Genomic DNA, 144179 nt, shown 5'->3' on the forward strand with positions numbered 1-144179 from the left:
TTTTCCTTATTTAAATCTGTTAATTCTAGTGTGATTTAGCCTGAGGAATTCTTGTAGTTTAAGTTAAAGTGTTGATTATCTTAACAGCACTTAGACTGACTTAATAATTAATTCCTAAGGGATTGTATACGCACAATCGTTATTAATACACTCTCTTTAATTTTTGGGCTAAAGCTGAACGTTCTCAGATCTTTTTTGGCAACATGAGCCTGGAGTTATCTGTTACAGTATTTCAATAAATCTTTGGGGAGCAGGGACGGCGCAGTGGTGAGATCACTCGCCTCCCACCGATGTGGCCTGGGTTCGATTCCCCGGCTAAGTCATATGTGGTTTGAGTTTGTTGTTGCTTCGTGAGGCCCTGTGAGGGTTTTAAAATTATGGATTATTAGGGTTTTTACAGGAGGAATACGGATTATTGGCCAATAAGATTATGGATTATTTGTGTTGTATTTGTGTTGTATCGGTCATTATCACATCAATTATTTTGACAAAATAGCCCCCCTCACCCTTACCCCAGCACCAAAAAAATGGAATTAAACGACGCAAGTATTAAAAATCATACATTCATTTGAAGCAGTTCCTTTCAGACAGTCAAGTTTAAAGACGAAAACAGTGAGACATACCGAACAAAACCAAGAAAACATTCAGTGAAAAGTGCACGAGTCCGAACGAATCAGGCCCACATAACATTTTGTTTTTCGGTGAATACCTAAACGTACCTGAGGATGCGACACTAAACAGGATAATTAGACTGGCAGCTGTTGCCATCAGCATCTCTCTCCTACGTAGAACGCTTGAGCTGCCGGAACAAACCTTTTCTCTCAAATAGACAGGGAAAGGTTATTTCAATCTATTTAGCGGGAAGTATATAATTTTAACGACAAACTGTACGTGATTCACACCACCTCATGTTTGGCCGACTCTCCGGTTTTTTTTGTGGGAAACTGAAGAGCGGACGTTTTCAAAAAGACAAGATCTTTTCCCAAAATTATCACAGAAAACAAAAATGCGCGTAGAAAGCATAAAACTTAAAACAAAAAAAAAACAAAAAAACGACGAAAATGACGAAAAACCACTCTCTGATAAAGGTACGCGATTCTAAATCTCTCTAATCACACGTAAGTATGACGCGTACTAATATTTTATTTACTGTTTTTAGTCCACAAAAAAGCCAATGCCAAGTTAATTTGAAAAACACCTTTAAAGACCTTTCACTTTGAAGTGCTGACGTAGAGCCAACTGTTCGCAAAAATCTCTCGGTTGGTTGCCATAAAAACCAAGAGACCAAATTAACTTTTTTTGTTTTTTGTTTGTTTTTTTTTTTTTTTTTTTTTTTTTTTTTGTTGTGTTTTGGTTTTTTAATTGGTTTTTGTTTCTTGTTCGCTGGTTATTTATTTATTAATTTATTTATTTTTTTTGTGCCTGTTTTGGTCTGTTTTGTTTGTTTATCTTTTTTTTCTTTTTCGGTTCCTGTTTTTTTTTTTTTTTTCGTTGTTTTTGTTTGTTTGTTTGTTTGTTTTGTTGTTGATGTTTTTTTTTAAATGGATTGAGTCTCTAGTTCTCGACTTTAACATTCTTTTTACAACTGATTTATTTCCAAGCCTCGCTGAGTCCCGATTAGGGGCTCGTAGCCACTCCATTTTGATTCGAAGAACTAAGACGACGCGATCGTGATTGCTGAAGAAAAAATCATCACTAAACGCAAGAACTAGCATGCCGCTCGACTCACAGGCAACATAAAATGCCTGTGAACACGCTCCCAGCCAAGTGGGTATAGGGCGAAAGCAAAAAAATTGGCGAATGAGCGAGCCGAACGCGAACCCACTTGGAAGCCTGTTGACAGGCTAGTTGCTAGTGACCACGAAGAACAAACCAGGTATTTTTCCGGGGTATTCAGTTTTGTTTGTTAAGTTTACTGATGCACAATGTTTACATCATTCAAATTGCTTTCAATTCTTATAGTTAAGATATTTGCGATGTAATGGCCTAGATTTACGATAAAAAAAAAATTGTCTGGTCTAGGAGTTCAGACAGTGAGCAGCGGCGTAAAGAAAACCGCGCTGCGAACGAGTATAAGTTATGGGGCTGGGCATTGAGTCACTTCTTGTTTTCCGTCTCCTCGCTTTCATTTTTCGCACCCATCGCAATACACTTCACGTTGCTTTTCACTATCTCAACAACTGGTACAGGCTAGATAAAAAACAGTTACGAGCAAGAGTTGTTAATTCTGCACAGTTCGAATTGATTTCAAGTTAATCGTGATTTATTTAATATTAAATTTTTGTAACTATTTTTAAAATACTTGTGTGCTAGTTATTAGGAGTGACGAAACTTAACAATTGATTCATGCGTCAGCGTGCTCCATCGAGATATGAAGCAGGTGGGAAGTTTGGAGAGCACGAAAGATGCGTTAGAATTGCTCGAGGCGTAGCCGAGAGCAACTCCAGCTTCTTGAGTGCTCTCCAAACTTCCCAAGTGCTTCATATCTCGATGAACGCACAGCTGACTCATGAATCAATTGCTTTATAACATTTTCAACGCGTAGTTTGACCCGTTGATTCTAGGTTGACCAGAGGTTTTCCAAGCATTCACCCAATGTGCAAAGTGGCAATAAACAACCCCATGTTCAGTAAAAATACACAACTTACAGGGTAAAAAAAGCGACACCCCTTTGGTTTCAAATAGTTAAAGTTTCTAATTATCGAACAAAATACAGTGGTTGCAAATTCAGTTAAAATTTCCAAAAAACAAACTTGAAAATTTGATTCTCGCGATTCTCTCCGCTCGCGAGGACATGTGTTTATTTACGCAAGATTTACGCAGTTGTCACATTTCATCAATGAAAACATAGAAAGAAAGCAGACAACTGAAACTTTCCTAAAAGAAAAATTTATTCAGAAAAGTGTTTTTTCTAAGAAGTAAAGGCGTACAATTTTTAATCCGAGATGATAAACGCGCAACCGATTTGAAGGAACTGCAAGTCCAGTTTGAAGTAAAAGTTATCGAACCCGCGTGCAGAGCACGGTTTTCAAAAATTTCGCCAAAAAAAAAAAACTGTTAGGAATACGAAAAATCGGTCAATTAGAAAAGCATTTAAGCTTAAGCACAAATTTACAACCAAACCTGTAATTTCTTGGGAATTGGATTCCCACAATTGCAAGTACTCGAACATTACCAAGAATGATCTGCGTGAGATGTCCGCTGGATAAAACGACAAATTGTCCTTGAAGCATAATTTCTTCGCCGTTTATCGGATTTCCGCTGTTGAAACTGTCGAGTATTCCTTAGCAGTTTTTCTTTCACTTTATCGTTTAAAAAAGGTCTCTTTCCCTTTAAGAAAGCAAAACTGATGTCTGAAAATTAATAGTTTTGCGAGACACGATGACACAGGCCTTCCTTGTTCTTTTTTCCTTTTCTTTAGGTTTTTTTTTTTTCGGGAGTCAAAAACTCCAATCCCAAAGAAAAAGTAGGCAGATCTTCTTTATCAGCTGGTTCGCTTGTTTCCATCTGTAGTTAAACTTTTTGCTGAAGTTTTTCCCCGTTTTTGAATGCGAAATATCGAAGTCACTCACGGAGAAATTTTTCTTCTCGAGAGATTTGTTTGCTGACGTCATCGACGTGCACAATGGGAATATGAAGCACGCTCACGCAATTGAATTTGATTACACGAACTAGCTAGCTATGTTATAAAATAAATGAAATGAAATTTAACTCGATTCGAAGCTCAAATGATATGATTGAACAACAAATCCAACAGACGAGTAAATAGGTATGCAAAGAAAGTGAAAATCATCGCTTCCCGGCTGGCCAAGTCGGGAGCAGAAGCCACTTTTTCGGCTTCTGTTAAAAACAGGATGCTCTCGCAAACATACAAAGAAGCATTTCATTGCTTATAAAAAGCATGAAAGCTAAACGTCGAGTTAACTGTTTAGCCCGAAGAAAGACTTATTTTAGTGGCGGCAAAAGTCGTGAGCGTAAAAGCAGATCCAGTTTTTAAAATGGTAACACTTTAGGATTTCATTCACAGACTTCTAACGCTGTTACAGCTCCAGACATTTGGAAAGGTCTAATGAACTTTAACATGAAACCAGTTGCTCCAGTTCATCAGTTTGCTGGTGACAGTTTAAATTCTCCTGGACCTGTACTGGTATTTAACATGCGATACTACTAGGGAATTTCAAACCTGATAAGGAGGAAGAATTGAGCTCTGCACTGTACCTTGACAAAGCTTCCACTGCCGACACACAACACTCCGTAAAGTTCCACTTGTTTACTGAATTGTTTAAGCTAGTCTCTCCTTCAAAAAAAAAAAAGATTAAGGCAAATCATGAACTTACCTGAAGATGAGAGAACATATGCCAGCATAAAAAGGCTGGCGACTATCGTCATCATCTCTCTGGTGGGCGAAGACGCTTAAACTGCCAAAACAGCCAAGCCGACCGAGAGCAATCGAGCGAAGGTTTGTATATATACAATTAGTCAGCCAAATGCCAGTTGAGGTCAATCTATACGTGCGTCACGTTAGCTCATGTTTGGCCGGCTACAACATCCGGTTGCATTCAGCAATGGAAGTTCGGATGTCTAGTCTGCCTGCTGTCAAGACAAGGGAACACGGAAGTCGGCTCTTTGAAAAAATAACTGAAACGGAAATGCCAGAAAGGAACACTCCAAAATATTATTTGTCTCAGGCATGAGATGTGGCGCCTCAATGGTTTGGAAGGAAGGCTTTTAAACTTAAAATGCAGAAGAAACCTGAAAGTACTTTGCGGCTCTGACCCGAGCAGTCATACATCATCATTAAATAAAAGTTCTTGTAAAAAACGTTGTTGTATATCATATCATATCATAACATATCATATAATATTTTTATATACCCTCGGATTTTAGAGTAGCTTATTCAGCTAATATCTCCGAGCATTTACCCACCCAGCCATGAGAGTATACACACAAAGACCAGACCACAACACTAGGAACTACGTCCTCTACTCTTTGCTAACAGTGAGTGGGTTCTTTAACGTTCCACAGAGTTAGTACAAACATTTTTAGGGTTGTGAGACGGGGCCTATGGAGAAGACTAGGAAGTCTAACCATTTGCAGATGTCATTACAAAGGCAGTGAAGATCCACAACTGTATTTTGGATGTACTCGTTCAACAAACAAGGTATCGATTTTTCTAATTTTATAAGAGTACACTGATCTAGAATGGGGTACAAAAAGATTGCCTAATTTAAGGACCGGATGTCGCTCTTAATGCACTTCACAGCTCCATTAAACAGAGGTCTAGCTTTGGAAGCCCGGCAGCACATACAAACACCCATCGAAAAACATGGTCTCTTGGTTCTCGCAATGAGGGTGATGGGATCTGACTTTGATTTTCAATGTTAGTTTTCAATCGGACAGCTGTATTAAACGCTACAGATAAAACAGCTAGTAGATTTGCTCATCTGTTTGCAAATGTTATTATTAGTTTTTTTTTTTCCATTCATTTATTTCAGTACTTTGATTTCAGTATTTTGGTTGAGCAAATGCCCTGGGCAAACTTTGTTTTCATTGCATTTGTGATACAAACATTTAAAATTAAATATTAGCACATCTTTTCGATGTCGCCATGACGTCATTTTCAAGTGACAAAAATAGACACGCAATCGGATTCCATCCGCGCCCAACTATTTTAGACAAATGTCAATGCTCAATCACCTTACATAAGACTGTTTGAATTTTATTTTTGTCACTTGAAAACGGAAGTTCTAGCTTTGGAGACCGGAAACCACAAAGACATAATTCCTTCACGGAAGCTTCCCGGGCATCCCGTTGTAAGTGACAGGAAGTGTTTAGTTTTTGTTTTTTTTTTTGTGAAAGGTCGGTATTTTTCATATCCTGACAATGCCAGTTAAGAATGAGTTTGAAAGTAAATTAATCTGAAATAGCAAAAAAAAAATCTCCGAAAAAAGCTGTTAACGGAAGTTCGAAGAAAATTATATTCCCTTGAAGGGACAGTATCACGCTATTTTTAGTAACACATTGAAAATCGAAAAGACGCTATTCGGTTGATAGAAGTCAATATATAATGACTAAAAGTCCATTAAAAGACTATGAGAATGCAAAGAAACTATCCACGGATATTTGCGCTGGCAGATGACCAAGAAAATAAAAATGGGTTCAACCGACGTTTTCAATTTTCGCTGTCATAATGCACTAAAACTGGACTGTACCATATTTTGGTTTAACCTTTCGTCTCAGTAGAATCACTGTTAATATTTCTTCAAATTAGCGATTTAGAAATTAATTAAACACAGTGTTCAAAGTTTAATTTAGTGAATTTCTGCCCAAAATCAATGATATGTCCCATGATACTCCCCTCCTTCAAAGTGAAACTTCGGGAAAGAGGATTACAGGTGATCTGACTATGCCCTCAATCGAAACTTGTTTGTCTTATCTGGCCGTTACAGACTCAAATATTACCAAGGGGGGAATACTAATAACGATTATTCATGAGGTTTATCTAGCCTGTGAACAGGCTCCCGTAGCCGGATAGGGCGAAGGAAAAGCCGAAGGAAAGGCCGCGAGCGAAGCTGGCCGAGGGGGGCACTGATGAGAAGGAGCCTGTTGACAAAGGATTGAAGCTGCCATTCCGCTCCTTGTACTATACCTGTCAATGAGCTGTCAACAGCATGTCGTTATCTTCGCCTGGATGCCTTGGAATTATTGGAATGTAAAGAAGAACGCACGTGAATATGACAGTTCGAGGGAAAATACGCGATTTTCTCCAGCTCGCGGTAAATAGAGTGAAATGAAGTTGGAGCTCCACTGTCGCTTTTGCAAAAAGTCGCAAACTTGTGGTTCAAAAGAGTTTGCCTTTTGATCGAGGTTCGAGAGTCGAGGGTTGGGGAGCAGGGTTGGCGCATTGGTAGAGCACTCGCCTTCCACCAATGTGGCCCGGGTTCGATTCCCGGACTCGGCGTCATAAGTGGGCTGAGTTTGTTGGTTCTCTATTCTGCTCCGATAGGTTTTTCTCCGGGTACTCCGGTTTTCCCCTCTCCTCAAAAAAACTAACATTTAATTTGATTTGATTTGTGTTGTGTTACTTGAGTTGATTTGAATTGCTTTGATTTAAAAGGGGATACCCTCGATAGGGATAACCTCTGGTATCTCCTGTTCATGGTGTCGATGCTTACATTGATCAGATTGAGGGTAACTAGTCGAGGGTCGAGGGTAAATGGTCGAGGGTCGAACAATGATTCAAAATTATTTCCAAATTATTTCTGAACTTCGTCAACTCAAAAGTTCACAGGCTTGTGTTTACTAGAGTTTCCGGTGCCTGTTTTTGCCGCATTTGGGTCATACTTTTGTTGGTCAAAAACTTTTACATTCCTACGGACTTTCCGGCGTGCTGAGCATCAGAATTCGGCGAGCTAATTTTGGTTAAATTATCAGAAACACAATGGTTTTCTTGTCTAACGTTTTACTCGCTTATGAAAAGGTTAGACAGATAAACCCCTGGATTTCAGGATAACTGCTTTTCTGAACGGTTTTAAGGGGGGAAACTTCTAAGGTCCAGCTTTTTTGGGGTTGTCGCCATTTTGTGTTCGCGAAAATTGGAAACTAGCTATGATCGGTAAGCAGGGTTCCGTATGGGCTGTGCGGTACCGGTCTTTGGCGTTTCCAAAAATAAGGAGCTTCTGGTTGTCCCTGGACAAGATAGCATTATTGTGGCTCAAGCGTTAGAAAACCTAGGATTTCGACTCGCGCAAGGAGAGGTTTCTTCCGACCTGAGCTTTATGCCATGTGCTCGACAAGCTGTTCGTCTCTCTCATTCAGTTTCCATCCATACAAGCCGCTGTAACGAGCCGGCTTTAAATGTGAACGATACTACAATTACTGGTGTATCTCCAGACCGCAGTAATTCCAACACAAGTACGAAAAGATCAGTCGCGCTTCGTTCGCCCGCAGGAATTACACTTTCGGCGAAGCAAAATAAAGATGGAAGTCTTGCCACGGAAAAAGCGCCTCAGTCGACCGGAGACCAAGTCACTTACCTTTAACCAAGAAGCAAGCGAGGAGAAGGTGAAAATCCCCTTACAATCGAGAAAAAAATGGAAGTGTCAATGAATATTCCGCAGGGACAAAATAAACCAGTGTACAAGGTTAGCTTATTTACTTGCTAAATTAGATTTCATGCTAGTTTTGATTTTATTAAATTCCGAAAATTCAGCACGAAACTTCTTAAGCTTATAGTGCTGTACTAAAAATCAGCTGAAATTTTGATTTCTTATTGTTTTATATCTTCATTGGGTACCCAAATAGTGGAAAGGTTAAAGAACATGAGTGCAAGGACGCCATGGAGACGAAAGCGGTTAAAAACATTGCCAGGGGAAAACTTCCCCGCTGCTGCAAGGGCACTTTCCAGAATGGAAACCATAAAATCCCACATTTTTGTGAAAAACACTAAGCAGACTATAATAGAAGTAGTAAATTATTCAAAGAATCCTAATTGTATGTTAAAAGTGTCGTCTTCTAGTTCAGTATCTACCTTCTGTAACTCACAGTTTTATCTCCAACTGTGTGAAATGTGTCCACTTTTGGTCATATTCCTAACTGCAATTTGCAAGTCAGGAAAGGCGGCTGTAGTAGGAAAAAAACATTTCGAACGAGCTGGGCAATTGTGAGCCAAAACTAAGAAATGCGATCTGTGCCGCGGCATCAATTTGTCTTCATCAGTACAACCAGAAACTGAGTGCCTATCATTACAGAAATGGCCTGATGTTGCTCCACGGAGGTTTGAAAGCTGCGAGTTTGGAAAAATGCCATCATTTGGGGCTAACCGTGTCCCATAAATCGTGTATTCGTATGCAAAATAAATTTGGCGAGCAAGCAACGTTTTTTTTCTTCATTCAGCTGTGTAATATGAGAGAAATTCCTAAGCGAATCGCTCAATGCTTCTTCGAACAGATCATTTGTTGAAACCGGCTCACCGCCCGACGCCATGATACAAATTCCCGATAGAGAAATATGCTAATTTTGATCGCGTAAACCCACGGGAATATGGTGATGTCAATCAACTTGTCAACAATCAGTGATCTGACCAATCAGAGGTTGCACTAGAATCTAGTGCACAGCGGGTTCCCTGGAACGGCGGCATAAAACCTTTGTGTACAGGCTATGCCGCGCCCTTCCTCCCCCAGTACCCCCTCGGCCAGCTCCCCTCTTGGCACAGTTTCCCCCCCGGCTCACTTCGCTCGCGGTGTTTTCTTTCGTCATATCCCCTACCGTAGCCTGTTCACAGGCTAGGTTTATCTGATCGGTCAAACAAACTGTTATTGCATCATTTGTCAATTCATATAACCTCCAGCATCGCTTATTCTTCCAAATAGATAAATACAGCGATATAGAGAGGCAATAAGTAACCACCAGATAGAATTGCATTTCTTGCAGTCACATGAGCAGCTTTGAGCAGGAAAAAAATTCCACCCAGGGGTTCTCTTAATATTGTACGCGAGGTGTCATCGTATGCCTGGAAATGTAACATGAAACAGCCACAGTGTATTATAGTCACGCAGTTTCATCTTGCGCTTTCGACCTTGCGACGCGCAGTGTTTTCCGGACTGGTATTGTATGATTTTCCACGGTCAACTGCCGATTTTGCCATTGGTTTGCCTTCGTTTTCATAACATTTCCCAGCCCAGACTGTCACAAAGGAATGGAATTTTTTGTATTTATCAATAATTGCGGCGGGCAGCAATTTAATTTATTGAATAACAGCAGACCACTTCCTCTGCTCGGGGATTGACTTTTACCCATGCATATTCGACTTGGTAAGTTGTATCTACCATAAAGCCGAGGAAAATAGTTCCTGGGTCATTCGTTTTTATTTTCTTCACCTGAGAATGCGATGCTCAGAATCGAGGCCAGCTTCGATAAAATAATGTACTTCTGAAATTGAGTTGTATTAGTGTGATTGTCTGTCTTTGAATTTGGCTAACAAATTTCCTCTCAGCATTTAACGCAAGTATCATAGGATTGAAATGTCGAAAAGCAACGTATACGTTTAGGAATTAGAACGATATTTTGGAAGGATGTACCTCTTCAGACCATTGCCGAGAGTCGAAGTCTTGTTGAATCTTTGTTATTATGGCGGGAAACTGATCGAGGTTGGGAAACTCGCGCGTGTTCGACATGGATTCACGATCATATCAAAGCGCTAGCAAGGCAAGGCATTGGTGAGTAGTGAAGTTTGTAAATAGGCTATATCAATTTTAAGATTCGGGTTTTTGAACTTATTGTATTGCATAGCTTGGCTCTTAGTCATTTATTTACTGCACTGTTTTTATCTACCGCGCGCCACATTAATTCAACCATCACCGCGCGATATTAATCCTGTTCTGATTTACTTGGGTAGTCAGTTTTTATTGAACTGTTGTTATCTGTCGAGCAGACTGCTTTACTTGGGTAGTCACTTCTTCCCAGAACTGTTGTTATCTGTCGAGCAAACTGCTTTACTTGGGTAGTCAGTTCTTTATTAAGCTGTTGTTATCTGTCGAGCAGAACGTTAACCGTCTAACCTCGCGCTATGAACACTAACTTAGGTTCTGCTTTAGCTAATCGAGCAGAATTCTCTGCTTCAACTAATTAATATCGCAATAACCAATTCTGCTCTACTTGGGTAGTCAGCTTTCTTTTCAGTGAGCTGTTGTTATCTGTCGGGCAGGATATTAATTAATCTAGCTTACTGTAATATTCTGCTTTGTAATATTTTGCTTCTGCGTTGCGCATAGCTGCTCTGTCGAGTACAAATGTAGTATACAGTAACACTGCTTTGTAGTCCCAATTCTTTATAACTCTAAATGAGAGGAATACCAACCTCGCACTGCAGTTTATAAACTATTCCTTTTTTCTTCCATTTTAGGGACGACCGAATGCATCGCGCGGAGACGATCCCTTGCTTTGTATCATCAATGTACAATTGTATCACTTTTCTTTCTTTCTTTTTTTTGTGGAAAAAATACTCCGAATTTTGTTTAATGAGATTACAACGTTCACAAAAACAGTGTCTAGCGCGGCTTGTGCTACAATAAATATTGTTACATTTTGTACAGTAAATAAATGTCCCAAACTCTGTGCCGCGATTCTACTGCTTTTGGCAGGAATTGTTTGCGTTTGTTCTTTGATTCGATGTTCTTTTAAAATGCTAAATCTCCCAGTTGCCTATTTTGAGTGGTTCACATTATATTAAGTCTGTGCCCTGGAGTTACTATTCGAGCAAAAGAACCATGTCTTACAAAAAGCGTAAGAACCTTCGTTACTGGTTACCGTTCGCGTGGATAAAACGAAAGCATTCCTCGCGCGTTTGATCTGCAAAACCACGATGTCTGGGATTCTCTTTCTCTCTGCGTGACTGCCGGAACTCTGCACGTGTGAAAAAAGACCATTCCGACCATGAATTATAACACGCAAAGGTGCAAAACGGTTTCTCTTGTTGTAGTTAATGATAAGCCATTGGTGATTTCAACTCACCGTAAGCTCATTAGCATACATTTTTTTCTTCACCTAAGCTCATCATGTGAAATACAGGGGAAAACAAAATTTGTCATACGAATGCTTTTTATAATCCCCGGGCTTTAATCCTTACGTTTTCACCTTTTGTTTAGAGACGAAAACCATTTTTAGTAACGGTCCTGATATGTATGTGACGCCAAGTCAATGACGGATCGTAATTTTCGGTCTGATCTAGAGTAATGTTGCGCATTGCGCGTACGTTATCTTTGTACGTTTTTCAATGTTTCGCTGTTTATATTTTTTAATGAAATTCAGGGGAAAGCATTTGTTATTCACCTTTCCTTTGAAGACAAAAACCGTTTCTACATGATAGTTTTTCTATGGTAAACGTGAGACATCTTTATCTATCTTGGCCCGCGGGGTCATAGACTGATTTAGTTGCCAAATTTTGGGTTAAACAATACTAACCTTGAGGAACTAAAAAAAGCTAAGTAAATAAAAAACGATAAAAACCTTTCGAATTTTTAAAGTGCTAGTTATGAAAAGCTGAAATATGAATAGTTGAAAAACTTGGAAAGTTAAAAGATGCACAAACGACACCATAAAAATAGACATATAAACAGATTAAGTTTCTTTGCGTCTGTTCATCGCATAAAGTTTAAGAGTCTTCGCCTTGGAATTAGAAAATGCCTCCCAAGGTAAGTGAATGCCGTTTCTGTTAAAGTTGATGAATTATAGAAGAATAAGTCTTATTTTTAGCCATTTGTGTCTTGCATCTGCCATCCAGTATGTGACACGTCATGTGGTGAGCTTCAGACTCGGCGCCTCACGGCGGGGATGCACAATGTGCGAGTCAGACGTCTGAGGCACTCAGGTTAGCCTAAAGAGCACTCCGGTTAGCCTAAATAGCACTCAGGTTAGCTTAAGGACGTTCGCGCTAATTGTTTATGCGCATCTTTAGTGCGCAAGTAACGCACACGCCACGCAATGTCATGCGCAATTCATGGTTGACGATACACGGAGGTAAACACACATGTCGGCCGATGTGACAGCATTGAAAAGGGGAAGAGGGGGAAATTCATATCCGTTGCACAGTTTTAAAAACGAAAACTTAACGTGAAACGATTAGACGGGTTAAGGTTGCAACAAAAAGCCCAAGTAAAGGCGTTGATACCGTCCTGCGGGTATTTCGCGCGAAGAGATTTATATATTTACTTGACTCTCGATATAACAAAATAATTGAAATGCAATACTTTATGTAGTCTATTCGTCAAACGAAGTCACCTTTAAGCTTTTTTTAAGCTTTGATAGTAAACGAGAAAGTCTTACATTACAAGAGCAATTTCATTGATCACCAGTCCCGTGTACAATCAATCTCCACATACCCATTCTAGGTAAATAAATAAGCTTACTTCTCACATTTTCGCCTCGCTAACGGCTATAGATGCATTTTCTTGCCATTGGCTAAACAGCTGTATAAGTTTTAAGGGTAGAATAACAATAAACAACTTAAACGATCAGAGTTTTGACAGCACACTCGAACGAAAACATTGACTCGAGCAATCATTGTGAGCTGTGCATGATGGGATAGATATCCCTGTTTAGGCTCCAGTGCTTCTCTGACCTGTCACGCAAAATCGTGACTTTGGAATCTGTGACCACAGCGGCTAGCTTCTCTTCATTATAACTCTCTTAGATGTCTGGTGACCCCCAATTTTTTTTTCAATTGATCACTTTCTTTATCGATTGTCTACGTTTTAGAGAAAAATAAAAAAAATCTATGGGGCAGAAGTTTGATTATTTTCTATTTTTCTGTCCACGCGCCATCGAATTACACTCATTTTTGTCTGTGTGACGGTCGCAAATGTTCTCTTTAAGGGATACATTTAATTACAAGGATGACACCAGTTGGACTAATTTACGAAACATACACGCTTAGATAAAATTTGACTAAAATAGTTTGTCTCCAGTTACTCATCTTGAATATTTTAAATGTAAAACTGTGGAGATCATTTTGAGTTACGAAGGCCCAACTTTTCAAAATCACGGTATTTTTCCAGCGCTCAATCTCTGAAACGAAGTCAGTGACCCTCAATTTTTTTGCATTTCTGACATCTGTGGGGCAGACATCTGTGGGGCAGAACTTTTTCGCGCGAACGTCCTTAAATAGCTCCCCGGTTAGCTTTAAAGTTCTACTATGATCAAATTTTTACCTCTTGAATTTTGAGACTTATCACATAGAATTCTAGGAAAGATTAAAAACGCCGTTTACCGTTTCTAAATATCTGCATTGGTTCAGAAAGTATTTAAGTTTGAAAAATGTGTAAAATATGTAAATGAGATGACTGATGACGTCATATTCTCAACTCAATATAACATCAAGTATATAAATAAAGCTATCTCAGTCAATTTACAGCAGAGACCATTGAAACCTGGCAGGCTAATAGTTCTAAAGGCAATACACCTACGGCTATAAAAAAATCGGTTCCCATGGCAACTCACTCTTTTCCAGCCCCCCCAACCTGATTTCAATATTTTAGTGATTTTCAGCTTGAAAAAAATTTAACAAGGCCACGAACTCGACCTAACTTTTTTATACGCTTTCTGGATCATGCAGATGAGGCACCATTGGCAAATTTCAAAATAGAACGCCAAAGGTTGCCAGCAAACCCTTAAGTATCAGAGAGGACTGGAACCCAGTATGTTGCCATGGTAACAAACTGATAAGCTCATATTATGAAGTGCACCTGGAACAATTTAACCGCAGAGAATCAAGCATTTCTGATACAAATTGGCTGAGATATCTTTTTTCATAATATTTGATCAAAGTTCGGTTGAGTTTATGACGTCATCACTTGGCAAATTTGTTTTAAAAAACTGAATAACTCCGGAACAAAAAGAGATGTTTGAAAATAGTAAACAGCATTCTTCTTCACGTACAGACTACTTGTTTATGTTTTAAAATGGTCAGATTAGAAAGACACAAATTTCGTCATAGTAGCACTTTAGCAGTTTATGTTGTGGTTGTTCATGCCTCGCACGTTTTGTTCGTGCCTCGCATCCCTCGCGGGCTCGCATATGGTATAATGGAGTACAAAGAACACGACCGAGAATTTACAGAATTTTATAACGCGACGAAAGCTTAACTCGTGCCAGCCGAGTACAAAAAAAGAGACCGAGAACAATAACTCGTGGCCCGAAGTCTTATCTCTCGGCCCATCGCGACCAAAAAATAAAAAAAACAATTTGATAATGCTACCGAAACCTTAAATCGTGCTGCCTTACAGCCCGAGTAAAAAGTATCCAATGAAAGTCAACAACAATAGATCAGAATCACTAATAACGGTAAGCTGGAAAAGCAGGAATCCGGAATTCCGCCGGAATTTTTCAGCCTGTTTTTTTTTATTGTTATTATTATTGTTATTATTATTATTATTATTATTATTATTATTATTATTATTATTATTATTATTATTCATTTAAGGGATTTTTTATTTTTTTTTTTATACTCCGGATATTTCCGAAAACACACCTCAGATTATCCTAAAGTCTGTTTTTGTTTCATTCAAATTAAGTGATTTTTTTATTCACAGGCTAATGAATTACAGAGAATATCTTTGTGAAAATAGTACCCCTATCCCTTGGACAAACCTGATACAGCGTCGGCTTATTTTCTTCTCCTTTCCATTTTGCAGGACTGATAGTTTTCTCAAGGGAAAATTTTGACCGCTTCTTTGCTCAACCGTGCGTAGCTATTGCCACACAGTGATTGTACGAGAGATCGTTTAATTACGAAAACTGTTAAATGACGTGTCGGACGTAGAGGAATTTATTATTATCTATGTTTTTTGAAAAATCCTTTTTTGGGTGCACTTTGTAGATAAAGATCATTGGCTCGGGTGTACTTTAATGGATGTCACCTGCTCGACTAACAAAACTAAAATGAAAAAAATATAGACTCTGAAAAATTCCGCCGGAATTCCGGATTCCTGGTTTTCCAGCCTACCCTAATTACCATTTCAAATAAATACAAATCCGAAATCGATCCAATGTCAATCAACTGCTATTGATTGATTGTTTTCTTAGATCGATTGCAACTTAGCCTCCCTCGCAATCGCCACGCAATCTTTCCTCCCCAAAGTTGGGAGGAAAGATTGCTTGACAGCCAAAAGAGGGTCTGCGGAGGCTATTTAATTGCAAAAATGACAGAGGCTTAATTTCTGAACTCTTTCCGAATTCTTGTTGCAATCGTTAACTTATGCTTTTAAAAAGACAGCGAGGAAGAAAGGAAATTCTTTAACCGCATAACACATATTCAAAACAGTCGTTACTCGCATATCGGCACAAGTGAGTGTACTTGAGAGAAGTGGAGAGCGTGGATGCACGCGCACTAGCTGCCCTCGCGCGCCTGCATGCTCTGCCCTTTTCACGACATATTATTTCCGCAAGTTAAAACATGTTGATCGGTTCGGATGCATTAGCGGAACATTGAATATTCGATTGAAGTTACAGAAAGTTCTAGGAAACGGAGTTTTTTCCCCCGAATTTATAATTACTAGCTGTTGTTCGGGGATTTTAAGAGAATGCAGCTGAAAACGACATATTTGTTCAGTCAGTTTCCAGTATTATCAAATTTTAAGCTGACATTTTACCGAAGAAAATCAACATTTCATTTACATGTCGGACATAACAATGAGAAGTTCGAACGCTGGTCACTCGCGACGTGAATTGATTGTAATTGTTCATTGAATAATCGTTACTTTTGCATAGTATTTTAGCCTTTCTTTGCTGTTTTTTACTATAATTTTAGTCGATTTGAACGATTTTCTGAGGTTTTGGAGAAACCCGATATCCAACATAATAGATCAAGGTTTCATTGCACAGCTTTCCTGGTCTTGAGGCTACCTAAGGTTGGTACTAGCCTGCGTTGCAGTCGTTTCCGTTTCCAAAAAATTGTAGGAGAGAGGAGCAGGGACGCGGGAGGAAAGGAATCCTTCCTCACCTCTCCCCCCCCCCCCCCCCTCCTCCTCTCCCCGGTCCAACTTTTTGCTTCCTTTTTGCCTAATGCCCTAGCGCGTCTTTCTTGCTTGCCCCGCTTGGCTCAAAGAAAACGGAAAAGACTGCTATATATTTCTAGATTTTAATTTTATTATCTATTGATTATTAGATTATTGTTTTATTATTACAGTTCAATTGTAAAATCTACATAACTCAGCCGTGAGGCTGCGAAGTGATTTAATTATGTCTAGGTGGGTACAAACCACAGCCTAAATAGGGTTGAACAATTGTTTAAGCAAAGCTACTGTTTTCTATTGTTACTTTAGTATTATCGCATTTAAATGAGACATTCATGGCACGATGACAGGCAGAATAAATGCTCTTCATCTCTGCCTAATTATCTTGAGAATCTTTGCACAGAAGCTCCACCCTGTCAATGGAAAAAAGAATTGGCGCTTTTACACCATCTTTTTACGCTAATCTGTAATAATTTCAGATAGATGTCGAAGAAAAGGTTGAATTTTTTTTGTTGTTGAGATTTTTATTTTAAATAAATGAATATTTCACAGTCTAACACTGTGCAACATTACTTCAGACACACATCTCACATGAAAAAGAAAAAAAAACATTTTCCCGAGCAGGAATCGAACCCACGTCCCCCTGGATGCTAGACGGGCGTGATAACCACTACACCATCAAGGCGACCACGCTTGCAACATAGCCAGTTTTTAAAGTGAGTAGCACTGTATAATCTGCAGGTCATTCTCACTCTTCTCGTCTATTTTTAAAATCTCTCCGCCTCTTTATCTAAATGAATTCTGAGGGATGAAATGTGAGGAGTGACCAACATCTTTTCAGGGAGAGAGGGATAGCATTTCAAATCCCTTTGTACTAAGAAAATAAGTTTTTCAAGGACTCTTCAAATTAAGTTATGTTGATCTGTTGAGAATGCAGCACATTTTTTTTATATATTTTTTAATACATCAATAACATTTAGGGTGGTAACAACTGGATTCTACACATGTAAAGGAGAAGTATTACGCAAATCTGCTGTCATTTTAAAACCCAAATATGTTAGTCTGTCAGCAGAAACAACAAAATAATTGTCAAGTTTGTTATGAATTATCACCCCAGTGCAATAAAACTGTTGATTGGTGCCTCTGGCCAGAGACAGAGTAGGTCGGGATGGAATGAAACTTGAAAAATGCTAGGCTAATGTAAAGCTCTCGCATTTTGTTTCCAAAATGCACTAGAACAGATCGGATCACAAGTTGTTCCTTTCAAGAATTGAGTTGATTTCTTTCTCTCGTCATTCTAGAATTATTTGGCAGCTGATTGAAGGTCTTTTTTCATCATTTTTAACAAAAGATATGAAAAAAACCATGATACTCCACCTTTAAGTTATTTTAGAATTCTTAACTTTCTGTTATTCCAAATAGACAACATCGGGGAGCGTTTGGCCCTATAGTCGGGGGCGCACAGGAAATTAAAAAGCAAAAAGAGGCGATATTTTTTTCTCTCGTTATGTTTCCCGAATTGATAACACTAAGACATAATTTCCACATCGTCAGCAGTTTCAAATTAAAAACAGTTCAAATGTTAAAGCACCCCTTAGATTAAAAAGTGAAAGATCGCGACATTTAGTAGTAGAAGGCGTTTACATTTTGTTGCAGAACACGCAAAAGAGAAAGTTACTCATTTACCGGTCAATGAGAGTATTTTCCATCCCATCGGGTAATTCATTGTCTTGCCTGAAAAGCAAACAAGAGAAAATTCAATTCCATGTCATAGCATTGGATTGTATATCAACGACGTTCTTTCCAATTACGGCAACTTTCTACCTTTCTCAAATGACTCAAAACGATAACATCCAAAAGTCTGCATCAAAGGTTTCGAGAAAACTTGAAGACCTTACAAATTTTAGTGTTGACCTCTTTCATTTTTTGTTTGTTTTACCTGCGCATTTTTCAACTCTTAAAAGAGTTTCAGGCTTTCTCTTTCTTATTTTAAACCTCGCCTGTTAGTATTAGTTTGAAGTATCAGTAAAAAAGGGTCATTTATAGGAAAATTTGTTTATTGACCAGACCGAAAACATAACATCACATTTTCTTCACATATTGCACTCATCGACATTCCAATCTTTGCAGTATGCAGGATATTTGTCACATGAATCTCCAATCAAGAACACAAGATATTGGGACAAATCTTACAACGTATGCTATTAGGGACGGTGCCTAATAATAAATAAATATTCTTGTGTAGTTTATGACTATGCGGGGAAAGCAATCTTAGCAAGGGCTATTGAAATCTAAAAAGAAAATTGCCACGCATTTTGTAGAAATAATTAAGCAACAATTATTTTAAAAAGAGTAAAATACAAAGCACCGTGTGGCGCACTGTAACCACTAGAATCCGAGTATCTCAAGATGCGCAGAACGTAAAAAGAAAAGTAGGCACCGTCCTTAACTGCGAATTTACCTAACTATAGTCCAACGCATTCTACTCCCAACCACCATCCCTTCCGCTTCACCCCCTCCCCCAATACAATTTTGAAGTACACAAGACCTTTTTTCTTACATGGGATCAACATTGCATAGGAGTGGGGGCTGGAGAACGGATATTTTTTACGTGCTTAGCACCGTTTTCCTTCAGCTTCACGTGCTTACGAAGACATCAATTTCTGCCAACCATTTTGTCCTTGATTGTAGTATAATGGCCTTAGCTTTCAGAAGCTCAGCAATCTCGTACCCATAGTCCTCAGGCTCTTTGTTCAGCGGTTAGTTGCCAGGAGAGACTCTGGGAAACTGGAATTTTATTTCAATTTTTTGATTGGTCGCCTCCTAACGGCTTACATTATTTTTTATCGCAGAAATACTACGGTAATAAAATTTCCAGTTCCCCAGAGTCTCTCCTGGCGACTAACCTCTGGCCAATGAGCCTGAGGGCTCTGGGTACGAGATTGGCAGCTCAGCGGTAGAGCATCCAAAACTAATAAGATCGATTATAGGTTCAAATCCTTTAGGGAGAACTAGAATTTCGTTTTTTTTTTTTTTTTTTTCAACTATACCTGTGTCACTGACTGATAAAAATACATCTATCATTCATTCACGAGGCTGAAGATATAAAATAAAATTTCTTTCAAATATCCATGCTTAGTTAGCTTCTTCCCCACATGTATAGATGAAATAATGAACTCATCAAATGAACCATAAAGAACAGTTGATCAAACAAAATATTTCAATTGCTATAAAGCGGCACGTGATAATGAAATATAACTAACCTCCGATACGTGACTGTCTTCATGTTCGCAGCCTTTTTTGCTCTTATCCTATAAGAATACAGGCAATCGTTTAACTAAAACTTCATCTAACATACTTCATCTTCACTGTCTTTGCTTAAATTTGTCATTAATCCTTATTAATACCAGCTTCAAGAGCATAAATTTCCTTCTGCGATTACCTTTCTCTCTTTCAGTTTTGACGTGTCTCTAACCAAAAACGTCAAATTTATAACCAGTTGTTAAACTCTTACCAATAATGTCAGTAGTTCTTAAATATTACTGTAAAAATAGTGATCATATTACATTTTTTTTCAATGTTGTTGTTACGCTCCACTATTAATTTTCAAAGTAAGTTTTAAAGAAAAAGGCTTAAAGAAACATTATTTGGTCAACGATTCTTTACAATACTGGAGCATTAAATAAGCAAAATCATTGTACTAAGGAGAAGACATAACATACATTATCAAAAGCTGAATCATTTTATAGTGCATTTGCAGGGATTAGATTGGCTTAGCGGCCATGGTAAATCAGTCATTAAACAATGCCCGAGAAATAGTGCATGACCATTAAATTGTCTTCTGGTTGTTCTTGCAGAACGAAATCAGCAAGATCAAGCGATATTTCTTGATTGTTTTTAATTGAACCATTATTCTACTCACGCTTGTTGGATATGAGATGATTGTCGCCAACTCCGCCGAACGCGCGCTCATGGAATAATTGATAATTAGCCCGCTTCCTAACTCTAGCTGCTAAAGAAGGTGTAACGGAGTGCAAGGAAAGCAACTGAACGTAGCCAATGTTATTAACATCCGTTTTGGATCAAAGGCATCTTACCACTTCGCTACAATGAAAACCTTTTTTAAAGAACACCCTTTTAGCTAAGTTAAGAAAACCTCCATAATCTGAAGTTCTGCAGTCAGCCTGAACTTAACTTGACAAGATGGAAAACTACACCTTGCGCACTCTCAGTCTCACCTTCGCCAGTAGAAGAATCCAGCCAACAGGAGAGCGGCTACCACAATGCACACCAACACGGGCCCGATCACAACTGATATGTTGAAACCTTTTGAGGCAAGTAAATATACAAGTCTTTTAGAGGGCATCTTAAGGGTGCGCCGAGAAAAAGAATGTGCGACGCCACGGCCTTACGGTTTCTCCATCGGGTTGATGTTGAGTATTTTCATGTGGACTTATGCGTTTCCTAAACTGATACGACAAGCGGAGTATGAAGAGTCCCAGGGAAACAAAAATAGTAAAAGAAAATTTGATGCTAAAAAAAAATTGAAAAAATTGATGCTAAAAGCAGAAATCTGAAACTTTGAAAAAGGCATAGACTAAAGTATTCTTTAAGCGAGCACTTTTGGTACTAACTTTTAGTGTCATTTGCGGCAAGAATTTATTATAGTAGGGAACGGAAGACCGGAGATGACATAAATAACGTTTAAGAATGTTCAATATTTCTCTGTTACCTTTCCCCTCGGTCTTTTCAATTTGACGCTCTTCCGGTTTGAAATCAACTGTTGTAGACACTTTTTCACTGAATGTGGCTTTCGTTGTCGTCATATGCATTTCAGGCGGTCTTGTAGATGGGACAACAGTGGGAGCTTTGAAAAATAAAAAGGAAGTTTAAATAATTGTGGAGATAAGCAGAGCTCGGAAGAATTAATTTTCCTTGTTTAAACACACCTGCAGAACAAAAAGTACTCAGATTTTATCGTCTAAAAGGGGAGTACAGAGTTTTAATAATACGAAAGCACCCGAGGTATTTAACAGACTTCCGAAGTTTAGCAATGATCACGCGAACATTGCCGAGGATCGCACGAAGTTTACCAATCATATCCCGAACAGGTTAGAAGATTACCGACTTCTGGGAGAAATGTCTCAGGTCTTTAGCGTAAAGGGTATTCTTCAAAATCCAAGACATCAAAAATTAGGGAAAAAGTCACTTAAAATCTCTACATGGCATGTACTTCTGTGACAGGAGAACATGACCTACAGTTGCTTCAGTTTGTATTTCTGTTTGTGTTGGAGAGCACAGCTGTTATTCTACCGTACTCTTTTCAAGAGGAACTCAGTGGTTAACCTTTAATGGTAAGTTTGCTTAAATTTAAACTTCAATAGGTAAATGATTTTTTTTTCGTCATCTGTCAATGCCGAGTCGCATTAATGAGACCTTGCTATCAACCGATAAATAAAGAGGTTGTGTAGTGTAGTCTAGGTTGGCCTGAATGGGCCAGACTACAATGTATCAAGGTAATGGAAGGCCGATAGCCTCAGAGTATCTATATGCCTTTCCCGTTTATTTACGAATAATGGCCCTGATCAAAAGCACGTCTAATCCGTTGCTAAGCCGAGACAAATGCCTATGGTATGATTATATTGATCATATTACTGATGCAAGCACCCAAAGGGGGTATTCCTTATCTTAATTACTTCATCCACGAGAGCCAAGACCACTCGAATCAATTAATTTCTAACAAAGGCAGGAAAAGGCAGAAAATTCTATTTGCAGGCAAATATTTTATTTATAGTCCTTTTACAAGTCAAGTTCCTATCAAGTTTTAATCATCATCATGTTTAGGCAGTGGTGAATGAAGTCTATTGGTTCCACTTCACTGATGTTTGTCAACAAGTGAAACTCTTTGAATCAGCGTCTGGAAGCAACTTGAGGGTAATCTTCAACTTGCATTCTATACTACATCACCAGGATTAATTTCGTGTTGTGTCCGTGTTCCGCTTAACAATCGTTTTTAACATCTTTCAATAGTGCTGTTTCTGATGCACAGCTGCAAACTGCAATAGGGTCGAGGTATTCATAACATCACTTGGAGATATTCACTTTTCGTTACCGGTACCTTTACTTCAAAAGAAGTTTAAAAGCTAACAAAACCTACAAGGTTTACTTGATTTAATTTGAAATGAACGTGCTTTGCGTTCAAACTTTTCCCACGAGCAATCTTTTTTTCGTCAGAATGCTATTTCCAAGTTTGGTGCCTCAGTCAAACCCATTCCCCTGTTTAAAGGAAACCTCCACTCTCGAAACATGTTAACCTTACATTATTGAAAATACAATTTTCTTTGAAATTTCATTGGAAATCATGGAAATAATATTTCAGTGTCGGAAAAAACATAATTTGATTATTGGCTATTTTCGCTTTTAAATTTCCCGCGCGCCGCCATCTTGGATTTCATGACGTAATAAGGTTGCTCAATTGTTTTACACAAAAGAACTTCTGCTGAATAACAACAGCGGCAACCATTACACGTCATCAAATTCAAAATGGCTGCCCCCAGGAAATTTAAAAGCGAAAGTTGTCGATAAATCATATCTAATTTTTAACACACTTGAATGTCATTTCTACGTTTTAGACAATTATTTAGAATTTAGACACTATTTCCAACGCTTAACCGTCAATTTGTTGTAAGAGTGGAGGTTCCCTTTAAGGAGCAGTTTTCAGACTGATGAGAAATGACTTGGAAATTACCTGCACAACCGTAGATCTCGACCCTCATTGATATGCGGTTATGCCATTCCACTGGCAATATCCGTACAAATCGTGCTGTGAAAGCCGGTCTCAGCACATTGGACACAACGGTCTCACTGTCTTTATTTCCATCAAATACCTAAACATGATAAAGTCAATTAATGAATCAGTAAGCATTCCACTTGTTTCTTTTTTGAAGAATATAAAGTACCAGGTCTGTTTTAAATACATAAGGAATTGGTGATTCATGCCAAAAATCTACAAGATCTAGTTTCTTACTTAGCTTGTGGGGTTCCATTTTTTCAGCTGTAATAGATGCGGTCAAATACGTAAGAACAACAACAACAACAAAAAAAAAAAAAGAAAAAGAAGAAGAAGAAGATGAGCTGTAGGCGAGTTTGTCGTACAAAGTTCTCTCTTCTTCTTGGAAAGACGTAATGTAAAATGTAACTTTTCTATAATTTATTTTATACAGTAGACATTTCTCGAGTAAGCTCCGCGAAGGCTGACCCGAGAGTTTTTGTAAATTGTCAAAAACATTAGGCAAATTTGTAAATTATTGGACACGGTCATGAATTTTAAAACAACCGCTTAACTCAAGAAATGAACTAAATTATTCTTAACTAGTATAAACAACACAAGCGAATAGTGTTTTCGCGTGTTCTAATTGGTTAACCCGAAGGTGATTAGCAAAGTACTATTCACCTCGGAGCACCCCAAGATAAACAAAATGGGTTCCCGTTTCGCTTTCGCTTCACTTCGTTTTGGTCCTCTACTCATTCATCTTGTGTGTTATTGCGTCGACGAAGGAGACGCTTCCTAATCGAGTCGTCCCAATACTGTCCATCATGCCCAGCGCGCGTGTTCCTTAGCGCAAAAAATCGAGAAAATATGTCGGTGCAAAATCGCACCGTCACAATAGTATAATGAATATGACAGTACATCATGCCCAGCGCGTTTCGTAGTCAGTGCCTCCCGCTGTAAATGTTCCTAAGCGCGAGTTATCGAGAAAAGAGGTTGTGTATAGGATAGGATTGTACATCGGATGGAATTGATATAACAATAGATATTAATAATGTTTTGAAAAAACACACACACACACACAAGCGCGCGCGCGTTTCGGGTATATAACCCTTGCTCAGTGTGGAGAAAACCGCTTTTTGTACTAAGAATCTACCTCCTTGCACATGCATGTTACTAAGCGCGAGAAATCGAGAAAAGGTTGTATACCGGATATGATTGATATAAAAATAAATATCAAAAAGCGCCAAAATGGTTTAAAAAAACACAGGCGTTTCTTCAATGTGGTCATGTCATGCATCTCCGAGGAACGTTTCTTTCACCGTTCATTATAAAAACGTCACGATAGCATCTTAACGTCCCGCGTGCGTTTCATCCCGTTCCTCGTGGTGGCTATGAAAAGTACAAAACGAAAAGTACAAGACAAGGTAAGATCCTTTTCTTTCTGAAATATTTCGTAGATTAATCCTAAGCCTTATCTTTTCTAAATATAGTAACCATCAACGGCAAGTTGGCAACATGCAGCTTGTGCAGTATGATAATAAAAATGGCCTGTTGTAACATCCAATGGTCTTTGAAGTTGTATGTCCAAGAGGAAAACAAACCTGCCAACAAGAGAAGGCTGTCTGTCCTAAGTCAACGCACTATAATCTTCGATTACTACTAGTATACTAAAACAATTAATCACTTCAGTGTCGGTGAAAGTGGTGGATATTTACATAAACTGATACCCACCACTATTCACCTCCACTTCGGTGAATAATAGTTAATTATTCTTTCAATGATTATTGTCGGACTTATCACCTAAAGTTTCAAGTTTGGTTAATTAAAGTAATGCCCCTCAGGGTAAACCTATGGAGAATACAGCACGCAAAGGATAATGAAAAAAATTACCATTGGAGAACTGTTTGCCGTCATCTTCGTAAAATTAAAGGTCACTCCATCATGACTGTACTGCAGCCTGTACCTGGAAACCCACTGGTCACTCCCGCTTTTCCCCTGAGTCGCTACACGAGTTACTCTGGTCAAGCTACCAAGATCCACCTGAAGCCATTGGTTGAAGTCATTGTTAAGAGCTGACCAACCTCCTTGCTTGCTGCCATGCTCTTTTAAGTGCAGTCTCGCCAGTGTTGCAGCATTGTCTTCATCCAGTTTTGAAGAAGCACTGATTTGAGAATCTAGGATTTCTTTATTCTCCATACCAAGTGCTTTTGTGCATCCTGTTAAATTTGTAGAAAAAAAAAGAAGGGTAGAGAGAAGTCAGTTAAGTTTATCAAGTTGTTTTACTTGTAGCTGTTGTTACTCTTGATGTTGCTGGTGGTGGTGGTGGTAGTGGTAGTGTTGAAGTACGAGGAGGGTACCTTACATTTGCTACACTTTATTCGTATTTCCTGCTATAGGCCGGTCACAAAACGGTTGTGAATTTTCAATACAAAATATGTTAAACACGTTCCCCAAACGGTTGAGACCTGCCTGATAGATAATGGTGCTTTACAAATCTGTGGGAAAATTGCTTAGCTAGTGTCGGTGTTGTATTTCTAGGGAGACCGAAAAAAGCCTGACAGAACATGCAGTACAGGATTATAACGATTGCAACGAAAGAAACGGCATTTGTGATGATGCAATAAAGACTAAATATTGAAGTGATTTTCCTATCTGCCTATGCATGCATCCATCTATGCATCATCCATCTGTCCGTACCCTCGTTCGTTCGTTGTATCATTTGTTTATTTGTCAGTATTTCTTTATTTTTTATGAGGAAGAGGGCATTGAAAAAAAAAAACCCTTCAATTTCTTTTATTTAAAATAGGTGACCGTTTGATACAAATTTGTAATCTAACTATCTAATTACATGAAGCTTTTACGAAAACAGAATTGTATGATTAAGGAGGGGCAATAATTGCCAAGATTTTGCGAATTCGAATTGACCTAAAAAAAATCACTTTTTGGCTACTTTGTCAGCTACTTTCTTTTTCGCGATTGTTCAAAATGATTTGAAATTACCTGGACAACCATAGAGCTCTACTCTCATTGATATGTGATTCTGCCATCGTACTGGCATCAGTCGGATAAACCGCGTCGTGATTGGAGGCTTCAGTCTGCCGAACACAACAGTGTCACTGTCCTGGTTTCCATCAAACACCTTTCGATACGAAGAAAACGTTGGTCAGTTACAGTTATTTCTTCCAGTATTACTCGATAATTATCTATTTTTAACATAGTAAAAGACACACAAGCATTTATATGTAACATAGTCATATCTTCGCACCAAAACGTACCTGTATAGACAAACTGAAGGAATACTCAACAACCATTTTTTTTTTTCAAATCACGCCAGGCAATATTCTTAGGTGTACTTGTTTCCTATCCGATTCTGTGTATGGTTGGTTAACCCTTTAAGCCCTAACAGTGATCAGCACCAAATTTCTCCTTGTGATATCAATCCTTATTCATCCCCTGAGGTCATGAGAATTAAGGATACGTATAATCACCCAAGGTAAATTTCCTGAATATTTTAATAACTTTTCCTCAGTACTTTTATCAGAAAAGTGTGGGGACAAGATAGGAGAATTTGGTCTTTGACATTAGAGGTTAAGAGGCACCGGATTAGCAGACGATCATATCTTACCCAGGTTCGGCGTTTTAGTTCAGGAATACAAGGGAAATCTTGTATCTCCGTGCATTCATCGCTGGTATTCTATTATCAAAGCAGAAGGCGAAACTATTAACTAAAAAGTACCTTCGGAAAGCTGGCTCCGTGTTCCATGTAAACATCGAACATTATCCCATCATCGCTGTACAGTAACTTGTACTTGGTTACCCATTCATTAAAATCATTCCTCCCTTGAGTCGCCACACGTGTTATGGTAGTGTAAATGCCAAGATCCACCTGAATCCATTGGTTAAGATCATTTCTAAGAGCTGACCAGCCTCCACCTTTGCTACCATCTGCCTTTAGATTTAGCCTTGCCAGCCTTGAGGAGCTTTCAGCTTCTCGAATTGTAGACGCACTGATTTGAGAGTCGGCGATGCTTTCACTTTCCATGCCAAGTGGTGCTACGCAATCTGCAAACACTGAATAAGAAAATGAACCTTAACGTTTGGTCAATGTGGAGATTCACACAGAAGTCAGAATTACTTTTTAGTTGTGTTGTTTGTTATGCTGCAAAAGACTACGAAGATAAAATCCGTCCGCGTCACCGTTCCACAACGGTGAGAGAAACTCCAGCATTCCGTACAATGGTAACACGCTTTATTAAACATAAGAGGAACGCAGAAAAAACGAAGAAACTGTTCCTAAACGAAGCGGTCAAAACTAAAGTAAATACAAGCAAACAAAACCTTACAAAGTGAAGTAACGCTAAATTGATAGCTCGACGAAACAATGACACTTACATTCAGGGTGAACTGTAGAAAACACTGGACTAGACCGAGTGCCCTTCGAGCGTTGAAGAGGCAAACGAAACTAGATGACTTACTGCTTACGCGCTGAAGAGGTAAGCAAAAATTCTTATTTAAACCTGCCAAAACTTGTGAACGAAATACTAATAGGTTATACTTTATTACGTAACAAACATATTCTTCACGCACCAAAAACTGAGAACTACATTCCTATACAAAATAATTAAAATAACCCTAATGACTAGGCGTTTAGTTTTTTTACAGGTAATGATCATTTAATAAGAATATGTGAATCGCAAGGGTTCCAAATCCCGGATAGTTCCAAATTGAATTAATAAGCAACGAAAGACCCTGAGGAGACGATAAACGTTTCAAGTTTTTTTACTGAGTGAACTGCACCGCAACAGTGAAAAAATTGAAGAATATGGACATAAGACTTGCCTGACATACACCTGATCTGACCCGAAGTGGCATCGCATGGCATAAAATAAGCTGGTATCATTAACAATTATTCCACGAGGGCGCGTTGGATATTAAACGGTAGATAGCCAACGAGGGTTGGCTACAATCCTCTTATATCCAATAAGCGTGAGTGCAACAATTGTTTTATGAAAAACAATCAAGAACTTATGCTAGATCTTGACGATTTTCCTTTAAACGAACAACCAGAAGACAATTTGATTGTCGCTATTTCTTGGGCATGGTATAATGGCTCATATACAATAGCCGCTAAGCCAATCAAATCCCTGGAATTGCATAATACAATGATCCAGTTTTTTTAACAACATGAAATATACCTGGACACCCGTAGATCTCTATCCTCATGGATATGTGTTTGTGCCACTCTACCGGCGACAGCCGCACAAAGCGTGCTTTGATTGGATGGTTCACCTTGTTTATCACAATGGTATCGCTGTCATCATTTCCATCAAACACCTAAACGCATGAGGCAAGACAGCAGAAGACACCTTTGAGGATGCAGCTCTTTGAAAGTAGACAGAATGCATTCATGAGATCGGTGTTCAAACAAGATGACTTAATTCTTATCTTAGCTTTGACCAAGACTAATAACAATTTGGACAGGAGATGAAGGCACCAGAGGAAGCTGTTCAAAAAATATTATATTATTTCTTTCTGTTTCATAATATTTCGCTTACTTTTCTTTTAACCTCCCTAAGGCTCGTTGTGTTGGTGCACTTTAAGCAATTAGTTCTTATTAGGTTTTTTAAACGGTTCATGGTAGTGTTCTCAATGACTTGAAACAAATTATTTTCTTGTTCCTTTTTAGACGAGAGTTTACTTTGTGGGTCAGATATTTAAGTATTTTCTTTCTTTGGTATTTACTTTTAAGCTATCCTCCGATTTAGTATTCTGTAATATTCATTTTACGCAACTTGGGATTCCTTCCCTAAAACATTAAGAACTTAGTTTTATCATGCAACCGTAATACTATGCGTTAACGTAATTAATCGATTATTTTAATTAGTTCTACCGTACGATCCTTGTTTTCAGTTCACGAGTATCATCGATCTATTATTTGTTGGTTCGAAGTGAATGACCTCCTTGGAACTTTCCCCTTGACCCGTCTCGCTAGTCTGGATTAAGTTGCTCTAGTTAAATTAGCGGAAAGAACAGTAAGAGAGAGCGTGAGAATGTCAAGGAAACGAAGCAGTGAAAGACTTCAGAATTCTGTCACCACCCGCTTTCACTGGTTGTTCTTAGATCTTGAATTAAAATTGATGTTAAAATCGTTTAAAAGAAACCCTTTTTTAAGAAATACCTTTGCAGAACTATTTCCCCTCATCTTGTAGAACTTGAAGGCACCTCCAGCGTAGCTGTATTGTAGCCTGTATTTGGTGACCCACTGGTCATATCCGTTCCTTCCTTGGGTCGCCACGCGTGTTACTGTGGTATCACTACCAAGATCCACCTGAAGCCATTGATTAAAGTCATTTCGAAGAGCTGACCATCCACCACTCTTGTGCCCATCAGCTTTTATACGCAACCTTCCTTGTGGTGCGTCATGATCGTCATCCGACTGTGATGAGGCGCTTATCTGAGCATCAGAGATTGCTCTGTTTTCCATACCAAGAGGTGAAGTGCAACCTAAATTTGCCGAAAGACGGGAAAAAAATGCCTTAACCCTATCTATACCGCGAAGAAGGGGAAGGGGTGGGGGGCGGACGGTTCTGCTAGACCCCACTTTGAAGCTAATTAATTTCACTCCCCGTCGCTCCCTTTTAGGCCTGTGTGCAAAAAAAAAGGGGCAACTTAAGTCACTGAAGTGATGACAACGGAAATGACTACATACACTGCTCGAATATCTTCTGTCTTATGTCTTTTTGCAAGAGAGGATGAAGTCCTCTCTTGCTTTTTGTCAATCACTTTTAGCTGACCCTTGACCCTTGTCAATGTTGTAAAGGCCGCCTACCAAGCCTTTGACTTAGTGTGAAAGATGGTAAACGAGTAGTCAAAGGTCATGCGCTTTTGATAGAGATTAAAGGAAGGGTAAAAAGCGTTGTGCAATGCTTGTTTTACTTGAGCAGGTGGTATAGTTCACGCGTACAAAAGGAATAACTTAATTCACGTTAAAGGACAATCAAAGGTTATTTTGCTATTAAGACATATCAAAGGAAGTCAAAGGCGTTTGTTTCTCCCACGTTTGTCTCAGGTCATCAAAGCGGTTTACAATTGAGTGTCGACTAAAAGTACTTTCGCGTTTCCTTTGGTTTTGCATTACTACGCTCTGTAATTGTTAACAAAACTCGTGCCACTTTCTCAACCAATAGGAATCCAAACCAAAACCAATCGTGTTTTCGCCGCACATATTTTCCCGCGCTTAGTGCCGGTAACATGTATTTACTTCGAATTCTGATTGGCTCGTTGTGTTGTTTACATCTGTTGCAAATGTTCTGGTTTCACGACACTCAATTGGAAACCCCTCTATCTTCCAAGTTTTCTCTCTTGAAGCAGAACGGCATTGCCTTATCATCATCATTACCAATGGCAAGAACTTAAATAAGGGAGACAATACCTGAACAGCCATACAACTCAATCCTCATCGATATGGATCTGTGCCACGCCACTGGCAATATCCGAATGTAGCGTGCTGTGATTGGAGGTGTAATTTTGTTGTAAGCTACAGAGTCACTGTCTTTATTTCCAGGAAAAACCTACAGTGACCAAAAAAGGTGTTAATAAGGAACTTTAAACTTTGACAAACTTAACTGGGAATTTTTTTTTTTTTTATACATTGACCAAGCGCAGCCTTCACACCTAATATTAGAGATTATAAATTTGACCAGAAGAATTGACCTTCCTTGCCATAAGATTCTCCGTAATTCAGTGATCAGAAGTTTTATGGAATATTCCTCTTCTTCGGGGACTCATATATTTTTCTGAGACTTTCGTCACCCTCGAGGAAAACCCAATAATACTATTTCCTTCCTCGATATCTAATTACTAAACACTAAAAGTGTAGCCTTTTCATACTCAAATTATTCATTGGGTGTCAGATCAACTCAACTCACGGAACTCCGAGGTTCGTTGTTACCGATGAATGTCAGAATATACTTAAGCTTAAAGGACCCTAGTCAGCCTCCGCCATTTTCGATGCCATCGAAATTATTGATATTGCATGGTGAAGTGAAATATTATTGCTTTACTGTAAGTTGTGTTCCTGAAAGTATGTTTCATTATCTTTAGTAGTTTCACAGTGATTTCGTTCATTTCGACATGCTCCGAATAAAATATGATAGCCAAACTCTCGCATATAAACAAAAACAAAGGTGTGGCTGACCCTTTAAGAAGGACGGTGCCTACTAATACAGAAGTATTTTTGCGCAGTTTATTACGATTATGCGGGAAAAGCAGATCTTAGCAAGAGCTATTGCAATCCAAAAAGAAAACAGGGGGAACACCACATTTTTTTGGAGATAATTAAGCAAAAATAATTCCAAAAACCAGTAAAGTACAAAGCATTGTATTGCATTTTTTTTTTCTAAATTGAAGCTTAATCATCTTAAAATGCGCGGTTACCCTTAATTTTCTTTTCGGATTCTAATGTGACTCTTGCTAAGATCTGATTTTCCTGCGTAGTTATAAACCGCACAAAAATATCTCTGTTTTAGCATATACCGCCATGAAGAAATCCGACTTTTTTGGAGCATTCCGAAATGCGCAGAACGGATGCGCACTGAAGCAAAATGAGGCACCGTCCTTAACAGTTAATAGGGCCACGTCCTTTTTCAATATAGCACTAGCTATGGCCGCCAGAAATTCTTCCCACTGTAGAATTGGATTCCGCAAATTAGCAGCTATCTGGTTATCCCTGCCTTAACTTAGTACGTGGCTCGGGTGCTTTTACTGAAAAAAAAAATTTTTTTACTGGAATAAAAATAAATTTTGTAATCAATTATTTGCCATTTGGTGACATAAACTTATGTTATTACACTGAATACCCATTGTGATAAGAACGGCATATCTTTACCTTGGGTGACGTGCCATGTGTCTCTTTATACAACTGAAAGATCGCGCCATCATCACTGTACTGCAACCTGTATTCAACAACCCATTGATACTTCTTATATTTTCCCTGCGTAGCTATCTTTGTCACTGTAGTGTACCTGTCAAGGTCGACCTGAAGCCACTGGTTTAAGTCATTGGTTTTAGATGTCCAGCCCCCTTTCCACCTTTCCTTGAAATGCAACCTGGCGTATCTTGCAGCATCGTTATAACTATACTGCGAGGATGCGCTTATCTGGGAATCAGGGATGGACCAACTATCCATGCCAAGAGGTATAATGCAACCTGCATTTGTTTCAGGAGGAGAATGTGCAACAACTTAGGCCTAGATTAATGAATAAACTACCTCTAGGTATGTTTAAAGTTCTAATGGCAAAAAGAGTCATGACTTCATATTTACTCCTTTTACTCCATAAACCTTCAAGCTCGATGCCTTAAATGGTACAGACACTTTTTTTTTGTAAGAAGCTAAAATAATTTCCAGCTTTCTCTTGATAAGGTATTCCCAAAAAGTGAGGGGCACTAAACTCAATTGACAGAAATCTCTCCTTAAAGCACGGGCGATTTTTGTAGAGCTAGACCTCTCCTTTTGCTACGCTAGATGGAGGCTTATTGCATGGCAAAAACACATCACCATTATCTTTATTATTAAAAGTGCTCTGCTTTGCAAACAAAATTTATACCTTTACACCCATAGATCTCCACCCTCATTGAGATACGATTGTGCCACTGTGTCGGCAATAGCCGTATGAAGCGTGTTGTGATTGGTGGAATAAGTTTGTTGTTCACAACATTCTCACTGTCCTGGTTTCCATCAAATTCCTAACAATTACGAAAGGAAAGAGTTAAGAATTAACTGAAGAGTACTCATGCAATTTGAAGAGGAAGTGTTTCAATTGCTCAACAACAGCAACCAACCAGAAAGCACGCATGGAAAGTACTATGCAGTTCGATTACCCTATTTACATGAGTGATCGATGGAGATAATTGTGTGAATTGTTGCTTTTCACTCTTCCACTGAATTAGAAAAGGCAGCGGCGCTATCTGATTAAAAACATAAAAGCTCTCTCAATAGCCTAGACCTGAACTTCATCTTCTGTTGGGTTGCTGTCATCCTCGAGTGGGCAGAGGCAACTATAGAAAAACGTAGACAGTTCTTTCCGCGTACCTTCGTTGACTTCTCTCCTGACTGTACGTACATGTGGAAGCTGATCCCATCATCGCTGTACTGTAGGTTATACCTCGTTACCCACTCGTTTTTAGAGTTCCTTCCCTGAGTCGCAACACTTGTCATTCTGGTGTAACTACCAACATCTACCTCAAGCCATTGATTGTCATCATTTGTGAGAGCTGACCATCCTCCACTCTTGCTGCCATCTGCCCTAAAATGCAACCTGGCTTGTGCTGCAGAATGGCCCCCATCCAGTTGTGAAGACGCGCTTATCTGAGAGTCAACGATTCCTCCCGACGCCATTCCAAGGGGTTTTGTACAACCTTATTTTGATAAAGCAAAAAGTGACTTCGTTAGAGTAAAGGAGGACCTGGTCATTTCATCCACACCTCACAAGGTAACATTCCTTATCAACATGCGCGATTCCGACCCCCACGAATAAGCTCTGTCGTGCTGATGAGGCCATAAAAGGCCAAAAGGGCTGCTTAATTAGGTCTCACCAATTAGATTGGTAGATCCTGCTCTGACCACTATCTGGAGTTGTTTCTCGGAGACTCCGAGTTCAACTCCCGGGCCGCCTCCTGCCAACTGGGGTTCTTAAATACGTTTTTTTTTATTTTTTATTTTTTCTGTTTGATATATTTGTTTTTGTCCGGTTTGTGTCATAATACCTAAAAAACAACGCAAGAGGAGACGATAATAAAGAATATTATTAATTATTAGATAAATTTTGCGTTTAGTCTACTTTGAATACCTGGACAGCCGTATATTTCCATCCTCATTGATATATGATTGTGCCATTGCACGGGCAGTACCCGAATAAGCCTTGTTGTCACCGGTGGGGTTAGTGAATTGTATACAACAGTATCATTGTCGTGATTCCCATAAAAAACCTAAAAATAAAAGAAATTAAAAAGAAGCAAGAAGAGAAAAAAAAGGAAACAAAAAAAGTTTTAAAACTCTATCAAACTAGTCAATTGTCAAACGCCTCATTCCTCTTCTGTGTGAAATGGAGGATATTTATTATGAGATTGCGAGCGTTACCCGACCTAAATGAATTTCTAGTGCACCGAGAACTTATTCTTTTGTGATTACCCGGGAACAATCTGGATGAGGGAATTTCCACAACAGATCTGATTAATTCTTTGGAGAAACCTGTTAAATCTGTTTAAGATTAACCATTCACAAGCCATATTGAACTGTGATTTCCGTCAAAAAAGTTTGGTATCATGTTCTATATAGCTAAAGAATTGGGTTATGTTGGCGAAATCGTTATATGTTACCACCCATGTAAAAAGTTACTAAACGAAACTTTAATTGTAGTTTTGGTATGCCATTGGTCGAATGGTGAATAACTGACAACTTGCATGCAGCGTACCTTTGCCGAGTTACCATTCGAGACCTCGAAAAAGTGAAACGTGTATCCATCTTCACTGTACTGTAGCCTGTACTTGGTTACCCACTGGTCATGTCCATATCTTCCTTGAGTCGCTACACGTATCACAGTGGTGTAAGTACCGAAGTCCACTTGAAGCCATTGACTAAGATCATTTTTGAGTGCTACCCAGCCTCCTTGATTGTTCTTATCTGCTTTAGAATACAGCCTAGCCTGTGCCGCTGAATAGCGGTTTCCCAACTGTGAAGAAGACGTTATCTGGGCATCTGAGATTGCTCGATTCTCCATTCCAAGGGGTGCAACGCAGCCTTAATTTAGATAATACCAATATATAAATAAACCTGTTATATATAATGGTAACTGAATTTAGTAGAGTGCAGTTTGGCCTGAAATCATACCCGTAATTCCAAAATCGCGCACGAGTCTGATTTTAAACAACAAGTTTGATTCCAGACCAAAATTGCACGACACGAAGTTCAATTACCACTTTATTACACACATTTTGAAATCACATAGTTTTTATTTCGTCAATATCAATATTTATTCATCCACTTTCACATTTCACAGTTTTCATGGCCTAAGAAAAGGATACGATCTAGCGCAAAAAATAGTACGATTCGTTACTTAATACTGATATATACAAACATTTCTGCAATCCGATTGGTTGGGAGCGTCTTAATTTATCCTATATGTAGTGCAGAAATGTGAAATTGAGTGCAGAAAGTTGAAATTAGTGCAACAAAGGTGAAAGTAAAATTATTGACAGGTATGCAAATTTGTAAATCGACTGTCCCGAAACAAAATTTCGAACAGGTTTGAAGAGAGTAACAGACAGCGTTTTTAATTCGAAATTTAAAGGAAAATGCACAGTACTATAGGGCTACCAGCAAATATTGAAAACTATGAACCGGAGGCACTCAACAAAGTTCCCGAGGATTTCCACGCAAAAGTGCGTAAAGAAGACGGGAAAGACTACACGAGCATGGCAGTCCGCACGGCAATTGAACGTTACCTAAGAGGGCAAGGTTACAAATACTCCACAATTAGAAACAGAGAGTCAAAAGGTTCGAAGCAAGTTCTTTCAACAAGGTAAAGCTCGGTTACTGCGACTACAAGGTAAGCTAAAGTCAAGCGACGGAACAAGTCTCGGAAGTCTGACAAACACTTAATTGATTGAGCTGTGGAAAAGCAAAAGACTTTGAAGCACAAGTCTTAGTACAAACGGTTCGGTGGCTCCTGGCTCAATATTTTGGCCCTTAGCATCATGTTGAAGATTTTCATGTCGGATTTGACAAAAACAAACGTTGAATTCATTGACAATCAGACTTAAACACGCCAGTCTGGACTGTCCTCCAAGCCCCGGCTCCTAAGATCCAGTCGGTTCGAAAACATGCCGAGGACAGTTATTGACTTCAGACTTCTTTTAACATTGACTTAAAATTTTGCTTTGTGATTTGAAAACTTGCTCTTTTTAGAGTGATGGTATTTTTAGCATGTTTTCCGTTCGTATGAACATGTATGTCAATCAAGCTGGTCATTTTTGAAACTAATCAAAGACATGTAGGCGGAGCATTAGCTGAGGGTCAAGAAATAAAGAAAAGTTCATTTGAAATTTTTGTATGTATATTATTAGCAAGTAATCACATGATTTTTCTCGTGCGATTAGGAATAAATAAGCACGTGTAAAATTACACGTGCTTATTTATTCCAAATCGACTCCGAATCATGTGATTACCCAAACAAATTGCACTGTTGAGAGCCAATCAGATTACAAGGATCACGAGTAATTTCAAAATGGCTGTAATAAAGGGTATAACTCAACCCAGTTTATTTGGACAATCGAGTTTTAAGTGGAGAAAAGAAAAACAAAGAGAATGAAAACAAGTGACAATCCATTTTTGCTGGTTACACTCCTCTATGACGCACCAGGGGAAATATGCAAGTTAGTTAATAAAAGCGAGCATCTGAGCCAAGATGTACCACCTCCGCATTTCGTTCCAAAGATCTCTACAACCCCAAATCTTCCTAAGCCAGTTTAGAGAACAGTAGGGGAAGATAAACCTTTGGAATACCTGGACAGCCGTAGATCTCCATCCTCAATGATATGTGATTGTGCCACTCAACAGGCTCAATCCGGATATACCGTGCCTTGATTGGTGGATTTAATTTGTTGTACACGACAGTGTCACTGTCTGTGTTTCCGTCAAATACCTAGACAAAATAAGGACCAAATTTTAAGAAAAAGTCACTGGTATAGCAATTACAATGAGAACAGCAGTGCACACAGTAATGATTCTAGATCGTAATGCCAATAGCAATAATAATGAATCGTCAAACGAAATCGTTTTGTAAATAGCATATTTTTTTTGTGATTTGCTCACACACTTTCTGTTACGGTCTCTAAAATAGTTTAGGAGGTTCTTTAATTTCTCAAGGCTGTCGCTCTCATGAAATCATGACTATCATTAAATTCAACTTTTTGTTGTTGTTATTGTCGTTGTTGTTTTTTCATTTGGGCCACTCCTTTCTTTTATTCATTAATTTTGAGAGAGTGCTGAACCTTAAAACTCTATTAATGTATCATTTTAAATAAGTCCAAAATACAGCTCCTTACCCATGCTGAGCTGTTTGCCGCTTTCTTGTACAAAAAGAAGATCACTCCATCATCGCTGTACTGCAATTTGTACTTCGTTACCCACTCGTTGTTAGCATTCCTTCCCTGAGTCGCTACACGTGTTACTCTGGCGTAACTACCAAGGTCAACCTGAAGCCATTGGTGGAGATCGTTTCCTAAAGCTGACCAGCCTCCCTGCTTGTTCCCGCTTCTCTTAGAATGCAACCTGCCGTGTTGAGCGGCGTAGTTGTCGTCCCGCTGAGATGATGTAGTTATTTGTGCATCAGAGATTGTTTCACTTTCCATACCAAGAGCTGTTGTGCAAGCTTAATTTATAAGAAAGATAGCAAACATTAGTTAAAAATTTGAAGAACAGTTGAGGTGCTTAGAAATATGATGTCACTGGAAGTGTTTTTATTTTTAACGCTTGTTTTCTCATGTGCTAATTTCCAACGTTCACAAAAGTATAATTGTTATGAACTCTATTGACAACACTTTTCCAGGAATGTTTTTGAAGCCGTTCAAAAAAATCGCAGCACGTGTTTTATCGGGTCTAAAACCACTCGGCTGCGCCTCGTGGTTTCAAAAGCGATAAAACACTCCTGCTTGTTTTTTAATCATTACTTGTCATGCGTTTGTTATTCGTTGCTGTAAGCCACATATAAAGGGGTTTTAACTAAAAATGTTATGAGCATTAGTCATGCCGAAACACGTCTTTTTAAGGCTGTCTAGATTTCGTGTTTTTGTTGTTGTTGTTGTTGTTGTTGTTGTTGTTTTGGAGAGGGAGAGTGTTTATTTGTTTGTTTGTTTGTTTGTTTGTTTTTAGTTTATTATTATTCTACTGCTAACAACAGGTTACTGCATACTTATTATTTATAGACTGTTAAATATCAAAGTGGATAAAAAGATGAATATGCGGCCATTGAACATGACGAACAAGAAACTGTAGAATACCTGGGCATCCGTATATTTCCATTCTCATCGATATGTGATTCTGCCAATCTACCGGCAATAACCGCAAAACAAGTGCTGTGACTGCAGGAGTCAGCTTGTTGTACACAACTGAATCGCTATCGTTATTTCCATCGAACACCTACAATAAAAGGAAAACAACGAACTGGTTAATCGTTATCCATGCATCTTAAAAATTCACCCTTATACCAAAATTTCGCCATTTTGCCAAACTTTGTTTCGCTAAGAAATTTTTTTTGGCCATGTAAACGCACCTTTTACGGCCTTATGCGCCTACTGGCGCGCGGAGATTGGATGAAACCCACCTTTGCTAAGTGTTCCCCTGGCTCCTTATTAAACTTGAACGTTAACGAGTCATCGCTGTACTGTAACTTGAACTTGGTAACCCACTCTTTGTAAGCGTCTCTTCCCTGAGTTGCCACTCCTGATACCCTGGTGTAACTACCAAGATCTATCTGGAACCATTGGTTGCCATCATTTTTAAGAGCGGACCAGCCTCCAGCTATGCTGCCATCTGCTTTGAAATGCAATCTGGCTTGCGCTGCTGAATGATTGCCATCCATCTGTGAAGACGCGCTTAACTGTGTATCAGAGATCGTTTCACTCTCCATCCCAAGAGGTGCAATACATGCTGGATTGTTTCGATAAGATTTGAGGGATAACAAGAGATTTGGCTTAAACAAGCACGTCAAAAATGATGAGAGATGTTTTAGAATAAGGTTGAAGAGATTTGGGGGGGGGGGGGGGGGGGGAGGGCTGGCCAGCAATTTAACACTGAGCATGGAGATAACCAGGTTTCACTGTGTTTTATTATATTGTATAATTATATTGTATTGTATAATTTTCTTTTTCCTATATTATATGGTATTATATTTTTTTCTTTTTTCTGCTTTTGAAAGTCTTGGTGTGTTTATCTTTTTGCTCCAATCCGACTCGATTAGCTTGATTGATTGATTGATTGTTCATTCGCTGTCTTCCAAAAATAGGAAAGCAAAGGAACAGCCATTCTACCTGGTCATTTGGGCCACGTGACGATAGTAATGGTAACGTATTTATATATCACAAGTATCACATAGTCTCGTGGCGGTTTACACTGAATTCCTCTGCGGCGTCGACTGGGACGTCAGCATGGAAAGCCGCTACTGTCAGCCGTTATCAGTCCACCACCCACCAACCCACCCAACCCACGCATGAATGTAAGAGGCAGATGAAATCAGATATATAGATAGACAAACACACCAGGACTACGTCTCCTAGTTTTTTCGAACGGTGTGTGTGTGTTCGTCTCACAGACTAATGGGAGCAAGTGTTGTGAGATGGAACCTACGTTTTATCGTCCTTATCCGAGAAGACTAGAAAGTCTAACCGTTTGCAGATGTCATTACAGAGGCGGCACTTTCTTCCTAGTAATTTAAAGAACCTGCGTGTTGGTCCGGACTGGGTTTGAACACGCGACCTCTCGTATGGTAGTGCGGTGCTCTTCCAACTGAGCTAACCGGTTGGCGGCTTCGCCATTGGCAGATGTTATAACTTATATTTAACGTAACACCCGCTCTGAGTTCTTAAGTACTGTATTTTTAAGACATCGTTTCTTGGTCCGGCCGAGCTCGCTAAGCCAGAACATGCCTACTCTCGCTTTGTGTCTTTAAGAAACATTTCATGTATTTGTTCTTTATCAGATCATTCTGTTTATTTCAAGTAACAGAATGAGAACGTCTGTATCATTTTAAGTAGCAGAATAAGAGCATGATAAACGCAAATACCTTGACAACCATACAGTTCCATCCTCAAAGATATCCAACTTTGCCACGCCACAGGCTGTATCCGAATGTAGCGTGCTGTTATGGGTTGCCTCAAACTGTTGTATACAATGGAGTAATGGTTCTTATTTCCGTCAAACACCTGAGGAAGTTAACAGTAAACAATTACCTGATAAATTAATACACAGCGTAAATCCTCCACGCTCGAAAATGAGTTACCACTTAACACAAAGGGTGTGTAATATACTGTTTGGGGGGCATCCAAGAGGAAGCAGAAGAACGACTTATTTTTTTTTTTTCTGCGTTTAGTATGCTTTTGAAAAGTGATGGACGCGTGAGAGGAGCGCGCAGACATTATTTTTCCAGCAGTAAATAAAACTAGAGCTAGTTTAGTACAATAAGTAAAGCATGTGCAAAAACGAAACAGACTTGCAAAAAATTCCTACAGTCAATGCGAAGGCACATTGAAAGGTGGACGAGGTGACCTTACCTTTGCCGAAGTATCCCCTCTTTCTCGATATGGATGGAAAATTATGCCATCGTTGCTGTATTGCAGTCTATACCTTGTCACCCACTTGTTGTAATACATCCCCTGAGTCGCAACACGCGTAACTGCAGTGTAACTTCCTAAGTCAATCTGAAGCCATTGATTGTCCTCTAGTATCCCAGCAGACCAGCCTCCCGACAAGTAATTTGCTCCATTCAATTTCCCATTTAGCCTGGCTCGCTTTGCGGAGTGGCTGGCATCTTTTTCTGAAGAGGCACTTATTTGAGAATCGGAGATTGCTCTACTTTCCATACCGAGAGGTGCAATGCAACCTAAATTGATAACAACAGTGAAGACACATTGATATTCCCTCTAGTGAAATCGTCCCGGTGACAAATTTAAAGGCTTAAAAGAAATTTTGCCGTGTTAATGACGTGAGGGAAGGTTATCTTTAAGTTTTCGAAAATTGTGTAAAAGGTGTTAAGGTTCAAAAATTAGTCTACAACCTGATGTAAAACAATAATGACTTTATTGTCTGCAAAGACTCCAACGAAATATTGATTGCCCCGTCCATTGTCACACTAAAAGCTAAAACTAGATTAATTCTCCTCTATAGCAAATCACTTGTCCGAGATACCTGGAAGATGCCAACTTTCCCAGACCTCGGTGTTATAATCCGAGCGGGTAATAAGAGACTACTTTTTCAGAATTTTATCAGCGAATATATGATTTGAATTTAACAATTACTAAAAAGTACCTTGGCAGCCATACAGCTCCATTCTCAAGGATATATCACTCTTCCACTCCAACGGTAATAACCGCAGGAAGCGTATTGTTACCGGCGGATTTAATTTGTTGTACACTATAGATTCACTATCTTCATTTCCATCAAAAATCTAAATACAAAAGAACATCAAACCTGTCAGAAAAAAATAATATGACGTACACTTCCAAGGTGAATAATATTTCTACCGCAAATTGCACTAGACACAGGTAAAATAAATCTCAAATTCGAAGACGTCCATAGATGACAAAACGCCACGAGAAGATTTGTAAAGCAACATTTCAAAGATTATGGTACGTTTTGAAAGGCAAACGCAATGAAAACGTTGCCGAGTATTTCTTTTCAAACGGAAAATCTTCTTTATTTTTTGTTATGACAACGGGTCACATGTGGCCATCACAATTGAAAGGTCTTTCTGTGAGCATGGCTACTGTCTGTAACATCAGCCACATGAACAACAAGCTAACGCCGCTCGCTTGCTCGGGCAAGCCCAGACCCGAGTAAGCAGTGGAAATCGAGCCTAGGAAACGCCATGATTTAAAACTTTGGAATATGGAACAATTTACAGAATTTGAATGAAATATTTGGTCATTAACTCGACTGAAAATAAGTAACGAAATAAAATATTGGCCTTGAACTTATTTCATACTGAGAGATGCCAAGCAGTGCTTAATCTTTCTATCTGCAATATGGAATATCACCATGGTATTAAAAGATGCCAAAACCAGCTGCTAAAGTCAACGAAATTGGACTCAATCCCTCTGCTCAACCCATAGTGTCAGAGTGAATAGATGCTAAACCACCTGACACACCAAGCATTGATATGTTACTTTAACGTCCAATCAGTAATACAGAAAGTAAAAAAAAAAAGGATAGAAGGCAGAGACATCGGCTTGATGCTGTTAGTATCTCAACGAGGGCACGAGCATCTGGACTAAAGCAAGGGCTTCAGCAAAGCCAGTAAATTTAGCCGGTTATTTTTAAGATCATGCTAGGAGGTGGAACCGCCACTCAAACTCGCGATCTTGCGTTCTACATTGCCCTAAATTCTTAACAAATGAGCTCGATAAACGGATTACCAAAAAGGAGAGAGGCAGCATACCTTTCCTGAATTTCCCCCTCTTTCCTTGTATAAGTGGTAGGTCACTCCATCATAACTGAACTGCAATCTATACTTGGTCACCCACTGGTCATATCCATTTCTTCCCTGAGTCGCGACACCTGTCACTGTGGTGTAACCACCAAGCTCCACCTGAAGCCATTGATTAAGATCACTTGTCAAAGGTAGCCAACCTCCTTGCATGATCCCGCTTATCTTCATGTTAAGTCTGGCCCGATTTGCAGCATAATTGTCATCCATCTGTGAAGAGGCGCTTATTTTTTCATCAGTGACTGCCCCGTTTTCCATGCCGACAGGTGATATGCAAGCTGGATTGGTTGAACAAAAAAAAATAGCGATAATTTATAGAGATAGAGATAGATAGAAATAGTTTATTGGGAAATTACTTCGCAACCAGGAGGCCGAAATGCGTACAAATGCTATAAATACAAAAAAATAATAATACAAAATAGCTTAAAATTATAATACAAAATAGCTTCAAAATTGTACGAATGGGCCATTTTAAAGGATATGAATGTATATACATATTATCAAAACCATGTACAACTATGTATCGTGTAAAAATATAGCCTGTTTGACGGTTCTCAGCGGTGCTAAGTAACTTAACTTGTTGCAGAGCTCGTTGCGCCTATCGTACAGAGTTGACGAGGCAGCACCAATGGAAGTTACCAGTCATATATATTTAAACACTACGGTTACTCACGTCATCCAGTTTAATATTTGGAGAGTTTCAATGTCATGTTTAAGGTCAGTAAATTATATTAAATATGAGACCTTATATGAGACGAAGAAATGCAATATATACCTCCCCGTTTTCCATAAAAAAAGGAGATGTGGAATGGCATCTCAATAAGATCGTGCGCTAAACTCCATTGGATTTTACCTAATGTTATTATTCGTAAGATTTATTCCAGTCTGAATTATTCCTGTAGGCATTTTACTGTACCCTTATTCCATTTGTTCATTCCTCTATAGCATTCGATCGTACTTCTTGCCATCGGATCAATATTAGATGAATCGCCAATCACGCAAAATAGGGGTGGTAGCTCTACACAACTCTTACTCGTATATGGCTGTTCAACAGAGTCAGCCACAAATCTTCTACGTGCAGCGCGAGATAACTCATGTTTAACTACTTCAGTGTGCCATCGGGACTTCAGCTTCTTGAATTTAACTATAATCGGATGGATACTGTGGCCGGCCGATCGCTACGATCCATTGGAAAGTTGTTTTCTGAGTGGTACTGAAGGAAGTTTTGTCCAAAATGCCTTTCCATAAGGAGCTTTGCGTTTCTCGCAACTGGCCGACCAGTTGCGTCAATTTCCAAACAATGCTCTAATATGTGAGGGTGTTTACTATAAACGTACTTTTCCGTTCTCGGATTGTGCCATTTGAATAGTTTGTTGGACAAAGTGGTCCACCGCATGAAATGACCAGGCAAATGAAAAGACGCCCCCTCCCCCCTCCCCTTAATTTAGCTTACACCATCAGAAAACGATGTTTTAAAATTTGCAATAATAACAGCCACAGGAATCATCGCAAAATACCTGGACAGCCAAAAATTTCAATTCTCATTGAAATACGATTGTGCCACAACGAGGGCAGAAGTCGGATGAAGCGCGTTGTGATTAGTGGATTGATTTGGTTGTATACTACGGTGTCACTGTCTTGATTTCCATTAAACACCTGAAAATAAAAGGAAACATTTGCGTAATGCATTTAATTTGACATTCCTTTCTCACCTCCATGCAAACACAGCCCTTGCAGAAAGGAGTTATATAAAAACAAGTTGGCCGCTTCATCGTCTTTTTTCCTGAAGCGCTTAAGAACAAATTCTTGCCCATTGTTCCATCACAAGACAGATAAAATACTTAACTACATCGGTGGAGCAAGCAAAAAAGGCATTAATAAATAGTGCTCATTCTTTCTACATCGTTCTATTTTTCCAAGGCGGACGAACTAGTTAGGGGTGTCACAAATAACGATATAGAAACCTTAAGCAACCATGATCGAAACGACCTACAATATAAATTCATGTTCTTTAACTACGTCGTGATGTCCCTAATTAGTTGACGTTATGCCATATATCACGCTGACAAGGAGCAAAATTGGTAGGAAGAGCCTTCAACTTGGGAGAGAGAATGAAAAATGCAGCCACGGGTGCTCACAGCTGTACCCAAACCCTTCAATTTGGTCATTTTACACTGTCCTTTTTGCGAATGTTTTTTGTTCGTTATGTGCCTTTTTCCAGCGTTCTCGTTGGCGTTGTCGTCTTCTTGATTCACCGGAAAAAAAAAGCCTTCTTGATTCACAAAAAACTGAGGAAAATTGCGCCCAGAGTTCTCTTTTACGCAGAGCAGCTTACCCTCAGGAACCTTATTTAATTAATTTATTAGGATGGCGTTCACGTTCAGATAGAGGAAGGAGGATTTATCAACATTTGTTTGCGTTCTTCGTAAACCCAAAATTAGATCATTTCACATTTTTTTTGGAGAGGAAGGTGAACAAATTTATGAAAATATAAATAACGCACTTTGAGAGCAATTCTTTGGCTTGGTAGTCGTTTGTTTAACTGACGACACTCTGAATTCCCTCTTTTTAACCGCTGGTTAAGGTGACAGCGATAAAGATCTAAGATCTTCTTCACGTCAAAGACTCACTTGTTTGGCCCAAAATAGATGAAATGGCATGAATAGGCTCTGAATAGTGTTTGCTACAATGAGTTGAGGTGTTTAGAGATGGCGCGGGATCAAAAAAGGTTTGAAAGTAACAATGTTGTCAACAAATGTAGTTTAAATGGTCAAATTCAATTTGAGCAGTATAGAATACCTAGTACTACATAATAAAAAGAAAAACAGAAAACTCTTCTCCTTGACTTTCATTTGGGTGGTCGTACTTTATAACATTTCATCCACGCACTCTAAAGTAGTTATACACATTAAATGCAGAGAAATACCTTTGCTGCAGAGTCTCCAGCGTCTTTAATTTTGTAATACAGAAAGGTCGTTCCATCGTCGCTGTACTGTAACCTGTACTTGGCTACCCACTCGTTGTATGCATTCCTCCCCTGAGTCGCTACACGTGTTACTCTTGTGTAACTACCAAGGTCAACCTGCAGCCATTGATTGGGATCATTTATAAGAGCTGACCACCCTCCAGCAAAACCTTCTTTTGCTTTAAAATGCAACCTGGCTTGTGCTGCAGAATGATTGCCATCCAATTGTGAAGAGGCACTTATTTGAGCATCAACGATCGCTTTACTTTCCATACCAAGAGGTACCATGCAAGCTGTTGAATTAAAAGAGCATAAGTCATATTTAGTTCTTTGTTTTACCAACATTCATGAGGTTCCATTTGCGTCCCATACCCAAAGGAAATGAAAGTAGGGAAGAAGAAAGTAAGAAGCCGTTTTAAATGGAGAAATGCGGATAAGTAGAAAGGCTCTTTGGTAGTGAACCAAGTATACATTTCTTACCTCAGTACTTGATTTGAGTCATTCGCTAAATCTGCTATTTCACTATTTGCTGTATACTAACTATTGGATTATATATGCAGTTTTTAGCAATGTACTGGTTCTCCACGCAATGTATACAACTCGACTGATATACTGCCACTGCATCACTTGGCTCGGTTTTCAACAAAACAAAACAAAAAAAGAGAAAAAGATCGTGCATTCCTTTTCCAGTAGCTTGCCGAGGTAATTGGCATTTTGTCTCTTAGTTTTTTATATCGTGGGGCCATTATTGCACCCTTTCCCATCGTTCATGATTCATTAAAGAATTTATTTCCAGGAATAATCTATCTGTATTTATATTTGAAGTAAAATTATTAGGTACGAATACCTGCACAACCATAAAGCTCCATCCTCATTGATATACTGCCATGCCACGCCACTGGCAGCAAACGAATGTAACGTGCTATGATTGGCGGACGTATTGTGTTGTATACAACAGTGTTCTTGTCTTTGTTTGCATCAAACACCTTTATGAAAAGAGAGTAACCAGAGACTGAGAATTTGACCCCACGGTGACCACCCCTTAACCTAAATCACTTTGTCTTAAACGGCCTAGCCCTAGTTCACGATCCAAGCAGTGGACGTAAAGAATAAAGTGTTATAACGCCGAAAGTCGTATTTTATCTTAGTTAATTTCCAATAAATCCATATGGCCCAGTCTCATTTTGCCGGGGTTGAACAAGACATTTTGACAAAATGGAAATAATCGTAGTTTACCTTGGGGGAAGTGTCTGTTAATGCCTTGTAAAACTTAAAATAGCCTCCATCGTCACTGTACTGTAATCTGTACTTAGTTACCCACTGAGAATTCCAAGACGAATATCTTCCCTGAGTCGCTATTCGTGTAACCCCAAAGTAAGCGCCAAGATCCACCTGAAGCCATTGATTGAGATCATTGTAGCGACTTGACCATGAACCATAGCTGGAAGTGTTATTTAACCTGGCTTGACTTGGTTTCCTAGCCCACATTGAAGAAGAGGCGCTTATTTGTGAATTAGCGATTGCTCTACTTTCCATACCAAGAGCTGTAACACAACCTGGATGCAATAAAAATAGCAACTGACATCAAGTTAACAAGAAGTAGAGTAAATTACCGGTGTCCGAACAAAATATAGCACAGGTAGTCTAAGTTATAAGTAAGGACGGGAGATCAATATAAATTTTAGTTTCTATCCTTGAATTATTACAACTGGGACAATTGAACACTCACTTGGTAGTAACCCATGCGCATTACCCATGCTTTGTACATTACCTTGACAGCCGTAGATCTCCATCCTCATTGATATGTGACTATGCCAGGCTACCGGACATATCCTCACAAAGCGCGCTGTTATTGGCGGATTCAGCATGTTGTACATTGGAGTGTCCCTGTCTTTATTTCCATCGAACACCTAAGCAAACAGAGACAGCAGAAAATATCTACAGTTAGAATTGCCATTGGAGTTACCTTCATTCTTAGAAAAGTTAATTCAGGCCGGACTAAGTTTCTAATAAGTCTCCTTTGTTGTTAATCGTTTCATTGACCATTCGCTCTGTAGATCTACCTTTTCATTTTTATCCTCCTTGGGCGTAGGTAATCATTAGTGAACTTATCACAAAAAGTATATGAGAGTCCTATGACGTCGAAATTGTGAGGCATAAAAATGCCCCATGGTGGTCTTATTTAATGGCCGCGCCGGACGGACAGTGTAGAAAAATGCCGCACTAAAGCCCGGAGTGAGATGACTACTGCTGGAATTGACTGGTGAGAACGCCCGTTACTCTCACCAGGCTCGCTGATATTAAAAGGCATTAAAGTAAATTCTGAGCACCTTGGGTAATGTACATGAGGTCGCTTTTTTGGCGTGCGTTTGGGTCTTAAGGACGGCGCCTACTAATACACAAATGTTTTTGTGCGGTTTATGACTACGTGCCGAAAAAGCAGAAAAAATTGGGGATGACCAGGTATTTTTTGAGATAATTAAGCATCAATAATTCAAAAAAGCTGAAAAATACGTATGTATTTGTGTGTTTCTTGAAGCTTTATTATCCCCCAAATTTCTTTTTGGATACCAAGAGCACTTACTGAGTTCTGCTTTATCGGCATTGTTTTAAACAGCTTAAAAGTATCCCTGTATAAGTAGGCACCACCCGTAGAAAACCCGAGTATCTCGAGATGCGCAGAACGTATGCGCAGTAACAAAAGTAGGCACCGTCCTTAAACTGTACAAGTATACTTTCCCCCCGAAAGGTGAGGCTATTTCAATCTGTGATTTGACCTGCAAATAAGTGTAGTTTATAGGCCTAAACGTGTTCATTTTTAATTAATATGAATGGGCGTCTTGGACTGTTACTATGTGTTATAAAATAAAGTACATCATTCCCTTATCGCTCCCTCTTCCTTCTCCATAGGATGAAGAAGGTGACAAACAACATTTCGTCAGAAAAATTGCTTTAGTAGTATTATGGTTTTAATTTTCTGTTTTCTAAGGATATTTAAAGTTTACCTTTGCTGAACTATTTCCTGGTTCCTTGTAAGTTTGGAAGTTGAATCCGTCAACGCTATACTTTATCTTAAACTTTGTTACCCACTGCTGCACCATGTGACTTCTCCCCTGAGTCGCTACTGCTGTTATTGTCGAATAACTACCAAGGTCTACCTGAAGCCACTGGTTAATATCATTCTTAGCTGCGGACCATACTCCTCGCTTGGGTAACCGTTGCTTGTTATTTAACCTGCCCTCTTGGGGGGCACTATCAGAACTCCATTGTGAGGAGGCACTTATCTGGGTGTCGGATATTCTTCTATTTTCCATGCCAAGAGGTTCTTTATTTTAAAGAGAGTGTGAGAAGAAAACAAATCGAGGTCAATAGATTTTCTTCGATACTGACGAGTTGACCATTGATTACGCTTGTAACAGGATCATCGATATTCAGAAGAACAAAGAAACACGTTTTAAGAATCATCGCCACAATGCGGTAGTAAGGGAGTGTTCAAACAGCTTCAACGCCATTCAACATTTTCAAAGTTTGTAAAGTTGAATTGAATAAAAATTTAAACGAATTTAAATTTGACTCAACACGCTTTGAAAAAGCTTTCAACATTTTTCACACATTGAACGAACGACCTGTTCAAACTCTCCTGACATTTGGTTCAACAAAGTGTTCAACGCATGTTGAAGCAAATGTTGAAACCGTTTGACCGCCCTGAACTGATCAAGAGGCCCGAAATAAATAACGTTTAGTTTGATAACTGAGGAGTGCAGTGTAAGGATAAAAGGCCAGGGGGGGGGGGGGGGGAGGAGGAAGAGGAGATAATTTGAGATTCCATATGCATAGATCTATGTAGGAGCGTCAGGGTGATCCTCTGTTGAAAAAGAAAGCAAAAAGCACCATCCGTTTAATGGAAACTTTTTCAGTAACTCTTCCCTCTTACTGTACTCGAATTTTAACCAAATATAATGACTTCTTAATTACGTTCGACGTAAGGAAAACGCATACTAGCTATTCGTGTCGCTTCTTTTTTTGATGCTGTGCAATTTCAGGGTTTGGGCGCCATCTTGGATTGGCTGACTACTCGCTTCGATTTCATGCGAGAGCTTTGAATCGCGCTGGCTAAGTGAAGTCCCGCGGGTTGACTCGCTTCGGTCTGGAGGCCATGAGATCGAACGCACTTCACTAATCCATGATTATTACTTGTTTATAATTTACAGACTTTCTTTCACTCTACATATAATGAGCCTGTCACGGAAACATGCCGGCGGGCAGACGGGGTCGGACATGATCCTTTGAAGCCTTCTGCCATAAATTCCGGCGGCGCAGTATGAAATCTCGCAGTCTGACGGAATTGTCTGCAGGAAGCGCTTTTTGCCCCTCCCACCTCCCCTAGTTGTGGTGAATACACAACTAAGCCACGCTTTAAATCTTTTACTAGGCAGCCGCGCCATGCGGATTCCTCCCATAACTTGGTTTACCGTGATGCAACAATAGATAAGTAGTGAGGATAAATTACTTTTGCACTCAACCTGTGTCAAAAAATTTCCTTGTAGGTGGTCGTGAAATAAAGCATTTAAAAAAACAATTATATCCAGTTATGACACCACGTTTTTGTCCATCAAAATGACCCTAGTGTTTGTAGCCCCCTTGAGCTCAAATAATTCCAATACTCATTATACTCATTATAATGAATTCCACTCACCAGAGCAGTTCTTTGTGTGATAAAAAGCCTGGAAACCAGGGTAGGAGCCATTGTTATCTGATCTGAATATTACAAGCATCTGGTTTGACGTGGAGTACATTCCTTTCTTTGGGGGAGGGTGACCTCCGTAAAACACACCCAACATCCTCCCTTTGGCGTTGTCTCCATCGTATACGTAAACACCATCAGTGTTGTTGTCAGCTTGTAGACTGAAGCTTATGAACTTTAGGTATACATTATGGGATGGACTGACCGTGATCCTCCAGGAACAGAACTGCTCATCCGGGTAATTTTGTGGATAATTTGGGGATTGGAAGACACCATTTTCTGCACGCAGTGTCTCATTGCATGCATGGCATCCTGAGGAGTAAAAATTACGCTTTTGTTACAAGGTGTTAGGTTCTATCCTGGACAATTCTTGTGCTAAGAATGTCAATGTCAAAAAAGCTTCAAATATATTTGTTTAAAATTTTATACCTTCTCACATGAGAAAACGTGAGCACCGACGAATGCTCTTCGTAATTGTGCGTTGCCAAGTAATGTCAAATTGTAACGCATTTGTATTTGCTCATTAATAAAGTTGTGTTGGTAAAAAAAGACTAATACGACAGAAAGGATGAGGATTCAAACATTAATCAATTCGCAAATTTGAAAAACCTCTACTGGGACATCAAACCCAGAAAAACAAATGATAATGTCGAGTTAATATATCTTTAAATTTAATCTCATGTATATTATTTTAGTCATTTTGAAAGGTCCTCACGTGTAATTTTCACTATGACGACATTACATCGGAATTCATTTCACCTTTCTTTTCCCTTATTTAAATCTCTTAATCCTAGTGGATGTAGCCTGAGGAATTCTGGCAGTTAAAGTTGAAGTGTTGATTATCTTAATAGTACTTAGACTGACTTAAATAATTGATTCCTAAGGGATTGTATACACATGATCGTTATTAATACACTCTCTTTAATTTTGAGGCTGAAGCTGAACGTTCTTATATCTTTTTTGGCAACTTGAGCCTTGAGTTATCTGTTATAGTATTTCAATAAATCTTTGGGGAGCAGGGATGGCGCAGTGGTGAGAGCACTCGCCTCCCACCAATGTAGCCTGGGTTCGATTCCCCAACTGCGTCATAAGTGGGTTGAGTTTGTTGTTGCTTCGTGAGGCCCTGTTTAGGTTTTAGGATTATGGTTTGTTACGGTTTTAGAGAAGTGATACGGATTATTGGCCACTAAGATTATGGATTATTTGTGTTGCATTTTGAAATTATGGACTATTATCGGTCACTATGGCATCAATTATTTTGACATAAGAAATTCCGCTGCGAACGAGTATAAGTTAGGGGGGCTGGGCATTTTTCCGTCTCCTCGCTTTCATCAGTTTTGCACCTATCACAGTCCACTTCGCGTTGCTTTTCAGTATCTGAACAACTGGTACAGGCTAGATAAAAAACAGTTAGGAAGCACAAGTTGTTAATTTTACTCCATTCGAATTGTTTTCAAGTTAGTTGTAATTTATTTAATATTAAATTTTTGTAACTATTTTTAAAATAATTGTGTGCTAGTTATTAGGAGTGGCGAGACAAATAAATGAAATGAAATGAAATTTAACTCGATTCGAAGCTCATACGATATGATCGAACAACAAAATCAACAGACGAGCAAAGAGGTATGCAAAGAAAGTTCAAATCATCGCTTCTCGGCTGCCCAAGGCGGGAGCAGAAGCCACTTTCTCGGCTTTTGTTAAAAACAGTATGCTCTCGCAAATATACAAATCAGCAATTCATTACTAATGAAGTATCTTTCATGGAGGCTAAACGCATAGTTAACTGTTTAGCCTTGTTTAGCTAAGATCTGCTTTTCCCGCATAGCCATAAACCACACAAAAATATTTCGGTATTAGTAGGCACCGTCCTTAAAGCAGATCCGGTTTAAATGGCAACCGTAGGATTTCATCCAATGACAGACTTTAACGCTGTGCACAACTACGCTACAGCTCCGGACATTTGGAAAGGTCTAATGAATTATATCAGGAAACCAGTTTTTCAGGTTGATTTTGCTGGCCAGCAGTTTAAATTCTCCTGGACCTGAGCTACTGGCATTTAACATGCGATACTACTAGGGAATTTCAAACCTGACAAGGAGGAAACATTGAGCTCTGCACTGTACCTTGACAAAGTTTCCGCTGCCGACCCACAACACTTCGTAAAGTTCCACTTGTTTACTGAATTGTTTAAGCTGGTCTCTTCTTCAAGAAAAAGATTAAGGCAAATCATGAACTTACCTGAAGATGAGAAAACATATACCAGCATAAAAAGGCTGGCGACTATCGTCATCATCTCTCTGGTGGACGAAGACGCTTAAGCTGCCAAAACAATATTTTTTTCCGGCCAGGCCGACCGAGAGCAATCGAGTGAAGGGTTGTTTATATACAATTAGTCGGCCAAATGCCAGTTGACGTCAATCTATACGTGCGTCACGTCAGCTCATGTTTGGCCGGCTACAACATCCTATTGCATTCAGCAATGAAAGACGGCCGGATGTTACTCTGCCTGATGTCAAAACAAGGGAAGACGAAAGTCAACTCTTTAAAAAAAAAAATAATAAAACGGAAATGCCAGAAAGGAACACTCCAAAATTAAATTTGTCTCAGGCGTGAGATGTAGCGCCTCCATGGTTTGCAAGGAAGGCTTTTAAACTCAAAATGCAGAACAAACCTGGGAGTAGTTTCCTCTGAGCTGAACAGTCATATATCATCATATCATATCTTTATTTACCCTCGAATTTTAGATTAGCTTATGCAGCTAATATCTCTGAGCATTTACCCACTCAACCATGAGAATATACACACAAACACCAGACCACAACACCGGGAACTGCGTCCCCTACTCTTTGCGAACAGTGAGTGGGTTCTTCAACGTCCCACAGAGTTGTTACACACAAGCGTTGTGAGACGGGGCCTACGGTTTATCGTTCTTATCCGAGAGAGCTAGAAAGCCGACTCATTGGCAGACGTCATTACAAAGGCAGTAAAGATGCACAGCTGTATTTTGGATCTATTCGTTCAACAAACAAAGTATCGATTTTTCTAATTTTATAAGGGGAAACTGTTCTAGAATGGGGTACAAAAAGATTGCCTAATTTAAGGACGGGATGTCGCTTTTAATGCACCTCACAACTCCCATAAACAGGGGTCTAGCTTTGGAGGCCCGGCAGCACATACATATACCAATCGAAAAACATGGTCTCGCTAATTTTTATTCTTAAATGTTTGTCCAAATTTGATCTAATTCGAATTCAGTTGACATACAACTCCAAATCAACTTCATATGTCTTACTGCAAAATATTTTATCTGGCTATGCCACTCAAAAGGACAAGACCCAACAATAGGCAGATTTTAACATTTTATAAAGCAGACCTATGAAATAGAAAAAAAACTGCAGAACAGCAGAAAAGAAATGGGATCTTTTGGTGCCTTACCTACAACCTGAAACTTAAGTCTCCACAGCATCGATCTGTATTTTTTTGTTTTTGTTTTTTCTATTTTTGATCTTGACTGGTTGCACTTCCCCACAGTTTTATCTACAATATTATACATAGCGTTAGTAATCTTGCTGCGAGTAGTGTTTTGTACGTAGTCTGTTGTAGTGTAAGTAACGTATTTCGAGTAAGATTAGATTCATTACTTCTATAGTAATTAGAACTGCTACATGTATTAGGCATATTTTTCTGTCAGTAGCGTTAGTAAATTGTAATAGTGTAGTGCAGTTTTAAGTGTTGTATTGTAAGTTTATAATAATGTTGTACAGTAATACTGGTAAATTAATAAAAAAAAACACCACTTTGTAGATACATAATACTGTAGGTGTTGTAATATAAGTATTTAACTAAGTTTATTATTTAACTAAGCATACTATAATTGTAAGTAGTTTTGTGTTGCTAATAAAGTGCTAATTCAAAAAAACAAAAACAAAAAAAACGGAAACGGAAGTTCTAGCTTTGGATATTTGTAACAAGGCCGGAAACCACATGGACATTTTTCCTTAACTGAAGTTTCCCGGGCTTCCCGTTGTAAGTGACAGGAAGTGTTTACTTTTATTTTTGTGAAAGGTCGGTATTTTTTGTACCCTGACAATGCGACAATTTGAGATAAATTTTTGTGTCTAAATCAAGGCAACAGTCATTTTGCCTTACTTGAGTTAAGAATGAGTTTGGAAGTAAATTAATCTGAAATAGTAAAAAAAAAAAAAAAAAAAAAAAACCTGAAAAAAGCTGTTAACAAAAGTTCGAAGAAAATTATATTCCCTTGAAGGGACAGTATCACGCTATTTTTAGTAACGCATTGAAAATTGAAAAGACGCTATTCGGTTGATAGCAGCCAAGATATAATGACCAAAACTCCATTAAAAGACTATGAGAATGCAAAGAAATTATCCACGGATATTTTTCCCGGAGATGACCAATTCAATTTTCGCTATCGTAACGCACTAAAACTCGATTGTACTATAATTTTGGTTCAACCTTTCGTCTCAGTAGAATCACTATGAATATTTCTTTAAATAAGCGATTTAGAAATAAATTTAACACAGTGTTCAAAGTTTAATTTTAGTGAATTTTTGCCCAAAATCATGTCTCCCATGATACTGCCCCTTTAAGGTCCTTCAGAGTGAAAGTTCGGGAAAGAGGATTACAGGTGAACTGAATATGCCTTCAATCTGAACTTGTTTGTCCCTTCTAGCCGTTACTGACTCAGATATTACCAAGGGGGGATACTAATTACGATTATTCATGATGTGTATCTGATCGGTCAAACAAACTGTTATTGCATGATTTGTCAATTCATCTGACTCGTTTTATTGCCAACATGTTAACTAAAATTAAAAGGTATTCAATGAAAGTCAACAACGATAAATCATAATCACTAATAACCATTTCAAATGGATACCGATCCGAAATCGATCCAGTATCAATCAATTGCTATTGATTGATTGTTTTCTTAGATCGATTTCAACTTAGCCTCCCGCGCACTCGTCACGCAATCTTTCCTCCCCAAAGTAGGTAGGAAAGATTGCATTACAAGCCATAAGAGCGCCTGCGGAGGCTAACTGCAGCGATGACAGAAGCTCAATTTCTGAATTCTTGTTGCAATCGTTATGCTTTTAAACAGACAGTAAGGTAGAAAAGAAATCCTTTACCGCATAACACACAATTAAATCAGTCGTTACTCGCATTATATCGGCACAAGTGTGAGTACTTGAGAGAAGTGGAGAGCGTGGATGCTCGCGCATTAGCTTCCCACGCGCGCCTGCATCCTGATCCATGTTAATCGGTTCGGATGCTTTAGCGGAACATTGACCATTTGATGGAAGTTGCAGAAAAGTTTAGGAAACGGATTTTTTTTGTCCCTGAATTTATAATTACTAGCTGTTGTACGGGAGTTTTAAGCAAACGCAGCTGAAAACGACATTTCCAGCATTATCAAATTCCAAGCTACCATTTTACCATTTTACCGAAGAAAACTGTAGATTTTTTCAAACTCGTTCCCAGGGTCTTCGGGAAGAAGAGAGACCGCGGAAACGAGGTAGTAGATTTTTGCGGCTAAATCCAAATTTCTGAGGCGATGGGGGACACCCGAACAGATATCCACTGAAACGGAAAGGCTCCCAGGAGTGATCAATATGTAATTTCTCCTTACATTTTCAATGCATTGTCAGCCAGACAGGTGATGAGAATAAAGAAAATAATCAACTAGGTGATATTGTTTGATGTAACACCAAATTCTGTGAACTAACTTTAAAAAGAAATGTATGGCAATCAGTTAGGAGAATTAACATTCAGATCATGGGAGTGAAGGGCTAAACTCAAGTAAAGGACAACGGACGATGTCGCAGCCTGGTACTTTTGAAGTCTTCGTGTAACCATACATGTAATATGCGGAGATTTTTCTCCAAATACGGGCATGGTCGTAACACCTGCTATACTTGTGTGTGGGACTGGGACTCTCAAATCAATTTGGGACGGTTCATTTTTCATGGGAGGGTGGAGGTGGTGGGGGGGGGGGGGAGGGGGTTATGGGCGGGAAAATAAAGGGACTTGAAGTTAGTAAATTATTCAAAATAAGCAACGTCCGCTGGTAATAGGCACGAACTACAACAGTGAGAATCAACATTTTATTACCTCTTGTTGTTGTTTTTTGTTATTGCTTTTGTTTTTCCTTGCCCCATTCTTAAAATAGAAATTAATTAAAAAAAAAAATAAAAAGTCGCTAGTTGTAAAGAAAAAAATGGAAAGAGCAACAAAGTGGGGGGGGGGGGGGGGGGCTGTTCAGTTAACTTCCGTTACCTTTTACTTTAATGGCCACACTGATCCATAAAACAAGGACCTATGAGTTGCAGAACAGATTGGAGTTTGGAGTGAAGAGGTGAACCTGAGTCCCCACCCCCCCCCCCCCCCCTCCCAATCCACTGAAACTAAAGCTGGCACATTTACAACGAACGCAATCACCTTTTCTTTCTTTTATTATTATTTTTTTTTTCTTTTATTTTCATTGTGACAAAGCGGCCACATTTTCATAAGTCACATCCATGTTGTTTCACAAAAAAAAAAAAACGGTAAAATCCAGGAAAATGCATGTGGTGATTCCCAGTTCAGGTATCTTCACTGCTGCTTCAAACGGCTTTCAGGAGTTTGACATCAAAGAAAATTAATATCAGCTTCTTCCTTTTTAAGCAGTTGACGCAATTTCCATAAAAAAAAAACTTCTTTGATGTTAACGGCTCAATTGTAGTCCACTATCTTTCTCTACATTTTTTTTTTCGTATTTTTTTTTCTTTTTTTTTTCTTTAGTCCTTCATTAATATGCGCATGCTGAATGTCCAGGTGACTAAAACAAAAAAGAAAACAAAACAATTACACCAGACGCATGTTGATTTTGTGCTGGAGCAAATCCATGAATGAGTTTCCATGGCATTCTTTGCATGGTTTTTTGAAGTTAGAATGACACAAACCTACATTGTATCTGCATGTAGTAAAGGTCGTTGTGTTATTTCTGAGACTGTGGTCAGAGTAGGTGCAGTGTACTTCTACAGGCATTTTATGCATGAATAAAGACGACCTCTTTGCTGTTATTCTGCTGGCACAAAAGCTATTCAGCATACCAAGAGATGTCAGCCTCTGAAAACTTGACATCTTGAGATTCTTCCTTTATGCCAACCACTCATCATTAACCAATATCCCCTCTTCCTCCCCTCAAAAAAAATTATGATGCACCCCTCAAAAAGAGCACTTTAATTGGTTAGACATTTATCCAACCAGACAGTCGCTTGCATGGCCATGAGAATGAAAACATATTTTTGAATATTTCCCTTGGTTTCTGTAAAAGTCTCAAACAGACTGGGTAAAAGATTCATGAAAATGCAGACAACATGTTTGTATGAACCGTCGCACCAATTTCTAAGCCGATTATTCTTTTTTAATGAAGGTACAGACTGTATCTCCCAGTCTCCTGTCTGGGTCACCAAATCTCCCACATGTAAGTGACTTTCTTTTTTCTGTAATAAGCAAATATTTTAACCCCAATTTTCAAAAAAATAATAAATAAAAAAATAAAAAAATATAAAGAATTATTGGTTTGGAAATTGGTGCGAGTTTAATAAATTATCAATAAAGATTCTTCCAAAAGATGTTTGTCTTTCAGGGTTGCCTTGTTCTTAACCTTTAGCTTGAAACTAGCCTTTAATTTAATTAAACCATTTTAAACGAGCCAGATGAAAATCTCAATTAACTTTTTGTTGTCGATAAGCGTTACAGTCAAGGTAAGCTGGAAAACCAGGAATCTGGAATTCCGGCAGAATTTTTCAGAGTCTGTTTTTTTCATTTAAGTTTTGTTAGCCAAGCGGGTGACATTCATTGAAGTACACCCTAGCCAATGATCCCTATCTACAAAGTGCACCAAAAACCGGATAAAAAAAAAATAGATAATAATAACTTCCTCTATGTCCAACAGGTCATTTAACAGTTTGCGTAATCAAATGATCTCTCGTACAATCACTGTGTGGCAATAGCTACGCATGGTTGAGAAAAGAAGCGGTCAAAAATTTGTCTTGGGAAAATTATCAGTCCTGCAAAATGGAAAGGAGAAGAATATACCCCAATGTTGTATCAGGTATGTCCACAGGAAAGGGGTACTATTTTCACAAAGACATTCACTGTAATTCATTAGCCTGTATATTAAAAAAAACACTTAATTTGAATAAAAAACAAAAACAGACTTTTGGGATAATCTGTGGAGTGTTTTCGGAAATATTTGGAGTATAAAAAAAATCACTAAAATGAAAAAAAAAAAAAAAAAAAACAGACTCTGAAAATTTCCACCGGAATTTTGGTGGAATCTATTTTCCAGCTTATCTTACAGTCAGTTCACATCAGTATTTCAAAAATGAAATGAACATTCAAATTTCTCTTTGTAATGTCTGACAAGTAAATGGAATGTTGAACATTTCTCTGGAAATGTTTCCCAAAAAGACGAATAAACAGAAAGAAAAGATTCAAAATACTTGGGAAACAATAATTTTTGTTATTCTTAATGTTGTAATGTAAAGAAAAATTAATTTATAACTTTATACCGCCAATAAACTCTGAAATCTCACTGGCAATGTTCAAAACTGACATGTAAATTTGAAAACTCCATTCAAATTTCAAAAATACTGGTCATGCGTGACATGGATTGACTTTAATCGGCTTTCGAACAATCGGACCCAGGAGACTCCCTGGGGAGTTGATATCTCTTAGTACATGTAACAATATCTAATTTATGGGACACTGTACATAAAACTACAGCTGTATCTTACCAGTGGTGAAGCACCATATTGCCACTGCCATCTGCCAAATGAGCAGCTTCAAGTGTAAATCTGAAGGCTTTCCATGGTGCGAGATCTCATCCTTGGGAGCTGAAGCTCTGCCATGGACATCAAACGCTGAAGGGTCTCAGGGTTCAAAGCTGCCTGTTCAAGCTGGTTAGTGGCTACAAGCTATGAAACAGAAAATATACAGTGTAAGGAATTATTAACTTAATCCTAATGAATCCAGCCTTAGTTTTCTTGGTCCAATTTTCTAAAACGACAAAGAAAAATACAATGCTTGTGTCTGATGTACCATTTAAAAGATGTTGATGAGTGCAATTCATTTCAATCAAGATAACTGAAGGAAGTCAGATCTTTAACAGAAATGGTACAAAACCTCAGAAACTATAAAATTTCAATGATTGACACATGTCCATGTGATAGGTCTTAAATTGCAGCTTTTAATACATAGAACCACCTTAGATACATGTATGTCAGAGTCTGTAAGTCCTTTAACGTTGAAAAAATACTAAAAAAATTGTAGGAGTGGCAAACCACATCACAAATACCAGGGGGTACATTTGTTGTTGTTGTTGTTGTTGTTTTGCTCTTTAAATGTAAAGATCTTTCCAAGCCAAGTTTGCTGATAAAATGTCACTTCAATGGACCAAGTTGTGACTTGAGTCTGGTAGGAAACAGTAAAGCAAAAGAAAAAGTACAAGCCTAGTGGCATACAAGCTTGTACATTGATGTCTGTATAACTGCTAATGTATGCCTGTAGTAGATTCAAAATAAGTCCAAAATAAGTTTATATGGTGTAGCCAGCAATAAGCACTAGCAATTTGCAATTTGTCCATATCTCAATGAACCTGGTTGTAAATGTTATGAGGAAATGAGGTTTATACAGTATTATAGGTATTTGTTTTGAGCAAAACATACAGTAGGCTGTCTGACCAGCCTGCAGTGTATACATGTAATGTAAATAAAAAATCTAGTACACAACTTCAAGATGCTATAGTGTACATTTACATGTACATGTAGGTTCTATTGAGTTGTTGATCTTGATATCATAATACTGTAAGTAAGTTTAAGTCACTAGTCAAAGTTTAGCATTTTTCAATGTAATTAATGAATTATTTGCACCAGGACAAGGGTACTTAAAGCTCCAAAATTTATTTGACTGACATGGCTGTGCCAACAGCAATTGAAATTGATTACCTGTTAGTGTATTACTAAGCATCCCATACTAACAACGATGTACGAAGCGTAGGTACATTTCCTATAGCAAAGATATCCCAATCTTTTAGAAAAACAAGATGAAAATACTTATATGCACTAAAGCTATGGGCTTAGACGGTCACCCGCTGTATAACGAGTTAAGAATATCAGATGCTAGCTTAGAAGAAAGTTAGCTGTGAAACCTACATGTACATGTCAAGTAAACACGGAGTGTTTTATGATTCCTTTTATAAACCGCCTATACTTTAAATGCGAGCTTGCTCTTTAATTTCATTAGAATTAGTGTTATTTCATGTACTGAAGCTTGCTTTTTACACTCATCACTCATATTTTCTGTAACATAGGATATGTGTGTTTTTCTTACGAAATTAAGACTTACTATTATTATTATTATTGTTGTTATTATTATTATTATTATTATTATTATTATTATTATTATTATTATTATTATTGGGAACTTGAAAAAAGAATGGTTTTTTTTAGTCAAATCCCCTGAACTCTGAGGGAAGCTAATTTTGTTTGCCAAAATCTTCAGTTGGTCAGTGAAATAATCAGCCCATTTGCTGTAGTACCAACTTTCCATACAGTATACACACCGTAATATAATAGCCCTTTAAGATGACTGATTGGCTGCCATTCTGAATTAGGATAAACAAATTACTAGTGTTGTATGGAGATCTGATGACAAATAATTTCAACATAAATCAATTTCTGAACTACAGCATATTCAAAACTCACAAATTGAAAATACCCTGGTAAATGATTTTACTGACCAAACGTCAAACTTCTAGATGCATTACAGTCACACAAATTATTTCCACATACACGGTCAGTACACCTTGATATGTATTTGTCCAAATATTTCCCTTTGGATTTCACAGAACTCGATGAATGTACATGTACAGAAACTTACACTGCAAAAACGTGCATGAAAAAAATTACATGAACCTAAGCTACATGTACACATCTCAGATTTCTGTGTCTAGACTCTATCTTAGAGAGCTCTCTTTTTACAGGAGTAAAATTTCTAATGAGTGATTTTCTACATGTACCTAAGACTACAAGTAGGCAGGATGTGCGGAAGGAACACTCCGATCGATGTCATAACTTAATTATAAAACAGGATAGCTTGTAAAATGTGCACTTTAAAGTTGTATGTCAATTTGCAATTGTGGATATCGACTTTAAAACCGCAGATTAAAGTGATGTCCACTGTTCTATATCCCTATACTGTGTGGAAAGGAAGGAAATTTGGTGAAAGAAACATCTCTGTTACTCAAGACATGTAAACAAACCAAAGGATAAAGCTTAACATTCGACACTGCATTCGATCATGCCCGGGTTGACCTGTCAAGGCGACAGATTACACCACACAATCAAACGCAATCAAAACACAGCCTAAACGTAAAAATCTGTACAAATATTAAGATTACAGCCGACTCCGGCGCGAAACTCTGAATGATTCTTTAAAAATCATAGAATACATGTATCTGCAGCATTGATCACTGATATCGGTGACTATTTGCAAAAAGCTCACCTGAACGAGCAAGCTAACGCGATATAAAAACGAAAATCCACGTAAATATTGAATGAACATCTCTTTCTTGCAACTTGTGTCTTGTCCGATGACAAATCCGGTTAATTTTTCTTGTTTCGACTAGTCCGATTTCGTTTTGGAAATCTTTTCGCCCAAATGCCCTGTTGGGCTTCACGGTGGAGAGAACCGAGCAAGCGACTCGTTGCATATTTATACTCCTGAGGGGGGCATTATATTGCCATTGCTTTGTGCACCCTCAAGAGAAAACAATGGCTGTGACAGCACGTGCGATCGTGTGACAGAGACCATACCAGAAACCACAGGATGCCTAACTGTCTTGCCCAGGGCCAACGAACAGGTGACGCACGGTAATTATTCTAATTTGCTGATATTTGCCGTGTTTTTTGAAAGTAGAGGAAGAAATCTTACTTTTCTCTTTGTCCCTCTGCGTTTCTGGAATCCAGTGTCAGCATTCTCTACTGGGGTGTTGGCATATAACATTATTGATTTTCGATCCCAATTAAATGAATGGCAGCTCGCTTTGCGTCATGGCCGAGTCAATCGAACTCGAACCTCCTTCACCATCCCCGCCCCGCCCCTCCCTCTAAGGCTGTGTCTTACGAGTACCGTGACTGGGAAGAAGGATGAAGCGAATTTAAGTTTCGGGTCTAGTGGAGTTCGCGTGCGGTTTATTCCTCAGGTTTGGGAGTTAAGGAGATTTCCAAGGACAAGATGATTCGGTCAGCCGCAATTGTTTACTCACTCAAGACAATCGCCAAAAAAGCTTTTCAAGGTGTCACTTAGGCTTTTGGACTAACTTTCATCCTAACACTACACACTCTGATTTTTGGTCCAGTTTTCATCCTAACGTAACAACTCTGCTTTTTGGCCTAATGTTCATCTGTCAGTGCAAAGCATGTCAATCATGAGCATGAGCAGGAGGCGGAGTCTCTAGCAAGCAATCAGGCTCGTGTGGGTTGTTGTTGATGTCTTAAATTCATTTTCACATCTGACATGGGAAGTCTTAAGTGGAAGTCCTGTGTTTCGGAAGACAGTTTTAGATTAATTTAATTAGGTCTTATAAAAGCCGTTGAAAAAAAAGCTGTTCTGAATCTTCCTTATAAATAATGGGGTCTTTAGAGGTACTTTTCTTACCCACACACCGAAGTCTATTCAGTTTAAGACTGTAGTAGTACAGTGGGTTGAAAAGAAAACAAAACTTGATTGACTGCTTTTATGAATGAACACCACTGGAGAAATAGACGTTCATCGATCGTGTCAACAAAATGTTAAAAAAATACCACTAAACAACACTACTCAGTAGGTTTCATCTGAATTCGGGAAGTGGATTAGTCTGGCTTCAGTTACCTGGATTACTTAACCACCTTTTACAGTAAACATTAGCCAGCAACTGATCGAGGATGCCCGATTCACAGATACAACGTTATATAAGTTACTTAAGGATGAGAGTAACAACGATGTTAAACCTTTGTTATTGAGACTGAAACCGTTGGTACTCTGTATATGTCTACTGAATTTGAAGGGAGATTAAAATCTCTGAAAGTTAATACCCAAGACCTTATGGCCTTCTTAGTGTGGAGAGGTAAGCGAGTAAATCTGATATAGATATTATTGTTGTATTCTTGACGTGACGCGCTGATATTAGGTCAGAAAGGAAGTCTTAACCCTCCCAAAACAACGACCTAAAATATATATAAAAAATGAGGAAAGAAGATTAATATCAGAACTGGTTCGTATCGCAGCAGTTGGCAAGGTTAAGCACGTTGTTTTCGTGTTGAAGGCAATTTCATCCCAAGGCACTGAAGGCAGGCATTTTGAGTGTTTCGCGCTTAGAAGTCGCCGTCTGAGAAGGTTTGAAAAGACAACCATTACAATGCCGCTTCAAACCAATGTCTCAGCAATTATGCTTTCCTTAATGATACTTTTGGGTTCAACGCAATTAGGATCGTCATCTAAGAATGGAACAAATCAAGGTAAGGCTTATCGAGTCATTTATCAACTAACGAATCGAAAAAGCAAGCGTACACACATCTCTACATTAAGTTCAACCGTGAATTAAAATGCGTTAGTATGTTAGTTTGCTTTGCCGTGTTTGCCGTGTTCATAACTATGCCGGGAATCTGCTTTTCCATAACAAATATCAAAATATCTTGCGGTGGAAACAGTCGTCATTTCTGCCTTCCTCGCGTTTGATTACGTCAACAAATGAACGATACACTTGGGGACTGTACATGTAGGGATACTTTGATAAAAGAAACATCTGCAACCAATCAGATTCGTTAAGTTTTGAGTTTATTAACCAAGTTCTGTGTAGCCATATTTATCTATAACCGTTTGAAATAACTGATGTAGACACGAGTATGACGTCACGCAATATATCGTGTTAGCGGAATGCTATTATCATTTCGTCAGAAGCATATATGACCCTTGGTACAGGCTTCCCTTTATCAAAAAGATAAGGGGAACAAATTGACATTTGGGGCTGATGCTGGGGATACTTCGATACGTAGCTAATCTGAATGGAGAGCCAATCAGTTTTTATTATTTCATTTTATTTCATTATTTATTTTTATTTATTTATTTATTTATTTATTTATTTATTTATTTATTTATTTATTTTAATTTGTTAACCGCGTTCTGTCTGCTTGCCTGTAGCCTTTTTTTAAAATGGGATCGTGTAAACACAACGTCACGCAATCTTTTGTATAGTCTTCCTTTTACAAGAGATAGGAAGTGGCTGCTTTGTACTTGCATCACCACATGCGAACAATCGGGCTCGAGGGATTTTGGCTTATAAGCAAAACGCGAGTAACGCTCTATTAACAGCTAACGGGAAAAAAGCTGACTGCACGACAAGATAACATCCATTCATTCATTTATTCGTTCATTCGTTTGATCCTTTACCCATTTATTTGTTCATTTATTCAGCTCTCGCCAGAATATTTTCTCTCCTTTCATTGGTTGATTAAGACGGTGCTTTTGTCAACATCCCCTGATCGCTTGAGAGCGAGGACTTGAGTCACGAGTTTAAACTCCCATGTAATATTTTAAAGTTGTTTAAGTCTCAGTTTTAATTGAAACTCGCTGTTTTCTTATTCCTGGCGTGGACAGTAGAGCATTAAAAGAAACGTTAACGACAGAGCAAAAGTCATAAAATTTTGATATTTGTTTTTTCAGTTTTCTGTATGTTAACGTTGTTCCAAAATTCAACATCACCCGCGATCTTCAAATACATCGAGTTACAAATATTCAAGCACGTAATGACTTCAAGCACCACTGATTTCGAAATTACATGCAACATCTGGAACGGCGTCAGTGGTAGAGCTGATATATTTAAAAATATTTATTCATTTAATATTTAAACAGGAACATCCAGTTTAGCAGAGCGCTAGTTTAAATTGAGTCCTGTGTGACGCCGCTTAAGTAAATACAGAATCCCAATACAAAAAATTATAAGAACATTTGAAGAATACAGAATAAACAGAATATGAAGACTAACTTAGTCCATGAAATGGCGTCTAGCCTATTCAGTTCTTAAACTCACCGAATTCATTGCTATTCCTTATTTTCGATGGAAGCAACAGAAGCAATTAGACAACAAGTTCGAGGTTTTAGTTCTTTTTCGCTAACAGCACGCGAGGTTGATTCCCCGAGCCAACTACTAATAATTTGAACTTATGGCACCTTCAAACAACTAATATCATCGATCACAATTAATGCAATGATCGAGTTGCACCTTGTGAATGACCGGGCTCCCAACACAGCTTATTGCTTGAACTGGACTAACTTAACCAAAACCAAGCATCAACCCCTTTGACCTAACCTAAAGCCTAACTCTACACCAAAGCAACACAGCTAACCCTAAAACTTGGGGATTTCTAGCATGCGAGCAAGCTCTCTTTGGGTTGGTGGGCTAGTGAGTTTTACTTCCTGTAATTTTTTGTTGTTGGTGTTGGTGTTGTTGTTGTGGTTTTTGTTGTTGTTGTTGTTGTTGCTGTTGATCTGTTTTTTGTTTGTTTTGCACCCTCTTTTTGCCCTTACTTGGTCTAAGATGAATGCATCATAATCATGCCTGACTTCATTCTAACAGAAGAAATTGAAAGACCCCCACAAGTTAGTACAGCTCCAATCAACAGAACAAACAGATCTGTGGAAAACACCACACCGACAACGCAGTCTATTGCCACAGAAATTATTTCATCGACAACAAGACTTCATAGCGAGGACATTGTGACGTCAAGAACGTCTACAGTTCACGCGAGCGAATCAGACAAAAGCAGTGCCAGTCCCCACAAGGACAGAGTACAAACACAGGGGGAAAAAACAAATCAAGCCACGTTGCTGGGTGTGTCACTCGCCTTGGCAATATGCCTATCAGCCGTGGGCGTTGTGGCGGCTGTGTTTTTTGTTCGCCGGAAAAGGTAAAAAAATTGGGAGCACTTAGTTAATATTTTGTGCAAAGGGGCAAGAATCGGTTCCCGCAAGAACTCTTCCAAGTTTTAAACGGAGATGCTTTCTACCCTATCTCAAGCTGGCCCAACAAGTATCAATTATTATTCTGGGAGAAACCCATGGGGATGTGGGCACCTTCAAACTTTTTTTTATTTTTCGTCGGAAATGGCTGTTCCTCACGGTTAATCACAGAATGGATTCTGACCTCCCAATTCTGGAACAACTTCTCCAAAGGAGACAAACGGTCACGACAACTAGATTTCTTGTCACGCCATCTTTCCACCAAATCCAGCCAATGGTTTTATTTCGATCTTCACCACAATAAATAACTCCACCTTAATGGGGACATAAGAAATACCAATTCTTAGTAAGTTGCATAACATAACAAGAGATGATACTCAGTTTTTATTCACAACCATATTTCTGACAATTAATTTACTTTTCTCTTTTATGTCAAATGTGCAAACAACAATTTCCATCCACCACTGCATACGATTTTTAGAACGAAATATTTTGTATCTCAAAACTCCATTTAACCACTATTTCCTTTTAACTAATTTTGTTTACATTATATTACATTACCAAAACTCAATGTTTTTTATTTCCTCTATTCTCCTCTTTTCATTTCTATGTTTCTCACGCCTTTTAACCTAATTAACCTTTTTTATTATCTACTGTTGCTTCCACATTATGAGTATTTTTCATTTTTTGTTGTTTTTATTTTTCCTCTGTTGTGGTCGAGGTGGCTGCCCTGCAGACTTTTGCTCCCTCGATATGAGTATTTATAATTTGTTTGTTTGTTTTTTTGTTTTTACTCTATTGTGGTCGAGATGGCTGCCCTGCAGTCTTTTGGTCCCTCAATATGAGTTTTTTTTTTAATTTTTTATTTGTTTTTGTTTTTACTCTGTTGTGGTTGAGGTGGCTGCACTGCAGTCTTTTGGTCCCTCAATATGAGTATTTTTATTTATTTTTCCCCAACTTACAACCTTCCACCTACATACACAATTTCTCTATATTATACCCACTGATTTCAGTGGTGATTGGGAATCCTTTAACTAGATGATCCCAACTCAACACCCACAATGCGACAAAGGTTGCTAGATAATCTACTGTTATTAATTTTTTTTTTCACTCACTGGGGCCTCATGACTGCCATACTGAATTGCTGAAATACACTGCTGGTTTCTTATGCTAGTGGCCGGGTTGCATAAAGCATCTTAAGATAAGTTAGTGGGAGTTTTCTGAATTCTCTCTTTTCTGATAAATTATTTTCGAGCGCTTTACGACTGAATGAGGTCAAGAGGGGACAAGAGAGGAGGTTTACTAAGCAGGACGGAAAACACAATGAGAGCGTGCCTTCAGCACGGACGGGGAAACGACTGCAGAAACCACTCACTTATCGTGAAAAGTTTATATAACCTGGCTAAAAAAACTGGAAGAAATTTTTAATGTTTTCCCCTTTTTGTGATGGGTATTTTGATTATTTACAGTGAATTTAACCCTTTAACCCCTAACTAGTCATAGAACAAATGCCCCTTCCCTGTCCCCATACTTTTCTTAAAAAAGTACTGTGGAGAAGTTTTTAAAGTGCTAAGAAAATTCATCTCGGGTGATCATATCCTTAATTCTCATGACCTCAGGGATTGAACATTGATATTACAAAAAAAAAAAAAACTTGATGCTGATAATTGTTACGGCTTAAAGGGTTAAAAAGATTGAAATTAAATGCTTGAAAGTTGTATTCCCAAATAAACTTGAGTTATTATACTTGTAATTATTGCATAAAGGTATAAAAACAGGCTTTACATCCCGAGGCTGATTCAGGTTTTGTTCAAAGCCAGGATTCACTTCTTTCAAGATTGGCCCGTTGTATATGTGTTTGGTGCCCCGTATGTACCCAATACCATTGGAACGTCTTGGTGCGACCCCTAAATTCCGAAAGGACACCAAAGGCTTCATAGAAGCCATCATAATATTTTTTACACCTGAATAAAACGAAAGAGGTAAACATTTAAAACATGCCCTGACGATTGTTTTTTGTTTTGTTTTTTTGTGTCTAGAATCAAGAAGATGAAAAAGGGATTTCAAGAAGAAATGGCTACTATTTGTTTACAGTGAGTGGGGTCTTTCGTTATAAGTTTATCAGGAGGGGGTAGGTCTCTGAGCATAGAGTGGAATAAACGGGGAGGATCAGTTTGAAAGGGATACCTATTTTCTACCATATGTGCAACTGTAGCGAATTGTGGTCTTTGTGGTATTTTTATTGGATCGCAAAAATATGTGATGGACTGAAAGGGTAGCAATAAATTCAAGCATTGAAAAGGTCAGCATCAGCTGGGAAAAAAATTCATGGCTTAAAAAACTCATGTCGTATGGGAGCAGGGATGGCACCACAGCGGGTGAGAGCTCTTGCCTCCCATCAGTGTGGCCCGGGTTTGATTCCCGGTCTCGGCGTCATATGTGGGTTGAGTGTGTTATTGGTTCTCGTCCCTGCATGCTCTGAGAGTTTTTCTCCGGGTGCTCCGGTTTTCCTCCCTCCACAAAAACCAACCTTTCAAAGTCCAATTCGACCTGGAAACAGTGGATTCCACTGAAATTCCCATTCATTCATTCATTCATTCATTCATTCATTCATTCATTCATTCATTCATTCATTCATTCATTCATTCATTCATTCATTCATTCATTCATTCATTCATTCATTCATTCATTCATTCATTCATTCATTCATTCAGTCAGTCAGTCAGTCAGTCATTCATTCATTCATTCATTCATTCATTCATTCATTCATTCATTCATTCATTCATTCATTCATTCATTCATTTTATTCATTTACTTATTTATTTATTTATTTATTTATTTATTTATTTATTCATTTATTAAAATTGCAACTTTATTAAAGATTACAGGAGTTGGGGTGCAGGGATGAGGCAGTTCTGGGGGTGCTTACCTCCCACCAAAGTATCCCGCGTTCCGGCCCGTAGTAGTTAGTTGGGGTTTCAATTTGTTGCTGGTTCCCGACCTCGCACCGAGAGGTATTTCCCCGAGCGTTCTAGCTTTTCCTTATTGTCAAAAACTAACATTTCCAAATTGTCATTCAATCTCAATGCAATGGAACCTGCGTGCATCAGGGTTGTCATTCATTGAAGACTCCTAGCAAAGCTGATTTAATAATCTACTATCGAGTAAACTTTTATCTCAATTGTAAACGGCGCACAGCAAAAGACAATAGGGAGCGACAACTGCAACGCCAATGAAAATCGTTAGTTTGGTTGTGCTACTTCGCGATTATTTCAGCTCGTTTAAATTCGTTCGACGTTGAACTACCCAGGAACCAAAATGGTAGGAGTGTGGTTCACGTTTCGAAAGAGAATGAAACATTCACCATCGTGTGTTCACGTTCTCCACAAAACCTTTAATTTGCTCACGTTGTTTGGTGTAGAACGATTGTTTTTGCTCATTAAACCCATTATTTTTGGCGTTGTAGTTGCCGTCGTCCTTACTTTAATTTGCTTATGGTTTAACAGTCCAATATCTAACTATGGTACTTTTATTTTCTTCAGTGACGAGCTGGCATCTGAGGCACTGTATTCTTCATGGAAACCTTTCATGGAAACTAATGACAGCAACAAAATGAAGCTCGTCATTGAAACTGCCAACCAGGGCGGACAAAGTTCCGAGATGTCAGAACACAATCTTGTAGAATGACAATATATTAATTAACTGATATTTATTCAAATAATATTTGGATGGGTTGAGCATGATATCCATAATTTAATAGCCTAGGACTGTCTTACCGGCCGTGAAGGATAACTCAAACCGAAGTCTTAACAATTTCCGATCATACCAAATGCGAATCCAATAACTTCAGTTATTACACGTTTAAAACAGTGACTCATCTTTTTATAAACTATGTGGCCTTTTGCAGCCTTTCCCTTGTGAACTGTCTTGTAATTTATTTCCCGTACAGGTTAGATACGAATGATAGGAAATCAAATCTAAAGAAAAACGGATTGTCTACTCCTTAAGGTATGCGCTAAGGTTTGTGATAAATGAACTGCAGACATTTGTATTTTAACGAGCCAGAGTTTTGCGCTTTGCGCCTACGAAAATGAAAAGAAAATGTAATTGAACATTTTGCGTCTTTCATGGAATCGCTTTTTCCGTGAATCGAAATGTTTTCCAGGAAAGTGGGACATTGAATTGGCAGATCAGATTATACAGTTATTTTTTGAATAGAAAGAAAAACTAACTATAGCCTTTCCAAAGCCCATGCTTATCTTTCGCAGGAAATGTACTTTAAATCCATCTTTTATTTTCTAAGCCTTTATGCTCCTTTAAATGGGGATAAACTGTATGATAAAAGTGAAGGAAAATGTGCCTTGGCTACTCTTCTCTTCTCATATGCTGCGGTGTTACGATGTGCACTTCCTTTACGTGTTTCATAAAAATTGGCTCAGAGCACCTGACTTGGGCGTTGGGATTAGGGCAGAGTGGATCCCCTCCGTTTCATGTTTAAAAACGCATTGTCACGGAGAGTTTGCTTAAATATTTGACTAATAACCTCTTCCCTGATATGCAATTGCTCTTACAGCACCGAGAAAGAAAAAAAATGAAACGATTCCTCCGAGCAAGAATAAACTATAATAACTTTTCAGCCATTTTTCCAAGATAGGTAGGACGTACTTGAAAAGCTGGCCAATTTGTTCAAGTTCCAATCCATTTTCCATCCTAGCCATCCGCAGATAAATATCAATGGTACTGGTTTCTGTGCACTGGTAGGGTTGTTGTTAATAAAACTGAACCATTATTTTGACGTTTACATCCATACAGATATGTTTTTTTGGCTATTCTAAGTGATATTGAAAATAAGTGACACTGCCTTAATATCTGATTTGCTTGGGCCCATTCAGTGTTTGCATTGTCAGATGTACATCTGGTTTTATGGATTTCGAGCCTTCTTACAGTGTTTATCCCTTATCAGTAAAAACACGTTGGTTCTCTGATTGGCTTTGGGCCTTTAATAATGTCAGGGTATTTATTCAATTTGTGACACTGCATTTATGCCTGTGACTGACTTCGCACCCCTGGCACCGTGTTAACTTGTTGAAAATCCGTTGACTCAGTCAATGCATGGATGGTTGCGAACTCTGTCTTTAACAGCTGCACATGATTACGGCTAGCCCTGAGCGAAGATGAACAATTCAAACTTGTAGAACGACTTCACACCCCTGGCACCGTGTTAACTTGTTGAAAAACCGTTGAGTCAGTCAATGAATGGATGGTTGTGAAACTGGTGATTGATTCAAACTTGTAGAATGACTGCATCTATTTGAAACACCCCTCTCTTTTGTATACGACGAATTCCTCACGAAAGATCCCTACGTGCATGCCTTTGCCGGGTCTTAATGAAGTACTTTCAAGCTTATATTTCTTGCAAGTTCTTTTAGTGGGTGCTAAGGAAAAAACTGTCGAGCTAAGGAGTGCAAAAAAGAAAAAAAGATCATGCGGATGGTAAAATCAGCCGTCGAGGATGGGGATGGGGGACGAAGCTAAAGCTTTCTGTCCTGCAAGATAAATGTATGAGACATTTTCTAGGAGCTCTTCCATGTGACAGTGTGGGAACTCACAAGGTTTTTGCCTTCAAAAAAGAAGATACAATTAATGCGCCTTGTGAAGACGGCCACTTGTTGCTTTGGTCTTCCTTGATTGATATGCTAAATTATAAAATGTTTCAAAGAAAAATTAAAGGCACGAAATAAGCCTTGATGAATGCTAGCCTCCTTCCCTTGTTTTTAGTTTCACATGCCAAGACATGATCTTCGCAAAAGTTTAATGTGATTTAGTATTTACAACAGTAGACATAGTTCTTTCCACTACCAAATGTTTGGTTTTATTAACAGAGTTGATAAGGTAATGTGGCCACCGTAAAGAGATTTGAGTGCTCTCGTTAGCGAATCCTTACAGTAATCTTTACAGTACCTTTGTTCAAAAATTGCTCAACAGTCTTTAGGCAGTACACTGTTTATGTTGAAGCAAATTTATGTCAGTTCTCCGTAAATGGAAATAACTTTAAAGTGTACACCATAAAGCAACTATTTGTCCCCGAAATAAACAGGGTTTGTTATATGTTAGACTAGTTTTAAGGTTTCGTTTGTTAACTAGACTGCAAGCAGTCCCTTTCTGGAGAGTCGAGAGGTCGCACGAAATAGCCGAGGGCGATAAGACTGGAGCGAACCCAGTCTCTCCTCGTTATTTCTCCTCGCTCCAGGCTCGGTGCGCTGTGAGCGCACCCGGTCGACTAGCCAGAAAGGGACTGCTTGCAGTCTATGTAATAACCCTTATCAAACTCAACTTTAATGTCATACAGACATTAACACTACTGGACTGACTATCCTACATTGTATTTGTTAGATATTTTCCACACTTTTGTTCAGTCATCATCGTCGAACGTTGGAATCAATTCAATGCCAAGGTTATCCCCACTGTCAAGATTTCCTTTACAACTTCCGCCTCCTGCTCCAAATTTGTCTTTATTCCTGCATCAGGGCAAAGGCAAAAAAAAAAAAAAACAGTGCTTTGTTGCGCATAAAGAAGGTCAACAATGCCTGGTCGGTTTCCTTCTCTGGATGTATTTGAAAATGATCTCCAAAGGGACTTAACTTTGATACACCACGTCAATAAAATCCCTCAATGATTCAACTTATCCTTATTTCCTTAAGAGATCATCCCTAAAACGGTCATCTAAATTATTTTAATACAGTTTAAAAAAACAAGTCTTTGTACTCAGTGAGCTGCCGACCGCCCAGCTAGACAAAGCCGAGAGCTGTTTTTTTTTTTTACCAACACTAATTTTATAACGCCAGAAACAATAGTAAACCATTCATTGAACTTTGATGAAAGTGCAATATATGGAACTCATACATGTGAACTGAGAATGAAAGGATGAATAAGACAATAAATCGGACCGCAGTTACGTACGCAAGCTAGGAAGTTCGAAAAACAAGCCTGAAAATTAAGGCCAGATTCGAACCCCATGACCTCTGAAATGCAACAACAGTGAGCTTCCAACTGAGCTATTAAGCCAACTGGGAAAATGTCATTTTGTGAATTCATAACTATTATGAACTCTATATACACACGCTTTTCCAGGAATGTTTTTGGAGCCGTTCAAAAAACTCGCAGCACGTGTTTTATGGGCTGTGCCTCGTGGTTTTAAACCCGATAAAACACCCCTGCTCGTTTTTAAAACCTTACGTAATGTACCCACGGGGGCGATGAGATGGAGGCGAAATACATGAAATTCATACATTTGAACCGTGGAAGAAAGAGGGAATAAGTGAGTGGACCTGGAAGTTATGTGGGAAACTGAAGCAGTTGCAAAAAGAGAGACTTGGGGTGCTCACCATTTTCATGGAAAACCCGGAAATTCCAGTTGGAAAATCAAATGGTATGCATCATTCCATTTGGAGTACTTCTGAAATTATGGGCTTCAGGTCAAAGTGATGCATTTTTATTACTCCTTTTGAGATTTACAGCTGAGGTTCATATATTTTGCATGTTAGCCATCTTCTGTTAAGACAAGCTAAATCATTTCGTATTGATGCCGAAAATTTCCATCCGAGTGGTTTGCGTAAATGGTAAGCACCCTTGTAGAGCACTGCGGCACCGGCATCACAGAGATCATAGTTTCAAATCCTGTGCAAATCTTGGCTCTCTTTCCACAATTGCTTTTAAGCAACTTAAAAGTTAGGTACATAACTGCGACATTTATTTACTTATTGACATTAATATTTCTAAAACGTTTCTGGGAGTTCTGAAAAGAACAAAGACAGGCAGTTGATTGTCACCAAAGTGTTTTCAGGTTTTTTTTTTTTCTCATTAAAACCAGCAGAGAGAACAATTCGACTACTTTGCAAACCTGTTTGTCACTGGTATCTAGCCAGCCTAGTGGTAGAACATCCTAAGTAGTAATCGAAAGGTCATACGTTTGACTCCTGCTGGGTGAACTAGGATTTTTTTTTCGAGTATACTATGTCGCTGACTGAAACAATGAATCTGTATTTCTTTCCTTGACGATCTGCGATAAGTGACGTGGCCAACTGACAATGCTGATTTTTCAATTTCTGGCACAGTCAGTAAGGGGGAAGTTGCTGTCATTTCGAAACCCAAAAATGTTTGTCTGTCATTAGAAACGATGAAATTATTGTCAAGTTTGTTATAAATTACCACCCAAGTCGATTAGTGTCTCTGGTTAGAGACACAGTAGGCCGGTATGGATTGGAACTTGAAAAATGTTAGGCTAATGTTTCTCAAGTTCTCGCATTTTTGTTTCCAAAATGCACTAGAACAGATCACGAGTTGTTCCTTTCAAGAATTGAATTGATTTCTTTCCTCTCGTCATTCTAGAATTATTTGGCAGCTGATTGAAGGTCTTACTTCATCATTTCTAACACAAGATACCAAAAACCCCATGATACTTCCTCCTTAATTTGCGCAGTTTGTGGCTTTGTGGGAAAAGCAAATCTTAACAAGGGTACTGTAATCCAGAAAAAAAGTTGGAGGTATTACTAACTTCGCATTTTCAGATATAATTGAGCACCAATAATTAAAGAAAAAAGTTTTAAAATTCATTACCATGTGTGGCTTTTTTCCCAAATTGAAGCCTAATTATTCCCGAAAATGCGTGGTTACCTCTAATTTTCCCGCTAATGATTCACTTTTCCCGCAACGTTATAGAAAGCGCTAGCTAAGCTAGCAGACAAGAATAATTTTGTCTCAGTAAGCACCGTCGTTAAAAACCTTAGTTTCCCAGAACATCCTGGGTAAAAGTGCGCTGAACGTCAAGTGCACAGGGGAAACCACATAAACGTAGTTTCAAAGCCACAAAAACACCTCATTTAATACTGAAACTTAGAGTGTTCCTTTTTTGTAGCACCAAAATTAGCGTCCGCCTCACTACAAGCCCCTCCTGCACCCTATCATTACACTTTCCTGAAAAATTGCCATTAAAAATTCCGGGTTAATCATCAACATAATTATTCGAAATGAAAATCAATTCTTCATATTGATGGATCAATCCTACATGCGTCTTACCGTTTGTAATAACAAAATGCGGCTACGACCACTATCGCCAGCAAAATAGACAGTACCAATGGCACGACAACCGCGGTGATGTTAAAACCTGCAAATTAGAAAAAAATTGCTGGAGAAGCGTTGTGAGGGATAAACAAGAACGCTAAACGACGAAACCTCGTGTTCACCAGTTATTTATTCGGAACATTCCCTTAACAGTTTTTTTTTTATCAGAGACACACAGAGAGAGGGGTTCGTTAGGAAAAAAGAAAACAGGAAAACTTATAAACATATCGCAAAGAAATAACGTAAGTATACATAAATACATATATTTGTACTGATTAGTCCCTAAAGGGACGCGAAATAACAAAGAATTCTAGGTACAAGTGAAAACACGGATGCGAAAGAAACAAAGATGTAAAAGAATGCCAAGCAATAAATAACTGTCCGCAACAACAGTCAATACAACCAACGACGGACGGTAAATTCTTGGCCGTATAAACTGGACGACCGTATTAACAGGGCAGACTGGTAAAACTATGATAACCTACGGAAGGGAGGAACTGACACAAACAGAAATAAACAGCAGTCAAAGGAAGCAGAAGAAAGATAGAATTTAACTTTTTAATGTATACTACGAAAAAGTTTTTAGAAGATATCTGTAGTATTATATAGATAGTTTTTAGAAGGAGATAGCTTTGAATTTCTATGCCAACTTCAGGCTGTTGCACAATAGACAGTAACAGAACCAAAATTGTGCCTTCTTAAAAAACAAACAAACAAAATCAATGCAATGATTGGATACACTGCAAAGATGACAATTTTTTGTTACCTTTTCATATTAGACTCGCGCTAAAACCATTCTACTTTACCTTTCTCATCATCTGTCTGTCCACTTTTCTTTGACTGTTCATTGGGCATTGGCATCTCTGTGTAAGGTGACGTCATCATTGTCGTCATTGTAGATGACGTAATTGTTGACATTATTTTCCTGTTTTGTGAGATTGAGGTGGTAATGGTGGGTGACGTAATTTTTTTCTCTATGTCATATGATGGTGTTATTTCTGGCAAATTGGATGTTTTAGGACGCAAAGTAATCGAAGAAGCCATCTCCGATATACGTGACTGTGATGGATTTAATGTTGTTGGGAGCACACTAGTTGAAGATTTCATCTCTGTAAATTTTACTTTTGAGGTAGCAACTGTGAATAAAAAATAAACGCAATCATTAAATTAATCTAAGCAATATAATGGTTTTTTTTCCAGATCATATATAAAGTGGTATATGTTTCCATAGTACATTTGCCACGACACGTGAAGTTTAACTTTAAGATATTAGAAAAACTGGCTGGCAAAGCCTCGTGAACCATAGATCTGACGGTTTAAAAAGGAACGTTAAAGGTTAAGATTCTTTATCGAACGGAAGAATAACTTTCTCCTTTACCTGGACAACCATAGAGCTCTATCCTCATTCCAATATGTCTCTGCCATTCGAGCGGTAGTATCCTGATGAAGCGTGCTGTGATTGGTGGGCTTATTATGTTGTACACAATAGAATCAGCGTCTACGTTTCCAACGAAAAACTAAATGTAAAGACAAACAAACAGTAATTGAGACTCCGTGTTACCAGTTCCAAAAGCGTTACAGGGGCTGTGAGAGGGATGTACCTGGAAGTCTATATTCTAAATACCACCTTATAAAATATCCTTAGAAACTCAAAAATGTAACGAAGCCTTACAACTCCCAGTTCTGCGTTCCTGAGGGCAGAGTCCATGAAACATGGAGAGCTTATTTAGATTACTATTATAATCCCGGTAATATGTATGTTGACCAGAACAATACGAAATAATTAAATATAAATGTAGGGAAAATTTCTCCAAATATACTGAGTCTTTTTTAAATTCTTTAGCTCATTATTTTGATACGTAAACGGGCAAGGAAACAAACTCTCTCTCAAGGAAACGAAGTTATGCAACAGTGTTATTCTTCAAAGTTTCTTGTTTGAAGAAAATAACTCTCAGCACGGATATTTAGATAATTGCGTCTCATTAAACCTCTTCACGACTACTCGAACAGTTTGTTGTTGATGGTGTGGTTTTTTTTTACAAGTTAATCCCTTCACTGTTAAAGTAGAAATAAGCCCCCAACTTTTTTTCGCTAAATTAAATCTGCTAATTGTCCTGGTCAATTATTCGAAAAAATTATCGACATTGATAAAACTCCCGCATTTCTAGTGACGTTTGAACTTTGCCATCTTAAAACCCATGGCCTTGAATTTGAGGGACCTGGATCGAGTTATACTGTGACGTCATCCAAGGAGTACGCTAAGTAGCGTGCTATGCTTTTAATAAGTATTTGACTGGGTTTTGACAGCAACATATTGTCGAAAGCAAAATTTTGAACATGGCCTCGAGTCAAGCCAGGAGGAGGACGAGGAAGAGGAAGAGGAGAATTAAGATACTGAAGATGATTATTTTGCGGTGGAAGTAGAAAGTGAAGCGGAACGCAAGTCGCGTGATTCGAGCGATGAAAGCGATATGGCCGCCTATGCGAGCGAACCTTTGGCGAACGAAGAGTGGCTAAAAGTGTATGAAAAAGAGGAAAAAAAAAAAAAAAAAAAAAGACTCGCTCGGTGCGGTGTCCAATCTGCCCTCCTCCACAGCACAAAGTCGACGCATTTCATTTTTTTTCTGACCTCCCCTAGATTCATTTTAGCGTAGTACGATATCTTGTGGAAACCTACTCCATTTGGTGGAACGCTTACGTTGTTACAGGCGTAAACGACACCCGCATCAGGCATAATGAAGGAGAACCTGCTCGCATCTATCATCTATCTTTTGCCGCGCCGTAGCGCCGTCATGGTCAAGCTCGTCCTATTGTCCCTTCAAGCGTGTGAAAAGTGCAAAAGCAAAAGCAAAAGAGTGCCAAAATTCGAAAGTTTACTAAATCATGAAAATTTATGGAAAAAAGCTATTAAAAATTTTTTTCCCTTGAATCATAAGGGAAGTTAATAGAATCAATTATTTAAAGAAAACCAAATTGGAAGGTTAGTTCCATTTTAAAGACCAATGGCTATTACCTTCGAAAACCCTTTATTTTTTTTATCGTAATAAAGGAGAATGCTTCTACATGAGTATACCTTTGCGAAGTAGTCTGTTGGTTCCTTGTAAATATGAAAAGTCACCCCATCATCACTGTACTGTAATATATACTTGGTTACCCACTGTTTGTTTCTGTCTGGACTCCCCTGAGTGGCTATCCCTGTCACCGTAGAAAATTTACCGAGGTCTACCTGAAGCCATTGATTGTAATCGTTTCTCAAAGTCGTCCAGCCGTAAGCTCCCTGCCGCTTGAAATTTAACCTGGCATTTCGCGCAGCGCGACGGTTATCATATTGTGAAAAGGCGCTCATCTGGGCATCAGAGATTGCTCCATTCTCCATACCAAGGGGTGTAGTGCAACCTGATATGCTCAACAAAAATATTGGAAGTAGTCAGAGAAAGTTGTTTCTTAAAACATAGATTCCTGATTCAATTAAATCGAGCCATTTACTTTTTAATGATTACTTTTAATTTAAAGGTTGCACCAACAGTGTGCTGGTCTTATCAAGGAAGTTGTCGACAGTTAAGGTGGTCCTAGGCTTTAATTTGTGTACGAAATCCAAACAGTATGACCATTCAAACGAAAGGGCTGTTGTGCAGTAGGTTCTCCGATCGGTGAAGTGTGCATGCGGCGCAAGGTGGCTCTAGCTTCTTGTTTGTGTATCAAAAGGGGGATAAAAAAAAGCTATTAATTTTTGCCTCCACTGCTCAACCGGGTACACAAAATGAAGATATATGGGTGCGTTCGCCAGCCAAGTACCGTGCCATTTATTTAGCTTTAATATACTCACAAAAGTCGATTACAATAAAGGGAAACTAAGTGCACCAAAACCGGACACGAAAACCCCTAAAAACCAGCAGGTAGAAAAAAACGGGGAACGTGCACCCTCGACCAAGGCAGTGTGCCACCCTCGGGGTATTAGGGTATCCTATGTAAAACATGGTGCGCACACTGATAAGTAACAGTTAGTCAAGAAAGGATATGGCTACATTCAAAACTAAAAGCTGGCTTCCACATGACAATATTCAAAAACTAAACGAACACAAAACCTTCGAAGTAAACGTTGCAAAAGCGGGCCGTAGAATCAGTCTCACTCTACTGCCGGCCGCAAACTACAAACTACAATACCATCACTCTCTCCGAGCCTAGCACCCGTCCCAGCCATCCGATACGTGCTAGCAAAATAGTTATTTATGCTAATATAGGATTATCACAAATTACATGTTTTGGGACCTAAGAAAGAGCAAGTATGATCTATTAGTCATCATTAGAAATCAGTGACGTTAGAGGAAAGAGACTTCGTGCGGATTACATCGAGTTAGCCTTCCAATGATTTATTTCGTTCTTTCATACCGAATACCTTAGGCTCATCAATGCGATGGAGAAACAAGATAATCCAATTACTTGCAAAGATACATTTTTATATTTAGAAAATGTGCACTCACCCAGGCCATACACCTCCACTCGAAGGCAGTTCCAGGTATGTTGTTTAAATGGATGGAATCGAATATATCTTGTTTTTACTGGCATTGGTAACACATGTTTGTCGATAGTGTTACTGTCGCCTGACCTGTGAAATTCCTTTAAATATACAACAACCAAGGTTAAGCATTAAAATATAAATGTCTTGCTCAATCCCATAGGAGGTGGACATGAATTATTATTATAATTATTTTTAATAAGCATGGATGGGAACAAGGACGTTATATATTTTGAGGGACTTGCATGGGTTGAATACTGAATTTTCGATACGATACCATTTCTTCGTTCAGAAAGAAGGGGAATTGATCACAGGCATACGCTTCTTTTGTCTTAGAAAAGGGATTAAATGTTCAACGAACACCGTTTCGCCCATGATCAGTTTATCTCCATGATATTTTATTTTGTGACCTTACGTCCGGCAAATCAGAAGCTTGCTCATGGTAACCCAAATGTTGTCAAGAAAAAAACAATTACTGCAGGAAGGCGTTTTGTTTGACTGATTGCCATTTGTGGCATCGCTTTTCTTTTTTTTTTTTTTGTTCTTAATAAATGTTTAGTGTATAAAAACATTCTGACAGAAATCGGACAAGCATGAATTAAGATCAGAAAAACTGCAGTGAGGGGGATGTTTTAACTTTCTTAGCACTTTATCTCCAAAAAACACTTTATGAAAACAATCATCAGTGACCGAAAATGTAAAAGAGAGGTCCTATGTTGCAACTGCCATGTAACCTGTCAATGATATTTCTAGCTTATGATCCCTGGGACAGAAAGGGAGCACTTTCTTATTATTTTTAGGAAGTTTCATAAGCTTTATACTTGTGCAAATACAACTTAGCAGCTTTAAAAGAATTTCACTTAAAGGCACCAAAAAAAGCAACTTCTTTTTGGGTGAACTGGGTAATAATACAAACTTTTGTTTATTCTTAGAAGTTCCTAAAAATTTAACTTCTAGAGTAGAAGTTGTATTTATTCTCTTCTAATCTTTCTGGTACCAGTAAACGCCAATGACTATGAGTAAAAGACTGGTCCTAATTTTGGTTAAAAGTTTTCCAGAATTTTCTGGCGGTACCGAGTCACGCGACCTAATTTACTACACAGATGCCAAAATTCCAAACCTTTTGTTTTCCTAATGTCTTCTGATTTATTGACGAAAGCCTTAGAAGATAGTGGCGTACCTATGCCTTTAAATTTACTTGGAAATTAACGTACCAATCTAATTTAATCAAACCAATTGCTCGATTTGATTTGATTTCGTTTGGCTATCTTCGAGATTTACCGTCAAAATTGACTACAACTACGAGATACATAGCTTGACAGACATATTAACCCTATTAACCTAGAAACCCAGATACACAGGTTATTTGCTCCTGGCCACTTAAAGGTTCCTAGAGGGTACATCCGTTTGGAACTATTATTTTAGTGCCTTCCATTTTGCGTGTTTTGTTTTGGAATATAGTTGCATAATTCTGTGACATCAGCTTCCACTGATTACAGACAATTTGGTTTGCTATACTAGGAAGATAATCTTACCACTCCCGTATCATTTGAACCTTTGTAGGTCGTCCAGGTATTTCCGTCAAATGAGTAAGACAGCTTGAAGTCTGTTGTCCATTCATTGCCATTTATGTCCCCTTGGGTAGCAACAGCACACACCTGAACTGTTTTTCCGAGATCAACCTGCAGCCAGTCGTCAGTTCGCTTGGCTTCTTTTGCACACCATCCATCACCCCTGTTCCCATTAAGTCGACCGTAAGCAGCTTGGAAACGAATGCCATGCCATGAAGAGGCTGTGAGCTGATTGTCAGGAATGATTGATGTGTCGGATATTCCCACAGGTTTCGTGTTGCAGACATCTCCGGTGACTGGAGAAAACATAGACGTATAGTTTAGTGTAACATTACAGGCAGCAATTATCGAGTCTACAACTATTGGTTCAGTAAACATACGCAATAACAATATTCATGCGTAAGTCTGGTAGGGCGTACTTGACTAGCTCATAGCACAACAAGATTGACATTTTTTACACTCGCTTTTACCTTTTTATACTTGGTTTTCACGTAACATCACAAAAAACGCGAGGCCTTTAGAATTCAGTTTTATCTTCATCAGGAGTAATATTACCTCAAAAATACATCTTTTACAAGTTTTCAGCTCGATAACCTCCACCATTTAGAAAATGGAACACTTAGAATTGTAAATGTTTTTAAAGTCGGTGGCATAAAGTTGGAAGCCGTGACATTGAAAGAATGACACTCCTTGGCATATTTCTAGCATTCTGAACAGTTCTAGTATCAGGAAAAGTATTTATCTCAATATTCCAAAGTCCAGGAGAAAAAAATTATCGCTTCCGTAGCAAAAGCAAATTCTAGATGTTTTTACGTTAGTGTCCCTTAGATGATGTCATCATTGTGGTCATTTTAGATAATGTAGTTGTTGACATTATTTCCCTGTTTTTTTTTTTATTGAGATTGAAGTGGTAATAGTGAGTGGCGTAATTTCTTTCTCTATGTCATATGATCTCTGAGGTACGTGACGGTGAAGTGACAACAGAGGATGTGGTGATTGCTGCTAATACATTATTTGATGATGTTATTAGTGATGGACTTTTGGGAGCACAGTAGTTGAAGATTTCATCTCCGTAAATCGTACGTTTGAGGTAGCAACTGTGAGCTCCGATTAACGGGCTAAATTGAAGAAAGAAATCAATAAACGCAACCACTACATTAATCTAAGCAATCTAATGGTTATTTCTCCAGATCATAAATAAAGTGGTGTTTGTCTCCATAGTACAATTGCCACGACACGTGAAGTTTAACTATAAGAGAAAAACTGGCTGGCAAAACCTCGTGAACCATAGATCTGATGGTTTAATAAGGAACGTTAAAGGTTAAGATTCTTTATCCAACGGAAGAATAACTTCCTCCTTTACCTGGACAACCGTAAAGTTCTATCCTCATTCCAATATGTCTCTGCCATAGGAGCGGCCGTATCCTGATGAAGCGTGCTGTGATTGGTGGGCTTATTATGTTGTACACAATAGAATCAGCGTCTACATTTCCTACGAATTCCTAAATGTAAAGACAAACAAGCAGTAATTGAGACTCGGTGTTACCAGTCCCAACAGCGTTACAGGGGCTGTGAAAGGGATGTGCCTGGAAGTCAATATCACCTTATAACATATTCTTAGAAACTCAAGAATGTAACGAAGACTTACACACTCATCTTTCGATTGTACAGTTTTTAAATCATGCGTTTCTGAGGGCAGATCCCAAGCACCATGAAGGGCCTTTTTTGGATTACTATTATAATTCCGGTAATCTGTATGTTGACTAGTTAATACGAAATAATTTAATATAGATGTAAAAAAAAGGTTCTATTCTTCAAATGTAATTCGCTTTTAATTTTATAGCTCATTATTTTGCTATAAAAAGAGGCAAGATAAAAATTATTCTTCATAGGAAGTTTTGGAACATATTTATGTTTCCGAGATTCCTCTTTGAAGAAAATAACTCTCAGCACGCATATTTAGATTATTGCGTCTCCATAAACCTTTTCACGACTACTCGAGCAGATTGTTGTTTTTATTGTGTTTTTTTAGCGGAGCTCTCGCGCGCGCCGCAGGCGCGCGCAGCGGAGCCCCATAGCTAAGAGAAATTGGTAACCCGTGAACGCGAGAAATTTTGGTTTGGTTATGACGTCACTGTCCGTCCGGCGTACGTCCGTCCGTACGTCCTTCCGCCCCTCTATGTGAGCCATTGTGAAATGCCACAGTCAACCTGTGTGGCAATCCGCGTTTTTCTTGTTTTTCGGCGGGAAGTTGCATCGCCAACTGCGTTTTAGAAAAAGAAAAGCAAAACATAATTTCAAAGACGACAAAATACAAAGTCAATTTATGTGACCGACAGCGAGAGAAACGGCAAGATGTCTAGCGGTGGAGGAAACAAATTGACTGGCACGTCATCAGAATCTTGAATTGAAGCCATTTTACTCCGATCCGGCGTTACGAAACGTTGGACTTTTCCTCTAGAAGTAAAACGTTTCGTCCACTTAACGTTGTAAAACACACGACAAAAATCAACAATGGAATAAAAAGACTGATTATTCTCAGAAGAGGCGAGTACATGTGATTTTGCTGACAAAACTTTGCTGGATTGCTATCGTGCAAGATCTTGTTTTCTTGCAGTGTTGACACGCCGTGTAATTTAAACTTGAGCTTAATATTGCTAACTACAGAGCAGTCTTTTGAGCTCATTTTTTTTCGGTCCATGTTCAAAATTTCCCTTGGAGTTTTATCTTTTAATCTCCTTCGATCTCCTCCAAATTTTACCTTTCAAAAGCGGGAGAAAGAGTAAGACTACGCGCGGCGGGAATTTACATGAAGGGGGCATTGATCATTAACAGCAGGCGCCGTGAGTCTTGAAGAGGCAACCCTAAAAACCGGAACGGTGGAAAGGCAGAAAATCACCCCAAATCCAAGAACACGGAACGGGTTAGGGTTAGATTCAAGGTTACAGCTTATTTGGGGTGATTTCCGCCGTTCCATGCTTTAGGATTTGTAGTGATTTTCCACCATTCCGCCGTTCCACCGTTCTTTCTTTTAGCGTCGTCGATCGTGAAGTGAATCATTTTACTCCGATCCGGCGCGACGAGAAGTTGGATTTTTCCTCTTCATTCTTGAAGTGAAAAGTTTCGCTCATTTAACGCTGTAAAACGAACGAAAAAATCAGCAATGGAATAAAAGGACTGGCTATTCTCAGAAGAGGCAAGTACATGTATATTCATGTGATTTTGTAGAAAAAACTTTGCTCGTTTGCGGCTGTTTTGCAATAAATTGATTTCTTGCCGTGTTGACACGCAGTTAATACTGCTAACTTCAGAGTTGTCCTTTTAGCTCATTTTTTTTCGGTTCATGTTCATTATTTCGATCCCTTGGCGTTTTATTTTCTAATCTGGTCCAATTTTGCTTTCCAACAGCGGAAAAAAGAGCAAGGCGAATCAAGCGGCGAAAAAGGACTGTTCTAGAGGCGGCACATTATAAACAGCGGATCTGATCCTCGAAGAAACGTTGGATTTTTCCTCTTGAAGTGAAACGTTTTGCTCATTTAACGTTGTAAAACGAACGAAAAAATCAGCAATGGAATAAAAGGACTGGTTATTTCCAAAGAGGCGAGTATATTTAAGCTTAAGTCTTATATGTGATTTTGTTGACAAAACTTTGCTGTCGACTTTTGCAAGTTATTTTTTTGCAGTGTTCACTCTGCAACATGTTTAACTTAAGCTACTGCTAACTTCAGAAAAGTCTCTTGAGCTCATTTTTCGGTCCATGTTCGTTATTTCCCCTGGAGTTTTATTTTCTAATCTCATTCCTTTTTGCTTCATGTAAGAAAATTTGGTTCTCAGGTAAAATAGTCAGTGAAACAAACGTCTCGTAACACTTTTTTATCGTTAGCTAGCATAAGCTACTGACAAGTTTTTCTCGCATATATTTCTAATTTTTGCATTTATTTCTGACAATCTTCACAGAGAACAAACACAAATACTTTAAAGGATAGGATATGTCTTTTCAAAAGACGTTAAAAGCGAATGTAAAATTAGTCATTAGTGTGACCTCATTTTCATCATTAATAACATCAAAAGTACGCAAAATGTGTTCGCTTGTTTGTGCAAATTTTTGAAGATCCTCCTTTAGTTTATCTCTGTTCTGATTGTTATGAATTATCACAGTTTTTTTTTCCGTTTATTACTCCAGGATACATGTATTTTAAAGTCTGTTTCATGGTTCTTGTAGCCTTTTTCTCTTAGGTTTATGTACGGCTTTTTGTTGATAAACAACATTTGCCTAAGACAGTGACAGTTCGCCTCGATCATCTTTAAAACTAAAAAGAATAATAACAACAACAAAAAAAATACTTTGAGCGTGAAGAAAACTATCAAAACTCGATAAATAGCCAATCCCGTCCTGAATATTTACCCACAGTGTACATAATATTTTGATATTTTTTTTTGTACCCCCCACTCACATTCATGTAGCTTAGAATGTCAGTTCTGCTGAAATGGGTTTTTGGGTTTCAAGAGGATACCTTACTACCTTAATGTACCTTGTTGTATAGCAGATAGTATTTTTATTTGCATGAGGCCGAGTAGAGTTAAGGTTTAATTTTCAAGTGGCAGGGGTATTTTGCAGAATACCGAACGTTGAATCTTATATGGAAGCAACAAATTAAAGCTAACCGTCTGTATAATCAGTGCTTAGCCTTAAACAGAAAAGAAAAGTGCTTAGACCTTGATAACTTTGTTCGTTGCTTAATAGGTGTCACATCAGATTAATTAAAGCTTATAGATACGGCTTATTAAATTATACCAAGAATTTTGAAATAAAATGAATTGTCGAATTTTTTGCACTGTTTTCTCAAATCAATTTTTACACTTGAAGGGGGCACTTTAAAGAGCTCAAACTCAAATGGAATTTGTTTGTTTACCTTCAATTTTGGACAGTAGCTAGTTTAACATATAAGAAACAAAGACTTGTCGCAAATTTTTTCTTTTGAAATATTTTTTCTCTGAGCGATTTTTATACGATCACTTCACATTTCTTTAATCGTATTTAGAAAATGTTCTGTAACTTTTCACTGCAATTGAATATCACAGAACGCGGACATGTTTTTTTTAGCTTTGGTCCGGAAACTGAGGAGCAAATTAAATACATGTAAGTGAAAAACAAAATTCACTTGACTTGTAGCCTATAAAAGGTGATTCGTACGCTCGCATTTAGAGGTGGTAAAAAATTCAACAATTCATTTAATTTCAAAATTCTTGATATAGTTTGATAGCCAGCTCTATAAGCTTTAATTTGATATAGGGGTTTACATATCTACAGTTTAAACTGGACGTGGACATTACTTGGACGCGTGAGACCTCTAAAGGTATACGGTAACCTTAATGCTAAACTGGTATAGGTGGTGTAAAATGCGGCATTCGGCGTTCAGCATTCTGCAAAATACCCCTTCCAGTTAAGCAACTAACAATATTGTTAAAGTCTAAGTACTTTTCTATACTATTTAGGGTTAAGCGATTTACCAATAATTATTAACTGCAAAGTGTGTCCACTTCTAGTGCTGCAATTTTTATTTGCCGGCAATGGTAAAAGTTCACACTCACTATCATCATTCTCACTCTCACTCAGCATCCCCTCAGTTTCACTGCACCATGTTTCACCCATAACAACAGTGTCATCTCCACCTTTTTTTATCATTATCATCAGATGTGGGTTTGTTAGCTTGTAAAAGACGCTGGCCTGGGACTGTCATTGTCGCTAGTGTCTGTCCCTTTGCTTCTTGTAGATGACTGGTTAAATAACACAATCTTTTAATTTATTTCGATTTTTTTCTTGTATAGGAGGGAGTGTTTTTTCAAGTGAGTGTCAAGTTAAAAAACAAGAGATTTTAACCCTCCAGATAGTAGTGACTCTTCCCAATTGTTATCCTCGTTCTCTGTTTCATCGCTTCTCAATGGTCGCTTGACTTCGCAAATCTTTGGAAAATGGAGATGTTTTGAATGGTCTAGGTATATTTTCAATAGCTCCTCAGAAACCACAAACTAAGGTAGAAGAAAAGTCTGCAGGTTCTTTCTCTGTGTTCAGCTTTCCTTCATTGAAGAAATTAGGCATAAAGTCATCAACAATACTGGTCATGCTGTTCCATCTAAAGAAGTAGCCAGAGATTCAAAGACATTATAATTTGTACCTTAAGCCAGCCAACCATTTTCACATGAAGCGCACTGCTGCTCTTTCTTAACCTCGCAGGTGTCTTTGACAAATTCCATGTATAACTCTAGCCACAAAATTTTGCAAAATAATAATTATAGCCAGGCACATGTTTTTTTGAAATTTCACATTCCTTCAAGTAATCATGATTAGCTGGGTCCTGTTGAGAAAAAAAAAAACCGCCTCCTCCTCCCTCTCTGTTACAAATGCCCTTATGTAATCTGACAACAGGTGCATCGTCAATGTGCAAGGCTATGTCATGAGCAACCCCCCATGCATTTCTTTCCATTCTTTATCTTTGTAATTTCATAGTGAGCTAGTCACAATCGTCTTCTAAATTTCTTTGCCTGATTTGTCATGAAATCTGAAAATATTCCATTTTATAGATCTAGAGCTGCCATCAGTAATGGCATCTCGGCCACTGAACTGCAGGATTAGTCCTTTCCAGCCAGCTTTCCCCCAGCCACTGCTTTCGTGTGCTCGATGAATCCTGATGCGGTAATCAGACTTGCAAATTCTGGACAATTCGGCATCTCGGAACCTGACCTCATCAAACAATGGCATTATCCAAAACGTCAACTTAGGGAAAAATTTAAAAATCATCATAGGCCCCCATCTGCATAAATTATGAACCCTAACTCAGGAGTGTTTTAAGATTTGCCACTGCCTGGGCACAAAAGCAATGCACAGAGGGTGTAACCTTTACTGGTGGGTTTAGATCTTGTGTTTTAATAGCTGTAGCAAAAAATAATTGATGTACAGTTGTAAGCTTTTTATTTATCATCACAGATCATGACAGATGTGATGAAAACACAGTATGGCTCATGAATCACTTTGTGAATGGAAGTTCTTGTTGAGGCAATTCATAAACTTGTAAATTATCCATTCTTGTGTGAAAGTTTCTGACTGTGCACTTTTCCCATCAAGGGATAGATCCAGTTGTGTATTAAATTTTTTACCTTTTGATAAATGTTGATGTGATGGCAGGAGCCAAATTCAATGGGCACTCGCTGAGCATATAACATTTTTCTTCAGCAGTAAAGATATTAATTAGTTGACCTGATGTAGGGCTATTGCTCTAGCATGTTGTGTACAACAGAGATTGGCCACTGGATGTCTGGGCCTACAATAGCTGTGTTTATAAGCAACAGTCAGCACTGTCACTCAATCATGCTTATAACTATTGAATTGATAGAGGCTACAGAAATATGCTGAACAAGGGGCATTCCCTGTATACTTTACAGTGCAACGAACTCAATTGGGGCCACCCAACATTGATCAGCCAATCACAGGTCACGTTCACAACAAAGGAGTCTGGCTTTGGTAGTTGGTAAACCAATCAAAAACGAGAACATTTCTTTAAATTTCAAAGTGTCGGTCTTATCGGTGGCCCCGGTTGAGTTTGTTGCACTGTACATGTAAGACAAAACCTCGCCTTACCGTTTTTTGCCTCCTATTTTTTGAACAAAATTCATTTTCCCTAGGAAGTTAAAAAAAAATTGGTACTTCCACTTATGAAAATGTTAATATGCCAAGTAAACTGTTTTTTTTTTTTACTTGGTTTTGATTATCCAATAATAACTGTTAATTTTCATGGGTTTTGTGACATCAGTAACCAGTGCTACAGTTTTCTACACCTTATCACATAGTCTGGTATAACTTTTTCAGTAACATAAGGAAAAACACTAAATAATATTATTTTCCTTTTCCATTCTGTACAGGGTTTATGTAAAATCTTTATTTATAGAAAAATAGTTTAATCCACTGATTGTTTTGGAGAATAAAGTGATAAAATGCTGTTAATTTGCAATATTTCAAGCAAAGTATAATGTTGTACATCATTTTGTGAATTCAGAAGAGGACTATTGCTATACATCAACTCTCTTTAGGCACTCTTGTTACTTCTATTTTTTTCTCTCGGGAAAACAGGATGATGAAAATTAAAGTGAGGAATATTTTTTTGAAAATGCTTATTAAAATTAATGATACATGGACTTTTTGGTAGGTATTTTGCTGTGTAAAAATGAATGGGACTTCTCAGATGAGGTGCTATCCATAAACTGGAGTGATGAGGCTGCAGGAGTGTAGTGTTTAGCAGTCTAATGACTTCTTAAATTGGAATTTTCCTTGTAAGGACAAAAGGTTAATGAGTTGGAGCAAGGCCTGTTCCTTAATTGAGAAACCAGAGAATAAAACCTGCAGTGTAAATTTTTGTGGTGGAAGGAAACTGCTTAGTTTTCTTTTCAGTATTACCTCAGTTAGGAAATGTGGTCCATGAAAGGTAAAGAAGAACTCTTGACCTTGGCAGGATTAAAACCCATGACCCCCGGATTTTGTTGATCACTGATGGACCAAAATTAATCTCTTCACTAGGGTAATGCAAAATTTAAGTGGTTTCCTTCCCAAACAGAAATTTACACTCCAAGGATAATTCTCTGATTTCTCAGTTGTATAGTCAGTACTGCACAGCACAAAATTTCGTTATCCCTTAATTGTTGTGTTATTTCCAACTTTACTCCAAGTTAACTCTCGTGTAGCAAAGTGTAGAAAAACTGCTGGGGATAACCGGCTCCCATAACTGCCTGATGGATTTTTTTTGGTAAAGATTTTGACAGGGACAGTTGAGGATTTATACACAATTGTTATTTGATTCTATGTCAAACAATTTACTAACTTAATTTAAAACCAGGTACAAATGACTAGGGGCCGGAAAAAAAATTTTTTCCGTTGAATAATTAGACTCATGACATTTATTGCATTCAACATAGAAAGAACGCACTCCTTACACAGATTGGAGTTAAGATTGTACGGGAGAACCAAAGCTGATTGCATGAATGAAAGGATATTGGGAAGTATATCTGGCACCCCCTGTAGATTTTGCAGGGGCAGATGACATCATCACCAAATTGGCAAAGGAGAGAACCTACGCTAGGATCGAGGTCATCAAACGTACTCTCTGATCCAGTTTTGGTAATTACTAGTTTCCATATATACAAAGTAGCAAAAGGCATTCACAAGTGATTGTTGTTTTGACTTTACAATATCAAGAATAAGAGGCAGCCAATTACTGCAATGGTTTCTCTGAACAAAACAGTATCACTTTGCACTCTCAAAACAAAGGAACTAATGTGATTGACAGGAAGTTATGAAAGGTTCATGTTTTCCTATCCTTACCGAAACAAATGGGAAAAATTATATACTGCATTCTTAGATTAAGTTAAGAGCAAGAAAGACATCTTGACTCTCTTGTAAATCAATGTCAGTTGCATGGAACTGAGCACTTAGTTTGAGTTTATACGAAAACCAAAATAAACAACTTTAAGTGTACAAGAACAGCTATCAACCTGGGAATAACAGAAATTTTTAAAAATGAGCTTTCCAATCTAATTTATTGAATTAATGAGCTACAAGTGCAGTAAGAAAATATAAAAATGGCACAAAGCTAATTTGACTTGAAGAAATATCTCTCCTGTATTCAAACATCTCCAATGTGCATCTCCCTCAAACAGAACCTAAACATAAAAAAAACACTCAATTTGACTATAGAAAAAGATGAAATTTTAAATATTTTGTAAATCCCTATAACTTATAATGACTCGTTTTTCAATTGTTCCACGGTGTACTAGTTTGCAACGATCTCCTAGTATTAGTAGAGCACATGAATAAATTATTGATATAACAACACTGGCCTACTATTGTCCGTATTAACTTGCAATTTTAATATTATCTTGATTAAAGATTTCTTTTAGAAAATTGCTCCCTTGTCAGAAAAAAAAATCACTACAAACAGTTTAAAGGCGTGTATGCATACATAAATATTTGAAGTTATCTTACCTCCTTAATTGACAGAGCTGTGGGACCTTTCGCCTTCCACCGACACAAGAAAACCCCTTCTAGTTTTGACATTTATCACACTAAAAGTTTTCCTTCAAAGCTGCTGTTAAAAGGGAACATTTCCACACAGTCGCGCAGGAAAAATAAGACGAGGCGTAGGAAAAATTCGATCGCTTCTAAACCTGTAAACTTATGCAAAAATTAAAAAAATCCTCTCTTTTTTTATCCACCATCCTAATACAGGAAGATATCTGAACGCTGCTATTTTTATCCTGTTTTATCCAAATCTCTAGAACGAAGCAAAGACAACTAAAATTCGCCTCTTCGCTCGTTCTCAGGTAGGTACTTACCATATATGAGGTACCTACCATATCCAGCGCCCGTTCCGCTGGATAAGGGTAATGCGGGCTCGGAGAACGAGATTGCCGCCATTTTTTTAAATGATGGATCTGGGTACTAGGAGTCTAGGATCAGGAATCGGGAGACCTTAGATAACATAGTCTCCTTCGCAGCCGTTATTAGTGTCGTCACGCTACGCTGCGTGCGGAGGATCGTTGCGTGACGACCCTAATAACGGCTGCGAAGGAAACTAGCTATAGATAACAAGGACTGGAACCAGATTTCAGAGCCCAGTGCTTTTCGCGAAAACGTGGGTTTGGTGGGGGTGTCCATTCTCGCGGGCTTACAAACCTGGTTCCACTACTTGTTATTTAAGGATTAGTTAAGGATTTTCCTAGGAATCTCATTCCCATTCAAAAACGCGCGTGGGCTCCGAGGACGAGATTGGGGTACAAGCGCAAAGATCAACCAATCACCAACCCTTGCTCGGTGAAAGGAAAATTAAGAAAAAATGCCCTCTGTTACAACAAATCAGGAGCCGATGATCATGGGCTCCATGTATTACATTGTTGATGGGGAGTTTGCTGCATATGCATTTAAAATATATATAACTTTAGAAAGGATGAGGAACTACGTCCATACGATAAGCAAATTTCTATAAATGCTAACAAAAAAATTGGAGCTCCGCTTTTAGGCTTGGCTAAATATATATATTACAAGTTATTACCCTCAATGTTAAAAACCAGTGGCTATTATTTTCGAAAAACCTTTGTGTTGAAGGAAAATTATTTTTCAGGTACTGAAAAAAATGTGCAACCTCCTTTTTCTTTTATCTTGTTAAGAAAATCGTTATGATGATGATGATATTGATGATTGATGATGATATTCTTTATATAACACAACAGAACTTGGGGGAAAGTGCAGTTAAACATAGAAAGCAACGCTATTTTTTTTTCTGTCGCGTAAAGAAAAACTATTGGCACGATGGAAATAACACTAATAATGAAAAGGCAAGTTTTGAGAATCTTGTCTTTTAAAGTAACGAAAATATAGTTCCATAAATTGAGGAATTTATGTAGCCTTTTAAATAAAGAGGGACAAAACTTGCCCGTCTCCATACGAACCTCTCTAAAGTTTTTAGACTTAACGACACTATTTGCTAGTTATTTTAGAAAGTAGGAAAAAACTCAAAGCTATCCTTTTAAAACTAATTTTAAGGTGCTTTTCTCAGCGGTGTCAATGACCATACATCAAGATTTTAAATTACCGCGATAAAGGAGAATGCTTCAACATGAGTGTACCTTTGCGAAGTAGTCTGTTGGTTCCTTGTAAAAATGAAAAGTCACCCCGTCATCACTGTACTGTAATATGTACTTGGTTACCCACTGCTTAAAGTAGGCTGGAGTCCCCTGAGTGGCTATTCCTGTCACTGTGGAAAAATTTCCTAGGTCTATCTGAAGCCATTGATTGTGATCGTTTCTTAAAGTCGTCCAGCCGTAAGCTCCCTGCCGCTTGAAATTTAACCTGGCATTTCTGGCAGCGCGAATGTCATCCCATTGTGAAGAGGCGCTTATCTGGGCATCAGAGATTGCTCCATTCTCCATACCAAAGGGCGTTGTGCAACCTGATATGCTCAACCAAAAATATTGCAAGTGGTCAGAGAAAGTTGTTTATTAAAACTCAGATTTCTGCTTCCATTAAATCAAAGTATTTACCTTTCAATGATTACTTTCAATTTAAAGATTACACCAACAGTTACGAAATGTGCTGGTCTTCTCAAGGATGTTGTTGACAATGAAGGTGGGCCTAGACTCTAATTGGTGTACGAAATCCAAAGAGTATGACCGTTCAAACAAAAAGACTGTTGTGCAGTATGTTCGGCTGAGTGTGCATGCAGCGCAAGGTGGTGCAGTAAATGCGATTGCAGGGGAAGACCTGTTAATACGATAACCTTTGGCTCATACAGCGTTGGAGACAGTAACCTTGTAGTCTGAGTGACAAGTTTTTTCGCTTTGATCTTTTTTTACGTGAGTTTTGTAGCTGTAATATCTTGTTTGCGTATCAAAAAGGGTATAGAAAGATTGTTTTGGGACCTAAAAATGAGCAAGTATGATTTATTAGTCATGATTAGAAATCAATGACGTTAGAGGAAAGAGACTTCGCGCGGATTACATCGAGCTCACCTTCCAATGATTTATGTCGTTTTTTCATCCCGAATACCTTAGGCTCATTAATGTGACAGACAAACAATAAAAATCACCCAATTGCTTCCAACGATATATTTACTAAGATAGAAAATGTACACTCACCAGCGCCAAACACCTCCACTCTTAGGCAGTTCCAATTATGTTGTTTAAATGGATGGAATCGAATATATCTTGTTTTTACTGGCATTGGTAACACATGTTTGTCGACAGTGTTGTTGCCGCCTGACCTGTGAAATACCTGCAAATATACAACAACCAGGATTAAGTATTAAAATCTTAATGTCTTGCTCTCTCCCACTGGAGGATGTTAAGGCGGGCATGATGTTTGGGAGGGTTTTATTTATTTATTATTATTTTTTTGTCATAGGCAACAACAAACAACAACAACAAAAGCGTTTATTTAGACACGATAAAATTATAAGATTACAGCAAATTTCTGATGGGGTCAGCAGGAGGTTTTTGAAAGGAATCATTTTTTTATTTTTTATTTATTTATTTATTATTATTATTTTCTGCGGAGATGAGAACAAGGGCGACAATTTGTTATTACAAAGTGTGACGGCTTAATTTATTACAAAGTGCGACAACTTGTTATTACAAAGTGTGACAGCTGTTTTATTACAAAGTGCGACAAGTGTTATTACAAAGTGTGACAGGTATTACAAAGTGCGACAGTTTTATTACAAAGTGCGACAGGTATTACAAAGTGCGATGATTATTACAAAGTGCGACAGAACAGCGTTATATATTTTGGAAGGACTTGCATGGGTGTAATACTGAATTTTGGATACGGTACCATTTCTTCGTTCAGAACAAAATGAAGAGGTCGGCTCTAATTCCAGAGGTCTTGACGAAAGAAGAGGAATTGAGCACAGGAATATGCTTCTTTTGTCTTAGAAAAGGGAATATATGTTTCACGAACACCGTTCAGGCAATGATCAGTTACTTTCCCTTATATTTTACTTTGTGACCTCACGTCACAAATCAGAAGCTTGCTCATGGTAACCCAAATGTTACTGCAGGAAACTGATTGCCACGTGTGGCATCGTTTTTTGTACTTCATTAATGTTTAGTGTAGAAAAACATTCTGAAAGGAATCGGACACACATAATTTGTTTTGGTAAGTTTAACTGAGACCAGGAAAACTGAGGGGGATGTTTTAACTTTCTTAGAACTTTATCTTCAGAAAACATTTCATGAAAATAGTCCACAGTAAACGAAAATCTGGAAGAGAGGTCGTAAGTTGTCAGGTAACGTACCTGTCAGTGATATTTCTAGCTTAGGATCCTTGGTACAAAATGGGAGCACTTTTTTATTACTTATAGGATGTTTCTGAAGCTTTATACTCGCGCAAATGTCGTGTACATGATTTCAACGCTTAGCAACTTTATTAAAGAGAATTTCACTTACAGGCACGAAAGTAGAAACTACTTTTTTGGGTAAACTGGGCGATAATACAAACTTTTGTTTGTTCTCACAAGCGCATAAACATTTAAAAACTTCCAGAACAGAAGTTGTATATCTTCTCTTCTAACCTCTCTGGTACCAGTAAACGTCAATGACTATGAGTAAAAAGCAGGTCCTAATTTTGGTTGAACGTTTTCCAGCATTTTCTGGCTTTTCTGAGTCACGTGACGTAATTTACTACACAGATGCAAAAATTGAAACCTTTTTTTTTTTTTTAAGGTCTTCTGATTTTTAGACGAAAAGCTTAGAAGACAGGGACGACATCTGCCTAAATTTACTTGGAAATTAACGTACCAAATCAATTGATCAAACCGATTGTTCGATTTACGTCCGGAAAAACAGGTACGTTTGCAACAATTATTTTGGTGCCTTCGATTTTACGTGTTTTATTTTGGAGCACTAGGGCACAATTATGTCACATTAACTTCAACTGATTACAGGCAGTTCTTTCTGCTATACTAGGAAGAAAATCTTACCACTTCCGTATCATTTGAATCTTTGTAGGTCGTCCAGGTATTTCCGTTAAATGAGTAAGACAGCTTGAAGTCTGTTGTCCATTCATTGCCATCTATGTCTCCTTGGGTAGCAACAGCACACACCTGAATTGATTTCCCAAGATCAACCTGCAGCCAGTCGTCAGTTCGCCCGGCTTCTTTTGCACACCATCCATCACCCCTGTTTCCATTAAGTCGACCGTAAGCAGCTTGGAAACGAATGCCATGCCGTGAAGAAGCTGTGAGCTGACTATCAGAAATGATTGATGTGTCGGATACTCCTACAGGTTTCGTGTTGCAGACATCTGCGGTGACTGGAGAAAAGATAGACGTATAATTAAGTGTAGGCAAGTATAATTAAGTGAAAGCAAGTATAATTAAGTATAATTAAGTGAAAGCAAGTATAATTAAGTATAATTGAGTGAAAGCAATCTAGTATCTACAACCGTTGGTTCAGTAAACATGCGCAATAACAATATTCATGTATAAGCCTGGTAAGGTGTTCTTGACTAGCAGAACAAGATTGACATTTCTTACACTTGTGTTTACGTTTTTATACTTGGTTTCCACGTGACGCCATTAAAACCGCGACGCCTTCAGAATTTAGATTTACCTTCAACAGGGGCAATATTATCTCAGAAATACATCTTTTACAAGTTTTCAGCTCGATTACCTCCACCCTTTTGAAAATAGAACACTTAGAATTGTAAGCGTTTTCAAAGTACGTGAGATCAATTTGGCGGCCGTGCTTGCGTGTAGTGAATGACACACCTCGAGTGATTTCTAGCATTCTGAGAAGTTTTAGTATCAGGAAAAGTATCTATGTCAATATTCCAAAGTTCAGGAGGGAAACACAACCGCTTCTGTAGCAAAAAGTACAGATGTCTTCATGTTAGTGTCCACTAGAGTGACTTCAATATGAGTCTCCATACTGAGCTCTTTAATAAATTTATGTTGAACATTTTGACAATTAACTCAGTATGGGATATACCGCACTAATCTGAGACTTCTTGACTTCATTCATTGAACAGATTCGATTTTATTTTAAACGGAAAACACCCTGGGTTCAGTCCCGGGGGGTCTTTATTTCAGCTCCAAGAAATTAGGCAGCTAATGTTGCATGGTTTTCTTCAATCCTTAAAGGGGAAGTATCATGGTGTTTTTGACCTCTTTTGTTAAAAATGGTGAAAAAAGACCTTCACTTTGCTGCAAAATAAATCTAGAACAACGAGAGGAGAGAAATCAACTCAATTCTTGACAGGAACAACACGTACTCTGTTCTATCACATTTTGGAAACAAAAATACGAAAACTTGAAAACCACAAGCCTAACATTTTTCTAGTTTTAATCCATACCGGCCTAGTCTGTCTCTGGCCAGAGGTAATAATCGACAGTTTAATTCACTGCACTGGGTGATAATTTATAACAAAACTAGACAATAATTTTTTCTTTCTGTTGTTACACAAACATTTCTGGGTTTGGAAATGACATCAAATTTTCGTGATACTTCCCCTTTAATGTCGCGAGTTTCAAAGGAATATATAGTTAGATATGCTCCTTGGCTCATGCCTTGTTGAGCACTCTATCTGGAGTGTACCATTGTCGCTAGCGCGCATGCGTAGCTCATTAGTTTACTAGTTTGTGCAATCTGACATGGTACGATGATACCACATGTGTGGGATCGTCTGAGGTAGCTATATAGCCGCTAACTTCAACTTCAGCATCAGCACTGCACTGATGAGGCCCAGAAGGCCGAAACAGTACTGTCTGCAGTACTAAATAAAAACAGACAGTTTATTAAAACTTAACTCCATAAGCATCCTAATAACCTCTACTACGTATAAAAAAATCAGCTGTATTTCCAGCAAGGTTGTATGATAGTATAGTGGTCATCAGACCTGTCTAGTCATCAAGGGGGTGGGGCAATAATTCCGCTCAGAGCGACACGACTTTTTCTTTTAACTAATACCACCAAGCCGTTGTTCGTCTTTGGTCTATTTGAATATGTAACTAGCTTGTTATACATATCTGCTAGATTCATTTTTTTTTTAAGGAAACCCCCACTCTTTAAATAAATTAACGTTAAATTTCCGACAGTTTACCGTCAATTTGTTGTCGGAGTGGAGGTTCCCTTTAAGGTATGCCTATTAGTCGTGACGTTCCTCTCAACATTACACGAAGGAAGCTATAGCTTTCTACCCGCGAAAAGGAAAATGGCAAACGGCCAGATAGCATCTGCTGTTTGCGGTAGAATGTGATTCTTTTTTGTAATACCATAACGCACTCGGCAGCTTTTAGTCTTTTCTCTTTAGCTTGTAGTGACCACAGTGAAAGAGTTGGTGAGACTTAAAAGGGAACACAACTTCTCCGAAACAAAAAGTTCAAGAAATTAATGTGCCCTAGTTGATATTTGTTGATTTGTTTTTAACCTAGCAAAGAATATCCAATAGGACTGATATAAAAATAATTATCAAAAAGTGTCAAAAATGGTTTGAAAGAAAATGGTTTTTGTTTCTTTCAAACCATTTTTGACACTTTTTGATAATTATTTTTATATCAGTCCTATCCGAAAACATTTTCAAGTGTCACGCATCTCCAAGGAACTTTCATTTCTCCGTTCAAGAATATCCAATACCTAGCACAAAACATACATATTTACTGAATTTCAAGAACTTAGAGATAAAATGTATACTCACCATTACCATACACCTCTACTCTAAGGCAGTTCCAGTTATGTTGCTTTAATGGATGGAATCGAATGTATCTTGTGTTTACCGGCACTGGTAACACATGGTTGTCAATTATGTTGCTGTCGCCTAACCTGTGAAACTCCTGCAAATATACAACAGCTAATGGTTAGTTACAAATATTTTTATGTTCTCATTGATGTGTACCATTTGAGGTGGCTGAATAAATTCGAAGTAGTTATGGCTCGGACATCTTAGTAAGGGACGGATCAAGGGGGTTATTTACTTTTTTGATATGGAGGGTTTGTATGGGTTATATATAGTCAGCTTAGATACCATTGATTAGTCTAAAACAAAACGAAGAGAACAGGTGCTAATCCCAGAGGTCTTAAAGAAAAGAGGCAATGATCCCAAGAAAATATTTCCTTGTTTAAGTAACTGGATTTAATGTTACCAGAACACTATTTTGTTCATAATCAGGTTATTTCCCTCACTTGAGGTAACAACAATTGAGCCTGCGAAAGACTTTAAATGATTGTTTGTTTGACTGCTCGATTAATTAGTAGTAGAAAGTCAGTAGTAGTAGTAGTAGTAGTAGTAGTAGTAGTAGTAGTAGTAGTAGTAGTTGTAGTAGTAGTAGTAGTAGTAGTAGTAGCAGCAGCAGCAGTAGTAGTACAGTCTTTATTTAGAAAGAGTAATACATAATAGTTTCTAAAACTAACAAACTTGTAGCCCTCAAGACTAAAATCACTTCAAATGAATTCAGATGTAAAAAATTAGAATGCACAAATTACAGATACACAAAAAAATTAAATTGCAATAAACAAACACATTACTATGGTTGAAAATTATAAATAGAAAATGATTAACAGAGGGTTAATGTAACTTTTCTTAAAAACACAAACAGTTGCTTTCGTTTTTAACTGATTGATTGATTGATTGATTGATTGATTGATTGATTGATTGATTGATTGATTCCCTCACTGACTGACTGACTGATCGACTGATTGATCGATTAGGTCATTGATTCTTTAGCATGCCCGTTTGAGTCCTCTAAAGTAAAAAAAAAAAAGATTGAAAAGAGACAACGGGTCCTTTAGGACAACGCAAATTTTGTATTTCTGATTCTCTTCTTTCATACACTCTTGAGATCCACGTTTTAATTAATTAAGTACCCGCTAACGTCTTCAAGCAACTTCAAGAAGAAAAAAAAATTCACAATTTAAGATCCTCATAGTCAATTATCATCTAGAAATAGAATTTGCTCATACTTATTCCCACAGCTTCTCTAGGCGAGTAAGTAACAAATATCAAAAAGAATCGGACAAATTAACCTTTAACAAAATTTATATGATTCCTCAAGGTTATCTGTTTTAAATAGAAAGCAAGGTAGAGTGCCAGCCTCTCAACAAGTAGTGTTCGATGCCATAGGTGACGTAAGCGAACAAGAACAACGGTTACAACCAGTGGATGACTGTCAGTCCAGCATCCAGACTACGATGCTTTCAATCTTTGTAAGTTGTATCGGGACCAGAAGCTCGGTTAATTTAGCGTTGATCATGAAGTATTAAAATAAATTTGCAGCCATTTTGAAATTTCTGTTAAGTTGAGGGAGATGAAAAAACAACAGTAGCTGCTGGTCGAAAACCCTGACAGCACTGCTCAGAGAGCGTTTCTGCAGCAAACGCTACGGTACTTGAACCGATTAAGGGACTGGTCAGCGATTAAGAAAAACACAACGTAGTGGACAGTGAATTTACGACATTGATTTCGATCGCAATCCATCATATTATTAACATGAAGAGTAATTGTTTATAACTTGTGAATTAGAAAGTTTTGAACTCCTTAAAAGCAAAAATCTTAAAGTATGATTTTCCTGTACGTTTTTTGTCTTATGCGACACCATCACCATGTTAAACTGAGAATGAAATCATCGTATTTTAAGGCGGGAGATCTCAAATAGACACTATAAGCGTCTAAGTAAAAAGGTCGTCTTAAAAACTGCTTTTAAACTGATCATCTTAATGTGAGAGGCGCTTATCTTAACAAACAATGAGCAATTTTAGTTACATTAGCCGGAGACGATGCGGTCTCTATTTTAAGTCGTTTTTTGGCCTTCTGGAAATTTTAAGATTTATAAGAATGTTATAAGATACTACCATCCTACATAAAGATGCAATACGCCTTAAGCTCAAACTAGGTATGCTTAGCAATTCAGGTGTGTTTAATTTAATGTAATCATCTATAAAAAAGTAGCCTGCGTCGCGGACAGTCTATACAATCCCTGGTATAGTCCGACTGCGAAACGGCTCCAAAAAGCTTGTTCTGGTATCCGCCAGTTTGTAGGGATATCTGTATCCATTTGTGATTGGCTTAATTTCTAACGCGCTCTGTGATTAGACATTTCCCTCTTGAGCAATCACGTAATACTCTGCAAAGCTAAAAATAAAATTTGTAGAAGTTGCAGTACAAAAACAATTTATTTGCATACCAAAAGGTCAAAGAGGTTATACCTAATTCCTCAATTTTTTGTAATTTATGCTGTCCCCTTATAAAAAATAATGTACGAAAGAGTTTTGCTCGTAAAGGGATGGAAATAATTCGACTTTATCGCCGAAATCGCGAGTCTCGATTTATCTTTGAGATCGATCGAGAGCAGAAACTGTGTTGCGAAATTGAAGAAACGACGAGGACTTCTCGAGCAAGTAGAAAAGTTAGAACTCAGAAGCCTGAATCAAAGCGAAGTTTCACTAGCATTGAAACGATCAGGAGAACTCAGTATTGGTGATCAGGATGGTCCGACCTCCAAGAAAGTCAAATTATAGCTACATACCATAGTGTAATACAGTGAGCCTCTTCGATAGCGACTCCGATTAACATCTTTTTTAAGCTTTCACAATAAAAAATGCTTCTCCAAGATTCAGTGGAGAGCAAACACTCAGGATCTGTGCATGTTGCATAAGCTCCTCGTCCTCGTTGTCTGTCATAGCAATCGCTGGAATTCCAATATCATCACTACAATGACACTGGAACAACCAGGCCTTTCGAAAAGAGCGTCCGCCGCAATTGGAAGACATTGGAATATTGAAGGTTTGCCATAGCCAGTCGGCAAATTCACAAAAATATTTTGAGCTACAGACAGAAATTCCCGATCCGAATTTTCTTGTTCTGGCAGAAGATTAGCTTTTTCGAACTGCTCTTCCACGGCTCTAAACGCTCTTTCCCAACTTTCTTCCGAAATAGCCTTCATTTTCTGTTGATTCTCACCGCTAAAATATTTCACAACGATCGATCCATCGATCCAAGGAAAAACCCGGGGAAGTACAACAAGTACAAATCGTAGGATCGTGGTTGGAGAAAGGTGGAAGAGCAGAGTATTGCGTGATTGCTCAAGAAGGAACGACCAATCATGGAGAGCGTTCGAAGTTACGTTAATCAGAAATGGTTACATATATCACTACAAACCTGCGGAATACCAGAACAAGCTTTTGGGAGCCGTTTCGCAGACGGACTATAGGTCTTTCAAGAGTGACAAGTCAGGGTCTCGAGTGACAAGTCCGGCTGCAACGCAGGCTAATAAAAATCCGCTTTTTCAGTTGGTAAAAAAAAATTACTTTAAAAACAACCTCTTCCATAGAAAATCGCTGGCTCACTACATTTCTTTGAAAAAACCAAATGATCCTATATTGAAAACAGATCGTTCAAAAATTCCCTACCCTCACCAAGCATCCAAATTCTGACAATTCTTTAAAATTATAAAATTGCTAACTTGCTTCACGGATGCATTTCCTAATCGAGAATTCAAACACAATGAAAGAGATCCAGATTTCAGGAAGCCTTCCCAGATTGGTTCATTTAAAAAAATGCAGACCTCAAAGGAAACAGTCAATTGCAGGAGGTCTTTTAATTTCTGATTGGTTTATTTCGATCCAAACTCTGCACGACACTTCAGACAAACAAAGTCTGGAAATTTGATCAAACTCAAACTCACTTGTAATAAGCTGTTTATATTCTTCAAGCAGCGAGAAGTCGAGAATTTTACTTTCATTTACAAGACATTCAAGGTGACAATTTCAATATTCAAGGGGGAAGACATCTGGATATCATACACGGTCTAAAGCCCCGGGATAAACGTTGTAACTTAATTTCAAGAATTTAACTTCAAGTTCAAAAAAACTTCTTAAAATAAAATTTTAGTTTTTTTACAGAGAATGCACTGTACTCTCCAGAACTAACAGCCGCAAGTCTTGCAGAATTCACGATCTCGCCGCTGAGCTTGAAGCACAATCTGGGCTGCAAAAAAATTTAAATCAGAAAATTTTAAGAAAGTTAAATTTCTATGCGAGGAAAAAAATCTAACCATTTCCGTCCCATTTGAATCTTTATAGGTCGTCCAGATATTTCCGTCAGAAGAGTAAGACAGCTTGAAGTCTGTTGTCCATTGATTGCCCTTTATGTCCCCTTGGGTAGCAACAGCACACAATTGAATTGTGTTCCCAAGATCAATCTGCAGCCAGTCGTCATTCCTCCTGGCTTCTTTGGCACACCAGCCATCACCCCTGTTTCCATTAAGTCGACCGTAAGCAGCTAGATAACGATCGCTATACCGTGAAGAGGCTGTGAGCTGATTGTCAGAAATGACTGATGTGTCGGATATTCCTACAGGTTTAGTGTTGCTACAGACATCTGTAGTGACTAAAAATATTAATATATCATTAGAGTAATATAACTGGGAGTAATTACCTTGTTCAAACCGATTGTAATAAACATACCCAGCCAGTAGCAGCTGAATATGTAATGTATCAAACACGAGTAGAGAAGGTGTGTTTCCTTAGATATCCAAACACTGAGAACTAGGTTGAAAAAACGTAACGCAGCCGTGTTTTTTAAACGACTTCGGGGTGTTTGGATATGTGATGAAACGCAGTTTTGAGATATGGCTTCTCAAATGACCATTGATGCTTGGAGAAATTCAAGGCTAAAGTTGGCAAAATATTTTGGTAATTAGGAACACATATCCAAACCACGGTCAAGGCAGTGATTTTCTTTGTTTCTCATGATGGATGAACTTGAGAAGAATATATGAAACACACATTTGAATTACGGGTGAAATATTAAATAGAAGAAAGACTCTCCAAGTCATTTTGGCAACTTAAGAAGTTGAGAAGAGAAAGCCTAAAGAAAACTCAGGCTTAAACGATAGCAACAAATTTTATGGCAAATCCAGGCAAGATATTCTTGATTAAGGTAAGGGTACTTGAATTCTAATTTCTTACCGTCAGACTTACCCTTTTTCTTTGAAATGTAAGGACCACAATCTATCAAATCTTTGGTTTTGAAAATCGAAATATATAGTAAGCCTTGAATATTTTATAATCAAAGTGTGAATTCTTCTTGAGTTATGGAAGATTTTTCAGATTCTACTATGCAGGTTCAGAAACAAAACAAAAGTCCAGATTAAGTACACAAGACCCTCCTTAATAGTCATGCGTCCCGCACATCGCACGCATTAGGCAGTTTTTTATTAATAATATATGTCGGAAACATTTGACAATTTGTTATGATTTTTCCGAATTCGTAATGCCGGAAGGTTTCAATAGCATAATGCATTTCGTATGTAGAAGTATCCATTCTCTTTATGAACTAAACGCTGTTTACTTTCTTTACAATTGGCCAGGCTTCACATTATACACCACATACATTACTTTCTATCGTGTATATGTAATGTCCTCAGTAAGCAATATGGTGCTAAATCTTCTGATTAAGAACTAATTATAAATCTTCTAATGATATTCTGTAAAGTAATGTGCGACAGAAAGTTGTTGGTTTTTTTGCTTTTATTTAAGAGGGGACTTTAACGGGAACAAAAACAATCTCCTCGTTAGCTAGCGCAATTAAAATTTACCCAGAGCTAAGATGTAGTAAACTCACCAGCGCCAAACACCTCCACTCTTAGGCAGTTCCAGTTATGTTGTTTAAATGGATGGAATCGAATATATCTTGTGTTTACTGGCACTGGTAACACATGTTCGTTAATAGTGTTGCTGTCGCCTGACCTGTGAAATTCCTTCAAATATAGATACAGCTAAGGGTTACTTACTAATAACTAAATAAGTTTTCATCTTCCTGTTGGCACCCATGCATTTGAGGGAAGCATAACCTTCCGCAGTCCTTTTTTTATCTTTTTCATCGTAAGCATTGGAGGAATCAAAAAGGTTATTTACTTTCTGAATTATAGTTGAATTTTGTTGTAGAGGGATCTTTTTAGATGATAAAAGGGAAAGTATACCAGCGATTCGTATGGTTCTATTATACCCCACTCTTAGCTTCTGAAATTTGCTTTGACTACGAAGAAACAGGAGGAGAAATAGAAATAGTTATAGGAGAGCGGATGAACTGTATCAAAACGAACTTCTTGCGAATGATGGTGTACGTGTCATATTATATTTGGTGAATCTGACCGCATAGACACTGTCCTTGATTTATTCATATCAACAGTTAAAAAAAAAAAAAAATTAAACCCTTTTATTTAAGTGTCAATGTATTTAGCGCAGAGGTCTAATTGGAGACACTTTCCAGCTCGAATTGGAATTGAAAGGTGTTGGGACGGTTTAAACGTCACAGGGTAGTATAGAATAGCGAGATTGTCTCCTTTATGTGCAATCGCGTTTTACTTTTCGTCAGGGGCAAATGTAGACAATGCAGCATCTTAACCTAATTAGATGGAGCTCTCCAAGTACGTTGTTAACGTAAGATGGTGAACAGTGGAAAACAGTGTGGAAAACTAGTTTTATCGATTCCATAATATATTATTAACATAAGGATTATGTTGCACTGACAAACAGGTCTCCGGCTCGCAACGAAAAGATAACAATTGAAAGAAGACGGGGAAAGTTGGAATAAAACATAATCACATGACTCTCACAGTACTGAAAATCTAGACTTTCTCAAAGTACGTTTTCGTGGGAGTCATTTTTTGGCGTTTAAATATACCCGCTAGTTTGCCTTCGAATGCGTTCTGGTGATCATGGGCCCTTAAACTCGCATGTTATGGCTAGTGACGTCACATTGTTATCCATGGTGGTAATGAAGAAGAATCTCAAATTTGGAAAAAAGTAGCGTCGCGGGCACATGAACAGTGCGTTAGCTGCCCACTGATCAGGTTTTAAGATTACAGTGACTTGCTTTTGCCATGTGATACCCGGTCAGGTTCGGAAATCTAATGTTCGATTGCTTTGTATTGGTCAACTATTGTGACGAGTTACATTAACTAGGAGTGTTTAGCTATTGACTGTCACGTTTACTATACCAGGAAGAGAATCTTACCACTTCCGTATCATTTGAATCTTTGTATGTCGTCCAGATGTTTCCGTCAGATGAGTAAGACAGCTTGAAGTCTGTTGTCCATTGACTGCCATTTATGTCCCCTTGGGTAGCAACAGCACACACCTGAACTGTTTTTCCGAGATCAACCTGTAGCCAGTCGTCATTCCTCCTGGCTTCTTTGGCACACCAGCCATCACCCCTGTTCCCATTAAGTCGACCGTAAGCAGCTTGGAAACGAATGCCATGCCATGAAGAGGCTGTGAGCTGACTATCAGAAATGATTAACGTGTCGGAGATTCCTACAGGTTCAGTGTTGGTACAGACGTCCACAGTGACTAAAAAACGTAAAGATGTGGCTTTTAATTAGCGTTATACTAGTGGTAGCAATCAGCTTGTCCTAAGTATTTGGTTCTAATCATACTAAACTGATACTCCTTCATTACAAATCCACAAAACGGCTAGCTCTCAGTTGGCTGGATAGCTTGGTTGATTTGAGAAGTGCGCCCTCATGCCCACCCACCCCTGTTACAAGAAAAGTTGCAAAAACTTTCCAGATTGTCAGAACTTATAGAATATATTCCCTCGAAAAGAACAAAGAAAACCCAGCCAACTGAAAAATAAGTGAAATAAACTTTAATAATTTGTCAACAGAAAACAAAGACAATCACTACTATGACCCTGGTTTGGATATGTGCTCCTAATTACCATAAAATGTTGCCAACTTTAGCCTTGGATTTCTCCAAGAATTATGGATCATTTGAGAAGCCATATCAAACACTCGAAAGTGAGTTTCATCAGAAAGCCAAACACCTCGAAGCCGCTTTAAAAAAACTCGGCGGCGCCACGTTTTTTCAACCTACTTCTCAGTGTTTGGAAATCCGATTAAACACGCTTTCTAGTGTTTGATATATTACTTAAAGGCGACGTTGAAGCAATCAAAAATCATCCAATTCTACTCCAAATATATTTCCTTTATTCCAAGCACCCAGAGATAAGATGTAGACTTACCATTACCATACACCTCCACTCTTAAGCAGTTCCAGTTGTGTTGCTTAAATGGATGGAATCGAATATATCTTGTTTTTACTGGCACTGGCAAAGCATGCTTGTTAATAGTGTTGTTGTTTCCTGACCTGTGAAATTCCTTCAAATATACAAAAGCTTACGCTTAGCAACAATAATATTATGTTCCTGCTGTCGCCATTTTAACATGGGCAAAATTCGTTCGCAGGATTTCTTTTTACGTTTTGTGCCTTAGAGAGGTGGAGGTATCAAGATGGTATTTACTTTCTGAAACGGAGCACCTTGATGGGTGTTATGCATGCTGAATTTTACATACCCTCATTCAATCAGCACAAAACAAAAAGGATGGGTGTTAATTTCAGAGGTCTTCAAGAACGAATGAAGTAAGCCCAAGAAAACGCTTCTTTTATTTGTTTTCCTATTTTGTTACTTCTTACCACTTCCGTGCCATTTGAATCTTTATACTTTGTCCAGTTTTTCCCGTCAGATGAGTAAGACAGCTTGAAGTCTGTTGTCCATTCACTGCCATTTATGTCCCCTTGGGTAGCAATAGCACACACCTGAATTGTTTTTCCGAGATCAACCTGCAGCCAGTCGTCAGTTCGGTTGGCTTCTTTTGCACACCATCCATCACCCCTGTTCCCATTAAGTCGACCGTAAGCAGGTTGAAAACGAATGCCATGCCATGAAGAGGCTGTGAGCTGACTATCAGAAATGATTGATGTGTCCGATACTCCTACAGGTTTCGTGCTGCCACAAACATCTGCAGTGTCTAAAATCGATTATTTAACGTTATACTAGTGGCAGAAATAAACTTTTCTTTAACATTTTGTTCTAATCTGACTTACTAACACTCTCCATGTCTTCGCGTATATAATGAATGAACAAAATGACTATCTCCCAATCGGCTTGATAGCTGGGTTGATAGAGCACTGTGTCGTCATGGGCTGGTTCGATCCTTACTGGAAACATACTCTCGCTAATTCCAGGGAACTTGAATATTGCAACAACTTTAAGGAATAGGTCTACTCATATTTCTGCTACTTGAATCTTACGATAAAAAAAACGAGTCGAGAGGGTTAGTAAATCTGCTTTAAAATCACAAATCACTGATTGAAATCGACCGATGTAGTCAACTCTCCAAGGATCAAAGGCTGCGCCTTTACTTGCAGCCGGACAGGTATTTTGCTTCCTACATGAATTGTAAAGCCTGGTTTACACGCACAACGCAAGCATAAGCATAAGCATAAGCATAAACACAAGGATGATAAACACTAGAATGTACGCTGACAACTTGTCACTGTTTTTCATTTTTCTTTCCTTGCGCTTGTGCTTATGCTTGCGTCGCACCGGTTTACACGTAGGTTCCTTGTGATTATGCTTGTGTTTATGCTTATGCTTGCGTCATACGTGTAAACCAGGCTTAAGGGTTATTTAACCCTAATGATATTAAAGCAACGATTGTTGGACGAGCGCAGCGGAGAAAAACTATAAGAGCATTCTGTTTGGTAAACAGCAAAGAAACGAAAGCGATATTCAGATTGCCAGATCAATTATTTTCAAACCCAGTTAGAATCAGAATTCAATAATATCCTTCCTTTTAAGCAAGAAACCCATACATTTCTTGTCTAACATTTTTTTTTTGTTGTTTTTCTTTTACATATAGCCGGCGCATTGGAAAAAAAGAAGGGCTTTTCGAACAGCTTCATCAAGAGAACACGATGACGCGACCACCAAGTTTGTTGTCGAGCGACATCTCATAATCACATGATGTCAAGTAACTAATTGGATAACCGCGCTCATATTTGGGCGCCGGAACAGCATGAACTATGGTTTGAAGACAGGCGTTATGTTTTTCGCGCCCCTCCCGTCGCGCGTCACTCGCGTCACTCGCGCTCCGCGCGCGTTCGCTGTCACGAACATGATGTAAGTGAATTTTAGTAATTTCGTGCCAAATTAATAGAATTATGACGTCATGTTATTTTGGACTTTGATAAAAGATAGGTTTTTCATAGCCTTCAGTTAGTTGTTGCTAGTAGTTGTTCATTGCTGTCGAGTTATCGAGTTATCGAGATTTGAGATATATACGCGAGAAACAAGCGACTTCGTCACTACGAATTTACAGGGTTTTTTTAATTTTATCGTCAACGATCGAGATTTATTTTGAACTTCCTCTAAGCTGATCGATTTAGTGGAGCATCATTCGCAAGTCAAACATCTTGTGCAACGTGCATGAAAATTACCTCGTGCTTGCCTCCGCTTGCCGGCTAAATAAAAGAGAAACGGTCATCGTTTATAACTAGCGAACGAGAAGATTTCTCAAGAATGATCTGTTTTCTCCGACAACTAACGGCTGGAAGTCTTTTTAAAAATCTCCCTACTTGGTTTCGAGTGTAACCTGGAGCGCGAAAAGTTAAAATCACAAAATTTAAAGAAAGTTTAATTTCTCCGTTTACTTAGTATTTCATATTTGCTACCTACTTGCCAAGACTGAGAAGTTGATGGAAGAGTTATCAGGGAAATCTTTTTTTAGATGAACATTGAATATGTATATCAACATATTGAATATTTCAGTTGCGTGAAAAATCGCTATCAGCTATCAATCGCCATTGTTACTGAATGGTATATTTTAGTGTCATAGTACGGTTTCGCGTTTATGCAAACAGTATTTACGGCTATGCGAATTAAGCAACTTATTATTTCTGTTTTTCAGGGGTACCCAACGGGTCGTTTCGGTAAATTATCTCCGTGTTGAAGAGCCTTAATCTCCTACAATTTTCTAAGGGGAATTTTTAGCACGAACCTTCGTGATACGAAAGGCCGAACGTTTTCGGATTGATAAAAATGTTGTTTCGGGTACCAAAAAAAGGTCAGCTAAGATTTTCGGAAAGGAAACAAGACCCAAGGTTTTCGGGAAATGAACAAAAATGCCCTTAAGTAATTTGGAAAAGACTCAAGTTCCCCTTGAATGACCAAGCAGATAAAAATATTATAGCGCTGCCTAAAATAAACCTACAGAGCTTTAAAGGTGCTCCAGATGGCCTAAAATAGCGTTTCAAAGGATCTGAGAGAAAAATATAGTTAGGTACCCCTGGTTTTTGTCTCAAGAAACAAACAAAAAGTGTACCTGAAGATGCACAACTATAGATCAGAATGAGCAGGCTGACAACTGTCCTTATCAACATCTCTCTGACGGGAAAAGACTCGTAAGCTGCAGAAACAAACAGTCGAGTAAATCTAAAGATTGATGTCATGTATATAATTAGTCCGGATGTTAGCTGAGGTCAAAGTATACGTGATTTACGTCTCCTCTCGTACCTAGTCTGTTACAACATCCTGTTGTTTTTACTGAAACTGAAGGCCGGATGTTTTTCCATTAGTCACGGAAAACGAAGATATAATCTTCCGAAACTGACATTCCGGTAGAAACCGACCAAAACTCTGCTCCGCGCAGTATGTCTGGGATCTGACTCTAATTCCAATATCCTAACTTATGAAACTCACAGCTATATATTAAATGAACATTATAGTGGATTTGTACTCTCGCGTAAATTTTACGTGCGTACAGACGTAGATTTAGCTGGCGGCTTTACGTACGTAAATAAGATAAGAAGCGATGAATGCGCCGCGTGCGTAAACATAAAATGCTGAACAGCGCTCAACTTTTTACTTACGCAAGCCGTTCATATGTCGCTTCATACTTTTTGTTTACATACGTAAACAACGGCTAAATTTGCGTCTGTACGCGACAGTGGAACTGATCCTCCTTTAAAGGATATGATTCCGAAAGACCATATGCCTTCACGTTAAAACAAAAATCTCAACTGAATAAGGCCACGGAAAATATACATGGATCACGATGGAGGTGAACATGTACATGATATAAGGCGATATTGGGGTTTAAACAGTGAAAACACATTTCCATAAATGGTCGAAAACATTGAGACATTATAAACAGTTTACTGTACACTCAAAATGCTAAATGTGGCAACTACTTCAGCTGGGTGGACAAATGCAACCTAAAGCAGACCTGTACATTTATTTGTGTCTGTGTACTTGTTTGGTTGCTTTTGTTTTTATTTAATTTTTATTTTTCATTTTAATTTATTCATTTTTTTTTTTTGTTGTTGTTGTTAAAAATTTCCTGAGACAGTGACTAAACATCTAGATATTTCTTTCTATTATTATTGATGACATGGCCGGAAAAACACTAACATTTTTTTCGTTCTTTGTTTTGGTCTTCCGGTTAGCAGTGTGCTATCTTTAAAACGAGGAACGGGAAATCCGAAAACGAGACCCCAAAATTGCGGTTTTGATGCATGCCAACTTCTTTGTGAGACAGTAATGGCAAGAAATATTTCTATTAATAGTTGAGACAAGTCTTTTAACAATTTAAATCAGACATTTCAAGTATTGGCATTCTAAAATTAATGCGAGGGCTTGGCGGTTACATTATGGACAGTATAAGCTGTTGGAAAGAAAAACCGATACATTCTACGTGATTTACGCCACTTCCTGGTCCGTTGCAACATCCTGTTGTTTTAACCGAAACTGAAGACCGGAAGACCAAGACATTGGCCACGTTTGTCGCGGAAAACGAAGATAATATATATATTTAGCCAAGCCTAAAAGCGGAGCTCCAATTTTTTTCATAGCATTTATAGAAATCTGCTTTTCGTATGAACGTAGTAACCTTACCAGTTCCTCATTCTTTCTGCAGTTATATATATTTTTAGTACATATGAAGCAAACTTCCCATCGACAATAACAATAATAATGTCATACAGAAGGCAAATTTATTTAATGCTGATTTGTTGTAACAGAAGGCATTTTTTTCTTAATTTTCCTTCACCGCGGTAAGGAGGAGGTGATCTTTGCGCTTGTGCCCCAATCTCGTCCCCAGAGCCCCAGCGCGTCAAACATGGCGGCGGAAGGGGCGAATTTAGTTGTCTTTGGCTCTTTGCTAAGTTGTTCTAGAGGTTTGGATAAAAATAGCAGTGTTTAGACGTCTTCTGCTACTAGGATGGTGGACAAAAATAGCAAGGATATTTTTAAGCGCTAGGAAACTTTGCAGAAGTTTTCTAGTTTGGAAGCGATCGAAGTTTTCCTACGCCTCATGTTATTTTTCCTGCGTGACTGTGTGAAAAATGTTCCGTTCTACAGCAGATTTGTTGGGTTGAACGAAAATTTTTAGTTTGATAACTGTCAAAAGTAGATGGGGTTTTGCTGTGTCGGTGGAAGGCGAAAGGTCCGACGGCTCTGTCAATCAAGGAGGTAAGATGTATGGATGCACATCTTTGTACTATTTGAAGTGTTTTTTTTTTCTGAAGAAAGAGCAATTTTCAAAAAAAATCTTTGATCTTTAATCAAGATAATGTTAAAATGGTAAGCTAATACGGACAATAGTAGGCCAGTGTTGTTATATGAAATTATGTGGTCGGTAACATAACATGCACTGAATACTAAGAGATCATTTCAAACTGCGGACCAATTGAAAATCGAGTCATTCATGTGGATTTACAAAATATTTTAGATTTCATCGTTTTCTACTCAAATTGAGTGATTTTTTTATGTTCAGGTTCTATTTGAGGGAGATGCACATTGGAGATGTTTGAATACAGGAGAAATATTTCAAGTCAAGTCAGCTTTGTGTCATTTTTCTATTTTCTAATACTGTACTTGTAGCTGATTAATTCAATAAATTAGATTAAGAAGCTCATTTTTTTTAAATTTGTTTTTCCCAGGTTGAAAGCTATTCTTGTACACATGAAGTTTTTTTGTTTTTTGTTTTTGTATAAACTCAAATTAGGTGCTCAGTTCCATGCCTTTGATATTGATTTGAGAGAGTCAAGATGTCTTTCTTGCTCTTAACTCTATCTAAGAATGCAGTATAATTTTCCCATTTGTTTTGGAAGGGATAGGAAAAACATGAACCTTTCATAACTTCCTGTCAATCACATTAATCCTTTTGTTTTGAGAGTGCAAAGTGGTACTGTTTTGTTCAGGGAAACCACAGCAGTAATGCATGAGTCAACAAAGGTGGGGATCTGGAAAAAACCTTGCTCAAATCTTGAATAATATCCCCACCCCTCGAGATCCTACATAAACTCAAAATATTACCTAATACCCCACCCCTGGGGTTTTAGCTAAAACTGTGGGCCCCAAAATTATGTCAAGCACAAAATATGTAGCACCTTGCACACCTTTTCACCTGTTTCCTACATGTAAATCCGCTAGCGTAGGTGCGGTTTTACGTGATGTAAAATTTATTTTAATCTTTTATGTAGGTATATATACAGGTCACTCATGTTGTATATTTGTAACACTCCCTGACGTTTGTCACACGAAACGTGTAGGACAAAATAACTTGTTTTACAACTGTAAGAGTTCGCAGACGTGCTGCTCACTAGTTTTATCTAAAAAATTTCTTTGACATTGCAGTCTGTTCACAAATCCCCACCCCCTCGGGGCAGCTAAATCTACTAAACGTTTCCAATGCCCTACCATCTCGGGTATGATTTTGTATCAAATCCCCTACTATTCCCTTGTAATCCCCACCTTGTTCCGGGGGGGGGGGGGTCAGGGTTTTTGTTGACTCGTGCATAATTGTCTGGCTCTTATTCTGGATATTGCAAAGTCAACATGACAATCACTTGGGCCTTTTGCTACTTTATATATATGAAAACTAGTAATAATCAAAACTGGATTAGAGTTAACGTTAGGTTCTCTCTCCTTTGCCAAGTTGGTGATATCATCTGCCCCTGCAAAATCTGCAGGGGGTGCCATATACATGTCCCAAGATCCTTTCATTCATGGCAATCAAGGTTGACTCCAATCTGTGTAAGGAGTGCGTTCTTTTGATGTAATTGTTGAATGCAATAAATGTCGTAAGTCTTATAATTTATTCAGCAGAAAAAATTTTTTTTGCAGTCCCTAGCCATCTGTAGCTGGTTTTTAAAGTTAGTAAATTGTTTGACATAAAATCAAATAACACTTGGGTAATTAAATCCTCAACTCAGTGTCCCTGTCAAAATCTTTACCAAAAAAATCCATCATGCAGTTAAGGGGTCAGTTATCCCCAGCAGTTTTTTTACACGTTGCTACATGAGAATACACTTGGAGTAAAGTAAAAAAAAAAAAAAAAACACACAACAATTAAGGGATAATGAAATTTTGTGCTGTGCAGTGCTGATGCAACTGGGGAATCAGAGAATTATATCTGGAGTGTAAATTTCTGTGTGTGAAGGAAACCACTTAAATTTCGCATTGCCCTAGTGAGTACATTTGGTCCATCAGTAATTAAACATTCTGGGGTAGTGGGTTTGAATCCTGCCAAGGTCAAAGAGTTTTTCTTTAACTTGCATGGACCACATTTCCTCACTGAGGTAATACTGAGAAGAAAGTTTACACTGCAGATTTTATTCTCTGGTTTCTCAATTTAGGTACAGACCTTGCTGTCCTTAAAAGCAAAATCCCAATTGAAGAAGTCATTAAACACTACACTGCTGCAGCCTCATCACTCAATCCAGCTTATGGATAGCACCTCATCTGAGATGTCCCATCCATTTTTACACAGCAAGATACCTACCATGTATCATTTAATAAGCATTCTGTAGAAATATTCCTTACTTTACTTTTCATCCTCTGGTTTTTCCGAGAAAAAAAAAAAAAGGGTAGGTACAAGAGTGCTTTTAAGAGAGTTGAGTGTGCATATAATAGTCGTCTTCTGAATTCACAAAATGATGAACAACTAATACTTTGCTTGAAATATTGCAAATTAAAAGCATTTTATTACTTCATTCTTCAAAACAATCAGTGGTTTAAACTGTTCTTACATAAATAAAGAAGAGTTTGCATAAGCCCAGTGGACAGAATGGAAAAGGAAAATAATATTAGTGTTTTTCCTTAATTGTTTCTGAAAAAGGTAAACCAGACTATGTGATAAGGTGTAGAAAACTGTAGCACTGGTCACTGACGTCACAAAACCCATGAAAAATAATCAGTTATTATAGGGTGATCAAAAGTAAGTAAAAGATTTAACAATTGACTTGGGGTATAACATTTGTTATAATGATATGTAAATCACTACAGTGGAATACCAATAATTGTTTTCAACCTCAAAGGGAAACATAATTTTGTTCCAAAAAAAGGTAAGAAATTTAATATACGACTGGATCTATCCCTTGATGGGGAAAGTGCACAAAAACGTTCACACAAGAATGCATAATTTACAAGTTTATGAACTGCTTCAACATTAGAACGTCCATTAACAAAGTGATTCTTGAGGCATACAGTGTTTTCATCACATCTACAGGTATGGATCTGTGATGGTAAATAAACAGCTTACATCAATTTATTTTTTGTTACAATTTAAACAACAGGTCTTAAACTCTACCAGAAAAGGTTACACCCGCTGTGTGTGGCTTTTGTGCCCAGGCAGTGGCAGATTCTTAAACAATCCAGAGGGAGGGTACATAATTTATGCAGATGAGGGCCTATGATGATTTTTATTTTTTCCCTTTCATGTTTTGAAAGGCCCCTCTCCCCCTCCCCCACCCGATGATGTTCTAAATATATTTTTTTCTGGCACCCCCTCATGAGATAGTCTGTAAGCCATTGTAAAATACCTTGCCCACTCCCTCTATCACCCTTTTTAACTTTAAAACCTCCTCTAAAATGGCTGATACAAGCATTTCTGGAGTATTAAAATTTTATTACATTTGCGAACTTATAATTAACTAATAAATTTCACTTTCAAAAATCGTTTACTAAAAATTAAAAGGATAAGGCTGATATTTACTGCATGACTCTAGAGAATGCAGTGGTGTTATGTTGTAAACCACATAATATAAAGAGCTGTTTGCTTTGCCAAGGAATCATTCTAATATTCCTTCATGCAAATACTTACATCGATCTAGCCCCATATAACCTCCTTTCTTGAAAAAAAATTTTCACATCATACAAATTGATTGTAACAAGATATCAATAGATTCTTTTTAAAATTCAATTCTTTTGGAGATGAAATCCAATAACGGACATTTTTTAATGTGGTCTTTATCATAAATACTGCATGGACAGTATTTATGATGCAGTAATTATTAATTTTTTAAGATAATGCTGTTGTCAAGTCAGGTTCAGAGATGCCAAATTGTCCAGAATTTGGAACTCTAATTACTGCATCAGGATTCATCGAGCACACAAAGACAGTGGCCAAAGGGAAGCTGAAAGGACTAATTCTACAGTTGGAGATGCCATTATCTATGGCAATTCTATAAAATGGGAATTTATATGTTCTAAGATTCCATGAAAAAACAGACAAGGGAATTTAGAAGATAACTGTGACTAGCTGACAATGAAAATCACAAACATAAAGAATGGAGAGCAATGCATGTCCAGAGGGTTGCTCATGACATAGCGTTGCGCACTGACGATGCACCTGTTCTGTCAGATGACATTTTAAAGGGAATTTGTAACAGAGGGGGAGGAGCAGCCGTTAGTTTTTTCTTCTTTTGTTAACAGGACCCGGCTAATCATGATTACACGAAAGCATCCAAAAGTTTAGAAAAACATGTCCCCGGCTATAATTATTTTGCTAAAATTTGTGACAATCACTATGATGTCGGAGAGTTATAACTGGAATTTGACAAAGACACCTGCAAGGTTAAGAAAGAGCAGCAATGCGCTTCATGTAAAAATGGTTGGCTGGCTCCACAATGGGCAGAATTCCACGCCCTTTCTTGGATAAAGAAAAATTAAGGTGTTTTTGAATCTCCGGCTACTTCTTTAGATGGAACAGCACAACTAGTTGATGACTTAATGCCTAAAGCGCAAAAAAAAAAATCCTTCAATGAAGGAAAGCTGAACACAGTGAAAAAAATTTAAAAAAAAATTACACACTTTTCTTCAACAGTGTGCCTTTGTGGTTTCTGAGGAGCTAGTTCAAATATACCTAGACAATTTAAAACATCTCCATTTCTCCAATTAGACTTGCGAGATCAAGCAACCGTCGAGAAGCGACGAAACCGAGACCCAATATATTATTGGCAAGAGTTACTAGACCTTACTACTATCTGGAGGGTTAAAATCTCTATGTTTTTGAACTTGACACAATTCAGTTGAGTTACTTGAAAAAACACTCCCTTCCACACACTGAGAAAAAGTTGAAAAATGAAAAGAATGGGCTAATTACCAGTCACCTACAAGAAGCAAGGGGACATGTTTTTGGTGAAAATGAAATCATGTTTTGATGAAAATGAAATCACACTAGTTTTACACTCGCTTTTAACATTGTTTAAAAAGACTTAATTTCAGCTCAGTCAAAAATACTCACACATCTAAATCTTTGCCGTTATACCCTATTATTTTAAGTATTTGTGTTTGTTCTCTGTAAAGATTGTCACAAATAAATGCTAAAATTAGAAATATATAAGCTTATGCGAGAAAAACTTGTCAGTTTATATAAACTGTAAGCTTAAGTTTATGTCAACGACACTGTGTAGCGAGACGTTTGTTTGACTGACTATTTTACCTGAGAATAAAATTTTCTTAAATGAAGCAAAATGGAATGAGATTAGAAAATAAAACTCCAAGGAAAATAACAAACATGGACCGAAAAAACGAGCTCAAAAGACTGCTGTTAAGTTAGCAGTAGCTAAAAGTTAAATGAGTTGCATGGTCAACACTGCAAGAAAAACAATAAGCTTATCTTGCAAAACAGCAAAGTTTTGTCAACAAAAATATACTGTCACATAAAAAGATATAAATATACTCGCCTCTTTGGAGAATTAACAGTCCTTTTGTGCCATTGCTGATTTTTTCGTTCGTTTTAAAACGTTAAGTGAGCGAAAAGTTTCACTTCAAGAGGAAAAATCCAACGTTTCGTCGTGTCGGAACAGATTATAAAAAGGATTTCTCTTCGGCCGCTCTTCATGATGTGGCGTTTCCGCCGCTAGTCGCCTTGCTCTTTTTCCGGCTGATGGAAGGCAAAATTGGACGAGATTAGAATATAACTCCAAGGGAAATAATGAACATGAACCAATAAAATTACCTTTAAAGACTACTCTGAAGTTAGCAGTAACTTATTTTATAGCTTTACAAGCTTATAAACTGCGTGTCAACACTGCAAGAAATCAATATCTTGCAAAACAGCGAACCCTCAAAGTTTTGTCAACAAAATCACAAGAATATACTCGCCTCTTCTGAGAATAACCAGTGCTTCTATTCCATTGCTGAATTTTTCGTTCGTTTTACAACGTTAAGTGAGCGAATCGCTCCACTTCAAGAGGAAAAATCAAACGTTTCGACGCGCCAGATCGGAGTGAAAATGCTCGGATGCCGGTGACGCTAAAAGCTGGAAGGGTGGAACGGCGAAATGGGGAATGGCGGAAAATCACCCCAAATTCTAAAGCGAGAAAAGGCGGAAAATCACCCCATTAGAAAATTAAACTCCCAGGGAAATAATCAACATGGAACGAAAAAAATGATCTCAAAAGACTCCTCTGAAGTTAGCGGTATTTAGCAGCTTCAGCTTAAATTAAACGGCGTGTTAACACTGCAAGAAATCAGGGGCAAGAAATCAAGATCTTGCAAGACAGCAAACCAGCAAAGTTTTGTCAACAAAATTACATGAATATACTCGCCTCTCCGGACAATAACAAGTCCTATTTATTCTATAGCTAACTTTTTTCGTTTGTTTTACAACATCAAGTGAGCGAAACGTTTCACGTAAAGAGCAAAAATCCAAGTTTCGTCACGAAGGATCGGAGTAAAATGGTTTCACTTCAAGATTCTGCCAGTCGATTTGTTTCTCCCGCCGCTAGACGTCTTGCTGTTTCTCCCGCTGTTGGTCACATAAATTGACTTTGTATTTTGTTCTCTTCAAAAGAACTTTTTGTTTTCTTAATTAAAGCAGTTGGCGATGCAACTTCCAGCCAAACAAACGCGGGTCGCAGCACGGCTTTACACACCTAAGTTTTCCTGTGGCTGCGTACGGGCGTACGGGCGTACGGTCGTATGGATGGACAAAAGTGACGTCATAACCAAACCAAAAGTTCTCGCATTCACGGGTTACCAAATTCTCTTAGCTATGGGGCTCCGCACGCACGCCTCCGGCGTGCGGAGCTCCGCTATAATCTTCCTAGAGAGACATTCTGGTAGAAACCGACCTGGACTCTGCTCCCCGCATTATGTCTGGGATCTGACCATGATGTTAAACCCATTAAGAAACGCTAGTCATCAGCATCTTATTTATCCTTCCAATATTCTAACTTATCAAACTCACAGCTAATGAGGCTAAAGGATATGGTTCCTAAAGACCATATGCCTCCAGGTTAAAACAAAAATCTCAACTAATGCCAGGGAAATATAGTATGGATCACGGTGAGGTGAAACATGTAAGGCGATATTGGGGTTCACAGGGTCAAAACACATTTTTCTACATTGTCGAAAGATTGAGGAAATACAAACAGTCTACACCGGCGGTCAGTGTAAAGACAAACATGGCAACTAGCTAGCTGGACGAACACAACTTAAAGCAACCCTGTACATTTGTTTGTGTCTGTGTGTTTGTTTGGTTTCCGCTTTTTAATTTATTCATTGTTTTTTAAATCGCCTGATTCAGTGACAGAAGATCTGGATTCTTTTTATTGATGACATGTCTTAACCAGAAGAACACTAACATTTTTTTTCGTTCACTCTGTTGGTGTTCCGGTCAGCAGTGGGCTATCTTTAAAACGTAGAACGGGAAATCCGGAAACGGGACCTGGAAATTGTAGTTTTGATACAACCTACTTTGTGAGCGTGGTGACAGTGGTCGTTAGAAGTCTATTATTTCTACTACTAGTTAAGACAAGCCTTATATATTTATATATATATCTGAGCTGATTTTCCAAAAGGTGGCCACAAACTGAAAGGGCCACTTCTAGCGGTTACCCCTCCCCTAACACCCACCGCTGGCTGGACTTCTGCTTGAGCTACCCCAGAATACACTGGACAGTGAAAGGCTGCCTGACATTGATCTTTCACCCTAAAAGAAACCGACATGTTCTTTAGAGACCACAAAAAGAAGTCTCCTTGACTGGAGAATGGCAAATCAAAAAAATTCAGTAAAGTCAACACAACAAGCCAATTCATACCCACCCCTCCCCCCCCCTCCAGCTTTGCACTCCTGACCCCTCTAATGCCATTGGTTCTCAAGGCCAGACCCTGGCCTGTTTGATGGCATAGCAGGTGACGCGGCCCCCCCTCAAATTTATTCCAGCGCAAGGCGTCGAAGTTTCTTGGCTGTTTTTAGCTCACAGGCAGACTACGATGAAACAGTAATAATAACAATAGCATTAACAATTGTTAAAACAACAACAGTAACAACAATGGGAGAACTAGCTCTGCAGGTTCTCTGGTAACTGAGTATTATCAAGTTCAATGCATTTCTTCACTTTGCATTAAGAATATTTTAAAAAACGATATAAACAGGACCAAGAGAGGATGAAGGTAAGAGAGGTAATCCCCCATATAGGCCCTATTACCATCGTAATCCCTCTGAAGTTATTTTTAGGAGGTATCGATTTTCTCGCGGATAATGTTACCTCGCGCGTTACGTGCCTTTCACCGTTTTTAATTTTACAACGGCTAATCACAATCATACACTTCCATAAAAGAAATTGTTTCTCGCGTTACTTCAAACGAATCTCTGAGAAATACAGGTGATTTGAAAGCTAATAGAATGTAGATTTGAAAATCCGAAGAGATTTTAAACTCATTGTGACAAAAATATCAAAATTTTCGTGCCGCGGTTGTGATCGTTATACTCGTCTGTTCAATCGCGGCTTCAATTCAAATATAATGTAACACTCTTGCATATAAAAGCTAAGATTTGTTTCTCGTCTTTTTTTTAAAGAATCTCTTGGCTACATGCGTGATTAGAGAGCTAATGGAATGTAGATTTCAATGACCAAAGGGATTTCAACTCAGTGGGATAAAAATATCAAAATTGGTACCGAGGTTGTCATGTTTATACTCGGTTAATCGCGGTTTTGACAGCTAAATGTAACACTCTTGCATGAAAAAAGATTTGTTTCTCGCGTTTCTTCCAACGAATCTCTTAACTACATGCGTAATAAGAAAGCTAATGGAATGTAGATTTCAATGACCCAAAGGATTTTGAACTCACTGAGATAAAAATATCAAAATTCTTGCCGGAGGTTGTGATGTTTATACTCGTCTGTTCAATCAGCTAAATGCAATACTCTTGCATGAAAAAAAGATTTGTTTTCGCGTTCCTTCCAACGAATCTCTTAACTACATACGTGATTAGAAAGTAAATAAAACGTAGATTTCAATGACTGTAGGGATTTTGTACGCACTGCGATAAATATATCGAAATTCGTGCCTAGGTTGAGATGTTTGTATTTGTCTGTTCAATCACGGCTTTCAATTTTCGCCAGCTAATTGTATTGTAATATTCTTGCATAATTTCCGCACAGCTGGGCTCTAAAACAAGTCGTACAAATCATGCCGGAGCGATTCTTTTCCAGTCTGCGTTGTCCAAATACAACCACTTTAAACTCGCATTCTTCCACAAAACATATGCAGGCACCGCTTTCCGTATGCATGTTCCGCCATATTGTTTTTAGATCAATTCGCGAAAGACGCGTAGCATTGCGTGGGAATCGGCTCAGCTGTCAACGTGGGTAAAATTCAGAATATATGATTGGCTATCACCTAACTCTCTTGGGACACTAGATCTCGCGGGAGATCTAAAAATAACTTCAGAGGGATTACGATGGAAATAGGACCTATATGGGGGATTACCTCTCTTACCTTCATCCTCTCTTGACAGGACATAACATGCAAACATTTTTGTTAAATTGTCCTTTTTGTGCAAAGAATGCACCAAGTGGACTTTTAACCATTGTGGCGACATGAAAACGTTACCTTGCTTTCATCAACAAAACAGTAATCATAATTTGTGCAGAGACTGCCATAACCCGGCTGCCATATCCTTTCAGATGTTCCACAGTTCAGTCTCGTTTGTGTTAATGTCAGTAAGTATCACCAAGGTCAATGGATTTTACAATTTTGTCGTCCATTATAACTTGAAAAGATAAGAAGCTGACATTAAGAAGGGTTTCTTCCATGATGTTCGCAGATAAATTGATACGAGCTGTTAATACGAGCAGTTGATACGAGCGAGCCTCAAGTCTGGATCGAAATTGAATAGTCCATTTTACAGTTGTGTGCTTAGTAACCTGGCCTTGGATTGGAAGCGAGGTTGGGGGTGACCTTGTCTTGATACAAACTTCACTGCTTTTCATATGTAGATCATGCTGTTCTTATGCTAACTAGTTTGCATTTACATATGAAAAACAGTGAGGTCTGTATCAAAACAAGGTCACCCCCAGCCTCGCTTCCAATCCAAGGCCAGGTCACTAAGCACACAACTGTAACATGGCCTATTGTCAATGTTTTTGTCTATGTTGAATCCTGGGGCACCAGCGATTGCTTGAAATAAATCGCTTAGAACAGTATGGGAAAGTTTTCATTCCCTCGATGCTCTTGTGTTCATTGTGTGATTCACTCAACTCATCCGCGTGTGTTGTTGCTGCCTGTGTAGAGAAGAGCAAGCGAAATGTAGTTTGTAAAAGCAGATTGTAAAGCAGTTGATACGAGCGAGCCTCAAGTCTGGATCGAAATTGGTGAAGCTCGGAAAAGGTTTAAGTGTGACTACCTTGGCCGCTTTTATTGATGTGTGTGTTGTAAGTTGAAGAGCTCCAAAGAAAAGCACAATAGTAAAGTAATGATTACTTACCGATACGAAAAAAACAAACAAGCGCCCTTCCAATATGGCCGCCTCGAGCCTCGTGCAATCGAGCGTGTCAAAAAATCGTTCTGGGTACCCCTGGGTTTGAAGATTTCGACTTCTTGATCCATGTTGCACGCTTTAGAAATGCCGAAATAGTGATTTGCTGTTATTTAGTTATTTATTAGTCTGTAGAAACAGTTAAATTCTTGCACATGTGTATTTCAGGTTTATCAAAGTTAATTTTCAATTTACTAAGGGGGAGGGTAAGCGTCGAAAATTGTCATTTCCGTCTACGGTCGACAACTTCCGGCCCACATTTCGATCCCCACGATACTCATTCATTGCGTCAAAGAATGAGCTAAAAACCGAGAAAAACCCGCTGTGGAACTTTATTAGCAAAAATACCGAGTCATCTTTGACTTCGAGCGTGGCTCATGCAAACGCATTTTAATGGCTCAAGTTAGAGTTTGCTGATTTTGGGAGAACAGATGTTTGGCTTAAAAAATATCAAGAAATTTTTGGAAAGGAACGCCGCACCTCTGAGAAAAACAGTTTCGAAATTGCCTCACATTTGGCCCAAGACATTTTCGCGATCGCAAGGAAATTGCAAAATTCCATGAAAATTTAAGTTTTATGTTAAGTCGGGATATGTTCCTCTAACAACGTTTTTTAGACGATAAACAATACAAGCAATCGATATGAGTCCCCAGAAATGACGCGAAATATATTTTATTGAGCTTCAAATTCTGCATATATTTTGCGTGACATCAGGGTCAGTAAGGGTCAAAACCAGGGGGGGTGGTCAAACTACGAAACGCAACAGCAAGAGAATTGCTAAATAGCATCATTCATTATCATTTCGAACAGACATTAAATGGTGAAAGTTTGAAGGAAATCGGCCGACCCTCATCTTTCACCTCTACCTGGTTTTCTCAGACAATGACTCATAAAACTTTGTATGGGAAATAAAATGTACTGTCGATTCTGAAGCTTTAATGAGGATAAATTTAACTTTCAATCAATAAAATGAATTAAACTGACTCACCTCTGTTGTATTCTTGTTCGTTTGGCGATTATTTTACCGTCGGTTTCGAGCATTCTTTGAAATGACGGTCATTTCCTTCATAAGAAAGCCTCCCACGCAGAAGTCACGCGTTCATACCCCAGGAACGCGTGACGAACCCCTAAGAATGTCTGGGGGGGGGGAGGGGGGGCTATTCATAAGCCATTGTTTCGTTTCGTCACGCAAGGGAATGACAGTGATTTCAAAGAATTCCCGAAACGGTTGAATAATCCCCAAACACAAAAGAATACACCAGAGGTGAGTCAGTTTTATTCATTTTATTGAATGAAAGTTAGCGTTATTTAAGCTTCAGAATCGACAGTATTTTATTTCCCATACAAAGTCTTATAACGAGTTTTTAAAAATTCTTATTGGCTGCCCGTAACCCAATACCGCTTACACTCAAAGGTTGTCGTCCCAGTAGTAATTAATTATTACATGCTCTCTAGTGACGCGAGCTTGGGCCTTGGGCTCTGCCTGTGTAATTAGTTTGAACACATTCAAGTAAAAGAGAACTCAACAAAAGAGTTCCCTAATCGAATGCAAACGAACATTCTACGTCCTAAACCTCCATCCGTCAGTTGAAAACGACAAACTGTCTGCCTGGTTTTGAGAAAAAAAACTTTGTCTCCCTTGATATGGCATTTACCAGTTACCATCACAGTACTTGTGAGACATCGCGAATAATGCGAGAACACATTTTTATTTTAACCTATGACTTGCTCTGTGTTTTCCATTATTTTCTAACATTTTCAAAATTAAATACCTTTATCTGTATAGGTTAAGTAATGATGAAAAAGGAACCGATTGTGCTGAGTGGTTGTAATTATGGACCTTTCGGCATACCTCGCGAGGTTTTCCAAACGTTCCAGAAAATTAATTTAAAAAAAACATTATTCGGGTCCAGTTTCTTAAGATTAAGTTGACTGTGTTATTCCCGTTTACGTGGAAAACCCGTGAATGAAGGGGTTTGTGGTTGAACGGAAAATACCGTTCCGTTCGGCAGATAGATTTTACGAAACTGGAACTGGAACTGGATTACTACAGAGAAACGTTTGGATCCCTCCCTTATCTTGCCAATACCTGCAGGATAAACACCCTTCCTCTCTTCGCTTTGATCCAAAGAATAAGTATTGTCTCAAATTAAGGATATTGGAATCCAAACCCTTTATCTCAATAACCTCTCGAGCCATCTTCTAGTTTGACGTTTCAACCATTAACACTACAAACGAATTATTCCCACCGAAAAAGGGAGACAGCAGCAACAGAAGAACTTTGGTACTAAACTTTAATTGTTGTGTGTTTGAAGGAATTTCACAGGTCAGGTAACAGCAACACTATTGACAAATATGTGTTACCACTGCAAGTAAACACAAGATATATTCGATTCCATCCATTTAAACAACACAACTGGAACTGCCTAAGAGTGGAGGTCTATGGCACCGGTGAGGTTACATCTTATCTCTGAGTGTACGCAATTATGTAAACAAACATAATTTTGCTAGATATTTGGTGCGTCTCTGTCGTCAATTTCTTCTTTCTCTTCATCTCCGTTTACATTATTTACCTCCATCTCCATCACCATCTTCAACCTCATCTCCATTTACAGGATGTCACTCTTCAACTTCCTTTTGTCCCGTTACTTCGTAGGCACCCCTATTCGCAACTTCGTTTTCATCTTTACTTGCCGATCTCAGTATTCATCGTCTACTTTCTCCTCATCTCCATACGCACCCCTATCTCTTACCTCATATCCATCTTCCTCATCGCAGCGTCCATCTTCCTTTTCCTGAGCATCTCTATACGCACTCCTATTTTCAACCTCATCACAACCGTTTTTTGCTTTGTTTTTTCATATTCTTCCTTAGCTTCTAACTTAATCTTATCTATTCGTCCATTTTTCCTCCAGCTTTATCTTCATCTCCATGGCCATTACCATCGCTATCATCATTCCCACTGACGCCGCCATCACCATCCTCATCACCGCAGCCATCGCCCTCGCCCTCGCCCTTTGCCCTCGCCCTCGCCCTCGCCCTCCCCCTCGCCCTCGCTCTCGCCATCGTCCTTACGCGTCGCCTAACCTAACACCAACAATGAAGTCATCCTTAATAGAGATTACACCACCATCTGATGAGCAGGGACAGACACGGGAACAAAAAGATGAATGTAATTCTCGGTAGTTAAAGAAAGGTTTTTAGATAAATTGTCAATATAAAATTCAGACTGAAATAAGAACTTTTTTCTGTGTTATTACCACCTCAGGAAAGTTAATGCTTTATGGCAGACATTGGGCTCTGTTATAAGTTCTCTGCCAGGTCTGCACTTTCTTTCTCAACCAAAACGTTTTATATCGAGGCTATTAGATCGTACCATTAACGCTATTTGATTGGTCATTTATTGACCTTAGCAACAAGTTAATGAAACTTCCGAAACTTTCAAAGTTATTTCGGGTGGTTACAGTTACTCAACTTCCATGCTGTTTGTTTTGTTTTTTTTTTTTGTTTGTTTGTTTGTTTTTGGTTTTTTTTGTTTTTGTTTTTTGTTTTGTCTTTCCTGAGATTGGTTTCTCCGCCAAACCCTGTTAATGTAACAGGACATTTTAATAAGTAGTGTGGAAAAATGAATGGAAAGGTGGCATCTTTTTCTCCCATGGGACCAATTGTCAAAAAGCAGTTTGTATTCTGATTAACCCTTCTAATGATCTATCCGTCACCAGCCATTTCAGTGATCCAGAAGGAAGGATCGTAATCATCAACTTCATTATTCATAAGGCAAAACTTTTTTTTTTTTTTTTTTTCAATATACCTTTATTCCAAACACATACAACATTTAAAGCCTAAAACGTACAATACTTACAGCACTTTACAAAGTAAGAAGAAGGGGAGCATTCATTATGTATATCTTAAGAAATATTTTCAATTTTATATTTATATTTCATTTTTTTGATAAAGTCCGGGAGTAATAGAAGTGGAGAGTCATTCTGGAGCTTTTTTTTATAAATATAATAACGTAGGAAGAGGAGGGTATAATTTAATTTCTTTGTTGGAACACTCGACACAGAGGAAACACCAAAAAGAAAATCTTCAGTGTTTAGATTAAAATTACAATTATTTTCTACATTAAACCATTGTAGCACATTCTTGTTAAAAGACTTTGTAAATTGGCACTCTAGAAAGGTGTGGTCTATAGAGTCTGGTTCTCCGCAGTATATGCAATTACTATCTGATTTAATATTAAATCTAAAGAGCTCCTTTTTAGTCACGACAATTCTGTGAATGAATTTGAAGTTAAATTCTCTTAATCTGTTTTCTCTACACGTCTTTGGAACCGATTTAAATATCTTTTTCCAGTTTGTTTTCTCCATGGGAATAGTTTTATTCCACCGCTTTGGCCCTGTTTGTTCATCATTATATTTCCTATCAATAATTAGCCAGTAAAAGTCTTTGCAATTAGCTTTTAGTAGGTTAATAGTTACATTTTCATCTAAGCGAAACGATTCTGGATCCTCGATGTTAATGGTTTCAGAGTTGGATTCTTGTATTTTGGCTTCTGTCAGGAGGTGACTTGGAATAGTCGAAACAACCTGGTAATAGTGAAGAAAGGTGGTCTTTTGTAACGAATATTTCGACTGGAAAACAGGAAATGGTAGAATTTGTCCATTGTCACCCAAAAGATCTCTAATCGTTCTAATACCTTTCTTATACCATTCCGTCCAGAAAAATGTTTTGCCATCGATGCGTATGTTCCTGTTATTAAATAAGATTGTATTCCTTCCTTGTTGGCATCCGTAAAGGTTCTTCAGCTCATAGAAATACAACAAAATATCCTTATAAAAAGAGGGTATGTCTTCAAAGTCATTTACGTGGTAATTACATGATAAGAGAAAAAGAAGGCCTCCATATTTCTTAAAAAGATGATCAGGAATAGATTTCCAACTGGGATGATTATTCTGTATTAGTCTCGGAATCCATGCTAATCGTAACGCTTTAATCATTGCTTCTATATTCGTCATACGTAGGCCACCTTTGTCATAATCCTGATAAAGTCCTTCCCTTTTGATTTTGTCTCTTTTATTTTTCCAAAGGAATCTAAACAGCCTACCTTTGACATCGTTAACGATATCTTTTGGCACATTCAGATTTGAAGCTGAATACACCAAAGATGACACCTCGAGCGCCTTGATTATCATGACTTTCCCAAAAAGTGTTAGATCCCTTGACCTCCATGTATCTAAGTTCGTTTGCATTTTATTTACCTTCAGATTAAAGTTCATTTCATTGTTTCCCTTCTCATCGTAAGAAAAATAAATACCTAAAATTCTAGTCGGGTTACTAATCCATTTTAAATGCAACGGCTTGTTTTTGTTGCCCGCCCACTTCCCTAGCCACATAGCTTTGGTTTTCTCTATATTTAACTTTAGACCAGAGATTTCACCAAAATCCGTTACAATTTGTAATCCTTTTTCTACCGAGACGATGTCAGCACACAGAAGGTTGGTATCATCTGCAAACTGAGAAACTTTAATTTCCTTTCCAAAGATTGAAATTCCCTTGACATCGCTACTTTGACGAATTTTGGTGGACATGAGTTCTGCCGTTAATATAAACAGATACGGAGAAAGTGGACATCCTTGTCTTACGCCGGTAGAAGGTTTGATCCAGTTTGTCGCATAGCCATTACTAAGTACCGTACTTTCTATATCTGTATAAAAGACCTTTATCCAGTTTCTTAGGCTTTCACCAAAGTTGTAAATTTTTAGAACATTATGTATAGATGACCATTCTAAGGTGTCAAAAGCTTTCTGAAAATCTAAGGACAATAGTATCCCAGGGCAGTTAAGTTTCTTAGTTTGTTCCATCACGTCACTGATTAGTCTAATATTTTCACCAATATATCTTCCCTTCATAAAACCTGTTTGATCTGGGTGAATCAAGGAAGGTAACATTTGTTCAATTCGTTTAGCTATTGCTTTAGAAGCAATTTTGTAGTCAACATTCAAAAGCCATTTCAGCCAGCCATTTCAGTGATCCAGAAGGAAGGATCGTAATCATCAACTTCATTATTCATAAGGCAAAACTTTTTATTTGTAACATTTATGCTCCTAATAACTTGATGCAACAGAACAAGTTTATCCAGAGCTTAAATGAGGCATTGCTAAGCAATGCCAAAATTGATAACGTAATTATTTGCGGTGACTGGAATGTAACCTTGGAGCGTATTGATAAAAAAGGTGGCGCGCAATGGAAACCAACAACCTATCGTGACAAATTGTTATTAATGATGGAAGAGTTAAATCTCTCCGACGTATTTAGGAAGAAGAACCCATCTAAAAAAAGTCTTACGTACGAATCTAAATATCTAAAGGTCAAATCAAGAATAGATTTTTTTCTGGTGTCAACTTCCATTATGAAATTCGTTCTTGCTACCGACTCAAGAACTTCTACAGCTCCTGATCACAAAGCGGTCCGACTAAAATTGAAAATTAGCAATTGTTGTAACTAAGGCTACTGGTTCAAGGAAATGGGAACACGAAATTCAGTCGATGAATTTGAGTTGGCCTTGCTATTTTAGTAAATTGAAGCTTATCTGTAAGGAACCTAAACTTAGAGAATTCTATTATAAATTTTTACATAGAATTGTTGTTACAAAGAAGGAATAGTATTACTTTGGTATTGAAAATAACAAAGACTGCCTATACTGTAATGAAGGTGACTCGATGGGTCATACTTTCATCGACTGCCACTTTTCCAAGTCCTTTATGAGTAACGTTGTGGAATAGCTCAAAAGGGAACATCACTCACTCACTCATGCCCATATGCCGGCTTGGCATGCAGGGCAGCAACAAAATTAAGCCACTCCTGTCTGTCCCTAGCTAGCCTCTGAATGGTTCCCCAGGTATGATGTAAGGTCTTCAGTTCTGCTTCCACAGTCCGACGCCAGGTGATCTTGGGTCGTCCTCGCCAACGTCTCCCCTCTGGTGTCCAGTGAAGGGCTGTGCGAGTGATGTTGTCTTCCTCCCGTCGCATGACATGTCCGATCCATTTCCATCGTCTTCGCATAATGATGGTTCCCATGCTGGCCTGGTTGCAGCGAGCAAGAAGTTCTTGGTTGGAGATGGTTTCAGGCCAGGATATACGTAGGATTCTTCTGAGGTTTTTCGTGTGGAAGGTGGACAGCTTGTTGAGGTCGCTCTCTGTCATCTTCCAACATTCCGAGCCGTACAGTAGGGTGGAGATTACACAGCTCTGGTACAGTCTTAGTTTGGTCTTGGTGCTGTACTGGGATGACTTCCAAACGTTGTTCATCATTCTAAACGCATTTCTGGCCTTACTGAGGCGGTTCTTGATGTCACTGCCTGCCCCACCGTCATGTCTGACAGTGCTCCCAAGGTATGTAAATTCTTCGGTCGTTGGTAGATCTTCTCCACTTACTGTGACAGGTGATGGGTTTGATACGTTCAGCATCATTACCTCCGTCTTCTTCTGGCTGATCTTCAAGCCTACTTGCTGTGCAAAGGTATTTACACGGGACGTCTTCTCCTGCATGTGCTGGTGGGTATGCGACATGAGTGCTAGATCGTCAGCAAAGTCCAAATCTTCAAGTTGTGTCAAGAGGGTCCATCTGATGCCTCGCGCTTCGTCTGCTGTTGTCTGCCTCATCACCCAGTCGATTGTCAAGTTGAAGAGCATCGCAGACATACAACAGCCTTGTCTAACACCGGTCTTCACGCTGAAGCTGGTCTCGCTGCTTCCTACCCTGCATGTGAAGTTGTTGTAGAAACTCTTGATGACAAGAACAATCTCCTGCGGTATTCCATATGCCCTGAGAATGCGCCATAGACTCTCTCGATGGATGCTATCAAAGGCCTTTTCAAAGTCTACGAAGTTGATGTACAACTGTCTCTGCCATTCTGCGCACTGTTCGATGATGTTTCGCAGAGTAAATATTTGGTCTGTGCACCCTCTTCCTGGTCGAAAACCGGCCTGCTCATTTCGGAGTTGCTGGTCTACCGCCTCTTCAATTCGCTTGATGATTGTTTTTGCGAGGATCTTGCTTGGAACAGAAGGGAACATGCCACCTCCTTTTCACCCTCCACCGAAGAATTTCTATTTGGTAAACTTGGTTATGATCAGTTATAGTCTTCAGATATGTCGCTTAAAAAGTTTAATTATTGTTTGTTATTTGGAAAATATTATCTATACCGTCAAAAACTGCACAGAAAACAAATCAACTTTGATGAGTTTAAGCAACGCATTGCCTTCAAACTTCGCATTGAAGGCCTTTCATTATTCAATCTCTTTAATACTCATTATTTACTTAGTCTATATTTAACATGCCTGTTACAACTTGTGTTAGTGTGTACCGTTTTTGTACATGTGTCCAGTGTTGTGTAACTGTGTGCATGTGGTTTAAAATAATGCAAACGAACCTTTATATGTGTCAGCACTCCCAGTGATATTTGTAACTTTATTTTTGAAATGTAAAACTACAAATTGTAATCTTGTTATTTTCAATAAAGATTGGCATAAAAAAAAATTACATAAATCTGTATACAACAAGTTTAAATTTGCTTTCAGCTCAATAAACATGAGCTTTCTACCCCGATGATAAATATGGGGTTTTATTGCCTATGATCATAACCAAAGACTGAAGACGCTGTCAATTGTTTCCAGTAATATGCTAATTTATACCTCAATGCTTTCTGTGACTACAGATATTTGTACTACACCTGTGGGAGTATCTGACACATCAAAAATTCCTCATTATCAGCTCACAGCCCCTTTGGTTGGACCAAATAAAACTTAAAAAACACGATTTAACACGACATGTTTATTTTTCGACCTCGTGCTTAAAAACAACGCGCGCGATACCTACTGGGAAACCTAAAACTTAAAAAGGCCTGGAGCGAGGCTGCAACCGGAAGTGGCCGCTCCATCCTCCCCCCCAGTGAGTTAACAGACCGAAACGAATGACCATTAACAACAGTTCCTAGGTTTAAAATAACGACAACGAGCAGGCTCTAGACAAAAGGATGTCTTAAGTGTTTACAGTCTTCATAAGGTCCTTTACTGTTCATTTAGTTAAGTAGACGCTTCCAATAAGCACAGCTTAGCAGCTGGGCGCATCAAGATTCCATTTGGAGTCTTCACTTCTGCCATACGCACTCTGCCATCACTCCCTGGGAAAGTCTTGAGAATCCGTCCGAGAGGCCAATGCGAGCGAGGCGCATCATCATTCTTCAGGAGGACAAGATCCCCTTCTTGTAAATTTCTCTGTTCTTTATTCCACTTGGAACGGGTGGTCAGGCTAGGTAAATACTCCTTCCGCCACCGACGCCACAGCATATCGGCTAGGGCTTGCGCCATTCTCCACCGCTTGCGACTGTTAACTTCTCGCTCCTCAAATTGACCTGGAGGGTTGTTAGGAGATGCTCTTCCAATCAGAAAGTGGTTTGGTGTCAATGCTTCATAGTCGTTCAAGTCATCGCTGACTGAAGTTAACGGGCGGCTATTTAGTACAGCCTCAGTCTCAACAAGAACTGTATGGAGTGTCTCCTCTGGCATAACCTGGTCATTAATGACAGTCTTCATGGCTCTTTTGACTTGCTTTACCAGTGACTCAAAGATTCCTCCCATATGAGGGGACGATGGTGGGTTAAAGAACCAGGTGATCCCTTGGTGGGCTAGCTCACCAGCAATGCTTTCTTGACTTAACAACTTCAATGCTTCCTCTAGTTCTCTCTTAGCCCCAACAAAATTAGTTCCATTGTCGGAACGCATCGTCTTGGGATTGCCTCTGCGGCTACGAAATCTCCTCAATGCCATGATAAACGAATCAGTACTTAAGTCTCCTGCTAGCTCCAAATGGACTGCACGGGTGGTAAGACATGTAAAGATGCAACCCCATCTTTTCTCGGTGCTTCGCCCTCTCTTAACGCTCATGGGACCGAAATAGTCCACTCCGGTATTTGTAAACAGAGGTTCAAAAAGCGCAAGTCTTTCTCTGGGTAAGTCTGCCATCACAGGCACTTTGGGCTCAGTTCTCCTTCTGCTACAGTACAGGCAATCATTGATGATCTTCCTAGTAAGGGATTTTCCTTGGGGAATCCAGAACTGCTGACGCACAAGGGCCAGAGTATGTTCTCTCCCAGCATGCAGATGTTTCTCATGAAGATCTTGAACCAGAAGTTTTGAAATTGGATGTGCGGGGGAAAGAATCACTTGGTGCTTTGCCTCAAATGGTATAGAAGCTTTGTTGAGACGACCTCCGACTCTGATAACTCCGCCTAGGAAAATGGGCTGCAGCGGAAGTAATGAACTGTTGTGGGGTAGTGCTCTGTTGGCTTGAAGATCTTCATAGTCTTCTTTGAACGACTCAATCTGTGCTAACTGACATAAGGCTAGGGAGGCCTCTTTAAGATCATCGGCACACAACGTCTTCCCCTGTCGCTCTGAGGGTGGACATTTCTTCTTCACTTTACATTTTAACTTGAACTTGTACCTCATCCACCAAGCATACACGCGCACCAGCTTCCTCCAGGAAGAGAACCTCTCCCATGTGACCATGCTCACACTGGGGGTAGCTGACGTTGTTAGGACTGAAGCCTTTACTTCCAGTTCACGGTCATCAAATTCTGGAGCCCTTTCGCTTCTTGGCCACTGATCTTCAGTGAGCATGAGGAATTTGGGACCATTGATCCACCGACACTCAGGAGTCAAATCACACATTTCGATCCCTCTTGTGCAGTCATCTGCCACATTTATCAAACCTGGCACATGGTGCCACTTCCTAACGTCAGAGTTAGAAGTAATTTCAGCAACTCTGTGTGACACATAAACGCTGAATCTCCTATGAGTGTTCCTAATGTAGTGGAGGACAATCTCTGAGTCACTCCAGAGGTACATATCATCAACTTCAAAGTCGATTTCTTCCAATATCTTCGACTTCAATCTGACTGCTATCACTGCAGCTTGCAGTTCCAGGCGTGGTATAGTCAAGGTCTTGATCGGAGCTAGTCTTGTCTTACTCATTATGAAACTCACATTTACACGTCCACAACTAATCGTTCGGAAATAGGCTACGGCTCCATAGGCAATCTCCGAAGCGTCACAGAACACGTGTAGTTGCACATCTTGGCATTCATCACGGTGGAATCCATACCACCTGGGAACTGCAATAATCTGAGATGACTTTAAACCATCCTTCCAGCTTTGCCAGCCCTGAAGAATTTCATCAGGTAGCTCTTCATCCCAGTCTATTTGACGCCTCCACAACTCCTGTATGATCAGCTTTGCCTTAATCACATATGGTGCAGCAAAACCAAGGGGATCAAATACGCTACTCGCCGCGCTCAATATTCCCCTCTTAGTGTCAGGGAAGCCACTCTTCACTGGTTGCAAACACAGGAAATCTTGTTCTGTGTACCACTTGACACCAAGGGCTCTTTCTTGTGGCAGCTCATTACAATCAAGGTCAACAGTGTTACATGCCACTTCAGAGGATGGGATCGCTGCCAGGACCTCTCGACTGTTCGACATCCACTTTGTGAGCCTGAATCCTCCTGTTGCTAGGAGTTCAATTAGCTGCTTGGCTAAGTTGGTAGCACCATCAGAATTTGGTTTCGAGGATAAAAGATCATCCATGTAAAAGTTACGCAGAACGGCATGAACTGCATCCTTACTAAACTTCTCTGACTGATCAAGGGCAGTCCTTTGTAGTGCATAGTTGGCACAACAGGGTGAGTCAACAGCACCAAACACATGCACTGTCATTTGGTACTCATCTGGAAGTCTAGTTTCATCTAAATCTCTCCACAGAAAACGTAACGAGTCTCTGTCTTCTTCACAAACTCCGACTTGATGGAACATTTGTTCCACATCCGCCATAATGCCGATCTTTCCACTTCTAAATCGCATCAGGATTCCTACCAAATTATTGAGTAAGTCAGGACCAGTGAGAAGCTTGTCATTCAGGCAAACTCTGTCATACTTTGAGGCTGCATCAAAAACGACACGAACCTTCCCGGGTTTGTTGGGGTTCAGTACCGCATGGTGTGGGAGGTACCATGTCTTTGAGGTCATTCCCTTTGACTCTTCAGGTGTCAATTTCTTAGCATGTCCTTTACTGATATAACTGTTTATCACATCCTGGTACTTCCTTGCCAGCTCTGGATTCTTCTTAAGTTTCCTTTCGGTAGAATGGAGACGTGAAACAGCCATAGCGCGATTGTTTGGCAAATTTGGCTCGCCTTTCCACAACAATGCTGTTTTGTAGTGACCTTCTTCCTTCACTGTACTGTTTTCTAATATTGACAGAGCTCTTCTGTCTTCAGCTGACATGCCAGAATCAGAGGGGGCTTGCTTGGTAGCATAGGAGTCTATCTCCCAAAATCGCTCAATTCGCTTCTGCAGTTGAGTTTCTTGATCAGTTACAAGGAAGTTGGCATTGACTGTGTCACAGTGTCCATTGTCCACATTTCCAAACAGGGTCCACCCTAAGGGGGTTTTTACAGCAATGGGCTCATCCCGTTGCCCTTGGCGAACTTCCAGGTGAATCAGTAAGTGAGCCATGTCAGACCCAATGAGAACTTTCACATCACTACCATCAAGTTCGGGAAGGTCAATGTTCAACAAGTGGTTCCATTGTTCGCTTGCCTTTTCCTTTGACACCTTGACAGATGGGACACTGAGTTTGTCAATAACCCATGCTCCTTGTACAGAAATCAGTTGTGGATGGTCTTTAGATGACAAGGAGAAACTTACTCTGCTTAAGTTCTGGATCTTGGCATCAGAGCCAACTGTATTTAAACTTAGCTGGTGTGTCTCACCCTCAAGCTGCAGGTGGTCTGCTAAGTCCTTTCTAATCAAGGTCGAGTCGCTCCCAGCATCAAGGGCAGCATATGTGTCGACTACACCACGATAGCTATGGATTTGAACTGGCAGGACTTGAAGGAGGACCTTTCTCCGAGGCTGAACACTCACTTGGTTGATGCTTCGAGGGACATCGGATGGAACTAGAGGAGAACTTGTATTGGGTACCACTGGTTGAGCACTCTCTTTTGGCGGGATTGATGACTGAATACCGGTGCCTTCGCTGTAAGCTGAACTATCAGTATGTGGATCGCTTTGACGATCTTCATGCAGGAGAGTGTGATGTGGTCGGCTGCAACGCTCTCTAAGACAACGGTTTGTACTTGGACATTCTTTCGATTGATGGTTTGCTTTCAGGCAATTAAAGCAAAGTCTGTGCTCCCACGCAACTTGTTTCCTTTCCTTCAAGGCTTTGGACTTAAAAACAGGACAAAACGCAACACGGTGTCTGTCTGAACACACAACGCACTTCTGTTCACTAACATGGACTATGTTCCCGACCTCCTTCATGCGCGGCTGCACTTGAGGTGGTTTGGGAGTCTTGGTAGTTGTAGCGAGAGAATGCAGCTTCAAATTTGACTTTGGTTTCATACATGACTGCTTCTTGTTCCACTCTTCACATATGAAATCTTCAAGTGGGTTGAATAAGGTGTCAACTCTTTTGCAAAGCCACTTCTCAAATCCTAGCAGGGTAGCTCTCTCAGCATGACCATCAATATGTTCGTACCATCTCACTCTGAGGTTAATGGGTAATCGCATAGTAGCCCTACTTAGATACTCTGGTGTTAAGAGTATAGCAGACTGGCCCATCTTGACGCACCAGGTAGTGCAAGCTTTTACTTGATAATAATAATCACGCAATGCCTGTCTATCATTTGGAGTCACGCAAGAGTTATCAAGCATGTTCTTTAAGTAGGCTGATGCCACACTGCTGGGGTTCCAAAATTGTCGTTTTAGTGTTTTGAGGGCGGTTGGGTAACTATGGCCAGTCACACCCAAACTTTCAATGGCTTTCTTTGCTTCACCGCTGAGATTTTGGAACAGATAAGACATTCGATCAGAGTCAGTCAGTGTTGTCTTATTATGGATCTGGTCACGAAATCTCTCAACAAACTTGGGCCACTCAATTGGCTTGCCTGTAAACTTGAAAAGCTCAAGTGGTGGTAAGCGTTGCTGCTCTTGTGCTCGGAGCAGAGCTGTACCAGAGTCTGTCAGTGAGCTATTGAGACTTTCGGCAAAAACAGTTTCCTGACCATCTATGAGCCTGTCAATAAATGCATCTACAGGTTCTTCCCTAGGGTCTACTTGAGCTGGTCGATGCAGGGGGTTTGACTTGACCCGACTTGAGTGGGGAGTTGAAGTACTTCTGGAACTTGGGCCCCACAACGGTGTACTACTTGGGAAAGAGTGATTCAATGGACTTTCAAACTTTGGATCATGAGGGGAATAGGCTTGGAAACTATTACTGACAGCAGGTGATGTACTAACACATGTAGGTCTTGACGACAAAGGAATGTCTTGAGGAGTTTGGCTACTCAGTCTTTCTGGATACTTGATTTCAGGTTTTGTTGACCAAGTAACTGATGTGACTGGAGGTGCGTATATATTACTATAGCCAACCAATGGTTGGGGAAAGTTTACATAATGACATGATGACACTGTATTTGTATGAGGATCTGACCCTAAACTCACAGGAGTAATTATATGCTGAGATGTATATTCACTTCCTTGGCTGAATGGGTCTGGCTGAGTTGAGGTGCACCCACCAATGTTGGGTGCATAAAACTCTAAAACCTTTGGCGGTAAACACTTGGCAACTGGATTTAAAGGAGTATTTGCATACGACATGACAACTTGTTTGTCATATTGCAGAGGTGTATGATCTGATGTTTTGAGTTCTTGGGAAACATATCCCGATGTCATTCCAGGTTTCAACTCAGTACATGGGTTTGAAAAATGATCCTTACTTTCAGCATCAGTGTTCATTAAATAAGGTTTTAGAGATGTTATCGTTTCACTGACCTTGCTGTTTTGGTTCTTTTCGGCGTTTCTTTCGGTGACTTCTTGCCCTATTATTTCGTGTTCGAGTTGGGCTAATTCAGCTTCATTCTGGGCTGAGATGACGGCTTTTTCGCTCTCTCTTTTCTTTCGTAGAAGCTCGAACTCCCGTTTCCGAAATTCGAGTTTTAGCTCCAACTCCCTTTGGGCCGTTTCTTCGCGAAATTCCTCCTCACGGACTTGATTTTCTCGCTTCACTTGTTCGGCTAACTGTTTTGCTTGCAGGTTTGCGACGGCAGCTTTAATTCGTGCTTCTCGCTTTCTCTTGGACGAGGTTGACGAGGACTTTGACTTGACGGAATCATTGTGACTTGGAACTTGACTTATCGAGTCTTCAGGACTTATTTCAGGACTGTTTCGAAGCGGGGATATCACACATTCATCCACCGAGTGCCACGTACTTTTAAGGCTCATCCTCAAGCGGCTGATTTCTTGTATTTGGACTCGAAGGACCAATTTTGGTTGGACCAAATAAAACTTACAAAACACGATTTAACACAACATGTTTATTTTTCGACCTCGTGCTTAAAAACAACGCGCGCGATACCTACTGGGAAACTAAAACTTAAAAAGGCCTGGAGCGAGGCTGCAACCGGAAGTGGCCGCTCCACCCTTCATGGCATGGCATTAGCTTCCAAGCTGCTTACGGTCGACTAAATGGAAGCAGGGGTGATGGCTGGTGCGCCAAAGAAGCCAGGAGGAATGACGACTGGCTACAGGTTGATCTCGGAAAAACAGTTCAGGTGTGTGCTGTTGCTACCCAAGGGGACATAAATGGCAATGAATGGACAACAGACTTCAAGCTGTCTTACTCTTCTGACGGAAATATCTGGACGACCTATAAAGATTTAAATGGCAGGGAAGGCGTAAGATTTTATTCCTGGCATAGCAAATTGAACAGTCAGTAATCAATGTAACATAATTGTTTTATTAAGCACACACAGCCCAAGCTCGCGTCACAAGAGAGCGTGTAATAATTAATTTCTAGTGCTGGTGGGACGATGACCTTTGAGTGCAAGCGGTATTGGGTTAAAGGCAACAGTTGAGAATAGCGCTTAAAAACGCGTTATAAGACTTTGTATGCGAAATGAAATACTAGTCGATTCTGAAGCTTAAAAAATGCTTAATTTAACTTTCATTCAATAAAATGAATTAAACTGACTCACCTCTGGTATATTCTTGTGCGTTTTGGGATTATTTTTATTGTCGTTCTTTTTTAACATGGTTCGGCCATGTAATTGTAAAGGAAAGTTTTTCTTTTCACATTTAACTTATTGCGATAGCGACATGATGTTTCAGTTCTTTTGTTCATTATTCGTAGTCGCGCGCTATGACATAGACGGACGCCTGAATTTGGGCCCATCCGAAATCACTACCACGTGTATTTGGTAGACAACTCGAATCGCGTTGGTTGTTCTACCTTTTGCTGTTCTACACCGTGCTGACAAGAGCCAACCAGCTCGAAACAGCTGTCCACGGTTGCCGCATTCTGTTGATGCTCGGTTTGGTCTCTATCATGTCGATGTCTTGTTAAGTTTTCTACGCAGTCCGATTAACCTGGCAGAAATTTGAGTCATTATTTCACCGTCGGTTTCGGGCATTCTTTGAAATCACGATCATTCCCTTCATAAGATAGGCTCCCACGCAGACGTCACGCGTTTTTGTTCCAGGAACGCGTGACGAACCCCTATGAATGTCTGCGTGGCAGGCTATTCATAAGACGGACTCAAGGTAGTCTCCTTCGCAGCCGTCATTTTGGCTCGTCACGCAACGCGCTCCCTCCTCCGTCTTATAAAGGAAATGACAGTGATTTCAAAGAATTCGCGAAACGGTTAAATAATCCCCAAACACACAAGAATACACCAGAGGTGAGTCAGTTTATTCATTTTATTGAATGAAAGTTAAATTTAGTGTTATTTAAGCATCAGAATCGACAGTATTTTAATTCCCATACAAAGTCTTATAACGAGTTTTTAAAAATTCTTAACGGCTGCCCGTAACCCAATACCTCTTGCACTCAAAGGTCGTCGTCCCACTGGAAATTATTTTTACACGCTCTCTACTGACGCGAGCCTGGGCCTTGGGCTGCCTGTGTATTTAGTTTGAACACAATCAAGTAAAATCATACTCAACGAAAGAGTTCCTTAATCAAATGCAAACGAACATTCTACGTCCTAAACCTCCATCGGTCAGTTGAAAACGACAAACTGTCTGCCTGGTTTTGAGAAAAAAAAAACTTTGTCTCCCTTGATATGGCATTTAAATGTTGACTTTTACCATCACAGTACTTGTGAGACATCGCCAATAAGACGAGAACACATTTTTATTTTAACCTATGACTTGCTCTGGGTTTTCCATTATTTTCTGCCATTTTCAAAATTAAATACCTTTTTTGTATAGGTTAAGTAATGATAAAAAAGGAACCGATTGTGCTGAGTGGTTGTAATTATGGACCTTTCGGCATACCTCGCGAGGTTTTCCAAACGTTCCAGAAAATTAATTTAAAAAAAAAACATTATTCGGGTCCAGTTTCTTAAGATTAAGTTGACTGTGTTATTCCCGTTTACGTGGAAAACCCGTGAATGAAGGGGTTTGCGGTTGAACGGAAAATACCGTTCCGTTCGGCAGATAGATTTTACGAAACTGGAACTGGACCTGGATTACCACAGAGAAACGTTTGGATCCTTCTCTTATCTTGCCAATACCTGCAGGATAAACACCCTTCCTCTTCGCTTTGATCCAAAAAATGAGTATTGTCTCAAATTAAGGATACTGGCATCCAAACCCTTTATCTTAATAACCCCTCGAGCCATCTTCTAGTTTGACGTCTCAACCATTAACACTACAAACGAACTATTCCCACCGAAAATGGGAGACAGCAGCAACAGAAGAACTTTGGTACTAAACTTTAATTGTTGTGTGTTTGAAGGAATTTCACAGGTCAGGTGACAGCAAAACTATTGACAGACATGTGTTACCCCTGCCAGTAAAAACAAGATATATTAGATTCCATCCATTTAAACAATACAACTGGAACTGCCTAAGAGTGGAGGTCTATGGCACCGGCGAGGTTACATCTTATCTCTGAGTATACACAATTGTGTAAACAAACATAAGTTTGCTAGATATTGGGTGCCTCTCTGTCGTCAATTTCTTCTCCCTCTTCATCTCCGTCTTCACCTTATTTGCTTCCATCTCCATCTCCATCTTCAACCTCATCTCCATTTACCCATCAACTTCCTTTTGTCCCCTTACTTCGTAGGCACCCCTATTCGCAATTTCGTTTTCATCTTTACTTGCCGATCTCAGTTTTCATCGTCCACTTTCTCCTCATCTCCATACGCACCCCAATCTCTTACTTCATATTCATCTTCTTCATCTCAGTCTCCATCTTCCTTTTCCTGAGCATCTCTAAACGCGCTCCTATTTTCTACCTCATCACGACCGTTTTTTTGCCTTGTTTTTTTTTTTCATATTCTTCCTTAGCTTCTTATTTAATTTTATCTTTTTGAATTCGACGTTACCATGGCAACCAACATCCACAGGCATCTTTCGTTTTGAGTGAAATATTCCTGTTTTTTTTTTTTTTTTTAATGAATTCACCTTTGTATAAATAACCTGTATGTTTGTAGCTAATTTTTATATCTGTTGTTAATTTCCATTACATTACGTTCAACTTTGGCTGTCTTGTCGGATCCAAGATGATGCCTCTTTGGTAATCATGGCGTAATTACCACATGATATGACTTCCGATTGCGGACCTCCTTTCTTTAGACTTATTTTATATTCTCTAAGTGTCATTGCCGTAGCTTAAATATCCTCGGCGTTATGCAAGAAAGCACGATCAAGATAGGAAAAACCATCGTTTCATACTACCCTCCTCCCTCCGTTAACATTTCATATGCTCTGAGTTATTGCTGCATTGCCACAACTGGTTATCACAGTAAGAAATAGAGTGAGATTGAGGCGATGACTGTTATGAACATTATTTTTAAATAAACTTCAAGATAGAAGCCATGTCTTGTTGACTTAATTAATTACAACAATGCGCGCGCTGTTTGTTTGCTTTGGTGCAGGAAAAAAGTGGAATTCAAAGATGAAGGCCAAAGCACGTATACCAAGCACGAGACAAATCCTGTCTGCTTGGACGACGATAGCATTGAACTGTACGGAGTAACCTCCCATACAGAAGCATAAGTTATCTTCTTCAAAGTAAAACCAAAACAAACTCACAGACTGAAAGTGAAGGAATGTTCCCACTAGTTTGTTGAACTTAGATTGTTACTTTCAATGTAATTAGAACAGTAGACCAGTTTTAAACAGTTACAAGGTTTAATTAAAAGTAATAGAGTAAAGAGTAAACAAAGAACTGACTTAAGAAGCTTGAACAACTTAAGAGTACATTTTAACTTAACTTAATGCGCTTTCTTTAATTGCATAAGCAATTTGACTTAAAATTTAAAATAGACATTTATCCGGTAGATGTTTAAAACGTCAGTAATAAAGACACCATGTTAAAAGGAAATTAGGTCTTATACTAATTATTTGTTCGATTTTCATTAAAATGTTGCGAAATGCAAGACGAATTCAATGAAATTTGTATGGAAGAATTCAAAAAAGTGTAATCAAATCAACTTTTTCTTTACATTATTAAGACAAATTTGCCAAAAAATAAGAGAGGAGGATGGTATACGCGTTCGCTTATGTTTGAGGTTTTCGTTTTCGTTCATGTTGTTTTTATAGAAACAATTTCAGTGTTGTAATGTTTAAAACACGTGCAGCAGTGTTTTATAGGGATTTAAAACCACAAGGCGCAGCCGAGTGGTTTTAGACCCGAAAAAAACACGTGCTGCGAGTTTTTGAACGGCTTCAAAAATATTCGTAGAAAAGCGTGTATTGTGAACGTTGGAAATTAGCATACGAGAAAAACATTAAACACCGTATACTAATAAGGAGGAGGTTTTATCGGGTTTTAAAACCCCTGCACCTGGTGTTTTATTGACCATTTGATAGGTCAATAGGCTTATGAATTATTAATGAGTTTTTGAAAATAGTTTAAATGGTGTGAGCGCTGTAGAAGTTTAAAAGAATCGACTAGCAACAAAGAAAAGTCCTTTTTTAAAGGGTACTGAACGCAGGATAAAAGAAAATTTGAATATTGTGATTAAAGACTTATCGGCTTGTTGATTCACGGAACTGATTTCTCCATTTCTTCCCGCTTTTTTTCGAAATTCAGCCAGTTCTTATGTTCAGCGGCTTCGCTGTTATAACAGGGATTACAACTGACCAAAAAAAAAACATAATTCAAAATGGCTGCCAAAGCTGAACAAAAACAAACTAGTTTTAGGAGCATTTTTGCTTTACCAATAGCCCCAAGCTGCCTTATGTCTCATTTACAAAAAGTCCTGCTTTTCGGATTAAAAAGGCACCGCCTTAGTGGACATGTTTTGGGAAAGAAAAACATTCGTTTTGCTAGCTTGACATCACATCTCTTGAATAGGAAGCTGGGGAAACGTATCGGACAAACAATTTTCTCTCCGCAGACGAAGGAAGGCATGAAGGTAAACACTACTTTAAGAGGTTAGTAAGAGGACATTGTGTTCATTTCTGAGTTTATTTCGATCAAAATAAGTACTGGCTAGAATGATTTTATCCTGACGCTTTCTTCGATTGGAGCGCTGTTCAATGATTTGCTTTATCAATTTTTGAGCTGGGGAAAATTGCATTTTCGGCAAGAAGTCTACCACCATATTTAATCCTCATGTGTGTCCTTTGCGCATGCTTGCAGTTTAGTTGGCAGCGGCAGCCAGGTTGTATAGCATTTCTGGCTATGAATAGGCCTTATCACGGTTTTCGACGCCATTTTGATTAATAGGCAAACAGGCTTGAAATAACAGTGTTTGTATGGTAATCCGATGTCAAATAATTTTCATAAAACATCGCTTCTGAAAATTCATGAATTGGAAACAAATTTGATATTTTTCGATTCGTGACACCAGATATAAAAATCTAATTAAATCATTTTTCGCCAATAAAACAAAGAGTTTTCTCACGGTTAAAAATTGTCAAAATGATCGCCCACGCAGTAAAGAAAATATATTTGATGGTCTATATCTTGCTATTGAAATTATATTATGATTTCTTGAGACCACAAATATCACCTACAGGAAATAACCTTCACAAGGTTTCATTCTGCATGGCCTGCAGATTATGTTTTCAGTTTGCAGCTTGTTTAATTACGCAGCAAGACACCAATGACAAACATCCCACGGCAACACGACAAACTCGGAAGTTCGACA

General features: G+C 38.7%; 5 protein-coding genes and 2 long non-coding RNA genes across 10 annotated transcripts in view; 1 reads left to right on the forward strand and 6 right to left on the reverse strand.

Moving 5' to 3' along the window:
• Nucleotides 1–4476, reverse strand: part of LOC146456882 (uncharacterized) — a gene marked incomplete at its 3' end in the record, with an annotated part of 38311 nt that extends 33835 nt beyond the window's left edge. The window contains exon 1 of the mRNA XM_085092574.1: nt 4338–4476. Coding sequence (XP_084948700.1) covers nt 4338–4392 — 55 coding nt within the window. The remainder of the gene's footprint in view (nt 1–4337) is intronic.
• Nucleotides 4477–16617: 12141 nt separating this feature from the next.
• Nucleotides 16618–52618, reverse strand: LOC146456884 (uncharacterized). Of its 4 annotated transcripts, none has more exons than XM_085092499.1 (33): nt 52484–52618; nt 50198–50557; nt 48507–48826; nt 47273–47411; nt 46738–47057; nt 46349–46487; nt 45463–45794; nt 44054–44192; nt 42489–42814; nt 41360–41498; nt 40606–40934; nt 40119–40257; nt 38661–38986; nt 38338–38476; nt 37384–37709; nt 36842–36980; nt 34752–35077; nt 34128–34266; nt 33371–33696; nt 32886–33024; nt 32168–32487; nt 30713–30851; nt 29459–29784; nt 28476–28614; nt 27017–27351; nt 26281–26419; nt 25171–25496; nt 23257–23395; nt 21241–21375; nt 20747–20834; nt 19772–19819; nt 18195–18242; nt 16618–16921 (listed from the first exon to the last, which is right to left on the reverse strand). In XM_085092499.1, the coding sequence occupies exons 1-33, from the start codon at nt 52536–52538 to the stop codon at nt 16885–16887; spliced, it is 6816 nt and encodes a 2271-aa protein (XP_084948625.1). In that variant the 5' UTR covers nt 52539–52618; the 3' UTR covers nt 16618–16884. The 4 variants fall into 4 exon arrangements, with proteins under 4 accessions (XP_084948625.1, XP_084948627.1, XP_084948628.1 ...); XM_085092501.1 differs by lacking the exon at nt 52484–52618 and adding an exon at nt 52369–52468; XM_085092500.1 differs by lacking the exons at nt 16618–16921; nt 18195–18242 and adding an exon at nt 18426–19604.
• Nucleotides 52619–56700: 4082 nt separating this feature from the next.
• LOC146456885 (uncharacterized) lies at nt 56701–62016 on the reverse strand. The gene is made up of 3 exons (XR_014858685.1): nt 61817–62016; nt 59050–59229; nt 56701–57083 (listed from the first exon to the last, which is right to left on the reverse strand). It is a non-coding gene; the product is annotated as an uncharacterized LOC146456885 (long non-coding RNA).
• A 2637-nt stretch (nt 62017–64653) lies between these two features.
• LOC146456886 (uncharacterized) lies at nt 64654–71115 on the forward strand. Its single transcript, XM_085092550.1, has 3 exons — nt 64654–66258; nt 68350–68403; nt 69853–71115. Exons 1-3 carry the CDS (start codon nt 65906–65908, stop codon nt 69995–69997), a joined length of 552 nt encoding a protein of 183 aa, XP_084948676.1. The 5' UTR covers nt 64654–65905; the 3' UTR covers nt 69998–71115.
• A 990-nt stretch (nt 71116–72105) lies between these two features.
• Nucleotides 72106–110375, reverse strand: LOC146456887 (uncharacterized). Its single transcript, XM_085092509.1, has 18 exons — nt 110218–110375; nt 107528–107862; nt 107076–107211; nt 106068–106402; nt 104673–104808; nt 103102–103436; nt 98751–98886; nt 96037–96368; nt 94196–94331; nt 93188–93510; nt 82881–83019; nt 81482–81813; nt 79912–80047; nt 78504–78826; nt 76809–76947; nt 76237–76566; nt 75386–75473; nt 72106–72828 (listed from the first exon to the last, which is right to left on the reverse strand). Exons 1-18 carry the CDS (start codon nt 110342–110344, stop codon nt 72723–72725), a joined length of 3924 nt encoding a protein of 1307 aa, XP_084948635.1. The 5' UTR covers nt 110345–110375; the 3' UTR covers nt 72106–72722.
• On the reverse strand, nt 85721–93175 carry LOC146456888 (uncharacterized). The gene is made up of 3 exons (XR_014858686.1): nt 92152–93175; nt 91548–92048; nt 85721–91225 (listed from the first exon to the last, which is right to left on the reverse strand). It is a non-coding gene; the product is annotated as an uncharacterized LOC146456888 (long non-coding RNA).
• A 21658-nt stretch (nt 110376–132033) lies between the features above and the next one.
• LOC146456889 (uncharacterized) lies at nt 132034–138294 on the reverse strand. The gene has a single exon (XM_085092575.1). It carries the CDS (start codon nt 138292–138294, stop codon nt 132034–132036), a length of 6261 nt encoding a protein of 2086 aa, XP_084948701.1.
• Nucleotides 138295–144179: the final 5885 nt, after the last annotated feature.

This window comes from Pavona decussata, unplaced genomic scaffold (genome assembly GCF_977016875.1).
Source record: "Pavona decussata unplaced genomic scaffold, jaPavDecu1.1 SCAFFOLD_253, whole genome shotgun sequence".
Classification (NCBI taxonomy): domain Eukaryota; kingdom Metazoa; phylum Cnidaria; class Anthozoa; order Scleractinia; family Agariciidae; genus Pavona; species Pavona decussata.

What these genes read in the sequence shown, in the direction of transcription:
- LOC146456887 (XM_085092509.1), bottom strand. Translation starts at nt 110,344, where the DNA reads ATGACATCAATCTTTAGATTTACTCGACTGTTTGTTTCTGCAGCTTAC. An exon ending in ATTCAAATGATACGGAAGTG is followed by an intron (nt 94,332 to 96,036) that starts GTAAGATTTTCT and finishes GTATATTTGCAG; the next exon opens with GTATTTCACAGGTCAGGCGG. An exon ending in CAACAGACTACTTCGCAAAG is followed by an intron (nt 83,020 to 93,187) that starts GTACACTCATGT and finishes CTTTACATTTAG; the next exon opens with GAATTCGTAGGAAATGTAGA.
- LOC146456889 (XM_085092575.1), bottom strand. Translation starts at nt 138,294, where the DNA reads ATGAGCCTTAAAAGTACGTGGCACTCGGTGGATGAATGTGTGATATCC.
- LOC146456886 (XM_085092550.1), top strand. Translation starts at nt 65,906, where the DNA reads ATGCCTGACTTCATTCTAACAGAAGAAATTGAAAGACCCCCACAAGTT. An exon ending in TTTTTTGTTCGCCGGAAAAG is followed by an intron (nt 66,259 to 68,349) that starts GTAAAAAAATTG and finishes TTTTGTGTCTAG; the next exon opens with AATCAAGAAGATGAAAAAGG. An exon ending in ATGGCTACTATTTGTTTACA is followed by an intron (nt 68,404 to 69,852) that starts GTGAGTGGGGTC and finishes TATTTTCTTCAG; the next exon opens with TGACGAGCTGGCATCTGAGG.
- LOC146456884 (XM_085092499.1), bottom strand. Translation starts at nt 52,538, where the DNA reads ATGATGACGATAGTCGCCAGCCTTTTTATGCTGGTATATGTTTTCTCA. An exon ending in CAGGAGAGAAGTCAACGAAG is followed by an intron (nt 33,025 to 33,370) that starts GTACGCGGAAAG and finishes CGTAATTGTTAG; the next exon opens with GAATTTGATGGAAACCAGGA. An exon ending in AGAGATCTACGGGTGTCCAG is followed by an intron (nt 27,352 to 28,475) that starts GTATATTTCATG and finishes TTTCTTATTCAG; the next exon opens with TGTTTGCAGATTGCGTAGCA.